The following is a 111,976-nucleotide window of genomic DNA, read 5'->3' as shown; positions in this document are numbered from 1 at the left end:
CTCCCCTCCTTCAGCCCCTGAGCCCAGGCCCCAGCTCCAGGGCCATCCTGAATCCCCTCCCTCAGCCCCTGAGCCCAGGCCCCCCTCCAGGGCCATCCTGAATCCCCTCCTTCAGCCCTGGAGCCCAGGCCCCCCTCCAGGGCCACCCTGAATCCCCTCCCTCAGCCCCTGTGCCCAGGCCTCAGCTCCAGGGTCATCTTCCTGCCCCCCTCCTAGGCCACCGGCACCTGCTACTGACCCTCAGTGCCCCAATACGAATTCTCCCACTGAACTTCCCCTTTTCTCTAAAACCTTTCCCACTCCCTTTTCCTTTGAACTTATCAGAACCTGTCCCTTTAAAATTAAGCCGCCTGAGGATCCAGAGGATAAACGCTCTATTTTATATATTGCCTGGACTAAAGCTGAACTGTGAGCCATAGTCAAAGATTTTTTTCTCAAATAACTGGAGAGCCTCACAGATTTGCTGAGGAATTTAATACAGTCATTCAAACTCAGCAACTTGTTTTCTTTGACTGAATCAGCTAGTTCATAGCTTGTAGGGAAGGCTAGGCCCAGCATTGGATGAAAATTGCTACTTGGGAATATCCTAAAAGGCCTTTAGAATTACAACTGGGAGCCTTCCTAACTTATATGACCAGGCTCAGGCAATCACTAAGTGGCTTCATGGGGCAATTCCTACAGCTTTTCCAAAGACTGCTGATTGGAATAAAATGCAAGCTTATACACAATAACCTAATGAATCTGTTCATGACTATTCCAATTGACTTCAGATTGTTTTTAAAGAAAATTCTGGTCTTCTTTCAGATGTTAATCCTACACAAACAGCTTTTAACTCCATGGTTATTAGTGGGCTGAAGCAGGACCATTCCCTTTTAGCAAAAAGGACCAAGATGGAAGGGGAAATGTTCATTCCAGATTTAATTAAGCTGGCAAACCAGCTCTCTCATACTCTAGAGCAGTCACCTATAATGGAAACAGCTAAAATCCTTTATCTTCAACTGGAGCAAATGAAGCCTCCTAAATGAAACAAAAACCCTCCTAGTTTCTGCTATTATTGCAAAGATCCAGGACTCTGGGAAAGAGATTGTTACAAATTTAAGTGCTTCAGGCACCTTCAGTCTTTTAACCAGCCTTTTCAACATCCTCCCAATTCTCAATGATTGGACTCCAAAGAACTCCAGAGGCTCTTCCCAATCCTTCCTCTTAACTGGCTTAGAGAAACATTTCTCCAGATTGGGGTCAATCTCTTCCAGTCCTGACACTGGAGCCACCCTCTCATTGATCAGCCCCACTACTATAAAGGAGCCCCTGCCTTAGAGTAAACAGTTTAAATAGCAGGGATCTCGAAGGAATCTATCCATGTTGTTTTAGGCCCTTTGAGAGATATACTCTTTTCTCCTTAGTTCTTCCCCCTCTATCCATTTATTAGGGCAAGACTTTTTAGAGAAGTATCATGCCAGAATTTCTTTCTCCCTAAAAGGGGAAATGATTCCAGAATTTGGCAGTACTCATCAAAGTAATCAACAAGGTGAATTAAATGACTCTTCAATATCTCTGCTCCATCTCTGATGATACTAGAGCTGATTCTAGAAGCACAGATTATCTGTCCCTATTGAATCAGCTACCATCCTCCTTATGGGCAAAATCTCCAGCTGATATTGGCAAAATTCACAGATGTCCCCCACCAAGATTCAAACAAATCTCTCAAAACCTCTTCCCAGAATCGACACCATATACGTAAAGACGCCATTCTAGGCATAAAGGCCATAACAGAAGATCAAAGCTCAAGGCCTCATTATCCCTTGTATTAGCTCCGATAACACTCCCATTTTACAGGTGAGGAAACCTAAAAGCCAAGGGTATAGGTTTGTCCAGACATCAAAGTATTAAGCAACAGTGTTAGTCCTTAACACCCTGTTGCTTTTCTCATGAGTTAGTAACAGCCATTCCTACAGAAGGTAAACGCTTTACTGTAATTGATTTATGCAGTACATTTCTGTAACATTCCAATTGAAGCAACTAAATATCTTTCTGCCTTCACTGAAGGAGAAAAACTATCCACCTGGACAGTAATACCTCAGGGTTTTACTGAGTCTCCTTATTTCTCAAAAATCGTGATGGCTGATCTGATGATACAAAGTTTCCAAGAGGTTAAACTTTGATACAATATGTAAATGATTTTCTTCTCTCCTCTCTTTCTCAAACCTCCTGGCAGAAGTCATCATCCACCTAGAGTGTTTAGCCTTAAAGGGACATAAGGTGGTGAAGATAACAGCAATCTGCCCCAAACCCAGGGTCATTATTTAGGGCATCTGATAGCGGAACAAGGACTACATTTAGACCCAGATAAGCCTTCCTGGTGGAGAAGGCGATGGCACCCCACTCCAGGACTCTAAACCCAAAACGAAGCACCAACCGTGAGGTTTTCTTGGGTTAGTTGATTATAGACAAAATTGAGTTTCAAATTTCTCTTATGGCCAGACCTCTGTGTGTTTTACCAAAGCAAAACCACAACCCAAATTTTAAGCTAAGAACCAAATGACATAGCTTTTAAGGACTTAAAGGAGGGTTTGATGAACCCACCTGCCTGTGGGCATCCCAATAATCAGATTCCATTTCTGTATATGAAAAGGAAGGGACTGGCCATGAGATACTCTCCCCAAAACATGGGGACCACCATCAACTCATAGGCCACTATGGCCAGCAACTGGACCCTGTCACACAGAAATACCCCTCTCCCCTAAAGCCATCACGGCCACTGTCGTTATTGTTAAGGCTGCTGAGAAAATCACTGTGGGACCTCCTTTCCATACCTCATGCAATAGCCCTCATGAATTCGCATCACACTCATTTCTCAGCCAGTCAGATCACCTCCGTGGAGTGCTTTGGTTAGCTGCTCTTCACATAACTCTTTTACATGGTAATAATATGAACCCCACTACTCTTCTGTCACCAGTGAAGTACCTCACAACGGCTTAACCTTGACGGACCACCTCTTGACTCCTCAGAATGATCTGTAGGAAATTTCATTGGGAAACACTGACTTTTCATGTTTACTGATGGTTCTTATTTAAAAGGAGACACTGGCAAAGACTGTGCTGGGTATGTTATCTCAGCTTCTTTTGATGTTGTTGAGGCAGCACCTTTACATATGGCTACGGACAGAGGAGAGTGGTAAGCTACAGTGCATGGGGTCACAAACAGTCGCACACAACTGAGCGACTTCACTTTCACTTTGGCCCAACAGCCTGAACGATGTGCTCTTACACAGGCTCGTACTTCAGCCAAGGGCAAAACCGCCAATATTTATATTGATAATAGATACGTTTTTGGAGGAGCTTATGATTTTGGAATGTTGTGGAAGCAATGTGGTTTCCCATATTCCAGCAGAAATAAAATTTAAAATGGCCCCAATGTTCAGGAATTATTGGATGCAACACTTTTATTCGTCCTTGAATTATTAGTAAGATCCAGGCTATTCTAAACTTGACTCTCTGGAAGCTAAGGTAAATCACCTTGCTAAAATTTCTGCAAGGAATTCTGTCTTTAAAGGAACAGCAGCTAAACTTCTGTCTTGGCCCAAAGGGATATTCCCCTGAATGAGAACTTTAAAGCTCAAGAAGCCCCAAAATTGGCCTCAAGAAAAGAGAAACAAGATTGGAAATTCAATGACAGTTGGTTTGATAAAAAGAGAAAGCTCTGGTTCAGACCAAATAATTACCCAGTCCTAAGAGAGACTGAAAATTCCCACTCCTCACCACTGTCCATGCATTAAACCACTGGTAAAGAATCCGCCTGCAATGCAGGAGACCTAGGTTCAATCCCTGGGTTGGGAAGATTCCATGAAGAAGGGAAAGGCTACCCACTCCAGTATTCTGGCCTGGAGAATTCCATGGACTGTATAGTCCATGGGGTTGCAAAGAGTCGGACACAACTGAGTGACGTTCACTTTCTTTCACACTGACAAAACGATAGGCTTCATGAGTCAGTATTCTTGGGGAAACATTAACAAAGCCCCAGAAAGTACCTACCTCACTGCCCACTTTGTCTAAAGTACATCCAGGGAAGCCTGTTGGTACTGCTCCTGGAAATTTTAGATTGCTGATGGATCATTTGAGCATTCTTTGGCATTGCCTTTCTTTGGGATTGGAATGAAAACTGACCTTTTCCAGTCCTGTGGCCACTGCTGAGTTTTCCAAATTTGCTGGCATATTGAGTGCAGCACTTTCAAAGCATCATCTTTCAGGATTTAAAACAGCTCAACTGGAATTCCATCACCTCCACTAGCTTTGTTCATAGTGATGCTTTCTAAGGCCCACTTGACTTCACTTTCTAAGATGTCTGGTTCTAGATTAGTGATCACATCATCATGATTATCTGGGTCGCGAAGATCTTTTTTGTACAGTTCTTCCATGTATTCTTGCCACCTCTTCTTAATATCTTCTGCTTCTGTTAGGTCCATACCATTTCTGTCCTTTATCAAGCCCATCTTTGCATGAAATGTTCCCTTGGTATCTCTAATTTTCTTGAAGAGATCTCTAGTCTTTCCCATTCTGTTGTTTTCCTCTATTTCTTTGCATTGATCACTGAAGAAATCTTTCTTATCTCTTCTTACTATTCTTTGGAACTCTGCATTCAGATGCTTATATCTTTCCTTTTCTCCTTTGCTTTTCGTCTCTCTTCTTTTCACAGCTATTTGTAAAGACTCCCCAGACAGCCATTTTGCTTTTTTGCATTTCTTTTCCATGGGGATGGTCTTGATCCCTGTCTCCTGTACAATGTCACAAACTTCATTTCATAGTTCATCAGGCACTCTATCTATCAGATCTAGGCCCTTAAATCTATTTCTCACTTCCACTGTATAATCATAAGGGATTTGATTTAGGTCATACCTGAATGGTCTAGCGGTTTTCCCTACTTTCTTCAATTTAAGTCTGAATTTGGCAATAAGGAGTTCATGATCTGAGCCACAGTCAGCTCCTGGTCTTGTTTTTGTTGACTGTATAGAGCTTCTCCATCTTTGGCTGCATAGAATATAATCAATCAAGCTTCAGCAATACATGAACTGTGAACTCCCTGATGTTCAAGCTGGTTTTAGAAAAGGCAGAGGAACCAGAGATCAAATTGCCAACATCCACTGGATCATGGAAAAAGCAAGAGAGTTCCAGAAAAACATCTATTTCTGCTTTATTGACTATGCCAAAGCTCTTGACTGTGTGGATCACAATAAACTGTGGAAAATTCTGAAAGAGATGGGAATACCAGACCACCGAACCTGCCTCTTGAGAAATCTGTATGCAGGCCAGGAAGCAACAGTTAGAACTGGACACGGAACAACAGACTGGTTCCAAATAGGAAAAGGAGTACGTCAAGGCTGTATATTGTCACCCTGCTTATTTAACTTATATGCAGAGTACATCATGAGAAACGCTGGACTGGAAGAAACACAAGCTGGAATCAAGATTGCCAGGAGAAATGTCAATAACCTCAGATATGCAGATGACACCACCCTTATGGCAGAAAGTGAAGAGGAGCTAAAAAGCCTCTTGATGAAAGTGAAAGAGGAAAACGAAAAAGTTGGCTTAAAGCTCAACATTCAGAAAACGAAGATCATGGCATCTGGTCCCATCACTTCATGGGAAATAGATGGGGAAACAGTGGAAACAGTGTCAGACTTTATTTTTGGGGCTCCAAAATCACTGCAGATGGTGACTGCAGCCATGAAATTAAAAGACGCTTACTCCTTGGAAGAAAAGTTATGACCAACCTAGACAGCATATTCAAAAGCAGAGACATTACTTTGCCGACTAAGGTCCATCTAGTCAAGGCTATGGTTTTTCCTGTGGTCATGTATGGATGTGAGAGTTGGACTGTGAAGAAGGCTGAGCGCTGAAGAATTGATGCTTTTGAACTGTGGTGTTGGAGAAGACTCTTGAGAGTCCCTTGGACTGCAAGGAGATCCAACCAGGCCATTCTGAAGGAGATCAACCCTGGGATTTCTTTGGAAGGAATAATGCTGAAGCTGAAACTCCAGTACTTTGGCCACCTCATGCGAAGAGTTGACTCATTAGAAAAGACTCTGATGCTGGGAGGGATTGGGGGCAGGAGGAGAAGAGGACAACCGAGGATGAGATGGCTGGATGGCATCACGGACTCGATGGACGTGAGTCTGAATGAACTCCAGGAGATGGTGATGAACAGGGAGGCCTGGCGTGCTGCAGTTCATGGGGTCGCAGAGTCAGACACGACTGAGCAACTGAACTGAACTGATGGATCATTTTAGTTCTGGCAGATGCATTTCATGCAACTCCCTTTAGATCATGGATCTAGATATGTGTTAGTCATGGTCTGTATGTTGGCACACTGGGCTGAAGCTTCCCTTATAGATAGGTTACTACCCGCTTCTATGACTAAAGTACATTTGGAAAAGATTTATCCCTACCTGGGGAACTTCTCATAAATTTCATAATGACCGAGGAACCCATTTTACTGTCCAGGTGCTTCAACAAGTCTGTATGGTTTGGCTAGTTTTACAACACTTTTATTGCACTTACCACCATCAATTCTCTGTTTTGGTCAAACACACTAACAGCATTCAGTTCAGTTGCTCAGTAGTGTCCAACTCTTTGCGACCCCATGAACTGCAGCACGCCAGGCCTCTCTGTCCATCACCAACTCCTGGAGTTTACCCAAACTCATGTCCATCAAGTTGGTGATGCCATCCAAACATCTCATCCTCTGTTGTCCCCTTCTCCTCCTGCCCTCAATCTTTCCTACCATCAGGGTCTTTTCCAATGAGTCAGCTCTTTGCATCAGGTGGCCAAAGTATTGGAGTTTCAGCTTCAACATCAGTCCTTCCAATGAACACCCAGGACTGATCTCCTTTAGGATGGACTGGTTGGATCTCCTTGCAGTTCAAGGGAGTCTCAAGAGTCTTCTCCAACACCACAGTTCAAAAGCATCAATTCTTTGGCACTCAGCTTTCTTTATAGTCCAATTCTCACATCCATACATGACTAATGGAAAGACCATAGCCTTGACTAGACAGATCTTTGCTGACAAAGTAATGTCTCTGCTTTTTAATATGCTGTCTAGGTTGGCCATAACTTTCCTTCCAAGGAGTAAGCATCTTTTAATTTAATGGCTACAGTCACCATCTGCAGTGATTTTGGAGCCCCCAAAAATAAAGTCTGACACTGTTTCCCCTGTTTCCCCATCTATTTGCCATGAAGTGATAGGACCGGATGCCATGATCTTCGTTTTCTGAATGTTGAGCTTTAAGCCAACTTTTCACTGTCCTCTTTCACTTTCATCAAGAGGCTCTTTAGTTCTTCTTCACTTTCTGCCATAAGGGTGGTGTCATCTGCATATCTGAGGTTATTGATATTTCTCCTGGCAATCTTGATTCCAGCTTGTGCTTCATCCAGCCCAGCGTTTCTCATGATGTACTCTGTATATAAGTTAAATAAGCAGGGTGACAATATACAGCCTTGACGTACTCCTTTTCCTATTTGGAACCAGTCTGTTGTTCCGTATCCAGTTCTAACTGTTGCTTCCTGACTTGCATATAGTTTTCTCAAGAGGCAGGTCAGGTGGTCTGGTATTCACATCTCTTTCAGAATTTACCACAGTTTGTGATGATCCACACAGTCAAAGGCTTTGGCATAGTCAATAAAGCAGAAGTAGGTGTTTTTCTGGAACTTTCTCACTTTTTCGATGATCCAACGGATGTTGGCAATTTGATCTCTGGTTCCTCTGCCTTTTCTGAGTCCAGCTTGAACATCTGCAAGTTCATGGTTCACGTATTGTTGAAGCCTGGCTTGAAGAATTTTGAGCACTAGTTTGCTAGTGTGTGAGATGAGTGCAATTGTGTTGTAGTTCGAGCATTTTTTGGCATTGCTTCTCTTTGAGGTTGGAATGAAAACTGACCTTTTCCAGTCCTGTGGCCACTGCTGTGTTTTCCAAATTTGCTGGCATATTGAACGCAGCACTTTCACAGCATCATCTTTTTTTTTTTTTTTCACAGCATCATCTTTTAGGATGTGAAATAGGTCAACTGGAATTCCATCACCTCTACTAGCTTTGTTCATAGTGATGCTTCCTAAGGCCCACTTGACCTCACATTCCAGGATGTCTGGCTCTAGGTGAGTGATCACACCATTGTGATTATCTGGGTCGTGAAGATCTTTTTTGTACAGTTCTTCTGTGTATTCTTGCCACCTCTTCTTAAAATCTTCTGCTTCTGTTAGGTCCATACCATTTCTGTCCTTTATTGTGCCCCGTTCCTTGAAGAGATCTGTGGTCTTTCCCATTCTGTTGTTTTCCTCTATTTCTTTGCATTGATCACAGAGGAAGGTTTTCTTATCTCTCCTTGCTATTCTTTGGAACTCTGCATTCAAATGGTATAGCTTTCCTTTTCTCCTTTGCCATTCTCTTCTTTTCTTTTCACAGATATTTGTAAGATCTCCTCAGACAACCATTTAGCATTTTTGCATTTCTTTTTTGGGGGGATGGAGCCAGAGCAACTGTGAGGAGACACCCCACGTCCAAGAGCAGAGAAGCCCCAGCAAGACGGTAGGCACTGGAGCAGCGGCTGCATGGTGCTGGAACGAAGGAGAAGGGAAAAGGAGAAGCCCCGACAAGATGGCACGAGGGGCAAAATCACGTTTAGAATCAAACCCCATACCTGCCAGAGATGCTCCAAGGGCTCAAACATACCTTGTGCACACCAGGACCCAGAGACCCCACAGAAACTGAGACAGAACTGTGTTTGAGAGTCTCCTGAGGAGGTATGGGTCAGCAGTGGCCTGCCACGGGGGCAGGGGCTCTGGGTGCAGCAGACTTGGGTATGGTATAAGCCCGCCTAGAGGAGGTCGCCATTAACCCCACCATAGAGACGCCAGAACTTACACAGGACTGGGGAGACAGACTCTTGGAGGGCACAAACAGAACTTTGTACGCATCAGGATCCAGGAGAAAGGAGCAGTGGCCCCACAAAAGACTGACCCAGCTTTGCCTGTGAGTGTCCAGGAGTCTGTGGCAGAGGTATGGGTCGGCAGTGGCCTGTTCAGGGTTGGGGGCACTGAGTATAGCAGTGTGTGCATGGGACCTTTTGAAGAAGGTTGCCATTATCTTCATTACCTCCAGCATATTTTGGCCTCAGGTCAAACAACAGGGAGGGAACACAGCCCCGCCCATCAACAGAAAACTGGATTAAAGATTTCCTGAGCATGGCCCCGCCCATCAGAAACAAGACCCAATTTCCCCCTCAGTCAGTCTCTCCCATCAGGAAGCTTCCATAAGCCTTTTATCTTTCTCCATCAGAGAACAGACAGACTGAAAACTACAATCACAGAAAACTAACCAATCTAAGCACACGCACCACAGCCTTGTTTAACTCAATGAAACTATGAGTCATGCCGTGTAGGGCCACCCAAGACAGACAGGTCATGGTGGAGAGTTCTGACAAAATGTGGTCCACTGGAGAAGGGAATGGCAAACCACTTCAGTATTCTTGCCTTGAGAACCCCATGAACAGTATGAAAAGGCAAAAAGATAGGACACTGAAAGATGAACTCTCCAGGTCGGTAGGTGACCAATATGCTACTGGAGATCAGTGGAGAAATAACTCCAGAAAGAATGAAGAGACGGAGCCAAAGCAAAAACAACACCCAGTTGTGGATGTGACTGGTGATGGAAGTAAAGTCTGATGCAGTAAAGAGCAACATTGCATAGGAACCTGGAATGTTAGGTCCATGAATCAAGGCAAATTAGAAGTGGTCAAAAAGAAGATGGCAAGAGTGAACATTGACATTTTAGAAATCAGCAAACTAAAATGGACTGGAATGGGTGAATTTAACTCAGATGACCATTATATCTACTACTGTGGGCAAGAATCCCTTAGAAGAAATGGTAGCCACCATAGTCAACAACAGAGTCCAAAATGCAGTACTTAGATGCAATCTCAAAAGCAACAGAATGATCTCTGTTCATTTCCAAGGCAAACCTTCAATATCACAGTAATCCAAGTCTATGCCCCAACCAGTAATGCTTAAGAAGCTGAAGTTAAATGGTTCTATGAAGACCTACAAGAACTTTAGAACTAACATCCAAAAAAAGACATCCTTTCCATTATAGGGGACTGGAATGCAAAAGCAGGAAGAGATACCTGGAGTAACAGGCAAATTTGGCTTTGGAGTACAGAATGAAGCAGGGCAAAGGCTAATAGAGAGAAGAGACTGCATTGGTCATAGCAAACATTCTCTTCCGACAACACAAGAATAGACTCTACACATGGACGTCACCAGATGGTCAATACCAAAATCAGACTGATTATATTATTTGCAGCCAAAGATGGAGAAGCTCTATACAGTCAGCAAAAACAAGACTGGGAGCTGACTGTGGCTCAGATTATGAACTCCTTATTCCCAAATTCAGACTTAAATTGAAGAAAGTAGGGAAAACCACTATACCATTCAGGTATAACCTAACAGCATTATTAAGATTCAACTGGCAAAACTTTTAGAGACCCTCCAAATACCTTTTTCAAAATCATTGCTGTTGGTCTTTCTAAATCATAGACCCACCTCATTTTGAGCTCTCATACCCTTTGAGGTAATCACAGGATGTGCTGTACACTGGACTCTTGCCTCTTCTGACCCCCAACTAAAAACAGGATGGGTACTCCAATACTACAAAGGCCTAATTGTTTCTTTTAAAAATAACCATGTTTTAGGACTTCCCTGGTCATCCAGTAGTTAAGAATCCGCTTTCCAATGCAGGGGACACAGTCCCCTAGTCGGGGAACTAAGATCCCACATATCATGGGTCAACTAAGCCTGTGCACTGCAACTACTAAGCCTGTGCATTCTATAGCCTGAGTGCCACGACTGGAGAGAAGCCCGCATGCCCCAACAAAAGATCCTGCATGCCACAACTAAGACCTGAAGCAACCAAATAAATAAGTATTTTAAGGAAAAAAAAACAAAACAAGATCACATTTTGGTAAAACAATCTTTTTCACAGTGCACTCTTGGGAGGGAAAAACCTTGATCATCATATCTTGCAACCTGGAAATTTCATCTGTTGGAAAAGACACCAAGAGAAGGAGGCTGCTATCAGTACTGCTAACCCCCCTGTGCTGCAATACTCCAAGGAATACAACTCTTATTCTCATATGATACACCTAAGGAAAGCACCAAACCCTGTCTGGATCTTCAAATCATCTGGTGACCTGAAAGTAGATTTCCCTGAATTGAAGCAGATGACATCTGCTGAGACAGCTTTCCAAAGATATTTAGACCAGGGCTGTTGGCAATTTGTCACCAAACCTTTGATGACATAATGCTACACATGCTCTTTAACATCTAGGATCTTGGTAACATATGGACTTTTGATAAAAAGTGCCTAAGAGTTCTCCCTCCTACCCCTCGTTTCTTAAATATGACCTCAACAGATCTCCAATCTGTGCATTTTCTCCCTGATGTGGGACATTACACCCAGGAAAAGCCCTTCCTTGTACAGACGGTCAATAAGACCCTGAAACTACAAAACCTGACTCAGATTAGTGATGCTTTCAGAAAAAAATCTTGATTGAAAGGGGGAAATGTTAAAAAAAATAAACAGAAACCTCAAGAGTTGGGAGACCAGAAGGGCAAGCATTCATGCCCTATAATGATAGCAAGAGCCCAGCAGAAAGAAAGACCTCCACTTCTTTCCTGACAAGGACTCAGCCAATGAAAAGCCATGCACTCATGTTTACTATAGGCCTCCCAAATTCCTTTTTCCCCTCTATAAAAGTTTTCCTCTCCATTTTTGCTGGGGACTTGCACATGGCTTGCCATGGTTACAGACTGATTCTCTGCTGATCGGGAATAAACCCATTTTTGCTGGAGAAATAACTGGAAGTCTATTTGCTAGGTGAACATCGCCCACCCTCAGTGACACCCTAAAGCTGACCTCTGGGCAGAACCAGGCCCTGTGCTCCTCAGTCACCCACACCAGCAGCACATTCAGAAAATATAGCTTTGTTTATTCCACATGCTAATTTCATTACATCTTGAACTGGGTATAGGTGGGGGAGTGGTGGTTCACAGATAGGGCTCTCACATGGAAGGGGTAAGGACTTGGGGCAGCAGCACATCTTCTGCCTGGAAATAGTCAGGGGCCAAAAACACCAATAGAATCTCGCTCAGATGACCCCTTCCATTTCCAGAGTAGAGGTGGGGTTGATAGGATCAGGCATTTCTCTGCTCTGGGGGAAGGTATTCAAGGTCCAGGAGTCTGAAGATGTCTTCCTCTGAGGCTACATGGAAAACCGTCTTCTGCAACAGAATGCAGGCATTAGGGCCTGGGGGCCGTTCCCTCCACTGCAGCAGATTCCCCGAGAAAGGTATGGGAAGGAGGCTAGAAATGCTGGCAGAGCCCAGCCCTATGGTAGATGCGCCTTGAGGGCCCTGTGGGTTCCAGGCTTGAGGGACCTGAGGCTGATTCAGACTGTGGGCCAAAGAGAAAGCCGTTTCCTACCCCTCAGGCCTCCCATCATGGGAACACACCTGCTCCGGATCAAACAGACCATGGCTGTTCAGACAGAGGCCCCTCTCTTTCCTGCTGAAGCGGCGTAGCTCCCGCTCAAAATGCTGGGGAAAAAGTGACCACGTCTCAGCAGGGCCACCAGCCCCAGATCCCAGGGCCAGCCCCAGCAGCACACTCCCTACCTTGGAGCCAGTCCAGCCAAGCAGGGCAAAGGGGAACTGGCTGACAGGGGCAACCACCAGGTCCACCCGCACAGCCTTCCAGGCGAAGCAGGGCTTCTGGGAGCCACCTACAGCAGCCCCTGGGGGTTGCGGCAAGCGGAAAATGCAGAAACTCCTCTCAAAGGCATCCATGGTGTGGCTCTGCTGGGTCAGGTCTCCCTGCTGGCTGTGCTGGTGCTGGTGGTACAGGACAAGGCCCTGGAGGAGAACGGACGTGGCCGGGCACTGCCATGTGGGACTGAGAAACCAGGAGCTGGAACCCCAGCAGGACTCTCAGCAGGGGAAGTAGGAAGCCCCTCACCTGCTCCTTCAGGTAGCACATCACTCTGGGCAGCAGCCCTGCCTCCTGGCCCTCCTGGGGGTGGGTGATGAGGAAGTCCACGTCGTGGCCCTGCAACTTCCCCCTGAGGGGGCCAGTCTGACTCACAGCCTCCATGTTCTCCCAAAACCCCTCAGTGAGGGATGGCCCACCTCAGTGGTCCCACCTCAGACGCCTTCCCGGAGGAGGGCCTGGAGCTGAGCCGGACAGCGTGTTGAGTCCCCTTACCTCCGGAAGCCTCCGGCCAGCGTAACAGTGGCCCCAGGAAGGGTCTGCGTCACAGCTGCCTCCACCACTTGCTGCAGGGCCTCAACATCTGACCGCAGGATCAGGGCACTCAGGTCCTGGTGGTGCTGGAGTCCTGTGGACAGTACAGCGCTCCTCACTGGCCCAACCCAGCTCTCTCTAGCTATCTACCACCACCCCTCCTCTCTCTTAAATATTAAACTTTTATTTTGAAATAATTGTAGATCCACATATAGTTGAAGCAAATAACAGGTCCTCTGCGCCCTCAGTAACATCTTGCAGAACTATTGTACATCACACCAGAATTCCGACATTGACACAATCAAGATACAGACTATCCTTTTCAATATCTGTTTTCCTATCCATAAAATGGGACTAGGAAGTAGTAGATATGAAGAGGATGACTCTGCCACTTAAGAACACCTCACTTGAACCCAAATCCATCTCCTCACCCGTCAGAGAAATCACTGTACCTTCCACACACTGTTAGGAGGGGACTAAGTGTGGGAGTTAGGGCCGTTGGCACAGTGCAAGCTCGGTAAGCACTGCTGGCCATTCCTTGGGGAGAGGTGAACAGGTGGAACCAACAGATGTCACCACAGAAGTCACTGCATAACGCTCCACTGGACACACGGCTCTCTGGTCTCACTTCCTGCTCACCAACCAGACAGCTCCCCCAGGACCCCCAGGTGGCCTCCCCTCCCCCAGCCCCTGGGAAGATGTTCAAAGAGGCAACGAGTGCTGGGCTGTGGGGCTCCTTCAGAAGGGGCCCCAACCCAGGCCATGTGGAGAGATGGAGAATCCATTCAATACCTGCCACATGCTGGTCCCACGCCAAAGAGCTCACAGAATCCCATGCTTTAGAGAGAACGTAACTGAGGCTCAGAGAAGTCAAAACTCAGGGCCACGGTCTCCTACCTAGTAAGTGGCAGAGATGGAACTCAAATCCAGACCTAGTCAGCTCTCAAGTTCACATTCTTTCCATTGCACAGTGCCACCTCCCACAAGCAGGCTCCTCGGAACCTCTCCCCACTGAGCATCAGCCAGCAGGCCAGGGCACTAAGCACCACACTTTAAATTAGTCCAGGGCCTGGGCTTCTCTGACCTGCTCGCCCTTCGATGAAATCAGGAGTAAAGGGTCCATACCTGGTTCAGGTCCAAGTCTAACCAGGAGGCAGCTACTGTGACCATTATCATTCACTGAAAATGGCTTGCAGTGGGTCCTGACTCCACTGATTCAGGAAGCCACCAAATACAGATGCCTGTTTTCACACTCACCTTGCTCCCTGCCACACAGGCAGCCATGAGCACACGCCAAGCATCAGAAGTAAGGGTTCTGTGGTGTGGGAGGCTTTCAGGCCCTGGTGCTTTGGGGAAGCCCAGAGCTCTGCCCTCTCTCAGAAAGCTCACCTGCTTTCTGCTGCTGGGTTAGTCTGTGGGACTCCTCTCGGAGGTCATCCAGCGTCCGGAGCCCTTTTCGGTACCACTGGTCAGCAGTCCTTACCCCGACCCCAAAGATCTGAGTGAAGAGCTGTTTAAAGGATGAGTACAGTGTGGTCAGGAGCAAAGCTCTTACAGTAAGATGATGGTGACACTGATGTATGCCAGGCATGTCCTAGGACAGCACCCCTTGGCACTGCACAAATGACCTCATTAAGTCATCATGTGGTCTGGCAGGCGGCATCCCTACTCACATTTTTCATGTTTAAATAATCTGCTCAGGCCACACAGTGGGTGCACAGGCAGGACTCAAACCCCGAGCCTGGCCCTGACACAAACATCATGGGGGATGGCAGGGAAGGATCAGGCCCTTCCTTGAAAAGGATCTCTCCTCAGAACTTGTACAGTTCTAGCCCATGATTCCAACATCACCAAAGGAGTCATCCTAACAGTCTGTCCACTCACTGGGAAAACCATACTGCTCCCACCCAACAGTAGCTGGGATTTATTACTGTGGCTCTGCCTCTTAAAAACAGCAAAAACGGGCAGTTAACAGCTAAGGGGTTGTTTTAGCAGGATCTGGAAGGAATAGCTGGGGGCTGGCTATGGCTCTGTTCCAGGAACAAACACAGCAAGTACCACTGCCTGGCCATGGGTCAGCAGAGGTGTCCAGGCGAGTGGAAACTATGTGGCTGGAGCCGACCTCTCATAGGGCGGCTGCCTGCCCTTGCACGGGTCTTCCACACACAGGGTGGGCCCTAGAAACTCACTGTTTCTTCCTTGACAAAAGCTCGTTCGTCAGGGGTGGGCACCTGCCCTCGGCCAGCCACTTAAGAGTCCCTCCTCAGGAACTTTTGGAGCTGAAACAAAAGGGCCACCTTGCAGTGGTACAGGCTGCAGTACACACCAGGGGCACCTTCATGGGGAGGCCACTGGCGTGCACAGGAGGAAGAACAGTAGGGTGGCGCTCATGTCCCTGAGTCCTACTTCCTGCAGACCGGGCTGTGTTGATCCCCTGAACCAACAGCATGAACTGGATCACTTTCACCAACAGACTCCTGAGAGTAAAGATGCTGAGAATAACCTAATCATGTTTGTAACAATAAACCTCTCATTGTTCATGTACTTCTCTCCTGGCCTGGATGCCTTCTGGGACTCAGGGGCACTCAGGAAGAGACAGATGGCTCTGCCCCCTCTCAGCACCTCTCTACCCATCAACTCCTGTGTTGCCCTCACACCCCTGAGCCCCTCCGTGCTTCATCCATGGCTCCTCTACCTCTCTGAAGCTCCCCACCTCATTGATGCTCACATCCTGGGTGACCTTCCATGGCACCTGACACACCCTGCCAGGGAAGCCCCAATTCCATGACCAGTCGCTGGTCTGACAACCTCCAGTCACAAAACTGGGGTGTCTGAGAAGCATGAGTGAGCATCCACAAGACCAGAAGTGGGTGGGAGCAGCGAGGAGGTGCGCCGTGGACACAGGCAGGATGACACCAACAAATGAGCATGTGAGATCACAAGAGAGAGAGAGACAGTACAAGGATGAGCAGCCCCTCAGACATAATCGTCCCTGTGGTCCCCAGAGAAAGGATCTGTTTTGTTCAGGGTGCTGTTTATGATGCCGGGCCATGTAATACCCTGGAGAATATGCCATCAATAGTCAAATAAGAACAGATGCTGCTGAGTGATCTAGAAAATTCCCTGTGCTCAAAACAACTTTCTTGCCCATCTGTTTGGCTGCCTCATGCATATCAGGTGTCCTCAGTAAGACCCTCTCTGAGCCCAGGGTGGGCCCTGCCACCCCCTCTTGCTGCCTGACATGATGGTAACCTTGCTATGGCTCTGGGGGAACACCGTGGAGCTGTGGGCCCCTGCTCAGGGCTGTCCTGCATACCTTCATGGTCTGGTACCTCTCCGAGAGCCGGACTCTCTCCACCTCATCACACACTCCGTGTTCTAGCAGCTCCTGTGGGAGGAGACATAGCCTCACTGGAAAGAAGAGGGCTGGGGGGCCCAAGGCCTCGACAGAACCCCCAACACCCAGAATTGGGGTCTTTGTGGGGCCAGGATCCCAGGGAACTTGTAATGAAAAATGTACCCAGGGATCCTCCAGGCCCCTTGGGCGAGGAACAGGGGCCACCTCTCAGATAAACAAGCCTCGGGGTATGTCAACTGCTTTTTTAAAACACAGATGGAATTCAGTAAGACTTCTTTTAAAAGCAGGGGATGCAGGTTCAGTCAGGGAACTAAGATCTCACATGCCATGCAGCCAAAAAATAAAATAAATTTTCTTAAAAAAACACGCGTAAGTGAATTCAAAAGTATTTCTTCTGTCATGATAAATTTGCTCAGTGGTAACGTACAAAAGGACAACTTCACATTTTAAAAAGAAGTGCTCATGCTGAGGGATCCTTTCCCACCATCCCTCACAGTCTGGGCCAATGCCCACGATGCCAGCTACCAGCCTGCCAGACTCCTGGCAGCTCTCTTGGCTGAGACCTTTCAGTCAGCCTCAGGCAGGTGGTGCAGACCAAATTTACACATGAGGAATGTGGGTGAATAGGGTGGTTTGCTGCTGCCTGGGCACCATCAGTGGCCACAGCTGGGCTCTGAGCCACCCAGTCACCTGCCCTCACCAGGCTCCCAGGCCTCCTCGCCACCCCCCATTCACAGTCACAGCTCTGCCCTTCTACATGCAGTGAGCACAAACCTGGACAACCCTGCAGGAGTGTTCTCCGAAGTGGGGCAGGCCCTGCAGCTGGCTCAGGGCTGTGACCGGGCTGGGGAGAGCCTTGAGCACCGAGGACGCTCTGTAGAAGGAGATCTGGCGGCCTTCACTGCCATCGAAGCCAGCGGCCTCTGCCAGCGTCTCCAGAGCCTCCTGCAGGAAAGGGTCCTTGGTGAGAGGCAGGGATGGTGGAATGCCTTACCCTAACCCTCCCTCCAAGGCTGGGACACGGGAGGGCCTGGCTCCAACCCAGGGAAACAGGGGAGCCACAGCTCACCGAGAGGCTGGCATTATGGTGCACGAGGGGTGTGGGACGCTGGCAGGCATAGGGCAGCATCCATGCTGGGCTTGGCATCTTCTTTTTGGGCACAGCCACCTAGGGATGGGCAATGCACAGGCTGCTTTGAGGCTGCAGGGTTGGCAGAGGACCAGGAAGCCCTCCAGAGCCCCACCTCTCCTGGTAGGGGGGTCACCTAGGGCTCTCAGGACAGGAGCCGACTTAGAGAGGGCAGAACTGCTCGAGGCACAGGGCAGAGGCCAGAGCAGCAGTAGCAGTACAATGCTACCTCTCACAGGGCACGTGTTCTGTCACTTCCTCTCAATCAAGTGGGTCTGACGTGCCTATCACGTCACAGATGGGGACTCTGAGACCTTTGTGGCTCATGGGCAGAGCCAGGATTTGAATGCAGGCAGCCCTATTCTGAGCCCACACCTGAAACCCTCCACTGTGCTCACCCAGGAAGCACTGGGACCTTCCCCATGGTGGTCTGGATGGGGCCCTCACTGCCCAACTCACGGGAAGGACACTGAGCCACTGCTGCCATGTCACCTGTCCCAGCTGAGGTCTGGCCAGCACTGGGGGTTCCTCAGTGGCTCTACCCTAAGCCTCCACCCGGCTCACCTCCAGGCGGTGCCGGCACTCCACAGGGACAGGCTGCCCAGCTGCCATGCTCTCTGTGAACCAACTTATGTCTAAAAGCACTGGGCGGGTACAACCTGGAGGAAGACCCGATGTCTTGCGCTCCTGCCAGCAGACAGCCTCCTCTGCTGAGGTCCCCTCCATCACCACGTGTGTCACCTCTGGGCTGGGTGGAGGGAAGAGATTATGAGGTCTGGAGCCCTGTCCCAGGCCTGCCATTCTTCCTGCTCCATTCTACATCTCCAAGCCTTTGCCAATACTATCCCCTCTGCCTGGTGAGCATCTGTTCACTCCAGATTTTCAGCCCCTCCTCCTGGCAGCCAAACATCTCCATCACTCCAGCATCTGCTGAGCTGTGATTCTCTGCTCTAGCTAGGATCACAAGCCCAACCCTTTTTTGGTGTTAATTTGTCTGTCTTCTTCTCCCTGAAACCCAGAGAAAGGAGAGGCCAGGGGCCTGGGGTCCAGGAAGCAGGGTGGGTGGGGGTGGGTGGGTCCTACTTCCAAGTGCTAGAGACAGACTACTTGGCTTTGAACTTCAGCTCTGCCCCACACTTGCTCTGTGCCCTTGGGCACATCATTTATCTCTGTACTTTTGACTTTCAACTCTGCAAAGCAGAGATATTAATATATCTACTCTGTAGGCTTGCTGTAAAGATTAAACAAGCTAATAATAAGCAAAAGGGCTTAGTGCCCAGCACACTCTAGGCTGCTGTCATCATCCTGAGTGGGTCTGCAACAACCCTTGGTATGGTTAACCAAGCTTCAGGGGGACTGGCCCCTAGGTTCACTTTGCTCTCTCAACTTCAAAAACGATGGAAACCCTCCTCTCTTACTCTTGGCATTGCTTCTGTGACCGTTTTGTTTGGTTTAATTCTACTCTTGGAAGTCTCACTTAAATCACTTTCTCAGCTCTGAGGAAAGAGATCTGGTTAGCTAACAGGGCAAGATGAATTCACCTAACGAAACATTACTAACCCAACATACACCCGCATGACTTTTACAAAGCCTCCGGCATGTTCTCTCCTTGTCCTACAGAAACACTCCTGGCCATAACTGCTAACACCCTTTTACAAAAAAGGAAATTAACAAAAGCCATATGACTGACCACGAAGTGTCAGGGTTAACTTGGAATACAAAAACCTCAGGTGCCCCTCCGCCCCAGGGTCAGCTGCGTGGGAGTTTTTTCAGATCTCAATATCCTCAGCTGTAAGGTTACACCGTATATACAAGTGGCTGGTCAGCTGCAGAATTCCTAGCTGGGTCATTTTGTGCTCAGGCCCTCACGCCACGCAGCAGCGCCCCCCGGCCGGCAGGCGCGACGGCGCGGTGATACAGATATGGGCGTGCCACATTCCTAGGTGAGGCGAGGCCTTTGGCCAGCACCCGCCCCGCACCCCTCGGAAAGAAAGCCCTGGAAAGGCGGCCCCGGGCAGGTGACCCCGCCTAGCGGCAGCTTCGCCACGACCGCGCACCTGTAAGCATTCAGGACGCGGAAACCCTTGGAGAGAGCCAGGCGTGTGAGAAAAGCCCGGCGACTGCGGCCCATGTGTGGCTCGGCCAGGTAGATAGTGACCCCCGGGAAGCGCGCCGCGGAAGAGGGGGCGGCGCTGGGGGACGCGACCTGAGCTCGCCGTCGTTTCGGTAGCATTAGGGCCCCGGCCACCCGCGGCGCCCAGAGAAAGCAGCGGAAGCCTGGACAGAAGCCAGAAAAAAGCGGGCGGAAGGCTGACAGAAGCCGGAAGCGACCGCGGGCGGAAGCCGACTAGAAGGGGAAGTGGCTCCCGGCTCTACTTAAAGGGACAGGCCCCGCCCCCTGCAAATTAAGTCTCCGGGTGGTTCGCTCCCTCTGGGTCGTTCGGAGCGAGGTGGAGGTCGGCTTTGGAGGCCCCGCCTCTATGCAAATAGAACCGGAGCGCACACCTTTTATTTAAATTACCCTCGTAGAAAGTCCCCTCCCCTTCGTGGGACCACCGGGGAGGAGAGACTAGGGTTAGGGGTGGGAGCTGAGAGGGAGGAGGTGGGAGGTAAGAGAGACTTCCTCGACGCGGGTCAGGGGCTTTGCCCTCGGACGGTGGAGGTGAAGTCGCGGTAGTGGTGTCTGGGGTTGTCCTGACCGCAAGGGGGTGGGGAAAGGGGGTTAGTGGTCGGTTGGTGGCTGGTGGGAGTGGAATAGTTCTCAGGAGCGGAATATCCACTCCACCCCTTTCCCTTCGCCTCCTCCGACTGGATCTTGGCGGGACAGATGGGCCGCGGAAACCTGGCGACGAGGGGTCCTTGGGCCGCGGGCCCCGGCAGACGCGCTAGATTCAAGCGTGCTGGTGGAGTGGTCTCTTCAAACCCCGGGAAAGGCTTTTCAGTCTTTTTCAACTGAACGGTGTTAGGACGACTGGCCGGCCATTTGGAAAAATAAAAGTTGGCTCCCTCCCTCACGCTTAACACCAAAATAAAATCCAGATGGATCAAACATTCAAATCTAAGAAAGAAACAACACAAAAAATGTGCTGGGAAGTCGATGAATGTTTTTTCAGCCCTAAGTATCACAATAAACCTGGAGACACTAAAGGGAAAAAATGATAAGCTTGACATACATATTTTAAATTATTTAAAAATTAAAAGGCAAACGGGGGGAATACTGTGACACATTTTGAATTTAATTCCTGTAGTTAAGAAATTGTTCACAGATAAATACGGAAAATACAATGAGCAAGAACACCAGTAGGCAATTTACAGAAGAAAGACTTCTCAAAAACATACCAGGGACTTCCCTGGTGGTCCAGTGGTTAAAATTCCGCCTTTCCACTGCAGGGGGTGTGGGTTACATCCTTGGTGGGAGAACTAAGATTCCCCTATGTCCCATAGCCAAACAATTTTTTTTTTTTTCCCTTTTAAAAACACATACCAGATTGCCTGACGGGTCCAATCACCACACAAGGGCAAATTTAAATGAATATTTTTACCTGTGACATTAACCAATGTTTACAAATTGATCACACATGAGGGAATTGGCAATTTGTAGGAGGGACTTTTTGGAAGCCAATTTAGCAACCATACCCAACAAAATGAAAACAGAAATCTCACCCCACAATTCCTTTTCCAAGACTGGTATTGCATTGAATCGCTAGATCAGGTTGAGAAAGCAGACATCTTAACAACATTGAGTGTTCTTTGTGTCTCTCCTATTTTCAGGCACTATATTTTGGAATCTCTTTGTTATACCATGTGATGTCGTTCATCTCCCTCCCCCACTCCCCACACCCCACAACCCTTCACTAGTCAGTGGGCACAGGGCTGAGGGAGGCAGGTGCCTGAGACCAGGTCCCCTCTGGGCCTCCCCACCAGCTCCCAGTCTGCCCTCCTGGGCCCAGCACACACACTGTGAAGCTGGGAGGCCTGGGATGCAGACCCTCTCTCATTTCCCATCCTCATTTCTCCTCCTGCCATGTGGGAAGGGGGAGCTCCCAGCTTCTTTGTAAGGGGTTACTTCCCCATCTGCGGGTGCTGCCTTTCCTCAGGGAGCAGTATCCTATCCCCTGAAACCACTCCTGTTCCTTTTAATGGCCTCTGGCTCCATTTTGGGTACCTGAGTTCTCTCCTGGGGAGGCAGAGGCAACTTTTAATGACCCATCATACCTGAATACTTAAAACACTAGGCGGCTTGCAAAAATGAGGAACACGGGGCTTTCCGTGGGCCCAGGGAGGCTTTGTGAGGGGTGATCCTTGGTAACCACCCAGTGGAGGCCTGGGTACCAATGCACAAGGCCATGGCCTTGATGGCTGCCCTATTCCTCTTCTCCCCTTCCTGGACCACTAGGTCACTGTCCAACCAGCTGAGAAGTGGAGACCTCAGCCCTCTCTTTCCAGTAAACCTGGCTTGGAGTTCCCAGATGTCTAAGTCCTCAGCCTCCTGCTGCCCACACTGAGACTAGCCCCCAGAAAAGTCAGAGGCTGCACAGGCCCTCTAAGCTGCCCTGAGGGTTGCAGTCCGCCCCCTGATTTGCGCTGTGGTATCTCATGCTGTGTTTTGGATTAGTTTTACCCAGATGTATGAGCTTGCATTTTTCCAAGATGAATCTCATTTAGCTATTTCCTGTTCCCACTTCCAGTTCAGAAAAGGCCCCTGGGGGTGATTTTTTAGGCCTCGTGACCTTCGCAAAACCTCCCCACGGAGCACCTTCTTTGATGTTCACTTTAGTGCTGTTGGCGCCTATCCTTGGCCTGTTGGGGCCAGGACTCTGCCCTGACTCTGAGGCCCAACCCGCCCCCTGCCGGTTCCCGTCCCCTGCCGGCTACTTGCCAGCAGCATTCCAGAGGGCGTGCGGTCAGACTGCTGATGCTGCTGCTGGACCGGAGCTCCTGCGGGCCACTGGCCCAAAGCTCTGGCCTCAAGTGCTGGCCCTGTACTTTCCTGAGCTACTCACCGCATCTCTGTGGGTTTGGGCTACCTGGGCCACTCAGGCTGACAGAACAAAATACCACCGACAGGGCAGCTTAAATGAAAAAAACATTTCTCATTGTTCTAGAGGCCAGCAATCTAGGATCAAGGTGTGGCAAGGCAGGTTTCATTCTGAGGGCTTCCCTCCTGGTTTGTAGGCAGCCACCATCTCTCTGTGTGCCCATGCAATCTCTTTGTGTGCTCGTGGAGAGAGAGATCTCTTCCTCTCTCTTAAGGTCACCAGTCATATCAAATTAGGACCGCACCCCATGACCTCATTTAACTTTATTACTCTTAAAAGCCCTTTCTCCAAATGCAGTCACTTTGAGGGTTAGGGCTTCAATAGACGAATTGGAGGGAACACAATTCAGCCCACAGCTCCTGGTGTATTTGGTCCTATGGCTGCTATAACAAATAAGCACAAACTGGGTAGCTTATGACAACAGAAATGCATTCTCTAGCAGTTCTGAAGACCAGAATTCTAAGCTGTATTCCCTCTGAAAGCTCTAGGGCAGCGGTCCCCAACCTTTTGGCACCAGGAACCAGTTTCGTGGAAGACAGTGTTTCCACAGACCAGCCTGAGGTGGCGGGGGCGGGGGAATGGTTTCTGGATGATTCAAGCATATTACATTTATTGTGCACTTTGTTTCTATTATTATTATTATTACATCAGCTCCACTTCAGATCATCAGGCATTAGGTTCTGGAAATTGGGGACCCCTGCTCTAGATGACCATCCTTCCCACCTCTTGTATCTTCTTGTGGCTCCCAGTATTCCTTGGCTTGGGGCTGCATCCCTCCAACCTCTGGCCCATCTCCAGTGGTTGTCTTCCCTCTGTCCCTTCCCCTTTGCTTACATTTTTTAAGGTTTTTAAATTTTTTATATTTAAAAAAATTTTTGGCTGTGGGCAGGATCTGGAGTTGGAAGACCAGACTAAGGGGTGGAAAAGAATCCCTGACTCCCTCCCCACATGGGGAACTGGCCTGAGAATGATGGAGAAGAGACGTCCTTAAAATGAAGGCTCTTCGAGTTCATTAGGGGCTTTCCAGATGGTGCTAGTAGTAAAGAACCCACCTGCCAATCCGGGAGAAGTAAGAGATGCAGGTTCGATCCCTGGATCGGGAAGATCTTCTGGAGGAGGGCATGGCAACCCACTCCAGTATTCTTGCCTGGAGAATCCCATGGACTGGGGAGCCTGGCGGGCTATGGTCCATAGGGTCGCAGAGTTGGATCCAACTGAAGAAACTTAGCACACGTGCACTTTGAGTTCATTGGTCCAACCAACTCTGACTCAACATGACTAGCCGTGGGAGGGGAAAGATTAAGGGGTCTGGAAGAATTACAAGAAGAGGGATGTTTGCTGGGCACTTAGGAATAAGAGCAAAGAGCTGAGTGGCCAGGCAGAGTGAGCAGGGGTGGGACAGGAAGGGAGGCCCATCAGCAACTGACAGGACTGACTTCTACGTAGCACTTGGAGCATAGGGGAATGTGATCCCACTCAGCTTTCACAAGACCACCCTGCCCCCACTGCTGTCTGGAGAGCAAACTGAGGGGCAAGGCAGGAAGCCAGGAGACCCCTCTGATCCAGGTGGGGTGGAGGTGGGGTGACTGGACCAGGCTGAAGTGTGTGAGTAGAACAGACCAACCTGGTCAGCGGGTCAGATCTAACAGTCAGAGACAAAGAGGAGAGACTTGCTGCATGTCCTGAGATGGGACAGCCTGTGGGGAGCTCTGGAGTGGGGCTGCAGATCAGGTCCTCTAAAATTCAGTAGAAACAGAGGCGAGGATTCCAGTCTGACAGCTGTGGCCAGTACCCCAGGAGGGGCGAGGTCTATAGCTACAAATTAGGGATTGCTGGGGGCCAGGAGGTCACCAGATATAGAAGACGTGCAAGCACTGAACCCCAGATTCCCCCAAATTAGAGATTAGAGACCGTCCCCCAGAGCAGGGGGTGGGGCAGGGGGAACTCGGTAAGGTGGTATCCAAATGGAAAGGCTTTCACAGCAGAAGGTATGAGCGAGTCTGTCAGATGCCTGAAGGGTCACCTGAGATGAGGACCAAGGAGTGACTGGGTGCCTGGGGTTGGCCCAGTTCTGGTGGTGATGGCAGGTTGGTCCTGCCCTCATCTCCTCCAGATGCCCTTCATCATCCATCCTCTTCAGGGTGGTTCGTGGCTTCCGTCACCAGTTAATTAAGTCACTTTATCAACCTAAGCCCCAGTCTGCTCATCTATAAGCAGGAGTAATAAGGTGCCCTTCTTCCCAGGGCTGATGTTCAGACTGAATGCAAACTGATAGATTTAAGAAACATTAGTCAATCACAGCACATGGGCCTCATTTGGATCCCAATTCTAAGTAAAGTGTGAAAACTGAGACATAGGGGACTTCCCTGGAGGTCTAGTTATTAAGACTTCCCCTTTCAGTGCAGGGGGTGCGGGTTTGATTCCTCATTGGGGAGCTAAGATTTCATGTGCCTCGCAGCCAGAACAAAAAAAACAAAACATAAAACAAGCAATATTGTAACAAATTCAATCCAGACTTTATAAATGATCCATATAAAAAAAAAAAACTTTAAAAAAGTATGCTGCAATCAGAAAATATATACCTTGCTTGATATTAACATTGTATACTAAAAGAAATGTGGTTGAGAGTAATCATGTGTAGCATCGGTTATGTTAGAGCAGGAGAGAGAGAGAGAACAAGAGGCAGGCAGAAAGAGTTCTTTTTTTCATAAGTACACAGTAAAATATTTCCTGGTGAAATCACATGATGTCTGGGATATGCTTCAAAATTAAGGTGGGGGAGAGAGGAGGACTCAGATGAAACAAGATGGGCCTGGAGTTGAGAATTTTGATGCTGGAGGTAGGCGGGAAGTTCAGCACATCATCTCTCCATTTCTGCATGTGTTTGAAATTTCAATAATAAAGTGTTTTTTAAGCACATGCGCTTATACAGGATGAGATCAGTGCTCTGCCAGGAGCAGTTCTAAGCCCTTTACACGTGTCAGCTCATTCAGGCCCAGGACATTCTTGTCCGCAGACGACATCCATGTCCCCATCTTGCTGGGGAGAAGAGAGAGACACAGAGAGGTCAAGTGACTTGCCAGAGTTTGCAGAGCTAGTGAAAAATAGCATTGGGATGCTGTCTTGGAAAAACATTCCTGTGTTCTCCTTTACTCTCACATGACACTTCTGACGCTTGCCGTGGATTTTCTACACCCAGCAATTCTCCAGCACCAGTTGGGTGTCCTAAGTTTAACTCAGTTCTGACACTGACCAAGGTTTGTGCAGAGCCCCTTCCCCCCCCACACACAATTCAGATGCCAATCTTAGATCCAGGTTGTCACTTTGATCTTGAGTGGCCTGGCCTGCAGTGACTTGAAGTGGGGATTTTGGTTCCCAGCCAGAGATTGAGGTCAAGTCATGGTGGAGAGGGCACCGAATCCCAGCCACTAGACCTAGCGACAAGGCTCTGGCTCTTCAGCTTTGCAGAAAAGAACTGCCACAAAGACGGAAAGTAGTGAAACAAGTAAAGTGTTTATTAGGAGGGAAAAGAGGACAGCACGTGTGCATAGACACACGTGCGCGCTGAGACATTCGCACCCTCGTGGCGGTTTGAATCACTGTTGGGGGCATTTCTTCCAGGTTTCTTTTGCCTGGTTCTGTGGCCATATTTGGTATATCTCAGGGTCTGCTCATGTGTGCAGGCTCATCCCTTAGCCAAGATGGAGTCTAGTGAAGAGGCTCATGGGTGGTTGACATCACTTACTATGAGGTGTCATGCCCTCCCTTTTTGACCTCCAAGAAGTCTTTCTGCACATGTGTGTTCAGGGAGGTCTCCTTAACTTTGAGAAGGAGGAATATGTGGTCTTCTATCTCTTATCTGGGCAGAGCTCAGGCTTCTCCATCATCCTGCTTTTATGCAGTTTCTGCTATTATGAAGCTTCTGTCCATGGGAGAATCTTTCCAGCCTGAGGCCCATCTATCTCCTCCCTTAACCTGTGCTTCTGACTGATCCGCTATTAGTTGGAGTTCCCACCATCCCCTCCTCCAGTATGGTAATTTGTTACAACAGCTCACAGGACTTGAGACTACTAAATTACCAGTTTATCACAAAGGATATTGAAGTTTATGAACAAACAGCCAGATGAAGAAATAGATATGCTGGGGTCCAGAAGTGTCCTGAACACAGGAGATTCTGTCTCCATGGAGCTGGGGTGAGCCCCCCTCATATGAATGTGTTCACCAACCAGAAGCTCTCTGAACCCCATCTAGGGATTTTTATATAGGGGCCTTCATCACATGAGCATGATCAATCAATAAGTCAATCTTCAGCCCACTCCTCTACCCAGATGATAGGGGGCAGGGCCAAAAATGCCAAGCTCCTAATCATGGCTTGGTCTCTCTGGTGACCAGCCCTGATCCTGAAGCCATCCAGTAAGCCACTCAGTCACTGAATTAGAACAAAAAGATCCTTCTTTCTGCCAGTAAATTCCAAGGGATTATGAGCTCTATGTCATGAACTGGGTTCAAAGATGAAATGTTTGAACAAGAAACGCTCCTAGTGTTCTTATCACTCAGGAAATTCCAAGGGATTTAGGAACTCTGCACCAGGAACCCAGGGCAGATACCAATACATATTTTTTTCTATCATTTCACAGATGTGACCCGGGGAGCCTTAGCTCCATCACAGAACTCCTGGTCTTTGTGCTTCCAAAACTCCCAGATGAATCTATGTCACAAACTTACTTGTTCTCTCTGGAGGATCAGATGGTTCGAAATTCAATAAAACATATCATAGTCAGTTTGTTATTTTGCCTACTTGTGTTTTCTAGTTTTTCTACAATGAGCACACACCACTTGCATGATAAAGAGATTTGTAATAAGAAGAGTTTTTGATAGACACAAAGCCAGCAGCAGTGAGGCCAGGTGCTCTGGGTGGGAGCACTAGGGTGCAAGGGTTGCAGGGGAGTTACCCTGAGACTTCCCCAGCCTCACCCCTGTTGCCACGAGGTCAGCAGGACTATTGGGTGTCCAGCCCAGCACACGCACTTGGGGCCCATTGCAGCCCTGCCCTGTGAGGGGCACAGACTAATTTTGGGGTGTGGCATCTTGAGGGGCAGGGGTAGGGTGATCCCTGAGGCTTTGTGAGAGTGCCAGGTGCAGGAACAGCCACCTGGAAGTGAGGAAGTAGAACAATGAGTGTGAACAACTTCTTCAAGGAGCTTGGTTATTAAGAGGAAGGCCAGGGTAGAGAGGGCAGCTATGAGTTCCAGCACTAAGAACTCTGGGCATGATAGGGGCTTTGGGGACATTCTGTCTCTTCATGCTAATGGCAGGAGCTGTGGAGCTGGGGACATGGCTGCTGAGGGTCCTCTTCCTCCTACAGAGCTTGTCACTACTTCTTGTTTTTGTTGGCTGGGCTTCTGGCTCAGGTCTGCAGACAAACATGCAAGAATGTGACTACCTTACACACAAAAAGATTATAAAATGGCTAATATTATGATGTGTTTCTTAGTCTTATACTTTCTTGGGATTTCAGCTTCTACACCTTCTACCAGATACTACTTTAAAAAAAAAAAAAAACACCTTTCTAAGATCTTGATAACCTTATCAGACACAAAAGTGAAAATAATATCATCTGTAGCAAAGACTGTTCATTATTCCTCAGTGTCTATTGTCTCATTCTTATTTAGTAACAGAACTCCTGACATTTAGCTAGCACATGGTCATCAGAAAAAGACTAAACTTCTTGGCTTTCCTTGCAGCTGGGTGTGGCCCATAACTGAGATCTGGCCAAGGCCAATGGAATGAACTTGGAGCTTTGTGTGAGCTTCTAGAAAAAGTTCTTAAAGGAAGAAACTGTGCTCTACTATTCCTTTCTACTGGCTGGGATGATGCAATGATGGCTGGATCTCCAGCAGCTGCTTTGTACCGTGACATGGAAGCCAGATGCAGAAAATTGAGGCACAACAAAATGAAAAGAAAGGGGCTCTGGACTGGTCTTCAGCTTGAAGACAGGATCACATCAGTTACCAAAGCCTATTTGGTTCTCACCCACTGTCATGCTCCTCACCAGTGCCAGTACTACCCTCTTTCCCTAGTCAGTTCTGACTAGTTCCAGGACTGTTGTCTGTCTCACAAGATCCTGTTAAGGTATTCATCCTACATTTAGCCATTTAACAGATGTTTACTCAGGGCCTCTGCATGCCAGAGAGCTGTCGTAGTAAATGTCACAGCCCCCGGTCCCCCAGTCCTGTAACACTGGCAGTGCTGGTAGGGAGAACGATGATAAACGTCTGAGACAAGTGTTAGCTGGTGCTGAGTCCCCAACCACCCAACTCAGCAGACTAAAACAATCACAGTTATTAGCTCGCTGCCTGCCAGCGGTCTGGGCATCTCCTCCCATCTGAGCCCAGCTTGGCTGCTCTTGCTGGCCTCCCTCTTGTGTCCAGCCTGTGGCAGTCTGTCTTGCACGGTCACAGCCTGGCCCCCTGTGGTCTTGTCCTTCAGCAGGACAGCCCAGGTGTACTCACACAGTTCTGGAAGTTTGGAGGAGAGGAGAGGGGATGCCACAAGCATTTTTTTCAAGCTTCTCATTGGACTGAGTTTGTCCCTGCCTGACTGACCAAAGTCATCACAGGGCCATGCCTATAGTCAGAGTGGGAGGGTCCTACAAAGTTACAGGGCACAGGGCAAAGGAAGGCTGCTTAGCTGGAGCCGTTAGCACCATCTGTATAGCCTAATGGGTCAATGTGTCAGAAATAAAGTAGCCATGTGGGAAGCTGGATAAAGGCTCAAAGGTATGATGTCTGAGGAAAGGGCACCGCATGCAGAAAGACAGCAATACATCCGCTATGGCAGGACGTGCTCATGGGGTGGGATTTCCTCCCACTAAATCAGAAAGGTGTTTGCTTGGTCTGGGGAGGAGGGCAGGGGAAGCTTTCTCAGGGGCTAAAGCAGCACCTCATTTTTGGGAGTCCCCGTGGACAGGTTGGATATCCCAGGCTCCTCACTTCCAGAGCCACAGGCTCCTTGCTCCTTGAGGCCACAGTGTACCTCAGGGCAGGAGAGTCCATCCCCGAAGTGGGGGAAGGTTGCAGATGTTGGGTCACATGCTTGTTTATAAGGCTGGTATCCAGCTTCCCAAGAAGATGAGCCCAGGGCCTACCCAGCCCTGGGGTCCTCTCACGGCTCCTTGGGATGTGCCTGGCACACGGCCAATCCCTCCAGCAGCTGATTGGAATAAGGCACAGGGTAGAGTCCCATTGCCTGGTCCAAGACCCCTCTGGCAAATGCATCAAGCTGAAGTCCAGACTGAAGTTCTGGGGTGTGGAGGGGCGCTGGGCTGCAGAGGGACTCTGAGGCCCTCCATCCTACCAGGCACCTGTGAGATGATGGCCTGTCGAGGCTCAGCTGTTTTAGGGGGTGTATTGGTCAGGGATCCCCCTAGAAACGGAACCCACAGGATACATGCACAGAGCGTGTGTGCTAAGTTGCTTCACTCTTGATCGATTCTACAACATTATGGACGGTAGCACACCAGGCTCCACTGTCCATGCGGATTCTCCAGGCAAGAATACTGGAGTGGGTTGCCGTGCCCTCCTCCAAGGACATATACAGAGAGAGACTTACAATGAAAGATTGGGTCACATGATTAGGGAGGCTTTAGTCTGCTATCTGTGAGCTGTAAGCCCAGGAGAGCCAGTGGTGCAGTTCAGTGCAAACCCAAAGGCCCAAGAACCAGGAGAGCCGATGTCCAAGGGCAGGAGATGGATGTCACAGTTCAAGCAGAGACTGGGGCCACCCACCCTGAGGGGGCCATCTGCTATTCTCAGTGACTGATTTAGTTCAGTGACTCTCTTTCAGAAGTAGCCTCACAGACACATCCAGAAATAAAAACTCAACCAGTGATCTGGACATGTCTTCCCTGATAGCTCAGTTGGTAAAGAAGCCACCTGCAATGCAGGAGACCCTGATTCAATTCCTGGGTCGGGAACATCCCCTGGAGAAAGGAGAGGCTACCCACTCCAGTATTCTGGCCTAAAGGAGTCCATGAGTGCACGGACTCGCAAAAAGTCAGACACGACTGAGCGACTTTCACTTTCAGTAGCCCAATCAGGGGACACACAAAGTTAGCCATCATAGCGAGTTTCTGTTCTTTGTAACAGATGATCCTGAATGACAGCGTCTGATTTCCCGGTACTGCCTCCACCAGGAGGGTTTTAATCTTTGGGAATTTGATATTGGAAAAGTAGTCCTCAGTGTATTTTAATTTGCATTTGCATATTTTTGTGTGTGAGGTCAACATGTTTGCATATGATTACTGGCCACTTATGTTTCTTCTTTTGTGAACTGCCTATGTCTCGGGGCTCACTCGTGAAAATGGTAGCAAGGTTGGACTTTCCTCGCAGTCCAGTGGTTAAGACTCTACACGTCCACTCCAGAGGGTGCAAGTTTGATCCCTTGTTGAGGAACTAAGATCCTAAATGCAGCTCAGCCAAAATAATAATAATAAAGGAAACAAGGTCAAATTAGCTTTAAAAATGTAAAAAAAAAAATATATATATATATATGATGGGGCTTCCCCAGTGGCTCCGTGGTAAAGAATCCACCTGCCAGTGCAGGAGACACGAATTAGATCCCTGATCCAGGAAGATACCGCATGCCGCACAACAACTAAGCCCTTGCACCACAGCTGTTGAGCCGGTAGCTCTAGGGCCCGAAAGCTGTAACTGCTGGGCCCCTGTGCTGCAATTACTGAAGCCCACGCACCCTAGAGCCTGTGCTCCACGACAGGAGAAACCACCACAATGAGAAGCTCGAGAGTCACAAGTGGGCGCTAGAGAGTAACCCCCACTCGCCACAACTAGAAAAAAGTCCACATGGCAACGAAGACCCAGCACAGCCAGAAATATAAAAAATACATAAGAATGGCTTCCCTGTATTGAAGAATTAGTACTTTTCAGTCACAGCTTTCTAGATTTATTTCAATGGATCCTTGTGCCCTTTTCACAAGGGAGTGATAGAATTAATATTATCCCATTGTACAGAGGAGAGAAACTGAGGCTTGGAGAGAAACTCTGAGGCCACGGACAGTTCTTAAAATGTTTTTCTTTCTGATCTCGGGGTTGCAGGTATATTTCCAGTGTTTTGTTTGCCTTTTAAGTTCACTTTCAGGATATTTTGAACAGAAATCTAGAGCTTTTATGCAACCAAAATTCTCCATCCTCCTACAGTTTCTACTTGGAAAGACTTCCCCCACGAAAATATAAGCACAAATTCCTATGTTTTCTTTTGCTACTTTGATGGTGTCTTTGTCAACATCTACATCTTTAATCCACTGGGAGTCAATTTAGATGAAGGTGGGAGGAATGATCCACATAGCTTTTTCCACTAGAGCCCATTTGGAACCAAACAGGCCTGGCTGATGGTCACATGACATCCTCACCCTCATCCCAGTCTGAGGGCTGCAGAATTACTCAGGCACTGGCGGCCCCCCACCTCCCACCCCCTCAGCTCCTCAGCCCCCCTGCGGCTGTGGTGACCCCCCAGTCTCCCGGAGGCTGGGTCCTGTGGTGAGTGGAAGGAATTCTGGTGAACCCTGCTCACTCAGCAGTCCAGGCCTGGGGAGCTGGGCGGGGGCACAGGACTGTGGAAAATCACATGTGGTTTTCAAGTTGTCGGAAACCAAGAAAATCATTCGGCCAGTTGTGCGGACGACTAGACACTGTCTGGGAGACCCCGGGTCCCCTGGCTCTGGGAACCACCCTCCTGGTGAGCCTGAGCAGATTTATCCCCTGGTAATATCCAGACTGCAGACAGAGGGCGTTTCCAGGGCCCCCCCGAGAGGGAAGAGCAGAGAGACCGGGTAGGCCTGGGTCCTTCTTCCTTGGTCCCTGGAGGCAGACTCAGGACTCCAGGAGACTGGGAGGGCCTGGTACCTGATCCCAGTGCCTAAGGTCCAGAGATTCGGCTTCCTGAGCCATCCAGTTTCACCCCTCCCTGGCCCCCGTCATTCTGGCCAGCTGGCCTGTGTCTGAGCCGCTGCCTCGGGGACCCAAACCTCCTGGTGCTCTGAGGCTGCCCCAGTTAGAACTGGGACACACTGGTCCTTTTGGCAGGTGAGTTTCTCAACTCTGCCCAGGCTGAGGCACTAGGGTGGTTCCTGGTGATGCTCGGGTCTCAGCAGAATGGGCTGGTGGCCCCGTGGCCCTGTGGCCTGGTGCCAGAGACTATGTAAACCGAAGGGAAAGAGCATTCGGTCTGACCTCACAGACATACCATCACTGACGAGGACACGTCTCTTCTCCCTGAGCCCAGGTTTCCTCACATGAATATGGGGAAAGCTGCTGCATGTGTGCCACAAGAATTGAAATCCAGTCCACTGCCCATGTGCTGGGGCCCAAGACGTGGGTGACCGATGTGAGGAGCCTGGAGAAGCAGAAACTCTCCCATGAGGACTTCCCTTCCCTTTCACTCACCAGGCAGAGCTCCACATCCCTGGGGGTCAATGTCCGCCCCTGTGCCCTCTGTTCCCGGGAGTCTAGTCACTCACATCCTGATCCCTCTGACCTGAATGTCTTCAGAGGAAGGGTACCTCCACAATTGTTGGGTTTCCGGGCCACACTCAGGCCTGGACCTTGTTGAAAGCTCTGTGGAGACCTGCCCAGTGAACACATGAGCTGCAGTCAGGGACACATACCCACAGTCAAGTGCTCAGATTGCTGGGGACCCAGAGTGGAGGGGCTGTTGCTGTGGTGGAGTGGGGACTGGGAGGTGGAAGGTGATGAGATCACAGACCTTCTGGCCACAGTGACTTGGGGTGAGGTAGTTGTCCTGCTGACATGGCTAGCAGTCCTGGCAGGATGGCCTGGGGACATCTTTTCAGGCACTCAGGAAGCTGAGACATGGTGCCCCTCGGTGCAGAGACTCTGCTGAGACTATTAGAATGGATGAGTTCCCTGAGAGGCCCGTTAGAGGATCTATTCAGGGAAAGGCACCCAGGGCTTGGGGCATCCTCCTCTAGGGACTCTTAACTTCTCTGGATGTGGAGAGTGGCTTGGATGGAGCCACTCCATCGTCTCCTCATCTCATGGGGAGGGTGTGATCACCAGGTTCATAGGACAGGAACTCTGAGGTCTTGTGGTGGGGGGAATGGGGTCAAGGTCACCTGGGATCCACCCCAGGAAGGAACTGACCCTCATGCTTCCCGAAGCTCCGGCCAGACTTGCCTTGAGGTCCTAATTGTCTGATGTGCAAAGACAGATGCTAATCTTGCTAGACATGGACTGTCTGAATGGGAGACCCTTCCAATCAGGGGTGAGGAGCTGCTAGTGGTCATGGAGTCACCCCTCAACTTACAGCCTGAGAAAATCAAGTTATTCAAGGTCATAGTTTTAATAGTGGCTTCTGAGATGAGCTGCAGGAAGCAGGAAAGCCCTCTCCCCCTGCCCCAGGTCCATCCTGGGTCCCTCTTCTCACCCAGGAAGCTGTCACATCTGAAAGATTAACAAGGCAAGCCTGCCCCACACTGATTTCTCTACCCCTGTAAGAGTGACCCTACATATAGTGGGAAGAGGGTGGGCTCCATTCCTTCCCGCCTCTGCTCCGCCTCCTCACCCCTCCCAATGTGGGAGCTGCTGGCTTCCCACCCCGCTGGGGGCATTACTGAAAGGGGCAAAATGGCCCTGGTGCCCCAACATGACAGTTTTGCCTACATGCCTACCCACCTCCTGCCCTTCACTGCAGCCCACAGGGCCTCCTCATTGCACCATTCCTCCCAGATGGACCTTGCTACACACCTCTGCAGTGTGTGCTACACACCTCTGCTCCTGACCCAAGGTGGGAGCACCCTGCACTCCTATCCCAGTCTCTCTTCTGGGGCCCTCCCACCCTGGCAGGCAGGCTTCCTGGCATGGCCTTTCTCAATGGCTCTCAGAGGTGAGCTCTTGGCCCATGAGCTAAACAGGACCCACCCTAGTCTGGTCAGAGCTTGAGAACACAGGCCATGCCCCTTCCTCTCCCCACCGTGGCATCTGTGGGCATCTGTGGGCTCCACCAGCCTGACCTTCACAAGGCTGCAGGAAAAATCCACACACGCCATCTCCCTCCCTCCCCAGCCCATGCCAGCTGCCCCCAGCATGCCCCTTCCCCACTCTGGAAGCAGCAAGGATAGGTCCACCAGGGTGAGACGTCACCTTGCCTCTGCCTGTCAAGGCCAGTCCTGTTGTGGCCCCCAGGGCAGGCCTCACTGTGCCCAAGGAAAAGGCCCAGGCTTCTCCATAGGAAGCTGGAGGTGGGGGGCGGAAGGGGGCCCAAGATGTCCGGCAGACTCCCAGACGAGCTCAGGAGAATCCTTGGGCCTGGATACAGATGCCCCACCCACTGGCAAAGGGCGCTGGACCCCAGGAGGGTGAGTGGCAGCCACAGGAGGCATCAAGCCTCCCACCTCTTGGCCTGCCTCGTCCTGGCCTGGGCTGCTGCCCTTGGGGAGTTTGGTTTAGATGACAGGGCTCCTCGGCAGACAGGCGTCTCCTGACAGGCCCAGGTCTGCGCGACTTCCTGAGTGCAGGTCTGAAAACTGAGTGGAGTCCCAGCCCTTCTCCCTGAAGGGAGATATGGGCCTGAGCCTGGCACGGACAGCAGTCACCACCCTCCTCACCTGCCCAGACCCTCGAGGGAGGCGGGGAGGGCCCCCAGCCACTGCCCACCCCACTCCAGGGCCCAGCTTCCCACAAGCCCTTGCTCATGTTCCTGTTGGTGACTCACTGTGGCTGAGGAAAAGTTTCTTTCTATTTCTTTTAAATTTTCTTATGGCTTCTATTTTCCCTGGCAGAGGATGTGGAGCTCAAATCTGATCCATGTGTGAGCCAGCTGAACTTGGGAGCTGTTCCCAGGGAAGTGACGTTCTAGAGCTGCCCCCTCCCCCGAGCCTCGGGCCTCCCTACTGGACACACTCAACTGGGGGCCACAGAACAAATTCCAAGACAGAAGTTTCGAGAACGATGATTCAGAGGCTCGCAGAGGACATTTATGGGTAAGAGCTTGCTTCATCCTACTCTGCCAGGACAGCAGGGCAGGGTCAGCACAGGAACAAGGAGGCCTGACTCGGGGTGGGGGTGCGGTGTGCTCTGAGAGCCCAGGTGGGTGGCCTTGGTCTCCTCAGGGAGGTGACAGGAGCTGGGAGTGAAGGAAGGGCCTTTAAAGAAAGAGGTGAGAGAAGGCAGAGCCCCCTGGGTCCTGCCCCTGCCCCCAGTTCGGGGCTGAGCCAGCAGCCGCCCCCAGCGCTCCTTGGCTGCCTCCTGTTCATCATCTCAGGGTCTCCTGAGACAGACAACGTTGGTTCAGGGCTGAGTGCTGCTAAACTTGGCCCATAGGCTCCAGGTGTACTTTTCTTGCTTCCTCATCCCATCAAGGAGGAATGTTCTGGGAGCTCCGGCCTTGGATGTCATACCCATCTGAGGCCAGCCAACATTTGCCCTTTGAGAAGCCATATGGAAATACCAGGCCCGCATGGCAGCACATGGCACCCATGGCAGACATTACTAATCGATCTGGGATTCTCTGACTACCAGATCTATGTACCACAACCCCACACACCCCGCCAGTCAATGTGATAAGATGGAGGCAGAGTAAACACAGTTTGAAAAAACTGGGATCTGATAAGAGGAAGGAGAGGAATGCCTGTTTGTCCTCGTTGGGATGTCAGCTTTTGGGAAAACAGTGTATCCCTAGAGGTGGAGCAATGTTCACTAAGGAAACAGTAAAAGAAACGATAGGGGAAGGGGTCTGCCCCAAAACATCTATGGCTCCTGTTCAGGTGGTGAGTGACCTGTTCCCATGGCAGGTTCCAGCACACAGCTTTGCTGTGTTACACCCACCAACTCTCTCAGCTGGTGCATGTCCTCGGGGGTAGTGTCTTATCTGCTGCCTCCTGCCTCCTTTCTGGGGTTCTTAATCTGGGATCCCTCCTTCTGCTGCTGGGAGTGCAGGAGAGGGCAAGAACGCCCTGAACTTGTATAGAAATTGCTGTGTCAAGGCTGAGTCCCTCCATGCCCCTGACAGCCCATTCCTATGAATGACGCATACAGTTTAATAAAATGAGAAAGGCATCTCCTCCCTCCTTGCTCCATCTCTGACCCCCTCCAAACTTGTCCTGGTATGTCAGGATCTTCGGAAGGGAGAGGCAATCTTAAATGGGGGATCCTACTGCCAACAGAGCAGTTAGCCAGTCCTCAGGGCAGTTTTGCACCTGTGCCTGGCTACAGTGAACTCCCAAAGCGTGGTGTCTCCCTGAGGGCCAGCATAGGAACGGGCTCTCATGGACCCAGGGGGTTAGCTGAATGTCTGATTGAAGACTCCAGAGAGAGGAAAGGATGGGTTGGGACTCTCCTGCGGGTCTGTAGAGGGGGTAAGGTCCCCGAGGCCAGAGTCCATGGCTTAGCTCTGCTCTCAGGGTTCCCGCTCACCTCCAGCAGGCTCTGGGGCATCCCTGGGGCACCGCCTCCAGTTCCCATCTGGCTTGGAGGTGGTATTGCAGACAGAGCGGGGCAGGGACGTCGGAGCCCTCCCACCAGCACCCTCAGGACCTCACAATCCCTCCAGCCCTCCTTCCCCTGGGCCTTCCTTCCTAGGCGCTGGGCCCAGGTCCGGGACACCGCCCGCAGTTCCCACTTCGGAAAGTGCCAAGCGCGCGCGGCGCCTGGACTGCTCAGCCCCCCCGCAGCCCCTCCGTCCACGCCCGGCTCCTCCTCCTCCTCCCTCCTTCCCCCCGGGTGGGGGGAGCCGGCTCCGGAAGCCCCGGCGCCCCCGCCCCGGCGGCCACTGGCGCTTTGGAGAAGGCGGTCCGCGCGGGAGCGCGCCACGCGGGACCTGAGCTCCCAGCTGCCGCCAGCGCCTTGGAACCCCCTGACCATCCCTGAGCCCCCACCGACCCCTGAGTCACTCCCTGGCCCGGAGCACCCCCGCGCCGCAAGCCGGAGTCCCCCACCCCCCCCCGCGGCGGCCCCCCCCCCCCCCCCCCGCCGCTCCGGACTCCCCCGCCCGCCCCTCCCGGGACCCCCCTCCCCGCACCTCTCCCCCGCAGCCCTCTCCCCCGGAGCCCCCTCCCCAGCGCCCCTGCCTCCCACTGTGTGCTGTGACCATGGCGGCCCTGCTCGGGGCGCCCCTGCTCGGCTGCCTCCTGGTGCTGCTGGCGCTGTGCCCCGGGGGGCGCCCGCAGACGGTGCTGACCGACGACGAGATCGAGGAGTTCCTCGAGGGCTTCCTGTCCGAGCTGGAGTCCGAGCCCCGGGAGGACGACGTGGAGGCCCCACCGCCCCCTGAACCCACCCTTCCCGCCCGCAAAGCCCAGACAGGGGGCAAGCCGGGGGCGCGTCCGGGGGTGGCCGAAGAGGGTAAGAGCTTTGGGTAGGGGTGGCCCTTGGTGTGATGGGGGGCCGCCCGGACAGCCCTGCACCACAGGTGAGAATGGCGGGCCTCGGTAGGGTTTGGCCGATGTCCAGTCTGCCCAGCGTGAGGAAGGCACAAGAGAGGCCAGATGTCTGGCGGGACAGTGTGCCAGGCAGGGGTCAGCACTGGCTGGTAGCCCTCTGAGGTTGGGGACGCATCCAGCAGGTCCGCTGCCCAGTGGATTGGGCCCTCCCAGCCCCGAAACCCCTGGAGGGACTGGACTCGAGCTGACAGGGGACTTGGCGGCCCCCTCCCCAGGGCAGTGGGAAGGTGAAGGGCCCTGCTGTTTCAGTGGGGCCCCTCAGCCTGATTGTGGCACACACTGTGCCCCACCACTGCCAGAGACCCAGCCTCCAGCCTTCCCTGGGAAGGATCCCCAGCACTCTGCTGCCTGGCCTCCTGCTCCAGGAGTACAGAGGCAGGGGAGGGGGTGCAGAAGACCTCCTGTCTCCTCAAGGCTTCCAGGAGGAGCGGGCAGTGATCCAGGGTTAGTGTGAGGATTAAATGAGATGATACATCACCAAAGCATTTAGCCCAGTGCCTCTTATATAATCAGTTGTCAATAAATCTTAGCTGTTTATCATGACCTTCTGGAAGGTGGGCAAGGGTCTTGCTGATCTTTCTCCAGGAGACTTCCAAGGCACCATCCATCATTCCTGAGGTCAGCAGCCCCTCCCCTTTGTCCTGCTCTAGATCTTTCCTGGCTCCTCCCCCACCCCTGGGGGATGGGTTCTGGGACCCATCTCAGCACCCCTCTCCATTCCAGGATTGCTGCCCCAGCCTCTTGCTTGCTGCTGGGACAGCTCTATTTCTCCTGGCTGTCTGCATTTTGTAGATTTTCCTGTATTTCAGTCACGTGGCCCCCACAACCCCATTACATTTTCAGCGGCATTTGCTCAGGGTCCTGGAAGATTCCTACAGGCAACCCCAGGCCCTGCCTTTGCTCCCTCCCTCCCCCAGACTCTGAGATGGGCAGGCAGCTGCAGTACTTGCCTGTCCCTCTGTCCTCTGCATGGCCCTAGGATACCCTGTGGTTATGGCTTCCAACCCACCCCAGACTCCTTAGTCCTGGACAGGGGATCGTGCCTGCGTCTCCCTTTTCTGTGAAGCCTTTCAAGCTCCAGGGAGGCCCCAGGCCCATGCCCTTTACTTTGTGTGAGAGGAATGAGACTGCTTCCCCCTTCAGACTGGGTGCTCCTTCAGTCCCAGATGGCTTACGTCACCTCTGCTCTTTCCATGACCAGCACAGAATAGTGGGCCCTGACTGGCCAAGGGGCCATGTGGAGAAAGAGTGGATTGTGAGGTGCTCCTTGGGCAGATGGGAGGGTGAGGGCCTGCTCCTGAGAAGCTGAGCCACCCAGGCCAAGGTGTGGTGGTGATAGCATGCCTCTCAGACAGAAAGCCTGGGTTCCAGCCCCAGCTCTTCCATGACCACAAGTGGCTTAACCTCTCAGTTTCCTTGATTTGGGAAACACAGAACTACCAACAGCCCCTTTGCCCACCTTGTGTGGGATACCTGGGCATAGAGGGGGCTCTTCATTGATTTGACCTGAACCTGCATCTTGAACAGTGCCTCCGGGAAAAGCCAAAGACAAAGGGAAGAAAGGGAAGAAGGACAAAGGCCCCAAGGCGACCAAGCAGCCCCCAGAAGGGTCCTCTAGGCCTCCCAAGAAACCCAAGGAGAAGCCACCCAAGGAGAAACCCCCCAAGGCCACCAAGAAGCCCAAGGAAAAGCCACCCAAAGCCACCAAGAAGCCCAAGGAGAAGCAGCCCAAGGAGAAGCCCCCCAAGGAGAAGCCCCCCAAGGCCACCAAGAAGCCCAAGGAGAAGCCCCCCAAGGCCACCAAGAGGCCTCTAGCTGGGAAGAAGCTCTCCATCCCAACCCCCTCTGAAAGCCCGCAGTGGCCACTGCCCCCACTCCTCAGCCCCGACCACGAGGAACTACCCCAGGAGGGAGGTGTGTAGTGGGCTCGTCTGGAGTTCGGGGGCTCTGACCTGCTGGGCTGCAGAGGGGTGATGGTGAGGGTGGGTCCCTGAGTCCCTGCCTCTTGCTGACCCTCAGACCAGATGGGCGCTGGGGCCTCATTGTTGTCATGAACACAGCAATTCAGCTGAGGCTCCCACAGTACCACTCCTTCCCTGGGGAGGGAGTGTTTGGCAGCCTTGTGGGTGGGGCTAGCTCTCCACCGTCCTGGGTTCTGACCCTTGAGCCCCTTAAGAGCCACCTGCCTGTGTGTCACTGGACTGTGAGCCTGCAGGGTACCCCCCTGCTGGGGCAGCAGGTCCAGACAGCGGTGCCTGGATTCCCCAGAAAACCATCCAGCTCTCTGTCCCTCCAGAAGTGCCAGCAGGGTGCTAAGGGCCCGAGCAGCCCAGGCCTCCCTGGGAGTGAGCTGTTAAGAGGGTGTCAGTAGGGCCCAGGTCTTGTGGAGCCTCGCTGTGGAGCCAGTAGTCAGGGTAGGTCTCCCATCCACATGCCCCTGGGGTCTGTGTTGCAGGTGGACCCCTCCCAGATCCCTGGGGGGGTCCAGGAGAAGAGACCGACGTGGAGCACCAGCCTGGTAAGCGGGCACCAGCCACCTGGCCTCAAGGGACCAATCACCCTGGCCTGCTGGGTTTCCAGGGTGGGGCTGGGTGGGGGCATCGGGGAGTATCTTCTACGAGGTGGCCACAAGCACTTTCCCCCAGAGCCCGAGGAGGAGACGGAGCAGCCCACGCTGGACTATAACGACCAGATAGAGCGGGAAGACTACGAGGACTGTGAGTAGGAGCCACTGTCGGGGAGGCCCGCCTGCCTCGCCTCTCCGGCTAGATCCCGACCCCTGGCCCTGGTTTACGATAGTCCACTCGGAGGCCCCACTTTCCCTGACCTTGGCCCGGCTCAGAGCCCACCCTCTGCCCTAGTTGAATACATCCGCCGCCAGAAGCAGCCCAGGCCTCCCCCCAGCAGGAGAAGGCCAGAGAGGCCCTGGCCTGAGCGCCCTGAGGAGAAGGCTGAGCCGCCTGGGCGGGGCTTTCAGGCCCCAGAGGAGAAGATCGGTAGGATGTGGGCAGACTTGGGGTGGGGGTGTCAGGAGAGGGGGCTCTGGCCCACCCCTGCCTCCCACCTCCACAGAGCCGCCACCTCTGAAGCCCCTGCCACCCCCGCTGCTCCCCAACTATGAGGACGGCTACGTGATCCCCAACTACGATGACAGTGAGTGCCCAGGGCCCCCGCCCACCACAGCTGCATCCCAGGGCCAAGTCTCCTGTATCTCCAGCTTGGTGGCTGTGACCTCACCAATCCCACTGCCCCCGCCACCCCCGCCAACCTGCCTGCCCTCATCTGATATCCTCTGTCAGTCTGGGTCTTCCTGGCTCCTGAACTTAGCTCCTCCCCGTTGCCCTCGGTTCTGGCCTATTCTTCCTCAGCTCTGTGGGCGTCACTCTCTGACCCTCCTGAGCTCCAGTCCTAGCCACCCCTCACCCCTTGGGACTTCCTTCCCTTCAAAGCTGCCGCCTTCCTCTCCTTCCTGCACGATCCCTTTGGACTACATTCCCTTCCTCGTCTTGCCCACTGGGCTCCTGTGAACCTGGCTGGGAGCTCCTGGGGTGGGGTCCTGGGACCAGCCTCAGGCCCTCTCATCAGGACTCTCCCTCCCCACAGTGGACTATTACTTCCGGCCTCCCAGGCCCCAGAAGCCCGACACTGGCCTGGAAACAGACGAAGAGAAGGAAGAGCTGAGTGAGTGGACCCAGACTGTCCCCACCCCCGGGCCAGCCCCCAGTGCAGGCCTGACCCCCACAACACCTGCCTCCTGAACTCTGGGGCTAAGCCAACAGGACCCTCCCACCTTCCATCCTTCAGAGAAACCCAAAAAGGAGGGCAGCAGCCCCAAGGAGGAGGAGACGGATGACAAATGGACTGTGGAGAAGGGCAAGGACCCCAAAGGTGTGTCTCTGGGGGCTGGAGGCTGGGCCTACACAGCTTGGGTTCTTGTGAGAGGCCAGCCAGACTCCCAGATGCTCTGGGACCCTTATCACTGCCTCCTCCCTTTGTTGCCCCCCAGGGACCCGGAAGGGTGAGGAGTCGGAGGAGGAGTGGGCTCCAGCAGAGAAAATCAGTGAGTGAGGGGTGTAGAGGCTAGGGTGTATAAGGACAGGGGGGTTGGAGGGGTTGCAGGATGGATATGGGGACGGGAGGTGTGGTGGGCGGTGTGGGTATGTGTGAGGGCTATAGAGTGGGTATGAGGGCTGTGGGGTGGGGCAATAGCAGCTGGGTAAACATGATGGGAGAAGTGACCCATCCAAGGCCACATGCGAGTCCCAAACCCAGATTTCCTGATGGCACTCTAGGCCTCCAGAACTCTCTCCTGCTCTTAAAGTCCTGTGATGCAAAAGGGAGAGACCCTGGAGTGTCTGCCCTGGGCCTGACCCCAGGGACAGAGCTCGGGGCACAAGGCAGGTGTGCAGATGGCCCTGATACAGACAATGCCTGTGATGTGTCAGGCTCTGGGGTGGCCATCCCTGTGATTTCATGTAGGCCTCATGGCCCCTTGGCACCCGGCATCCTCAGCACATTCCCCGGAGGTGGAAGCTGAGGCCCAAGGGGGGAAGTATAGGCTGGGGTGGAGCTGCCCTAACTAGCACCCTGACGTGAGGGGAAGTGGGTACTGGGCTCCTGCATTCTGGGTTTGATGAAGGGAGGGACCGATGGAGGGATGGAGCCAATGGGCCACTAGCCTGGGGTGCCGTGTCTCCAGAGTGCCCCCCCATTGGGATGGAGTCGCACCGCATTGAGGACAACCAGATCCGGGCCTCCTCCATGCTGCGCCATGGCCTGGGTGCACAGCGAGGCCGGCTCAACATGCAGGTGGGTGTCAGGATGGGCCCGTTTCCCCGCTGCGTAGGGGACCCCTGCCCGCTCAGCCTCCCTGCTGTCCCTGACAGGCCGGCGACATTGAGGACGACTACTACGATGGGGCGTGGTGTGCTGAGGATGACTCCCAGACCCAGTGGATTGAGGTGGACACGAGAAGGACCACCAAGTTCACAGGCGTCATCACCCAGGGCCGCGACTCCAGCATCCAGTATGTCTGCCGGGCTCACAGGCACTCGGTAGGGATGGGTGGCTCCAGACGTGGCTCTGAGTCCCATTCAGAACCATCTGGTGGGTTCTCCAGGGCCCCCACCCCAACTCCTTGGTTGTGGCCTGTCAGCTCCCTGAGTCCAGATAAGCACAGCAACCACCCACAGCCATGCAGCAGGCATGGCAGCCTCTCCAGACCCCCAGCTAGCCCCACACGTGCTAGCTCTGGGTTCTTGGGCCCAGAAGAGAGGGCTCAGGCTGCCTGAAGGCCTGGGCCTTAGCCTGGGGTGGGGAGAGCAGCCTTTCCCTGACCACCATCTGCCCCCCAGTGACGACTTTGTGACCTCCTTCTTCGTGGGCTTCAGCAATGACAGCCAGACGTGGGTGATGTACACCAACGGCTACGAGGAAATGGTGGGCACCTGAGCTCTTGGCTCTACCCTCCTTGTTTGGGCCACAGGTGGGTCTCTGCCGGGGTTGGGGGCTGCTCTGAGGCCTGCCTCTTCCCAGACCTTCCACGGGAACGTGGACAAGGACACACCCGTGCTGAGCGAGCTCCCAGAGCCGGTAGTGGCCCGTTTCATCCGCATCTACCCACTCACTTGGAACGGCAGCCTGTGCATGCGCCTGGAGGTGCTGGGGTGCCCCGTGTCCTGTGAGTGCCTGGGGCTGGCAGGGGCATGGATGGGTGGCTGGGGCAACCTGGGGTGGGCTGGCAAGTGGACTGCTCAAGGTCCTGCCTGCCTGCCTTCTCTGCAGCTGTCCACAGCTACTATGCACAGAACGAGGTGGTGACCACCGATGACCTGGACTTCCGGCACCACAACTACAAGGACATGCGGCAGGTGGGGTGCTTGTCCTGAGGCTGGGGTCCTGTCCAGGCGCTGGGCTCAGGGCTAATGGGCGCTTCCCCACAGAACAGACAGGGCTGTGGGAAAGGCATGGTCACTGGGGGTGGGTTGGGGTCAGCGGGGTGGGCTGTGTAACTCCCTGTCTTTTCTGGCACCCAGCTGATGAAGGTGGTGAATGAACAATGCCCTACGATCACTCGCACATACAGCCTGGGGAAGAGCTCTCGAGGGCTCAAGATCTATGCCATGGAGATCTCAGACAATCCCGGGGATCATGAGCTGGGTGAGGGCCCCCACAGCCCCCTGGACCCCCTGGAAGCCTGGTCCTCCCCAAGCCCAACAGATAGAGGCGAGGCCCGGTACTGCAGCTGAGCCTGCACTGTTGATGTTGCCAGCTCACCACCTCCCACCTGTGTCTTTGGAGCCCCTCCTGGGCCCTGCAAGCCTCAGCCACTCCCAGTCTCCTGGGAGTGAGGCTGGTTTGGGTCCTTCCTCAGATCCCCTGGGCCTCAGGCCTCAGGAGGCTGGCTGGTTGCTGAGGTTCCTACCCTCACAGGGGAGCCCGAGTTCCGCTACACAGCTGGTATCCACGGCAATGAGGTGCTGGGCCGAGAGCTGCTGCTCCTACTCATGCAATACCTGTGCCGCGAATACCGCGACGGGAACCCACGCGTGCGCAGCCTGGTGCACGACACGCGCATCCACCTAGTGCCCTCGCTGAACCCTGACGGCTACGAGGTGGCAGCACAGATGGTGGGTGGAGGGAAAGGGGTCAGGGTGGAGCCTGGGTGGGGCAGGGCTGGGAGTGGGCTGCTGATGCTGACCCCCTCTCTCTCGGCTTCCCTAGGGCTCAGAGTTTGGGAACTGGGCACTGGGTTTGTGGACCGAGGAGGGCTTTGACATCTACGAGGACTTCCCAGATCTCAACTCTGTGCTCTGGGGAGCCGAGGAAAGGAAATGGGTCCCCTACCGGGTGCCCAACAATAACCTGCCCATCCCTGAACGCTACCTCTCTCCAGATGCCACGGTGAGGCCACAGCTTGGCCAACAGGGCCTGGGGGAGCAACCTAGACCCTGGGGTCTGGGTGGAGCTCCGGACTTGGGGGTGGCTTGAGGGAGACTGAGCCCTGGTGGTGAGACTGCAGGGGCTCCAAGGGACCAAGGGGATGTGAGTACTGCTGAGGGGTATGCACAGCAGATGATGGAGGCTGTGGACCAGACCTCTCCCCCGGCCACCCCCAGGTATCCACGGAGGTCCGGGCCATCATCGCCTGGATGGAGAAGAACCCCTTCGTGCTGGGGGCAAACCTGAACGGTGGCGAGCGGCTTGTATCCTACCCCTACGATATGGCCCGCACACCCAGCCAGGAGCAGCTTCTGGCTGCAGCCATGGCAGCCGCCCGGGGAGAGGATGAAGAAGAGGCATCTGAGGCCCAGGAGACCCCAGACCACGCCATCTTCCGCTGGCTGGCCATCTCCTTCGCCTCTACCCACCTCACCATGACTGAGCCCTACAGGGGAGGGTGCCAAGCACAGGACTACACTGGCGGCATGGGCATCGTCAATGGGGCCAAATGGAAACCCCGCTCTGGGAGTGAGTTGGCCTGGGAGGTCTGTGGTGGGGCCTTCGGCATGGGCAGGGGTGACCGCGGCTCTGTGTCTGCCCCACCCAGCTATCAACGACTTCAGCTACCTGCACACCAACTGCCTGGAGCTCTCCATCTACCTGGGCTGTGATAAGTTCCCTCATGAGAGCGAGCTGCCCCGAGAGTGGGAGAACAACAAAGAAGCTCTGCTCACCTTCATGGAGCAGGTGTGGGGGCCACCGCGCGGACTGGTGGAGGGGTGGGGCAGCATTTGGGGAGAGGCTGGTGAAGGGCTGGGGGACCTCCTGGACAGGACAGGGGAACAGCCTGTGGGGAGGCCATGTAGACACCACCTTGCCTCCTCCCTGCAGGTTCACCGTGGCATCAAGGGGGTTGTGACAGACGAGCAAGGCATCCCGATAGCCAATGCCACCATCTCCGTGAGTGGCATTAACCACGGAGTGAAGACAGGTACACATGTGTACAACTATACCCCACTTCCCAGGATGGGGGACCAAACCTGTGCATGCCCTTGGCAAAGCAAGCCAGGCCTGCCCTGCCCAGGAAGTCCCTGCTCCTCTGGATCCCGACCAGAGGGAGGGCTGGAGGGGCTGCAGATTTCTCAGACAGAGCTGGGGCCTGGGAGGGAGTGGGGACTCCTACCTAGCCTAACCCATCCTCCTCTCTGCAGCCAGTGGTGGCGATTACTGGCGCATCCTGAACCCTGGTGAGTACCGCGTGACAGCCCACGCGGAGGGCTACACCCCAAGCTCGAAGACCTGCAACGTGGACTATGACATCGGGGCCACTCAGTGCAATTTCATCTTGGCTCGCTCCAACTGGAAGCGCATCCGTGAGATCATGGCCATGAACGGCAACCGGCCCATCCCACACATCGACCCATCGCGCCCCATGACTCCCCAGCAGAGGCGCATGCAACGCCGCCGCCTGCAGTATCGGCTGCGCATGCGCGAACAGATGCGGCTTCGACGCCTCAACGCCACCACGAGCCCGGCCACCACCCCCACATCACCCCCTCCCACCCCAACACTGCTCCCCACTGCCGACCTTGCCCCCTCCCCAGCCCCAAGTTCTACACTGGGGCCCTGGCAGTTTCTACCAGAGACCACAGTCAATTGGGAGGAGTCGGAGACGGAGACGGAGACGGAGACGGAGACGGAGACGGAGACCTACACGGAGGTGGTGACGGAGTTTGGGACAGAGCTGGGGCCTGAGGAGGAGGAAGGGGAGGAGGAGGAAGGAGAGATGGTCACGGGCCCAGACTTCCCCTTCACCACAGTTGAGACCTACACAGTGAACTTTGGGGACTTCTGAGAACAGGTCTGCCAACATGCGAGCTTGCACCAGTAGTCACACTGCCTCGACCAGCTCCCCAGCCATCAGCACAGGAAAGGCCCCCCGGTGTGGGTTCTGCCAGGAGGGGGCATGAATGTGATGGAGACCTAAGAGCCAGGGTCACCTGCTGCTCCGCTGCAGGACTGGGATGGGGCTGGACGAGCAAGCCCCGGGGCAGACTTCTCAACCACTTGCCCAGGCCACACCAATAAACCAAGCTCACTGGCAGATGTATCACTGACCACTTGCCATCCTGACCAGCCGGAAGAGGGGAGGAGTAGGGAGGCTCCTTCCATAGTCCCACACAGGGAACTGCCCAGCTCAACAGCAGTAAATAGTTAGGCTTTATTTACAGAGCCAAAGCTGTCATGGTGCTGACGCCACAGGGAAAGAATGGCCAGGGCTGCTCTGGACAAGGCTGCCTTTGTGAGTCAGGGACCCAGACCCAGGCCTCCCAGGTCCTCGTCCTCTGCCCCAAACCCTGAGAAGCTGATGGGCTGGCAGGCCAGGCTGCGCAGGTTCACGAGACAGGCGGTCTGGGTGGTGCTGAAGTCTGGGACAGCCACCAACAACACTGTCTGGTCTTCAGGGCCTGCAAAGAAGCCAGGTGGGAGCCCATCTTAGGTTCTGGGTGAGCCCTGTCTCAAAGGGAAGTCACAAGAGGTAAACAGGAGCCCTCCCCCACCCCTTGCCATCAGCACCATGGAGCGCTGACCACAGAAGCTCCTTGAGACCAGAAATGAAAAGGGCCAAGAACACCATACAGGTCCAAAGCTAGAGCCACACTGAGCAGGATGAGCTCTGGGCAAGGACAGTTTCAGCCCTTGCAGAGCCTGGCCTGTCCACCCCACGGGGGCCTGGACATCCCAACACAGGCCTTCTCTGTGAGCCTTGGCCCCAGCTGAGAGCATGTCCCTCATGACAGCCCAGGCCCGAGGCCCCCAGAAGACAAAACTTACCTTGGATGATTTTGGAGCCAAAGCTGGGGGTGTTGCCACAAAAGTAGACGTGAGGGCACTCCGGAAAGATAAATGGGTCGTTTTTATAGAAAGGATAACAACCTGGAGGAGGACAAGGTACAGTTGAGAGTGAGACTTCTCAGCCTCACACAGGAGACATCTGCACCTTCGGGATAAGGCTGTCCCATGTAGGACGTGGGGCGCCATCACACACAAGACCCTGCAGCTGTCACAACAAAAATCCCTCCAGACTTGGCCACGTGACCCCAGGGGCAGGGCAGTGTGTTGTGCTGCTGCTGCCTCTGTCCTTCTTGGTGGGCAGGAGGCAGGGGGCAGGACTCTTGACTGGCTCAAGCTCCCAATATGCTCCCACAGCCTTCAGCCCTAAGCAGGGCCTTGGCCATAAACAGAGATAAAGACTCCAGAGTAGCTCCCCAAACAAAGGTCAGGCTTTGGGGCTTTTCCTCAGACAGGGCACAGCAAGGCTGGTGGGTGCAAATCCATGCTGGGAACCCTCTGAGCATCAGTGGAGCCCCTTTGGTCTTCCCCAACCCTTAGCTCCCACCTCACGTGTCTAAGTCCTGTTACCTAGGGTGTCAGGGGCTGTGGGGCTGATGTGCCGGACTTGCAGCGTCCACTCCAGGATCTCCAAGTGGTCCTCCATGCTGCTGTATCGGAAGATGTCACTCACGTTCTGTCCTGACGTCCCCAGGAATCTGCAAGTCAAGGCTCGGCTGACCCCACCCTGAGGGGGCCACTATCTGTGCTCCTCCCACAACTGCTGGCCCGGCACCCTCATAGCAGGTTCCCAAGCCCCCCTTGAAAAAGAGCCCCATCCCAGGTGGGCTTTCTTGCACCCCTGGGCCCCAACCTCCCCTCTTGGTGTCACCAAGGCAAAAGGCCAGGGATCAGGCTGGAGTGGGGCTACCTGACTCCATCGATGGTGGCCTGGTAGGGGTTGGTGACCAGCTGGAGCGTGGAGTAGGCAGTGGCCAGAGGGAACATGCAGGGGTGCAGGGGCTGCTGGGGGAGTGTGTAGTTTGTTGGGTCAAATTCGCCCGGCATCACATCCACGGGCACGGAGGCCTGGAGGGCACAGGGGCAGGGGAGCCTGTGAGGCCCAGTGCCCTCCACAGTCACCCTGCTGGAGTCCACTCCCGCTGCCTGCCTTTCAATGCCCAACTGCACCGCCAGAGACTCCTGGTCCCAGGCGCTGGCCTGGCCCAGCTCACTCACACTCAGCTGCAGGAGAATTTCGTCTAGCATCTTGACGGCCTCCACGCTGGCGGCCTGGGTTTTCTTGGTCAAGTACTTGGCCTGGGAGTAGAAGTCCATACGCAGGCTGTCAGGTCTCAAGGGAGACTTAGATCAAAGGGACACCCAGAGCCCCTGCCAGGAGGCTGAGAGCAAAGCCCGACTTATGGAGGTACAGTAAGAGTTCTGGGCCTGTGTCCCCACGCTGCCCTCAGGAGGGAGGTTTGAGAACGAGGCTGGATCCCCAAGCACCAGAGATTCCTGGGTTATAAGACCTGCAAGACCCCATTCCCAACCCTCCGTGGGGAAAGAGTGGCTTGAATGCAGGCAGGTAGGCGCCATACCTTGTTGATGGAGTCTCTGCTCTGTGTGTTGTGGCTGAGGAGGTTCCCGGCAAGGATGACCCGGGAGACGTGGGCGGCACTGCACTGCTCCCCTTCATCCCCAAGCTGCCCCGTCACCACGTCCACCAGCAGCTGGGTGCCCAGCAGACTCTCGCCCCCGCCTCCACCCAGGCCCAGACCAGACACCAGCAGCACAAACCTGCCAGAGAAGTCGGGGTCCTCTTGGATGCTGGGAAAGCAAGGGGGTCTCCCAAGAGGGCTGTTTGGAGCTACTGGTGGGGCTCCTCACCATCACAAGGAAGCAGGGGGGATAGAGGCAGTGACTATGACTCCCCTAGACCACTGCCCGGACCCTGGGCCCCTGCTCCTCACCTGTCCGTGTCGAGGGGGCGTGTAGGCTTCTGAGGAGCAAGCCCTGCAAAGCAGTGGTCCTCCACCAAGAACTTTCCATCATCTCCCGCAGAGCCCAGCACAGCCAGGACCGTTCCTGGGGAGGAGCAGGATCAGGTCTGTGAGGAGCCTCCGAGAGGCTACTACCCAACACACTACCATAGTCTAACCCTCTCCCTGAACCCAAACTCATTGCTCCGGGAATGCGAGTGTGAGCCAGCACCCAGATGCACAAGCCACCCCCTCCCTACTCCCCACCTGTGACCAGCTTTGACACGTCGATGGTGCCCTCCAGTTTGATACGCTGCAATTCATCTTCCAAGATCAGTTCATCATCTGGGTGGATATACTTGCTCCGAGGAGGCTGGGGGAGCAGGTTATGCTGGAATTCAAAGATGGCAGTGGTCATGAGGCCAGGGCTCAGCAAGGCTCTGGTGCTGGATCAGTGAGATGGCCCTGCAGCCAGCAACCCCATGGGCAGAGGCCCAGCCCTGATTCTCTGGATCCAAGGCAGGTAGCCCCATCGTGCCCTCTAGGATGGGAACACTGTTCTGGGGATGGCGTGTGTGAGCCAGCTGGCCTTACCTCTTCGCTGACCTCCCGTAGGATGGAAGGCTGGAGTGGCATGGCCTTGAAGAGGGTCCCCACCACACAGCACTTCTCCCCAGGCTGCAGTTCACACAGCTTCTTCACTAGGACTCCACTGCCTGGGACATGAAGAGAATGTGCTCAGAGACCAGGTGGCCCTCCCCTGTCCCATGAAGCACTAACCCAGTCCTCACTCAGCACTGTGGCCCTGGTCTCCACCAAGAGGGAGAGAACATCAAATGCAAGGACCACCTGGACCTAAAGGATCGGCCCCAGGAGGACAGAGGGACTCTGGATGCCAGGTGTCCTTGCAGGAGAGGCAGACATGCAGAGAAGGCAGCGTGAAGATGGTGCAGGGGCAAAGACCAGAGAGATGCAGCCACAGGCCAGCAGTGCGGCATCAGTCACCAGAGGCTAGAAGGGGCAAAGAAGGATCAGAGGGAGTGTGGTGCTGCCGACACCTGGATTTTGGACCTCTGGCCTGCAGAGCTGGAAGGGAGTACATTTCTGCTGTTTGAAGGCACACAGTTTTGGCCTTGTTGTTTATGACAGCAGCCATGGGATGCTAATGCAGAGTTCCCTCACTTATACCTAAAGTATGACACTGATTTTTAGAAAGAGGTATGCCAAGTCTCAACACAGCCCTGCCTGGACAACACTATAATTTCCTTTGCAAGTTTAGATTCTTTTGTCAACCCCACAAGTGCCTTGTCTTCTGAAGAGAGATACCCTAAATTCAAACTTCATATACCCATCCACCCCGTTCTGTTCTTTGTAAAGTCAGACAGCCCTGTTCACTCTGAGCTCCTGAGATCCCAGAGAGAACACACAGGAAGCGTCAGGGATGAGGAGCAAGACAGGCGTGGGAGAGCCATGGAATGCAGGGGTCACTTGAGTGGGCAAGAGGGAGGAGCCAGTCCCCAAAGGCCTGAGAGTTTGTTAGGACTTCGACCCTAAGCCTGGAGAAAACGCTAACAGGGTTATGGGATGACGTGGACTTGGGACCAGCCCTTTCTTTAGCTGAGTTCTCCAGCACAAGCCCTTCTTGCCCTGCTGCTGCTGCTAAGTCGCTTCAGTCGTGTCCGATTCTGTGCGACCCCAGAGATGGCAGCCCACCAGGCTCCCCCGTCCCTGGGATTGTCCAGGCAAGAACACTGGAGTGGGTTGCCATTTCCTTCTCCAATGCATGAAAGTGAAAAGTGAAAGTGAAATCGCTCAGTCGTGTCTGACTCTTCGCAACCCCATGGACTGCAACCTACCAGGCTCCTCCGTCCATGGGATTTTCCAGGCAAGAGTACTGGAGTGGGGTGCCATTGCCTTCTCCCTTCTTGCCCTAACCCTAACCAATAACATTCCACAGATCTACACCCTGGGGAGTAAAGGAGAGTAATTCAGAGTAAGATAGGGAGGGCGGCATAATGCCGCCATTCTAGATAGAATGCCAGACACCAATGGGAACAACAGATCTCAAAGCCGTGATGTCCACTGAGCCCCAGGGAGCTGTACCCAGCCCTGAGCCTGGAGCTCTTCTACCCCTGACAACACATCACTGGAGATATTATCACACACTACCTGGCTGAGGAAACTGAGGCACAGAGAGATTAAGTAACATGTCCAAGGCTATACAGGTGAGATCCAACATGTATGTCTGAGCACCAGGCAGAACTGTACACCCCTGTGCTGACGGGAGGACATCCATCCATTCCAGCCTGTGGGCACCAGGCCAGGCTCCAGCACCAAGAGTGAGCCCGAAGGCCCGTCCTTGCTCTCACTGAGCTTCCGGTGCAGAGGGAGAGGCAACAGCAGGAGATGAGGGATCCACTGCCTGGACAAGTGCCACGAACAGACAGGAGCGAAGGCAGTAGATGCCGAGAAGGCCCTGCTAGCCCAGGCAGCCTCTCAAGGCACAGGACATTTAAACTGAGGTCGTGAAGGAAGCCTGGGGATGGAGCATGCCAGACGCAGAGAGAGGTGATGGCAAGAAAGGGCTTGAGGTGTTCAAGAAACTTGTGAGTAGAGACAAACTCTGCCAGGGGCTGAGCTCTGGGGAGGAAGCCAGGCCACATGGAGAAGCCACGTGGTGAGAGATGCTGCCCCACTGTCCATCATCCAGTCAAGGCCCCACTTATCATGCGCCCCTGTCTGAATTTCTGGCCCTACTCTGTGAGCAGAATAAAACGGCTGTTTCCTGTTACTGGGCAGCTTTGTGAGAAGAAAGACCTGGTACCACAGCAGGTTACAAGGTGACATTGACCTTGGGCTCGAGGAGAATGTCTTTGAGGACATCAAGCAAAGCGAGAGAAAGGCCAAAGAAAGGAGACCCTTCTTATGTGGCAGAGAAAAGGTGAATGATACTTCTGCCTGAAGTAAAGAAGACGGAAAACATCGTTAATACGGTGATGTAGCTAGGAGACTGGGTCACATATTCTCCTGACTGCCTATAATATTAATAAAACCAGAGCTTCCCAGGTGGCGCAGTGATAAAGAATCTGCCTATCAATGCAGGAGATGTGGGTTCGATCCCTGGGTCAGGAAGATCCCCTGGAGTAGGAAATGGCAACCCACTCCAGTATTCTTGCCTGGAAAATCCCATGGACAGAGGAGCCTGGTGGGCTACAGTCCATAGGGTCACAAAGAGTCAGACACGACTAAAGTCACTTAGCACACACGCACACAACCCAGCTAACCTGATGGGATAGAATGGACCTGGGAGCCAGAGCTTTACAAAGCTTTTCAAGTGCTTCCAATGTGCAACCTGGCCTGAGACCACCTAGCATGCCTGGTGCCAGGTGGCAGTTGGGGGTGGGAGGAAGGCAATAAAAAAAAGACACAATGTCACCTACAAAGTTTCTGTTTAAAGGCATAACAGAGTAATTCAAAACTACATGGAAAGCCACTCTTTTTTTTTTTTTTTGCTCACCATGTGGCATGTGGGATTCCAGTTCCTCTACCAGGGATTGAACCCATGCCTCCTGCATTGGAAGCATGGAGTCTTAACCACTGGACCAGCAGGGAAGTCCCAGAAGGCACTCACAAATATTAAGAACGGGGTGATGCAGCATCGTTCGAAAGTTGAATGTGGGGTGGGGTGGGGAGGGTGGGAGTCCTGCTTCACCAGGAATAACTTAAAGCAGGAGAGATCACCAAGGAAGAACCGGGAAGAAAGAAAAAGGTCTGCACTGTCCATGATTAGGAAAGACAGACGACCCCAAGGGGCAGGAAATACACACCCAGCAAACCCGAAAGCATTTCCCCAACTTCATCACTTACCCCAGCACTGCTGTGCCCGGCTCACCAGGAAGGGCCTCATCTGGATGAGACGGGTGGCATAAATGTGGGCATACTGGCGACTAAAGCTGCGCTCTCCCAGCCGGAAGGGCTGCGAGGAGTTGGTGTAAGTCACCACAGGCACCCGGGCAAAAGTGGCATTGCTGGCTGATGGCGGGGACAGCAGAGTGTGGGCCCTCTGGGCAGCCTGCTCAGAAAACATGGCCCTGCTCGATGTGTCCAAGCCAAGGAGGAGGTGGTCCCTGTGAAAACACAAATGCAGTCCTGCAACCCCAGCCCACATGCACAGCAGACAGCCAGAACAGCACCTGGAACTTACTGTGTTGGCTACCAATGTCTCACCCAGGAACCTGCATCCAAAAAGGGAGATGGAGCAAGTAAGGGAATGCATCTCCTATCTAGAGCTCTCGAAACCCAGCTCAGATGTCCACTGCCTGCTCCACACATCTACCTGGATGACTATCAGGGCTTCAAACTCCACATGCCCCACATGAGGGGATTCCTCATCTGCCCCCATCCAGCTCCCTGGCACCTGCCCCATTTCAGGGCGTGAAGACAGCCTTATTATTTTACAAGCCTACCATAAAATAATTAGCTTATGATTAAATAACAAAACATACGTCAGTCACTCCTCTGCTCAAAACCCTCCAAACGTCCCCCATTTCATGGAATAAAACCCCAGGTTCCTACAGTGGCCTATGAGATCTGCCCCCCTGGTCCTGCCCTCCTGCCCCCTCTCCCCAGCCAGGAGAACTGCTCTCCTCCCTCCCATACAAGTACGGTCCACTGCCACCTCTGCCTCAGGTGTGCTCAAACCTTCTCCACCTGCATCCCTCCCCTGACATGTCTGCTCCTCCAGTGTTCACTGTTTTTCATAGCATTTACCTTTCAACAAACAATACCTTTTAAGCTTATTGTCTGCCTCCTCTGAGTAGAATAAGCGCTCTAGGAGACCAGAGGTAGCAGCATTTAAGCCCACTTTTCAAAGCAGCCCCGAGCCTGAGTGAGATGTGCCAAGAACGTCAAATCCACAGCAGGTCCCAAAATCAATACGTGGTGCAGCTCAGTCTATACAGACGTGAAGGGATGGTCAATAGTTCGCATGTAATGGGTTAAATAGTATGTGGTACTAAAAAACCGGTATCTACCCCCACCGCGTTCTTTTACAGCTGTAAGTGGCTTGAATTCTGTCCCTATCGAACAGATACTGGGCCGGGATTGTATCTGAATTAACTTTCTGCCCCAAAGTGCTGAGCAGTGGCAGCACTCCGGCCGCAATCTCAAAGGAGCCTCTCGGTCTGAAGCCCCAGACCACGGCCCTAGCCCGCACCCTGGGGCCGTCTTGGGGGATACAGCAAAGCCCCTGCTCAGACTTCCCTCGAGAGATGCCGCTTAACCCGCCGCCACGCGTGGACACCAAGAGAGCTGGCCCACCCCGTCTCCACGAGGTCCAGGGAAGCAAGACCCCACTCACCTCTCTGCACGCCACGGCCCCGCCCCCTGCCGCGCGCCGTCTCCCGCCAATCCGCTCCCCTTGCCCCGCCCACAGAGGCATCCCACCAATCACCGCGCGCTCCACCATACTTATCACCGCGGGACCCGCCCACCGCCGCGCACCGCCTCCCGCCACTCTGCGCACCTCGCCCCACCCTTGCTGTATCTCGCCAGTCACCGCGCGATTTATTATGCTAATCACTGCGGAGCCCGCCCACCGTCTCGCCCCGCCCCCCCGCCAATCCGCACTTGCACTGCGCGAGCTAAGACACTTACCCCGCCCCTTAGCCCTGCGCGTGCGCAGGGTTACGCCCCACAGGTTGCAGGGCAACGAGGGGCGGAGCCAGTGGCTGGTGACCCGTGGGCCCGGTCGTGCGCACTGTCGAACGGACCCCGGCCCTTCGTCAGGTTTGTCCTGAAGTCACCTCGCATTCTCGAGAACTGGCGCTCTTTGCGCCACCACAGGACCCCTCTGGGTGCCCGCCTCTGCAGTGGACACTGCTGACACAGGGTGGGCGGACTGAGGCCAATAGTTCCACCGCCCACGGGGAGCGATTACTCCGCCGCAGGCCCGAGGAGTAGGTGGGGCACTGGGATACTGGAAGTCAGGAGAGGGCTTAGAGTCAGGGTCAGCACTAGGGAAACTGGCTGTCTAAGGCCCTAGCACAGGGCCAACAGGCCCCAGCGTCCGCCCAGCGCTCCTCAGTCTCTGCTGTCCTCACTGCCCCTCATCTTTCTCACTCCTCCCTACCCACCAACACTTTCCCGTGTCATCCCCCACTTCATGGGGGCTCTATTTCCACATCTCCACCAATCCACAGAATTCCTAACCGAGCCCTAGTGGCCCTTCCGCATGAAGCTTCCTATTGGCTTCAACCAGAGCCGGGATTCAGTCTCAGGCCGTTCTGGTTCACTCTATCTGTTTCCCAAGTACCGGTCTTGTCTTTGGAACAAAGTAGGAAACACGACTGAAGCGACTTAGCAGCAGCAGCAGCAGCAGCTAATAGTTAAAGATAACACATAAAAGCCCTTTCTGTTGACCTGACACTGTTTTAAATACTTGACACACACTAATTCAACTAATCCTCAAATAACGCTTTGAAAATGCAGAAACTAAGGCACAGGTCACATGGCAGGATTCACCCCGGGGCAGCCTGACTCTTTGCCCTAAGGTGGTCAGTGTTCTGGCCCTCCTCTTGTGCAGGTCAACTGAACCTCCCATCTAATTACCCATTACTTCATTTTGCCCCTGCCATTTAATTAGGCATTTGTCAAACATCCAATTAGACTGAACTGGATAAGTTTGCCCTCAGAGGATGTGTGGAAACCTAGTCTCGTTTACTTACCTCAGTGCTTGGCACGTAGAGACTCCCAGATTTGCTTATATTTATAAGGTATAAATAAATATAAATAGATGAGCACTTTTGGGGTGCATATTATATACTAAGTGTCTTAAGAGTGAGACAGGTCCTAGGATTTCCATTTTACAGAAAGATTCACAGTTGCACAAGGTCACACAGCCAGGAAACTGGGACCAAAATTGGAACCAACCTGCCTGATTCTCTTGCTCAGACATGAAGCTGGGTAGAAGGCAATGGCACTCCACTCCAGTACTCTTGCCTGGCAAATCCCATGGACGGAGGAGCCTGGTGGGCTGCCATCCGTGGGGTCGTGAAGAGTCGGACACGACTGAGCAACTTCACTTTCACTTTTCACTTTCACGCATTGGAGAAGGAAATGGCAACCCACTCCAGTGTTCTTGCCTGGAGAATCCCAGGGACAGAGCCTGGTGGGCTGCCGTCTCTGGGGTCGCACAGAATCGGACACGACTGAGGCGACTTAGCAGCAGCAGCCTCTCCACTGAGCTCTGCTCCTGGCAGGCCTGTGTCAGGCACACAGTTGAGGCAGCTAAGGGGGTCTGGGAGAGACCCCAAGACAACAGCCACAGTAGGAATGATGGTGGCTGGGAAAGGGGGGATGGACAAGTGAGTATAGTTCCATGGGTGGCTTGCACTTCCCAACTGTCTTCCCCTGGCTGTCTGCAAGGATGGAAGGGCTAAAGTGTTGACTTTTTAGGCCTCCCTGGCAGTCATTGGTGATGGTGAGATCAGACCTGGCAGAGACATAGGGGAAGTCTGGCAGGGATGGTTGGGGGGGCGGAGGGCTGGTTGCTGCGCGTGGAGGCAGGTTGGGCTTCTGAGAAATCTGATTTTGTGATAAAAAGGAAAAGCACAGGCCTGGAGGGGAGGGGAGTTTTGGGGGAGACTGGGTATATGTATTTGTTTGGCTGAGTCCCTTTGCTGTTCATCTGAACCTATCACAACATTGTTAATCAGCTGTGCCCCAATACAAAATAAAAGTTTAAAAAAGAAGAGACATCAGGGAGCTTTCTCTCTCCTTACCACATGAACACCAAGAGGTCATCTGAGCACACAGTACTTTCTCTGCAAACCAGGAAGTCTTCATAGAACCCAAGTGTGCTGGCATCCTGATCTGACTTCTAGCTTCCAAAACTATGAGAAAATAAATTTCTCTTGGGTAAAAAAAAAAAAAAAAAAAAGGAGAACCACAGCCTACTCCCTTTCCTCCTTCTTTCTGTAATGAATAGAGTTCCTGGCAGTGTCCTGCCAAAGATGCCGACCCATATACCACTTAGCTACTGGATTAGGACCAGCAATTGCTAACTTATTTCACTTTAACAAAGGAACCCTTATTTGTTTTCTCCATTTTGAGTTTTCTGAACGTGAAACCAAGCATGTTCTTAAATGAATTATGTAAGGACTTCCCTGGTTGTCCAGTGGCTAAGACTCCGCACTCCAATGCAGGGGGCCCGGATTCCATTCCCTTGTCTGGTAACTAGAACCCACATGCCACAACTAAGAGTTTGCATACCATGACTAAAGATCCTGCATGCTACAACAAAAATCAAAGATCCATTGTGCCACAGCTAAGACCCAGTGTAATCAAATAAATGAAAAAAATTTTTAATGGAGTATGTAGGTACGTAAAAGAGCAGAGGTCTCCTTAAAGGCTTAACAGAAACAGTGTCTTTGGGATTGGGCCTCTCAAAGTAAGTCTCGTTTCCACTGAAAGCAAGGCCTGGGTGGAATGACATTATAGGGACAGGGCTTTCTGTGATACTCATTAATGTGTTTTTATTTTTAAAAATGTTTTTAATTGTGGTGAAACATAATATAAAACAGCATTTTAGCCATTATGAAGCATACAGTTTATTTGATGTTTTTGTTTTTCTGTCACTTAGTCATGTCCAACTCTGCAACCCCATAGACTGCAGCATGCCAGGCCTCCCTGTCCTTCACTGTCTCCTGGAGTTTGCTCAGACTATGTCCATTGAGTTGATAATGCCATCCAAGTTTATTGGCATAAGTATATGTCATTAAGTATATGCAACCATCACCACTGTCTATCTCCAGGTTTCTCTTGATCCCAAACTGAATCTCTGTATCCATTAAACAATAACTCTCCATTCCCTCAACCCCAGCCCATGTTAATCTCTAATCTACTTTCTGTCTTTGTGAATTTGCCTATTCCTCATATAAGTGGAAATTGTCCAATATTTGTCCTTTTTGTAGCTGGCTTATTTCAATTAAAATACCTTCAAGGTATATCATGTTGTAGAACATGTCAGAATTTCATCCCTTTTATGGACAAATAATACTTAGTTCTATGTGTACAACACATTTTGTTTATTTATCCATTGATGGACATTGATTTGGGTTGTTTTCATCTTTTGGCTATTGTGAGCAATGCTGCTAGGAACAGGGGCATACAAATATCTGTTTGAGGTCCTGCTTTCAATTCTTTTTGGTATATATACAGAAGTAGAATAACTGGATTAAATGGTAATTCTCTGTTTAGTTTTCTGAGGAGCCATCATACTATTTTCCACAGCAGCTCTACCACTTTGCATTCATGCTAAGAATACACAAGAGTTCCAATTTCTCCAGTTTTTCTACATCCTTACCAACACTTGTTTTCTGGATAGTAGACTTTTTCTCCTTGGAAGAAAAGCTGCGACCAACGTATACAGTGTATTAATAAGCAGAGACATTATTGCTGACAAAGGTCCATGTAGTCAAAGCTATGGTTTTTCCAGTAGTCATGTATGGTTATGAGAGTTGGATCAGAAGCTGAAGCTCCAATACTTTGGCCACCTGATGAAAAGAACTGACTCATCAGAAAAGACCGTGATGCTGGGAAAGATTGAAGGCATGGGGAGAGGACAAGATGGTTGGATGACATCACTGACTTGATGGACATGAGTTTGAGTAAGCTCCGGGAGATGGTAAAGGACAGGGAAGCCTGATGTGCTGCAGTCCATGGAGTCACAAAGAGTTGGACACTACTGAGCGACTGAACAACAACAACAAGCCATCCTAATGGATGTGACATGGTATCTCCTTGTGGTCTCGATCTGCATTTCCCTGTTGATTAGTGACATTGCACATTTTTTCATGTGCTTGTTGGCTGATTCATGTCGATGTATGGCAAAAAAAGTCACAATATTGTAAAGTAATTATTCTTCAATTAAAATAAATTTATTTTTAAAAAGAAATTTTCATTCCTGTATCTTCCGTTTTTTAAATTGGGTTGTGTTTTTGTTGAGTTTTAGGATTTCTTTTTATATTCCAGATGTGAATTCCTTATTAAATATGTGATTTGCAAATATTTTCTTCCATTCCATGGGTTGCCTTTTACTCTGTTGATGGTGTCCTTGGATGCACAAAAGGACTCGACAGTGTGAGTAGACACTGTAGAAATAAAGCAAGCAAAATCAGTAACTATTTGAACACTATATGAACATTCTTAGTTTCCTATTGGAGAAGGAAATGGCAACCCACTTCGGTACTCTTGCCTGGAAAATCCCCTGGATGGAGATGCCTGGTAGGCTACAGTCCATGCGGTTGCAAAGAGTCAGACACGACTGAGCGACTTCACTTTCACTTTCTTTCACTTTCCTATATGGCCTAAGACAAAGATTGAATTTCTTGACAGTGATTCTTGAGTTTCTAAAAGTTGTTTCTTCCATAGGCCCAATGATAAGTTTGTAAATTAGCATGAAATGAAGAAAAGTTATCACCATTGTTTGAAACATTTTTTGTATGTGATTAGTATGAGGTGGAAGCAGAACTGGATACACACCTGGCAGACTGGGTGGCCCTCGGCTTCCCCAGGGAGACAGGAATGTCACTTGGAGGCCACAGTAGGAGACAGGCTGGTTTGATGTCTCAGCCCTGTGGCAGGGTGTGTAGGCTGGAGCCACATCACTGGGCGGGGCAGCTTGGGAGCCACAGCGGAGCAGAATGAACAGGAGGAAGAGTCAAAGGTCAAGGTGCAGTGGACAAGGGCCAGTAAGCCTGGAGGTAGAGGACCCGGACAGGGAAATCTTGGAGATGAGGTAGGCAACTCTGAAAACCGGGATGCTTTCAGCCATTCTTTGGTCATGAGAAACCTGGCTCAAGACATTGTGGACATAAGACCAAGATGGTGGTCATCCTCATGCCTGTGGGATAATATACCCTGAAGGGGACTGAGGCTTGAAAGTGCTGAAGGCGGGCAGAGTCAGCTGCAGTTCAGTGTATCACGCAGTCATGGCCAACTTAAACCTAAGGTAGTTGATTAGCTGGATATCGGGGATACACAGCATTGGTGGGAGGTTGGAGGATGGGTTTGCAAGCAGATGGGGCCCACAGGAGAGCCATGGAGCTGGGAGCACAGCAACCATCTCCTATCTGGAACTCTCTGATCTGATGCCAGGCCTGGGATGGATAGCCTCCAGAGTTCCCTCTTCCCTTGGATTTACTCGCTCACGAAACAGTCTGGGAGAGGTGGTCTAGCTGGCTGGCAAGTGCCCGCTGCCTGCTGTGTAGAAGAGGTCTGAGCCCCTAAGTCTCTATAGGGTTGGTTACTAGGAACTACCAGCACCAGAGCCACACATAGTCTGAAAGAAGTTACTCCCCATGGGAAACAGTGCTTTGGGAACGAGGACAAGCACTGAGCTGGTAGATGACCCCTGTCCACTGCAGGGCACCTCCTTGCAGTATGGAAGCAGAAAGCTGTGGGCATCTGTGGGGAGGGTCCAGGGGTCATGTCAGGTCAGCAGCTGAAGTTGGAGCTGTGGAAGTCCCTGGAGGGGTGACATGGGTGAGAGCAAGATGAAGCTGGCTTGGAAGGAGGCATTCTGCCTAGGGGTGTGGGGGATGTGCAGGGGAGATTATAAGGCTGGTCTACTTTCCAGAATCAGGCCTGAAGTGGGGACCTGGGTCCTGATCGTAAGTCATGGAAACCAGCTGGAGGCAGATTAAGCACAAACTAGGTCTCATCACAGGGGAAAGCCCCACGGGACCATGGGCAGGATGGGCGGCCTCCCTCCTTCTATCACTTGGCCTCAGGGCTTGTGTCTCTGTCCCTGTCCGATCCCCTACCTCTCTCTCCCCCACAGACCTGCTGCCTCTGGTCTGTGTCCCTCTGGGAACACTGGCCACCCCAGTCCAATTGCCTGGGCGGAGGCAAGGTCCCCATCTCCTAAGGGGGCCACAGTAAGTAGAGGCTCTGGATATAACCCAGCGGGACCTCAGTGTGGCTCAGGCTAGGCAGTACCTGGAGGGGGCAAGAGAACCGACCGGGGCACTTCGCTGGGGCCTGGGGTGGCTCTGGGGAGAGCAGCCTGGTAGGGGAGAGTGGTGGGAGGGGGAGGAAATGGAGCATTAAGGAGGGGGTCCCAGGAGGAAGATGGAGGAAGTGTTGCTGACGGCAGAGCAGGGCAGGCAGGGGTGATAAGGTTCTATTTTGGACCTGGGTGTCTCAGCACGTCAGCAGAGCATCTTGTGAGGAGAGGCAGGGCCAAGGCAAATTGGCAGGTGGGAAGTCAGAGCCTGTTCCAGAGCTCTCGGGTGGGGCAGACAGGCACTGAAGGGCAGTAAGTGGCAGAGCTGGGGATGAGGGCCGCAGAAGAGCTTTCCCCTTTCCCTGAAGCCACAACGCCTGCCTCTTTCCTCTGTGCTCTTGCCTGCAGCCAAAGCCTTGCTGAAGAGAAACCAGAGACCCTGTCCCGCATGCACCCAGAGTCTACAGAGCCTCCTGGTCTCAGGCTCCAGAGTCTGGAGACTCATAGTATCGCCTAAACTATTCGTGAGACATTCCCTGAGCGCCCACTCCACGCGACACTTGGTGCTCCGGGTGGGATAACTCTCATCTGTCCTTGTGGTGCTGAAGTTGGGAAGCTGGGCCCATCTCAGGGTGGGCTGGATGAGCTCTTGGTGGCCCAGACCTGCATCGGGAGAGGGCTTTCTAGGGAGGTGACACCTGTGATGGGGCCTGAAGCCCAAAGAGGCCAGATGCGGGATCTGCGAGGGGCTGGGCACAGCCCGGATGACAGCCAGAGCTGTTCCAACACCTTCTGGTTCAGTTCCCTCCAGCCTGGACTCCGGACACCTCTGTGTCCTGCGTCCCCTATCAGAGGAGCCGATCAGAGTAAGTCTCCAAATCAAAACCATGGGCACCTGGGCTACCAGTGAGCCATGAGCCAGTTGGAGTGGGCCTCATTTCCAGTAACTGAGAGTCAAAATGAAGGAAAGAATCTCAATTTTCAGTTAATCTTTCTTAAAGTTTGGGGAATGCTACTTTGGGGCTCAGGGCAAACACCCCCAAAATTAGCCACAATGGCATATTGATTATTTTGAGTTGAAATCACTTAAGAAATGGCCAGTGCAGGAGGGACACCCCAAGCCTCCTGTCTCACTGAAAGCAGCAAGTCATCTCTCATGTGAAAGGTGTGCTCCCTCCATCTGGAGAGAGGACACCCTTACTGATAGAGATGGGGAATTCAGGCAAGAAGCCTGTATGAACACATCTTGTGACTTCTTAAATTTACTACCCTAAACCCAAACTCTGCTTAGATTCTTCACCAATTGAGCACTTAAAACCTCAGTTTCTTCTTGCTGTTAATGCCTCCCAAATTTGTTTCTTTGTTTAAAAAGTATAAAAACTACCTGCTTTGGCCACTTCTTAGGGCCCCTTCCCATGAAACCTCTATGCGCAGGAATTAAAATGTGTTTCTTTTTCTCCTGTTCATCGGTCTCGTGTCGATTTTATTATTGGTCCAAGAATTCGAGGGGGGGGAGTGAAAGTGTTAGTCACTGAGTTGTGTCCAACTCTGGACTATAGCCCTCCAGTCTCCTCTGTCCTTGGAATTCTCCAGGCAAGAATACTGGAGTGAGTTGCCATTTCCTACTCCAGGGAATCTTCCGAACAAGAACTCGAGATGGGGAGTGGTGGAAATTTCCTGCTCCCAGACATTACTTCAGTATATAGATAGGATGCTGGATGGCATCACCAATGCAATGGACATGAACTTGGGCAAACTTCAGGAGATGGTGAGGGAGAGTGAGACCTGGAAAGCTGCAGTCCATGGGGTCGCAAAGAGTCAGACACGACTGGGCAACTGAACAACAGCAGCATAGATAAGATGGACATGTGCTCAGTCGTGTCCCACTCTTTGTGACCCCATGGACTGTAGCCCACCAGGCTCCTCTGACCATGAGATTTTCCAGGCAAGAATACTGCAGAGGGTTGTCATTTCCTTCTCCAGGGGATCTTCCAGACCCAGGGCTTGAACCCGCATCTTCTGCACATTTCCTGCATTGCAGACAGATTCTTTACTGCCAAGCCACCACTAGGGAACCCCAATAGATAAGATGACGTACTCCTTATGTTTAACCGCAAAACAAACCATCCCACATCTTACTGGCTTAAAGCAACAACAGTGTCCTATTTCTCGTGGTACAGGGGTACCCCGGCAGCTCATCTTCTCTTCCTGCTTGAGCTTGGACCACACGTTTGACAGGAACTGGGGGGTCCAACCATCTCAGTTCAAAGTCCATCCTTGGGTGGGTTGGCCAAGGGCCAGATCTCCCTCTCAGGTGATCTTTATCCTGGGCTTTATCTCAACACAGTGACCTCTGGGTTCCAAGAAAGTGAGGACAGAACCACAGGCTGCTTGAGGCCAACAAACCATAAGCCAGCCCAGATTTCTGGTTGGAGAAAATAACTTGGTCTCCTGATAGGAGCAGTTCTGCCTGAACATGACATGCAGAAAGCCTTGACTGTGGTGTGATCGTTCCACTGTGGTGAGCGGATGAGCTACGAGGCTCCTAGGGGCTCTGTCATCTCAAGGCAGACAGCAACTCCTGCAACTTACCACCCTTTCAAGGCGCTCTCTGTCCCTCCTCTTGTTGCTGCTAGGAGATTGTCATCTGTGCAGACAGCACCTGTGGACTGTCTGGGGTACCAGTCTACCCCCAAGCCGTCTGCACGTTCCTCCAGCTGCACATTTAACCAGAAAAACAAAGTCAAGGGCTGTAGTGGCCCCTCATTTGCTGCTTACCAGCACGGCCTAGAAATACACATGTGGGGAGGTCAGTCACAGATAAATGTGACATCTTTGTTTGCTGATATGACAGGAGATATTCTATTTCACACCACCCTTGAAATGACTGTACAGAAGTGAAACAAACACATCCCCCTGCCTGAGGCTTGCCATTCTAGGGCACATTTGCAACGATTGAATAGTCTTTTTACTTTGTTTCCTCACCTCCCCCATCTCAGATCCATGAAAGAACCTGGCATCCTGGCCCCCCAAAAATGGCTATTTTGAGGCACTAGCCTGCCATATTCTCAGCCACCCAGCTCCCAACTAAAGTCTCCTCCTTGTCCCAAAACCTCATTTTAGATTTATTGGCCTACTGTGTGGCAAACAGAGAGAGCCTGGACTCTGTAACATATTTAGACCTATTATTGACTGGTCTCTCCAGGATCACTGTATTCTTGTCACAGTGAAATCAGAGCAAAGCGCCAACACCACCATCTCTCAGATCCTCTCTCTCAGCCTGCTGGGAGAGGCCTGGAGCAGAGGATAGGCAAGGTGGGCTGGGGACTGTGACAGCCATCAGACCCTGTCAGCTAATCCTCCGACAGGTCACATCTTCTGCAGAAGCAGACGGATCACAGATTTCTCATGCCAGAGCTGGTCTTTATCAGTGGTGTTAAAATAGCTAAAGAAAGAAAGAATGCGAACACTGCCTCCAAGATGGAGTGGGGGCAGGGCAGGGACCGAGGCCCGGACTGGGGGCTGAACAGCCTCAGGATAAATTTAGAAAATACAGTGAACAGAGGCCTGGATCCACACTGCCCACCCAGCCAGGCTAGTGAGGCCACTCTGTCCCCCACTCCCACCCCATCCACCTCCGCCCCTTCCATCCAGGCCGAGGCTCTGGTGGCATGGGACCAAGCTGAGGAGATAATTCAAACAAAACTCTTGCCAATCCAGAAAACCTCTCTACCAAAGTCACAAGAAAGAAGGCAGATGTGGTCCTGAACACCACTAGGCCCTGTGCTCATCACAGAGACACCAGAGCAGGAAGTAGTCCCTCACCTTTCAAGGCAGTTCAACCCATCCGTCCCCAAGAGAAACAGAAACCAGTCCTGTCACATAGCTCACCCCCCATCCACCCCCGGTCCCACTGGGACTGGGTGGGGGTGGGGGGCACCTTTGTTTGCTGACTGCCTTATCTGGAGGAAAAGCAAACTTCTCATCTCTTTACAACTGGAAGTACACTTACAAGCCCGGCCATGGTAGTCAGGCTCCTATGTCCCAGGCGAACTGGGCAAGGAGGGTGCTAGTCTCTTCAGAGAGATGTCCCCAGGTCCTTGGGAAACATTTCAGGGTTGTCAGACTGGCAAGAGGCTGATTTAGCTTTTAAACAGATTTACACACAAACACACACAAAAGGAAGGGAAAGAACTTACAGGTTTTCTAAAGGAAATGTTCTAAGAAGAGGGAGGAGAAAAGTGTTTATTTTCTTTGCATCAGGGAGTATTAATGTTTTCTCATTTTTAATTTGCATTTGCCTGTACAGCCATCTCTGCATGCACTCAAAACCCAAGGGACAGAGCAGCACAGTGGGCTGGCCTTGGCTCCAGGCCCTCCTGCGGGTCTCACAGAGGACTCTAGCCTGAGAGATAGCTGCTCAGTTAGCTCTGAGGAACTGCTCGGAAGAGGGAGGGGAGAGGCCAGTTTATATGTGATTTTTTTTTTTTTTTTTGCTAGAAAATACCTGCAGTTAAGCATACATCATGGTAAAAGAGTACTGCTAGTCACAAAGAACAGACATCTCATGGTAATGATTTTAGGGTTTTTCCATGTGTGGAAAGAGATAAGACTCTGGGGTCATTGGAATCCTTCCTGAGATATGCATCTAACTATCTAGGGGCCCGCTTATCCAAAGTACAGAGTGCTTCTTTCTGTTTCCATCCAGATGGTGGGTGACTGCTGTGGGTTGTGAGTTAACCCTTGTAGAACTGGGTGGTGAATGACACTTTTTTTCCTTTGTTCACACATCTATGATTTTTTTGGTCTGTTTCAGAGTCTTTCACAACTTTTCCTTGTAGAGGCTTGAATTATTAAATCATCCCTTACTTCTTTTTAAAATATATTTATTTGTATTTATTTGGTTGCACCAGATCTTACTTGCAGCATGCTGTATCTTTAGTTGGGGCATCTGGGCTCTAGTTCCCTGACAAGGGATCAAACCCAGGCCCCCTACATTGGGAGCACTGAGTCTTAGCCACTGGATTACCAGGGAATTCCCCATCCCCCACTTCTTGAAATCAGTTTGATGAAAAAGCAGAACTCATGAGCTAGAATCATAACACTTGCTTGATCTTATTCACCCATCTTCACAGCAAGCATGCTGGGAGGGACAGTTTGCTTGCTCCCTGATGAAGATTCAAGCAGTGCCACGACTTCTGTGATCACAAATAAGTAATAGAGAGCACCACTGATAACTTTATATCTGAAGTCTCAATGTAGGAATTAAACTTGACAAGACCCAGGTAAACATCAAAATTGAACACCTCTCGGGTGAGTTGCATTTCCTCTTGTTTGCCTTCTGGAGGGACTGTGGTCAGCTCTCCCTTCTCCCTCACCTCCTCCCACCTCCCCAGCCTGTAGTGAGGGCAGGGTACTGCATCGGGGCTTGGAGGTGAGAAGGAGTCAGGCAAAGAAGGATTTCCTGTGTTCTAGGTCTTGCCCTCCCCTCTGCACCCTCCTGCCCTCTCCTCTCCCCCTCTCTGCTGCTGACACTCTGGAGGTTGCCCTGCTGCCCCTCCTGTTCCCATGATGAGGCTGGGTGCCCCCAGCTCCTGGTTTATGCAGGTGAGGTGGGGGGCGAACACGCACAGTTCCCTCCAGAGAAACCCTCTCCTCTCTCCAGCAGCCTCATCTTTTCATCCGGAAGCATGAGGCCAGTTTCAGAGCACTTCCCTTAGCACCTGTGTGTGCTCCAGCCCCTCCGTTGGTGTCAGGGCGCCTCACTTGTGTTTTCACATGGGTCCCTCAGTGCCTTTCACACAGGGCCCAGCACACCACATGCGTGTGCAGAGAGGCCCACCTGAGCCTGGGTGCAAAGAGGGGGGCTGTGACGGGGAGGGGGTTGCCAGGAGGGCAGAGTCCCTGGGCCATTGGCAGATGTTTGCTGAGCAGAAAAATCTCATGTGGCTCATTCTGGGCCTAGTGGAGATGGGCATAAAGGCCCCTGTTTCCTCTCCTAGAGGAGTGGCCTTGGGTGCCATGCCCACCCTCGCAGGCCTCAGTGTCCTCATCTATAACCTGGGCACATCAGGGTTCATAGGTCACAGGGCAGTGTAGGGTGCATGCAGGGGGCTGGCAAGGGCCAGGCTGGTTGTCACAGCAGTCTCTGCATCGGCCCCTCCGCTCACCTCAGCGCCCCTACCCCATCTGCCGTAGACAGGCCACCGCCGAGATCTAATTTGGAAATAGCATTTATTGAGGTGCCCCCACAGGCCTGGCCCTAAGTCCCAGCCGCTGGCGCCTCGGGCTCACTCCTCCTTCTCGTCCCCGTGGGTGATGATGTAGCACAGGGACTTATAGTCGATGTTCCCTGCCAGGTCCATGGGCGTCAGGGCGAACATCTGCTCCACCTGCGGAGGCGCTGGTCAGAGTGATCTGACGGAGGCCTGTGACCTTCACCCTGTCCCTGGGGCCATGCACTGCCGCTCAGCTTTTCAGGCGGAGGTTGGGGCAGGAGTGAGGGGTGCGGTGGGTCACAGGGCCCACCCTGCCCACAGGGCCACCCTCCCTCCCGCGTGGCTAAGATGCTGTTGTTCAGATGCTAAGGTTCACTGCGCTCTCACCCCTGGACCCTTGCACACAGAGCTCACCCAGCCTGCACACCTCCTCTGACTCCACTTCCTTCACCCTCCAGATTCCAACAGAGGCAGCACCTCCTCCAGTAAGCTGCGCTCTAAGCCCACGAGGGCAGTGGGTCACTGAGGCCCCCACCGCCTGGACCCTGTGGGCTGGAGCCCTGTGAAGGGGTCCAGGAGGGATGATTGAAGGACCCCGGAATCCTCACCTCAACTGGAGAGAACTTGTCTGCCTGGGTCAGGAGAAGCTGCTTGAACCTGAGGGAGTAAGTGGGGAGCAGTGGGGAGAGCATGGTGCGGCTGGCTGCACAGGGAGGGGATGGAGGCTCTCACAGCCCAGATGGTCAGCTCCCCGCAAAAGCAGAGAGGACCCCAAAGGACAGGTGGCCACCCTCACAAGGGGACCCACCTCCCTTCCTGCTTCCAGCACAGTGCCCCCAGCCACTCACTCCATTGTCCCACTTACTCATCCTTGTTCACCACGCCTTTGCCACTGGGGTCAAAAAGGCGGAAGGCGCTCAGGATGGCTTCTTCGGGGTCTGTCCCTGGGAAGCCAAGGGAGCCAGGTGAGCACCCACACTGCCAGCTTCCCAGCCCCACCGAGGAGGAACCCAGGGTGGGGAGGGAACCTTCCAGATCGCAGAGAGGGGGGAGGGTGCCCGATACAAAGTGCTCCTTTGGGCTCAGAGATGCAGGGATCGGCTGTCTTTCTGAAATGCCAGCTGTCTTTCTGAAATGCCAGGCTTGGCCAGGAGGTTGGGATTGGGGATTTGGGAGTGAAAGCGAAGGCATATTTCCCATCCCTGAGGCTTGGGGTGATCAGTACTCATGGAATGCAGAGGTGGGCCCCACATCCTCTGGATGGGCAAGGGCCAGATGGGGTCTGGACAGGCTCTGGGTGGGACTCAGGCTGGGTCCAGGCAGGGTCCAGGTGGAGTGCACACTTGCTGCCCAGCCAGGGACTCCAGACCTGCCCCTGGCTCACCATTGAGCTTCTCCCCAAACAGTGTGAGGAAGACAGTGAAGTTGATGGGCCCCTTCCCTTCCTGCAGCATGGCATCCAGCTCCTCTTCTGGAACATTCACCTTCCCTGTGGGGGTGTTAGATGGACACAGGGCCCTTGAGTGTCCCTGAGTAGGGCTGGGTTGCCCCTCCCCTATCCTAGCCACCGAGGATAGAGAATGCTCACTGGGTGGGGGAAGTGGAGTGGAAGGAAGGTGGTCTGGGGGTGGGTGGGTGGTGTGAGCCAGGACAGGAGTACAGGCCAGGCCAGCCCGCAGCTCTGAGCCGGATCCCTGGTGTGAGAGGGGCTGGGCCAGGCAGGAGACGGGTGCCCTCACCGAGCTGGGAGTAGGTCTCTCTAAGGTCCGACTTGCAGATGATGCCGTCACGGTTCTGGTCGATGCAGCTGAAAGCCTGTGAGATGGAGGGGCCACAGTCTCCAGCGGGAGCAGCCCGCACCCCAGGCAAGGCAGGAGGTGAGGGGGTCCTGGGTGGTGGGAGAAGCAAGGACAGGGGCCAAGACCTCTGATCTACAGGGAAGAAGTACTGGGGGCACGGTCCCCAGATGGGGCCCAGGCTAGTGGGAGTGGGGCACTCACTTCCTTGAACTCCTGGATCTGGGCTTGTTCGAACATGGAAAAGACGTTGGAAGAGCCTCGCTGGGCCTGCTTGGTGGCCGCGGCCTTGCCCCGGGTCCCTGCCTTTCTGCTGGCCTGCAACACCACAGGTGGGAATGGGTCCTCCCCCAGCTCCCCAAAGACTCCCTGCCACGGACAACCCCAGAACATTCCTGGGAGAGCCGGGGCCCAGGGTCCTGCTTCTCTCCCTGGAGACCACCTCTCTGGGCCCAGTACAGGCACAGAAGTACCAGCTCCATGCCCCCAGCCCAGAGGACAGCACCTTGGAGGCTGCCAGCCTGGAGTCCCCCACCTGCCACTCACCATCCTCTCTCTCTGCAGCGGCCTGGCTGCTTCGAGGGGCCCACAGCCCCCTTTATGTCTCAGCCTTATCACCTGGAACGCCAAATAAGGACAGGAGGAGAGGATAGGCCCAAACTTGGCAGCCTCTGCTTGGGCTGGGGGAAGACAGGGCCCCTGAGCAGATTCCAGCCACGTTCCCAGCGACCTTCAGGCCCCCGACAGACGTGTGACATGCAGTGTCCGCCCGTCTTGGCACTGCAAAGTGCACTGCCTCCAAGAGCAGAGCAGGCTTGCAGCTCTCGCCACTCCAGGGCTAAATGAGGGGCCCCTGTTACCCTCACCAGACTGTCCTTCCTGCAGTTCCAGCCCAGGCCACAGGGACAGCTGGGGTGGGGCTGGCCTCAGGCCTCCATTGGGCTTGAGAAGGCAGTCAGAGGCTCTGAGGATGGTCTCTGGCCTGAGACAGGGGCGGGGAGGGGGGTGGTCTCAGGCATTCCCCGAGGTGAGGACATTTGGCCCTGGCCTCTCACCCCTCTGACCAAGGGGCAAAAGGCAGCCCTGAGCTGATGGCTACCCCAACCAGAACTTGCATGTGATGCTGTTGGAGCATGGAGCACTGCCTGGACCCCGAGCATCCCCTGGGACCCCCATGGAAGTGGGTCCCAAGCCCTTCTTGTGGAGCTCCTCTATAGAGAGAGGGGCCTGGGCTCCCTCCACCTGTGCCAGAGCAGCAGCCTCTCAGCTCCCTGTGGACCCAGGGCAGCGAGGGGCTGGCGGGCTGGAGACCTGCCAGAGCAGGAAGAGTGGGCAGTTGGCAGCTCCCCTGAAACCAGCACAGGAGAGCGCCCATGGCTGTCCCTCTGCCCACTGAGGCAAGGATGCAGGGAGGCCAGCTAGGAGAGCAGGCTTCTCGTCCATCAGACCCAAGGTCCCTTTTGTGTAACAAGTATCTTGTAACACGACTTTTACTCTCCTGAAACGAAATTCATAGGCTATACCTATAACCTACCTCCACTGAGAATTTTATACAATCAATACAGGGCCCTGAATCATAACATAAAGGACACCTAGAAAATAATTTATGGTAACATGAGATCCAATACTGCAGGTGAATGCTGGAACATGAGTACCTTAGTACTGATAATGACGTCATCAAAGGCTTGCACAGACTTCCAATGCATCATTTATACTTCAGAGAACGAAAAAGATCAGAAGTAATTCTACATGTGGCATACCATAAAATGGGACAGCATCTCAAGGAGGACATAAAAACTCAAAATCACAACTTTGGGTTAAGTACTGAATGAAATAATGTAGTCATTCCAGATTTGCTGGTTTCTCTCATTGAAAAGTGAGTGTAATACACACTACACATGCACGCTTAGTCACTTCAGTCATGTCAGATTGTGTGATGCCATGGACTGTAGCCCACCAGGCCCCTCTGTCCATGGGATTCTCCAGGCAAGAATACTGCAGTGGGCTGCCATGCCCTCCTCCAGCGGGTCTTCCTGACCCAGGGATTGAACCCACATCTCCTGCATTGCAGACGAATTTTTCTAACCACTGAGCCACAGGCGAAGCCCTACTATGTATAAGATAATCAACAAAGACCTACTGTATAGCAAAGGGAACTCTACTCAGGATTCTGTAATAACTGAGGGGAAAATAATCTGAAAAAGAATGCATATATGTATATGTATAACTGAACCACTTTGCTGAATACCTAAAACTAACAGAACATTGTAAATCAACGATGTGCTAAGTCTCTTTAGTCATGTCTGATGACTCCAACATAAAAATTAAATTAAAAAAGATAACAACACCCAAAAACCTGAAAAAAACAGTGAGTGTATGTTAAAATCTTACAAATACATGTTCATATGTAACTGGGTTTGTGTGTAAGAAGGTCTTAGCCCTGAGGCTTGGCTGATGTGAAATAGGCATTTCTTTCAGGAGCAAACTTGAAAGGATCACAGAAATCATGTGACTTCTTTTTTAAAAAAATATTTATTTGGCTGCACTGGGTCTTAACTGCAGCCCACAGGATCTTTAGTTGCAGCATGAAAACTCTTAGTTGTGGCATGTGGGATCTAGTTCCCAGACCAGGGATGGAACCCGGGCCCCCTTCATTGGAAGTGCAGAGTCTTAGCCACTGGACCACCAGGGAAGTCCCCATGTGACTTCTTATAATTCTGTCTCCGACACCTTTCATCACTGTCACAACAGGGACTCCCTGCTGAGACCAATCTGCTGCAGGACCAGTTCCCAGAGATCAGCCCTGTTCCCCTTCTTAGAGTAGCCCCACTCCCTCCAGGATAGTACCTGGAAGCTCTCAGAGACCTCAGAGCTGCTGAGTGATTACAAACAGGTGCAACCACACCCTGAATCCCACAGGCTGGTGGGCAGAGGCCTGGTCAAGTCCAGGACCCCTGACCACACCCCTGCACACCGCCCCATGCCATTCCTGTTCCTTCAGCCTTGTGTGTTACTCTCCATACTCCCTAGCACGGCTCACCAGAGAGGATGGCAAATTTCAAGATACACCTTGGCCTGCAGAGTGTCCGTGTGCACAGGATCACGTCTGTATGTGTGCTGTCCCACAGTCTCATACACAGAGGTCAAAGAACAGTGGACAAGGTCATGTTCTAAACTTTTAAAACTTTTAATTAAAAAAAAAAACACCCACACAGTTCCAGGTTGGGCATGGATATGCTTGTGTGGTACATGGAAGTCTGCTGAGAAGAAAGAGGCCTAGCTTGTCCCTTGGGGTGTATGCTGAGTACTGCTGGGCTTTCTGAGTGCCATGGGAGCTGGGGACTCGATCCCAGAGGTGCTCCCAGGCCTGTCTGTGGGTGGGGGGACTCCTCCTTTTCCTGGGCCCCTCTGCGCAGAGGCTTTGGAGACTCTGTCTCCTGCATCTCCTGTGAGCGTCCATCCCAGAACCACAGACCACTTAGGGATGGCAGGATGGGAGGGAAAAGGCTGCCATCTCCAGGCCTCGGGGTACACACAGCCTCTACCGTGGAGCTTGTCCCTTCCACTTCCCGGGCCTGAGTGATCAGCAGCTCCCTGGGGCCCCTGTGGAATCCAGGTCTAGGTCTGGCCAGGTGATGAGGGCTGCCTCCCCATGCAGGCTGAGCTCATGGGGAAGCCAGGCCAGTAGGGTCCAGAGGGCACCCCCTTCTCAGAGCCAGGGCTGAGCCAGGCTGAAAGCTCCAAGAGACAAGCAGTGCAGAAATGCAACAAAATCCTGAGTGAATAACTCCCTTCTGGGTCCTTGATTTCAGCAAGAAAGGCGAGGTACTTTGAGGGTTCTCCATTCCTGTTCATTTCTGCTCCCAACCCAGTCAGGGCCCTAGGGCTATCTCACCAACTGACCCTGAGAGAAGGGGCCTGCCTGGGCCCTCCACAACCACTCCAGAGGCTTTCCCCCCATCCTCTGGAGGTGACAGCTGGGATGGGAGGCATCCAAGGTCCTCACAGGGAGAAGCCTCTCTATTGGGCCAGGTTGGGGGGACTTCTAAGGAGAGTGTCCCCTGGAGCCCAGGTCCAGTAGCCGGCCACAGCTTCCTTCCTGCCTTGGCAGCCTTCTTCTTACTGGCTCAGCATGCAGGCCTTCTTACAGGCCACCGCGGAGATCAAGGCCGCGCCCCGGCCGCTGCCCTCCTCCGACTCAATGAAGGTGATTTCACAGCTGGGCGTCAGCCTGCGCACGATGGCGTGGAACCGCTCCTTGAAGCTGCGTAGAGGGGAAGCTTGGCTGCTGGTACCGCGCTGAATGCACCGCCAAGGGGTAAAACAAGGGAACCCTCCTCCTGCGTCTGGGGGCAAGGGACTACGGAGAGTTTAAGAATTCTCGGGACCTCGGAGAGCTTCCCTCTCAGCCTGAGTATCATAGATGGAGACCAACGCCCGGGTTCTGCCCTAAGGATGCAAACTCACAGAGGGCAGGCTGGAGCAGGGTTGGACCGGCAGAAGTCCGCGCGGGCTCACCTGGGGTGCAGCTTGTACACGGAGCCGTCCACGCCTACGGTGATGCGCATCACGTCCTCACTGCGGCTCTCGCGCATCCGGTTGATGACGCCCGCCAGTCCCGCGGCGCACATGTGCGCGGCGCGCGTGGACACGCTCTCGCAGGCTCGGCGCACGATGTCACAGTCAGTGGCCGAGGGTCGCAGCCCTAGCGTGCTCAGGATATTGTAGATCTGCTTGCGGTCACCGGAATCGCTGCGGGAAGGGGGTGAGAGGATATTGTGGGAGGGTCTCTTAGTCTGGGACCAGCCAGATCCCCACCGCGGCGGCCTCTGCCCCTTCCCCTGCCCACCTCTCCCAGGCAGAGAGCTTGGGTCTCTGAGTCCCGAGGGGAGCGGGTCTGACTCCGCCAGGGACCAGCAGTAATTTGGTCATTACTCGTTTCTCTAAGCTCAGGGTCTCCGCCCTAAAGTGGATAACTGCCGTGCCTCTGGACTGTTGTGTGGATAAAAGAGACTAGGTCCACGGCGGGTGGGGGAGCCGCAGAGGGGAGGTGTGGTCTCCGTCGACTGTCCTAAGGGGAGTTCCTCTGGGAGCCGGAAGCCACACCTGCCCCCGGTGCCCCATCCCTGGACTTAGCCGGTCCTGAGCCCCTACGCCCTGCGCCTTGCCCTCTGAGCCCGGCTCCCCGCACGCGTCCCAGGACCTCACCGCTACCCTGGGACCCAGATTCAGGTCCCTGCCCCGCCCTCTGCCCCCTGAGCTCCGCCCAGGCCCGGCCCACACTTGGAGCCCCGCCCCCCCCACTTCGCGTTATGAGTCCTGGAACCTCTGCGTGCACACCGCCGCCCGTACCCCACCCCTATCCCCTGAGCGCCCCGCGCACCTCTCCACCTGAGACACGAAGCGTGTCTCGAAGGCGCCGCGCGTGCGCAGCTGCTCCGAGGCCTCTCCGTGGAAGAGCAGATTCTCGTCCACAAGCTTCAGCAGCACAAGCCGCACCAGCTCGCCCATGTACTTGCCACCAATGAGCTTCTCGTACCTGGGCAGAGGAGGACAGCCGGGTCATTCCCCGCAGGGAGGTCCCCACGAGCAGATGGAGATCGGCCACCGCCCCATCACAGCCAAGAGGAGGCCAGGTGGGACGCTGTGACACTGGGTTCAAGGCCATTCCGGCATTAATCCACCTGGGCTTCGGGGGCCTTGGGAGAATGCTCCATGGTGGGCCCACAGTTCAGTCCCCCTAAGACCTTCCTCCTGAAGGCCCCTGGGCTGAGCCCACTTCGACCTCCCCGCATGTATGTGATAGGAGCTCTTCTCATCACCCAGAGACAGTTGGGGAAGCTCAGGCTCAGAGAGGCTAGTGGCCAGCCTGGAGCAGGCCTCTGCCCACTTGCTAGGGCGCCTAGGGTCCCTATGCTCCTAGAACCCACCGAGTTGGCACATCAGCCCTAGAGTCTGTAGGCCTCCAGTGTTTTCCTCTTCCACTGAATACTACCGACCTCCCTGAGGTTTAGGAGAGCCAGAGAGGAAGCTCAGGTGCCTGGTGCAGAGTAGGCAATTGATAAAGGAAAGCCCTGACAAGCTCTGTGAACCTGCAACATCCTCCAGATTACTCCGATTCATTCTGGTAACTTGTTCAGAGCTGTACTTTGGGGATCTCTTGATTAAGCCCAGTCAGCGTTGCTGGGGCTTCTCAGTCTTCCTATGCCAGTGGTCACCTGCTGGTACAAGGAAGGTCCCCGCTCATCTGTCCATAGGCCCTCTTTTTAAAGACTAATCTTGGCATCTCTCAGTATTTACCGTTCACAGAGGGGCACATGCGTCTGAGCTGAAGGAAGAGACAAGCCAGCTTACGAAGAGATTGTCAGTTTGCTTTTCCCCAGAACTGTTTAAAAACAAGCCCATTATCTGCAAGCTGGCCCCATCTGCCGCATGGTCGGGGGAGGGGCGGTCCTTACAGCTGCTGCCCCGGGTTCAGGGAGTTCTCGTCCACCACGCGGTCATACTCCAGCAGGAACTCGTCCAGCTCGCCTGAGTCCCCGAAGGCGCCCCACTCGGTGTTGACACACATGCGGCCCTCGTCCCCTTCCACCAGCTCCACGTTCTGCATCTCCTCCATGTAGCAGGCGTTGCAGCCCGTGCCTGTGGGACGTGGCATCGTTGGATCTTGCCTGGGATGCCAGCTGTCCTGGGTGCCTCGCCCCTGCAGGAAGCCCTGTGTGGCCCCATCTTCCCAGCTTCTTTGAGCCCTCCACCCTCTCACCACTCCCTCCATCCCCCTGCAGCAAAGGAAAACCAGCTCTCCCAGGAGCTGGAAGGTCTGGGTTTGCTGTGTGACCTCAGGTAGATAAGCCCACCCGCCTGGGTGGTTCTTCTTCCCCCAGAGGGGTTGGTAACACCTACTCCCCCTGTTTCCTGGAGTTGAGAGAAGTGAGGGAAAGAATATATGTTAAAGTTCTTTGCCTATTACAGTGGAATGTTATGATTTTGTCTTGTCTGTGCATCCCTCTTGTTTTCTGGCACTTTCTAAACATTTATTTGAACTTCTCTGTCTCAGCTTCTGTTCTTTTTTGAGGGGGGCCACCCAGAGGTCAGGCTTCCCAGGTGGCTCAGTGGTAAAGAATCCATCTGCCAGTGCAGGAGTGCAGGAAGTGTGGGTCCAGTTCCTGGGTTGGGAGGATCCCTTGGAAGAGGAAATGGCAACCCACTCCAGTATTTTTGCCTGGAGAATTCCATGGACAGAGGCGCCTGGCAGGCTATGGTCCATGGGGTCGCAGAGAGTTGGACACGACTAAGCGGATGAGCACCCACGCACACACCCAGTGGTGACTGAGGCAGCGTGTTGGCCCTTGGGAGCAGCACACAGGTCACTGCAGGTGGGCCTGGCCATGGAATTTATAATCTGCAGGGTCCCATGCAAAGTGAAAACATGGAGTCCTTTGTTCATAAATTGAGTTTCAAAATAGTGACGGCGGAGCATCAATCTGAACGTGACTGCACACCCCTCCAGCTGTGAGGGACAGCCACTCAGTCATGCCAACCTCTTACCAGCAGTGGAGCTGCCTGGGATCCAGGCCCAGTGATGCTGGGCCTTCCAAGATTTTGTGGGGAAAAAAATACAGAAGTCCAGACTTTGACGTGATTCCTCCCAATTTTTAGGTCTTGGTAATTATCATAAACATGTGTTTAACCGCAGAGCAGAGACACCAAGACTGTTGCAGGGCGAATGTGATCACTGTCCACTCTACCATCTCTGCTCCAGAGGCGAGCCTGAGGCCATCGGCCACAGAGCCCAGGTGGAGGTGTGCTGGGAAACTGACCCAGGCAGTTCTCTCTCCTCTCAGGGACCAGAGAGCCAGGGCCCCTGGGGCTTCTGTTTAGGGGTGGACTTAACTTTCAGCTGGAAGGTGAGGGTGGAAGGAAGAAAAGTGAGAAACTAGAGGAGAGGCAGAATCGACCAGGCTGCCCCTTAGGACATGTTCATACAGTTGCAGAGAGATGGTAAGAACATGAATACTGAACCGCTCAGGGCTGACTCTGAAGGGGACGTAGAAGCAAACAAACTTAACGCTGCCTTTCTGGGTAACCAGGGCCCAGAGAGTCCAGGGAAATACCCACACGCCTGTGTATTCAAGCATTACAGTAAACGTTGTAAAGGCCTCGGGAACTTCTGGGAAAGGCCCACAGCTGGTGGGAAGGGCCCACTGGGGCCCACATTGTCCCCTTTCCTGGTACCTGCCTTCATTTCTGGCAGAGCGGCTGGCTGCCCTGGGGTGCGGTAAGACTGTCCAGGAAGGGATGACGCCACTCAGGTTTATCCTCTTCCACTTGGACAAATCTGTCCAGGTTGGTCAATTTACCAGATGAGGTGATTTAATTAAATCCTGATGGGCCAGGTGGACATGCATGCAGCTGGTGTGCCATCCGAGGCAGTGACTTGCGAGTGTTGAAATGCTTGCTACCAATAAATAGCACGTGCATTCGGGACACCCATGCTGCTCACAAGACCACCCTGGGCTCCAGCACCTTGGGTGGCCGTGACTGGTGCAGAGGGCCCTGTGTAGCCTGCTGTAGATGAGAAGCCTCAGCTGTCTTTGGGTGGCTGGGGCCCCTGGGTCGGGCAGGGCATGCCTCCTTACCCACAATCATGCCAACCTCACACCGGCGGTCTTCATAGTAGCAGGAGATCATTGTGGCCACAGTGTCATTCACCATCGCCACCACGTCCATCTCAAAGTCCTGCCAAGAGGTGGAGAGACGGTGGTGACAGGGCTGGATGGGGGTGGGGGTCTCAGCTTAGCGGGCTCTGAGCCGTTCCAGCCAGGCACAGGAGGCAGAGACCCCTTCCTGAGGGGACACCCAGCAGGCCCTCACTAGCATCCTGGCCTAAGGTGGGGGGAGGAGGGTCCAGGGCAGTCACAGGGGCAGGTGCAGGTGCCACTTACACCTCTCCGTTTGATGGCATCTCGCAGGAGCCCCACAATGTTGTTGCCTTCTGCTCCCGAGGCCTTGAAGCCCTTGGTCCAGTTGAGAAGGATGCCCTGTGGGGAGACAAGGGTCTCAGTGACTGCTGGATGCTGGGGGTAGGTGTGAAGGTATGGGAGCTAACTCGGACCACAGGGATGTGCACCCGCTTTATTTATTTATTTTTAATTTTTGGCCACACAGCTCAGCATGTGAGTTCTTAGTTCCCCGACCAGGGATCAAACCTATGGCTCCTGCATTGGAAGCATGGGATCTTAGCCACTGGACTGCCAGGGAAGTACAATGTGCACCCACTTTAAAGCTGAGGAAACTGAGGCTCAAAGCAGCCATCTAACTTTGAGAAGTGTTGGAGACAATTCTCTATCTATATCTCAAATTTCTGCAGAGCTAGGTTCCAGCCAATTTAAGGATGCCTGTATAGTTAAGCCTAGAGTCATCATCTCTGAGTGAGGAGGAGGTCTGGAGCAGAGCAGCCAACGTAAGATCAGGGCTCCTCTCCTGTGTGCAGCTCCTGTGTGTGAAGGTCCCATCCGGCCCCCAATGTCCAGTGGGGACTGGGGATTGGAAAACCAACATAAGATGTTGCTCCCACAGCTGCTTCTGCCAGGAGTACTGACTTTGGCTTTCTCTCTAACCCAGAGGTCTCATGTGTTATGTATAATTGTGTATATGTATGTATGTATAATTCACACACACATATATTTGTATAATTAATGTGTGGAGATGAGTATGTATCATTTACCTGTGAATGTGTATAAATATATATGATCACATGCATATACGCATGTAGGTATGATTGACATGTGTAAATATGCAGGTGTAATTTACATGTGTATACCTATATATACTTGATGTGTATAATTTACATGTATATGTGAATGTATAATTGACATGTGTAGATATATACAAATATATAACTGACCTGTCGATGTCTTCATGCCTCACGGGAAAGGAGAAGGTGAAGTATGTATAATATATTTATGTATAAAAATATGCATGTATAACTTATGTGTTTATATACATATAATCAGCATGTGTGCACACATGTGTAATTTAACCACATGCAGTGCATGTGTGTATAATTTATGTGCACACATGTGATTCACATGCAGAACTTACGCACACATATACACATAATTTTGGGCTTCCCTGGTGGCTCAGTAGGTAAAGTGTCTGCCTCCAATGCGGGAGACCTGGGTTTGATCCCTGGGTTGGGAAGATCCTCTGGAGAAAGAAATGGCAACCCACTCCAGTACTCTTGCCTGGAAAATCCCATGGACTGAGAAGCCTGGTAGGCTACAGTCCGTGGGGTGGCAAAGAGTCGGGCACGACTAAGCGACTTCAATTCAATTCAAATTCACACATAATTTACATGTGTCTGTGAGTATAATTTATATATGTATGTGTATGTGTGGAGGCATGTATAACTGATAGGCTAACTTACCTGCCAGAAGTCAGGGTAAAGCTGCAGCCTTGGGACATTGCCACCTCCCCAACAGAAAGTACAGCGTAGTGATGACACGCTGGTGTGTTGGAGCCTGGCTGTCTGAGTTTGAACCCCAGTGCTGCCACTTCCCACTGTGGGCAAGTTGCTATGCCTCCGTTTCCTACTCTGTAATGGGGGTGTTATGCATACCTTATAGGGTTGCGAGGAGGCTTGAGGCAAATAGTAAGAATCAGCTAACATTATGATTCTTTCCCAGAATCTCATAGGAGGTGAGTGACGGAGCTTGTTTGAATCCAAGGCTCTTTCCCAATGTGGGGTGCTGCATTTGAAAGCAGCCCAGGGCAGAATTCATGGGCCCTTTTCTCTGGGGTGCCTGTCTACCCATCCATCCACCTCCACCCCTGCCCACCTCACACCTAGCCCCACCTTGTCGATGTCTTCATGCCTCACGGGAAAGGAGAAGGTGAAGCCCAAGGGCAGCTTCTTATGCTTCATCTGATGCTTATCCAGGAAGTCAGAGATGCACTCAGAGATGTAGTCAAAGAGCTGGAAGACAACACCAACGTGGCCATTGGCTGCAGAGGGTGAGCCTGGTGCCAGGATGCTTCTCAGCCCTTGCTGAACCATAGGCCCCTGGAAGGCATGGCCTCTGGACCTGCTTTCAGTTCCCTGTTTCTTATCACCACTGCTTGTCGGGACTCAAGCAAGCCCTGGGCACAACCCCCATGCCAGAGTCCCACTGACAGCAGTCCTCAGGACAGGCAATGCCAGGACGATAGGCCTGGTCCCCAGCCCAGCTGTGCTCTGCCAGTCTGGCCCTCCCAGCTGGACCCAGCAGCATCCAGCCTCAGACTTTGGACAGAGGTGTATCCCTGGCTATAACTATGGTTTCTAGCTTCAACACTCAAAGTGTTCTTTGCTGCCTCCAAGTGTCCTGGCCGCCCAACCCCTGGACCTGCGAGGACTGGCCACCACCCCACTCACATAGGCCTGTCCCCAGAGCTGGACATTACTGAGTGCCTGCTGATCGATTAAGCTCCCCAGTGGGTTCCAGGCCCAGGGAGGCAGCAACACTATCCTGCTTCCTTGATGCACACCCTGTCCTGCAGCATTCCAGGGTATGGCAAGGACCAGGCTGCCATGGCCTGTCCAAGGAAATTGGCTCTTAAAACCCTGTGCCTCAAGGAAATTGGCTCTGGCTCCAACCACCTCCCCTAGGGCTCATTCTACTTCTGTGGTCCTTCTGAGTCCTCCCCCTGAACAGATATTATCATTGCAGTCATGCCCCCTGGCATCTATGTTGGTGGAGGGTGAGGGAACGCCACTTGGGGAGGAAGTAGAATGTATCCATGGACTATGAGCCTGTTGGACCAGAGTGTTCTCTTGACTGCCCTACCGTGTTTCTGATCCTTCTGGGAAACTGGGCAGTGGTTCGACTTGCTGGGCCCATGCCCCATGGCCATCCACCTAGGACTCTCAGCTGCTTCCCTTTCCTGTAGCAGGGCCCCCTGAAGTTGGGCCCACAGCCACCTGCCCTTGATGAACAGGTAGGCCCTAACACCAAGACTAGCCAAGCTCCAAGATCCTGGATGGTCTTGACACTGGTCCCTGCACTACCCTCTGCCCCAGCCCCTTGTTCCCTAGCCCAGGGTGCTCACCATCTCAGCAGTACCCGTCATGGCATCCTCGGGGATGGAGTACATCTGGTGCTTGGTCTTCACACTCCACTGTCCTGCCTCACCTTCTCCCACCTTCACCAGCATCACCCGGAAGTTGGTGCCACCCAGGTCCAGGGAGAGGAAGTCCCCAACTTCTGCAGCCACAGACAGAAGTACATCTGTCTCATGGGCACTGCCTCGCAGGACCCCCGAGACTGGAGAAGAGGAGGTAAAGGCATGGTGGGGGCACCAGAGGGGCCCCTGGTACCAGACCCCAGAGTAAACTGTGCAAAGGGTCAAAGGTGAACTGGGTAAGTCAGCAGGAATTCCTTGCCTTGGACTGAAGTCCCCCCAAGCCCAGAGCCCACCCGAAGATCTAAGAAAATGGTCCAGACTCAGGATTGGGCTTAGAGTCCCCCAAATGACTATAGGAAACCATTTTTCTCCTTGTGAAATGAAAAAAGCCAGTTTCTCTGAGGTCAGAATGAGCCTGAAGGCCCCAGGGCTGGGCCAATGGAGCGGAGAGTAAGAACAGGCTAGTGTCTGGGGCCCAGCACGCTGGGGCTGCTAGGGACAATCAGGGCTGTTAAGAAGGGCCTAGGGCACTTCTCCCTGCTGGAGCCAGGGGACAGATGCCTCTGGTTGAGGACCCGCTGGCTCCCTGTCCTGCACCACGGTACCTGAGCCCTCTGGAGTGGAGCGCACGTAGGTGGGCAGCATCTTCACACTGGCCTCCTCGTGGGTCTCCAGCCTCAGGCCTCGGTCCATCTCCTTCTGCATCCGCCTCATCACCTTCTTCAAGTCCTCCTCCTGCAGCTGGAACTCTGCCAGGATCTGTTCTGCCTGCACAGGGAGGGGGATGGAAAGAAGTTGGGTGGGAGAGGAGCTGTGCAGAGTTGGGGAGGAGGGACCTGCAGAGTGGGTGTTTCTCACCTACACTGAGGGTCTCCTTTTGCCCCCTCACCCTGAGTCCAGAATGACTCATCATTTCAAACTACTGCAGTTAAAACCAGTTGGAAAATTAAGACAGTGGCGTTCCAACACCCCGTCTAAACAAATGCAGCCTGGGGGTGAGGGGCAGAGGGCAAATGAAGCACCCGCTTTGTACCCCTGATCCAGGTCAGGGAAAGAGGGAGGTGCTAACCAAGAGAGTGGGTGAGACACAGGCTGGAAGAGTCTGTCTGGAGGGCGATGGGCAGCTGGTATTATTGTCTAAAAGATCCAATCATTCTACCTCTACGAGTTTATGCTAAGGGAGTAAATGAGCCAGTGGTGCAAATTTTCATTAAGTGTTAGTCAAGGCACCAGTTAGAGGTGACACCAGTTAGTTAGAGGTGTCACCAGTTAGTTAGAGGTGTCTTTTGGACTAAAGCATGGTGTCCACAGCCTGGAAGTTGCTGAGGCCATTAGAGGGAGGAAAGGTCCCTATATATAAAAGATAGATTCAATGTCACCATTCCTGTGAGTATGGACAGCCTGGGCAAGGGTCTCCTCCCACACCCCTTCGTGGTGGCACGAGGTTGGGTGTAAACACAGTACCCATGCCCATGAATCCCCAGAAAGCAGAGACCCTGCTCTGACCTTGCATGTGGACAGTGATATGGCAGCCCTTCCTTCTTTGCACAATAGCATGTATTCATGCAGAAAAGGCCATTTTTATTCCCTGGATATTCGGACCAAAAAAGAAAGGGCAAATACTCAAATAAAAGCCATGGATCCACTCTTCAAAAATCTCAGCCTCTTTTGCTGGCAGTTTTCCTTGTGAGCTCGGGGGTGGAGATGCTCTGAATTCCAATAAGGAGATGACACAGCTATTTGCTCCTTCTTCCTCAGCTTTGATAGCCCACATTTTGTTGGGAGACTGGGAAGCTATCACCTTAAAGGAAGACAGCCCCTCACCAGGCTGAGGCGACATCCCATGACTGGGCTAAGCCAAGCCCAGTTACCCTGTCCTGTTTTAGCTGGTGATTTGGTTTATAGCTGGGCATGTGGTCCAGTTCTGGCCAATGACAGGTGAAGGGAAGCCTGTTTTTAGCAGGAGGAGGGCCCTCTGGGGAAGATCAGTACCCTGTCAGCTTTGTGTACACAACTATATAAGGGTGTGATAACTGGCACTGCAGCAGCTATGCTGAACCACGAGGAGACAAGGCGGAAGAGAAGAGGCTATTAGCATATTAGAGATGGCAGTGAAGAGAGGCTGAGTGAGCTGAGCCCTGATGACGTCACTGACCTGCTGAGTCAGCCCTGGACCCACACACCTCCCTGTGCCGGTTGTGGAAACAAGCACTCATCACTTAAGGCCATGGTTAGTCAGATGTTTCATTTCCTAAAGCCCAAAGCATTCTTAATAGATACAGAGCCTCACTTAGGAACCAGTTCTCTTACCAAGACCCCCTTGCTTAAAACTTAAACCCATGGAAGTTCACACAGGAATGGGGCTGACAAAGTCTACAACAAAGCACAGAGAATCAGACACCAGTGTTTGCTAAGCTATTCTGCAGCTCTGGGCATGGGGTGGGGTGCCCCTTGCCCCAAGGCTCTTCTCACAGGACACAGCTCTGGAGAAGGCCCCATGCTCTGTGAAACCATGCAGGCTGTCCTCAGAGGTCCACGCCTACAGTTTGGACCCCTCTCTCTCTCACACACACACTTCCAAACATAAAACATGCCAAGAAGGAATAGTAACATTAACATTCGCTAAATCCTTGCAGTATGCCCGGTGCTGAGCTGAATATACTACACAAGCTGCCTCACATCCCTGGCACAAGGGGAGGTGTTAGCATCTGCTCATCTTTTAGATGGTGGCCACAGGCAGCCAACACACAGCATGGATCCAGCACCTAAGGCCAGGGACACAAGGGCTGCCTGGCATCTTTCCCCAAACAGGACTGTGTGACATCACGGGCACTTATCAAAAGCAATGCTAATCTTGCAGAGGTCCAGCCCTCAGGCCCCGCTGGGTTTCATCCCCTCTCCTTCCATCATGGCAGCCTGTCCCATAGCTGTAAGCCTGGACCCATGAGGGGTTGTGACCCAATGGCTTCACTCTGTGTCCAGGCCCATGTGGGCACATGTTTGGAAAGGGGCTGGAAGGTTCCGTGGTTGCAGACCAACATTGCAGGCCGCAGACTGACATGGGCCTCCAGCTGACCTCCCCTCTGGCCGTGGGGAGCATCCTCCAAGATGGCTACAAAGCCCTTCCTTGAGTATCTGCAGGCACCACACTTAGTCAGCCTGCAACCCTGAGAGGAGGTGTTCCTAACTGCACAGTCACCTCAGCTCTCAAGGCTGTGTGTCCAGGGGGTATGGGTGGGGTTCAAGTCACAGGGAAGAGGTCTGCCCCACAGACTCCCCTGTGAACATCCCCAGACCCTGCCCAGGGTATCTCCTGCTTAATCCCCTGGGACTCAAGCATTTTATTACCCCTACTTCCTTTCCAAAGCCACAAATTTAGACAGCTCAGAGCTGGCATTGAACCCGGGTGCTGGCCTGGGTGGCGCTGAGCCCACCTCCCCTCCCTACCCCACTGGGCTGCCCAGCCCTTCCCAGAGCCCAGGCTGGGTGTCCATGCACTCTGGCTTAAAGGTCTTGTTGAGCAGCCTAGGGACTGTGGGGAGTTGCCTGAGGAACTCCAAGAAGCCACCTGTCCCCCAGGTCACAGACAGAGCCTGTCCCCCACTCTCACCCCACAGCTGCACCCCTGCTTGCTCACCAAGAGGTCACAGGACACAGCATCATGGCTCACAGCTACACCCGAATACAGTGTGTGTGGGGGGGTCTCCTGCCTGAGCAAATCTACTATGCTCCAGGCAGGGCCACCGCCGCCATCTGATAGTGCCATGGCCCCCAGGATCCCGGCTTCTGGTGTCCTGGCCCTCTGGCTCTCCTGGGTGCTCCCATCTTGGCTCTCCTGGGATTCTCAAGGCAGGTCTCAGGTTGACATGTTTGGAACTGCTTCCCCAGGAGTATGTGGCAACTGGCCCAGGATCACCCTCTGTGTGTACACAGCCATCCAGTGGCTGCAGCTGGACACACAGGGGGCTCACACTGCCCTCCAGGGCAATGGATGGGCTCTAAAGCTCACAGGGTGTTCAACATTTGCCCAGGGGCGCCATGCCCTGGCCCTCTGGGGCCCTCCCAGTGCTATGCTGGGATGGGAGGCACTCTCACACCTTCACCTGTCTCATCCGTCTAAAGGAAGCCCTGCAGCATGTCCTGCCTTCTTTCTTGAGCCAGGGAAGTGGGGTCCCAAAGTGCCGAGTATGGCATAAAGAGGGCAGTTGTCTCAACCAATTCCACAGACCCAGCCCCCATCATCTCTGCCCACCAACTTGGCCCCTCCCACTTTGCTTCCAACCTATACATCCAATGGATTCATCCAGACCTGTGGCTTTATGGACTATATGCATACTGATGGCTGTGCACTAGGAGGGGAGGTCCCACAGACCGAGAGGCGTGGGTAGGGCTGGGGGAATCCACTTGGTCTTGGCATGTCAGTGTGTCTGTTAGTCAAGGAGAGATTGATGCCAAGTAGCGGTTGGATTTGTGAGGCCAGTGCACAGCAGACAGTCTCGCACTGTCAGCCCAGGAGCAAGTCCCCAGGAAGACACTGTCCACGGAGACCCTTCCTAGAGAGGCTGGACAGCCGGCTGCCACCTAGCTTCCATGCCTCCTTCCAGGGGATCCAGCCCCTTCCTCACTTCTGCTGTCCCAGCCATGGCCCCAGGGATCACTCACCTGGTTTTGCGGTGACCCTTACCGGGTTCAAATCTGTCTGGGCCCGGTTCCTTGTGGCTTCCATCACCACTTCTCTGAGAGGCCAAGAGGTAGGTTTGGGGGGAGGTGGAGACTCCTTCCTGCTGCGGCACAGGGCTGGCCTCTAGCCTGGAAGTCAGGGGCCCACCTGTGCAGGTATGGGCCATGGAGCAGAGAGCTGCCCACTCAGGCTGCCCGGGGCTTCTGCAGAGAGCATTCAGCAGGCAGCTGCTAAAATACTCTGCCTACTGCCACAGGTCAAGCAAGGCCAAAAGGGCAAAGGAGGCCTGCGTGGGGTCAGGAGTGACAAGGGCTATGGAGTGGTGCCCCATGCCTTCAGCCCGGGGGTAGAGATTTGTTGTCCAGAGCTTCTGGAGAAGGAGCAGAACCAGTCTATGTCCCCTTCAGTCCTTGGACGTCCAGGGTGGACAGTCTTCACACTGCCCAGGTCAGGAAAGCACATCAAGGATCCAGCAGGCTGGGAGGGGCTGTTGGCCTGACCCTGTGCGGGATGAAGAATCTGAACCTGGTCTTGGTCTTGGACCATGGGGACCCCTGGCCAATTTTCCCCTGAGGTCTATACTGCACTTGGGAGGGGAGAGGCAGGCTGGTGGCAGGGAGGCCTGGCCTGAGGACCTGAGCAAGGAAGACTCCTTGTGAAACTGGGGTGCAGAGGATGAGAGACCTCCTGCGACTCTCAGCTCCTCTCCTGTGCCCTCAAAGCCCTGCCATTTTCCCAGTCAGGCTGGTGGGTTGAATGAGGGGTTGGGGGGTGTGCCTAAGACATCGTTTGGGTCATTGAGAGCCAGGCTCAGGCCTGGGCTGAGGCAGGGGTAGGGGCTGGGGGTGCGGGTTGATGGTAGTTGGGGGCTGGTAGGGGGGCCAGGAGGTGGGAAGGGGAGGGGTGAGGCAAGTGTCAGGGAGTAGATGGAGGCAGGGCACCACTCTGATGACTGGCACCACCTTTACCTCAGGGCCATGCCCCCTCCTCCCTGCCCAAGTAGAAAATGCTTGTTTTCATCAAAGGTCTTCAACTGTAAATCATCAAAACCTACCTCAAAAGGTGGGGAAGGTCATTCTTGCGTTTGGGGTCTGCAAAGTCCAGGCCAGTGCTCACTTTGAGAACCATCCCTCCTCCCCACTCCCAGCTCCCTGCCTGGGAGTGAACTTGTCTAGCAGGACCTGTCTGCAGCTGCCAAGCACTGCTAAAATTAGCAAGGGCTCACAAGTGGGCCGGGTGGCTGGATAGAATGCCAGTCTCTCCAGCCAATGGCCAGTGTGGTCATCCCCAAGGAAGCTCTTGACATGATTGATCTCTTTCCCAAAATAGAGCAAAAAGGGCTTCACCAGACCCACATGTGGCAGATTACTGTCCCACCAGACCCTGGCTCTGTGCCTCTGTCTTCACAGAGGGGGCAGGACTCATCCCTGGGTTTGGAGTCCCCACACTGGCCTTCTGGACTGGCCGGAACAAGGAGCAGCTGCCCTTCTATTGGTCCAGGTTCACAGCACCTGAGAGGTGGATCAGAATCCCCCAGCCCTGTCCTCTGGGAGGCTGGAGAGGACAGGGCTGGGCAGAGATCAGCAGGTCCCTTGCTGGTTTGCTGGACTTCCGGGGCCCTCTCTGGCTTTCACTTTGACCAGTGAGCATCCTTCCCCAGACCCCTTTCCTGGGCCTCCTCCTTGCACCTATGAGGGCAACACCCCCACTTGGCCACACTAGTTAATCCTCCAGAGCCAGACTGTCTTGCCTCAGTCGGCTCTCCTGTGCTCCCACCACAGGAGGTGTGCCCTGTCTCGTCTCCTCCCTCTCAGCTGAGGGAGTGACACCAGAGGGTCAGCAATGGGCTGGAGTCAAGAGTCACTGTAGCAAGTGACAGACCTGTCCAGGGAAGAGAGGCCAGGAGAGGAAGGACATCAAAGATAATGGCTCCGGAGCGATGCTCAGGACACAGAGTGGTCAGTATTGCAAGGGTTGTCCTGAGGATGTTGGATGAATGTGGTCTCTGCTTAGACTTTCTCAAAAATAAAAACAACAGAGCTGCCCAGCAATGGGCTAGGATGTCTCAGCAGATAGTGAGCTCCTGACTTAATCGGGGAGAGAGATGTGGGGTAGTAGAGAGAGTAGGAGCTGAAGGACTTCTATGTCCTAGTTAGTGTCCTCATCCTTTGGTTGCTCAAGGAGCTGATTGATAGGCATGATTTAATTTTCTTTTTAATTTATCTCTAGGAAATAATCTAGCAAATTCAGTGATGGATATTCCAGGTTACTCTTTATAGGATCAAAAAATGAGACATAATCCACACACCCAACTTTAAGAAATTGGTTAAATAAACTATGCTACATTTATATGCAAAATGATAAGATTGATCTGCCTCTGTTGGCATGGAATGATGTTAATGACATTTTGTTTAAAGAGAATGTGGGACTTCCCTGGTGGTCCAGTGGCTAAGACACCATGCTTCCAATGTGGGGGGCCTGGGTTTGATCCCTCGCCAGCAAACTAGATCCCATATGCCACAACTAAGAGTCCGAAGCCACAGTGAAGATCGAGGATCCTGTATGCCCCAACTGAGACCCAGCAAGCCCAAATAAAAAAATTTTTTTTGAGGAGAGAACATGAGGGCTACCTTCTGAAAGGTCCTCCAATAAGCCTCACATCTGGCATTCAAGCTGCTGTGTAGGCTCCACCACGCTCAATAGTCTAGCCTATGTAACTAATAAGCTGTTGCAGAAATGATGGACTGTGAAATGTGAGGCTAGGCCATCAAAGACAATGAAGCTTCCGCTTTTCTCTATTGGCTTTTTCACTCTATGGGAAGCCAGCACCAGGTCATGAGGACACTCAGGTTCTATCAGGAGGTAGATAGTTTTTCTACTAAGAAAAACTGAGGCCACCTGCTAATGGGCATCTCCGACTTGCCAGGCAGGTGAGTGAACCACCTTGGGAGCAGATCCAACAGCCCCAGTTGGGCCTTCAGAAGATGCAGGCCCAGGCAACATCCTGACTGCAACCTCAGGAGAGATGCTGAGCCAGAACCTCCCAGCTGAGCCACTCCTGGATTCCTGAGCGACAGAAATGGTGTGAGATACAGTTTTGTTGTTTCAAGCCACTAAGTGTTGAGGTAATTTTTTACATAGGAATAGATGACAAATACAGAGGAAAAACAGTTTAAAAATATAACACAATCCATTTTTCTCATATATATATATATATTTAAATCTCTCTCTTTTTTTTGGCCACACCACACAGCATGCAGATCTTAATTCCCCAACCAGGGATTGAATCTGTGCCTTCTGCAGTGGAGGCTTGGAGTCTTAACCACTGGATCATCAGGGAAGACCCTGTCATATATATGTATATGTGATATACACATGGGAGGAAATACAGAAAAATAGTAATAGTAGTTATCATGATCGTGGAAATATGAGTGACTTTATTTTCCTCTTTGCTTATCTATATGTCCTGCGTTTTCTGCAATGGATTTGTACTAATGAAGTAGTATTTAAAAATCAAGTTAAAAACAAAAAGGTTGGGCCTTATCTGCTTTCTTTGCACAGAGGCTCTGAGGCCCAGACTCTGAAGGATGGAGGCTCAAAGTTAAATGGGTCAAATCACCAGACTCCATATTCCGTGGGAAAGAAAGTGAGGCTGGAAGCTGGAGAATCCTGCCTGCAAGCCCCTTCCCCACTGGCCTGCCAGCCCTCCACACCAGCTGGGCAACAGTGTGGGTACTCCCTGACCTGGTACAACAGGGCCTGCAGGTCAGTATGGTGTTGCAAGTGTTCACTTACAGCAGGGTCGACTGGAGGCTGGCTGCGCCCTTGTGTAAGGGCAGAGCAGGGGCCTGGTGATGAGAGGGTATCAGGTAGTGTGGCCGTGTCAGGGACAGAGAAAGGGGGAGATGAGCCAAGAGATAGCAGAGTGGGCTGGGGCCCCGGTAACCACTGCTGGCAAGTACCCAGCGCCTTCCGCAGGCCGGCTGCTGTGCTAGATGCTTACATGGATCACAACTGGCCGGCAAGCTCAGGGCAGTCATTTTAAATGTGGGGACGCTGGGGCCCCTGGGAGTGAAGGGATTTCTGATACACAGCAGCCATCAGTGACTTAGCCAGGATTCACCCCCAGCTCAGCCTGACTCTGGGTGTGCTGGAAGATTAGTCTGACTAGATGGGGAGGGTCCCTCCAGGATCAAGCACATGCTGGGAGTCAGGAAGTAGCTCTGGAGCTGCTTCCATGATGGAGATGTTCAGAGACCTCAGCTTCAGCCAGGGGAGGTGGGGAGGAGAGAGGGGGTGGCGGGGGGCGGCCGCAGTGGCCACAGAGGTCTGTCCAGCACAGTGCTTGCCTCTGACAGCAGGTGGGCCTGAAGGCCTGGGGCCAGATGTTGGGGTGAAACCTAAAGGCTGGGAGGGATGGGAGCAGAGAGTGGGTGAGGAACAGGGTGTGTCCTGCACATCGGCCAGCTGCAGGATCATTCAGGACCCAAAGGAGGCAGGATAATGCTGGGCTAACATGGGAGCAAACACAATTCTGCTCTGTAGATCCATTTCCTGTTTGGTATTGGTTACAGCAATTAAACCTGCCCTAATTAGCACTCAGAATGAAAGCACCAATGACCCGAACAGAGCTTCGGAAGGGATTGAATCACACATTTATTTAAGACTTATTGAGCATCTAATTTGTGTTCAGTCTGAGGTTATGAAAATGACTAGTTTTTAGTTCTCAAGGACCTTACACTCTGGCAGAAGAGACAAGCAAATAGCAAATACTGATACCGGCAGAGCTGCAGAGTCTTGAGGGAACATGAGAGAGACTGGGAGGGTTCTCTGGAGAAAAGGGTTTCTCAGGACCTCTTCCTGCAGTCCTTGATGTACGAGCAGGAAATGGCCAGCAGAGAAGCACATTCTAGATTGAGGGGCCAGCAGAACAAAGTCAGAGGCGTTTGGAGAAATACATATATTTATAGTGATTTGAAATAATGCACTCAAAGAGTACACAAAGGAAATTAGGCTGATGTAAATGGTATTTGGGCTAAAGAGGAAATCTGAGTTGGGTTACACCCCCCTTTATAAATATATAACCATGAGTGTACCAAATATAAAAAGTACGGATAATAGCAAAAGCACCGTGGCGGATTCATGTTGATGTATGGCAAAACCAATACAATATTGTAAAGTAATTAGCCTCCAATTAAGCTAAAGCAAAACTCAAAGGAACCCTTAATTCACTTACAAAAAAAATAAATGAAAAATGAATGAGCAAAGCATTCCTCTAAAGGTATTAAAAAAAAAAACCCAACACACGGAATATAAAGTAAACCTAAGAATAAAGGAATCAATCATGATAAAAGTAGAAACAAATTGTACAGAAAATACATAAATATGGCTGCACCTATGGCTGATTCATGTTGATGTATGACAGAAAATCACAAAATTCTGTAAAGCAATTATCCTTCAATTAAACATTAAAAAAAAAAATAGCAAACTGGAGGGACTTCCCTGGTGGTCCAGTGGCTAAGACTCCATGCTGCCAATGCAGGGGGCCCAGGTCTGATCTCTGTTTAGGGAACTAGATCCCACACGCCACAGCTGAAGATTGAAAGTCCCACAACTGGGACTTCTCTGGTGGTCCAGTGGGTAAGACTTCTCTGGTGGTCCACCTGGCAATGCTGGAGACATGGGTTCAGTTCCTGGTCCGGGAGGACCCCTCATGTTGTGGGGCAGCTGAGCTTGTGAGCAGCATCTACTGAGCCTGCGCCCTAGAGTCCATGAGCAACAGCTCCTGAGCCCACGTGCTGCCACTGAAGCCTGAGCATTCTAGAGCCCGTGCTCTGCAACAAGAGAAGCCACTGCAATGAGAAGCCCATAGCACTGCAACTAGAGAGTGGCCCCTGCTTGCCACAGCTAGAGAAAACTCTCTCCCAGCAATGAAGACCCCATGGACTGTAGCCCACCAGGCTCCTCCATCCAGGGATTCTCCAGGCCAGAATACCGCAGTGGTTTGCCATTCCCTTCTCCAGGAGATCTTCTTGACCCAGGGATCGAATCCGGGTCTCCTGCTTTGCAGGAGGATTCTTTACCATCTGAGCCACCTGGGAAGCCCAATGAAGACCCAGCGCAGTCAAAAATAAACAAATAAAAAAAATTTTTTAAAGAAAATCCCACAACTAAGACCTGGTACAGCCAAATGAATAAATAAATATTTTAAAATTATATCTATAAAAACAAAACAAAAAAGTAAACTTGATTAAAAATATGAATTTCATTGCATGTATTTTATATCAACATTAAAAAAAGAAGAGTAACAGATGAAGTAGAAGAGTCAGGGGTCCCAATTACAGATGGAAAGAGACAGGGGCCCCTGGAGAGAGCTGCCTCACCCTCAAGCCTCCCTGGGCAGTGGCCTCTCCCTTGTAGGAACCGTGACCCTGGAAGTCCTTGTTCCAGCTCCCTTGTGGCACTTGGAACAGGAAGAGGGAGCTGGTGGATACTTGCTACCTACCTGATCTCAGATAAGTGATTCATTCACAATTTCAGTCTCTGAGCCTAGAAAAAGTCCTGAGCCTTGGCCCTGGTCAAGTGGGTGGCCTGCTCCTGGGCAGTGCCCTAGACACATGTGCTCTTAGGGGTGGGGGCAAACATGGTTTCTTGCCACCCACAGCCGGTTCCCCTTCATTCTTACTCAAAGAGCCTCCGTTTGTGGCAACACACCCAGTACTGGGGGTTGGACCTGCCTGGCCTCACCCCCATCCTCTTCTGGAGACAACAGGAGGGAGGCAGCTAGGGAACATGTGGCAGCGGAAGCCCAACTCCTCTTGCATTTGGAGCATCACTGGATCTGTTGGTACCCCAGACAGCCATGAACGGGAGGACAAGACAACCCACGGGGTTGACCCAGAGTCTGACATCAGGGTGTCATTGTATGGGGGTGGGAGCCACCTCTGGACTACTTTTTATGTGAGACTATGAGCCTATCAATGAATTCAGCATTAGTTGGGTGTCTGGTACAGCTCAATGGACCATAATTGCCTCATGAGGACTAACAAGTTATTCGGCTTTACTTCATGTGAGCAAGCCCGAAGAGAGGGAAGCAAGGGACATGGGGCACATGTTGGTAATCACCCTCAACAGAGTGGCTCAGGAAAGACCACAGGAGGTGAGGCAGGAACTGGACTTCACTCCTTTCAAGGTCATGGAAACCCAGCTGGAAAATGTTTAACAACTGGCTCTCCAAGGGGAAAGACCTGAGTGAAGGAAGTGAGCAGAGACAGGCTGCAGCCACCGCCCCCAGCCTCCCTAGGACCTGGTCCTCTGACATAGCTAGGCCACCTTGCAGAGGCGGTGGTTCTGGCAGGTCCTGTGTGGCCACAGCACGAGGGGCTCTGCCACACGTTCTCCTATCACTCTGGCCCTACCACCTGCAGATGGAGTCGGGCCTCTGTCCCACCCTCTGACTTTCGCCAGGTCTAACGATGCCACTGGTCAAGCTAGGTCTGCTGCTGCTTCCCACATGGATTCCCTGCGTGGCTGAACTATACTCATGAGCTTTACAGTCACTTTGAAAACATCATAGAGAACTAATTTACAACAGCAAGAGCCTACATTCCTTGCTTTAAATAAAAGGCAAATGATGCCCATTCAAAAACTCCATCCAATTATCCAGATATCACTAAAACTCTCTTCATATATAGCAACCCACCAGTGACTTTTGCATAATATGAAACATTCAAAACACCAATTACCTAATTATTTAACTCTTAAAGAGCTCAGTGGTGGCTGTAATTGTATAGAGTACACAGCAATCCTGTTCATGTCACAACCTATCACGTTGTAGATGTTGGAGGCTGCCATGATCCCCTTGTACAGCCACTGTACCTGCCTCCACCTGCTCCAGCTGGCTGCCAATAGCTCACAGCTGGGCCCTTCTCCTAAGACTCGCCTTCAATCTACTAAGTCATCCTGCCCAGAAACACCTGGGAGGTTACGTGCCTCCAGGTTTGGTGGAGAAAATACAGTATGTTGTGCAATATTTGGGACATATATTACAATTTTATTTGCTGTTTATCTGAAATTCAAATATAACTGGGCAATTTTTTTATTTGCTAAATTTTTATTTGCTGAATCTGGCAGCCCCCACCCTCCTACCAGGGCCTCCAACCAATGACTGCCCAGTATAGAAAGGCAAAGGCTACCTGGCCTCAGGAGAGATGATTCACACACAAGGCCATTCATGACCCAGAGCTCCCCATGGGATTAGACTGTGGCTTGACTTCTGCTAAATGTGAATCTGCCTCCATCCTTGTCTTACAACGTCTCTCATACACCCAGCCTCACCCTGTGAATTCTCCTGCTCTCCATCACAGTATGGTCCCAAGAGACCTAAACCATCTGGTCTACACAGACCAGAACATTATATCAGCCCACCATATTGATGACATCATCCTAGTTGGACATCATGCTAGTTGAACACAAGCGGCGAGTATCATGGATGCCTCGTGGTGAGACACATCTCAAAAAGTCTCAGGGGCTGCCACCTCCGTGAAATTTGCAGCGGCCCAGTGGTCTGGGACATGCCAGGGACAACTGCTTTAAAGTGAGTAACTAATGATCGTGCCTTGTTTCTCTTAAGAAAGGTGTGTAGTGCTTGATAAGCCTCTTCAGATTTTGGAAGCAGCATATTCTTGCACTTGGCGATACTGTTCCAACCTATTTATTGGATGAAACAGAAGGCTGATAAGTTAAGTGGAGCCAGAGAAAGAAAGCACTCTGCAGCCAGTCGGCCACAGTCAGCCCTGACTCTTAGGCCTTGTGACCTGGCAGCTGTGATACTTGAGGTGTTACACTGTGGGGAGTGTGATAAACCCCAAAAGGAGTGTCACTGACCGGGTCCCAGGCTCTGGACCAAGGGCCCACCACCTGCAGCAGAGAACCAAATACCACTTGAAAGGCAGCTCCTGATCTGTCACTGGGCCCCAGTAGAGACAGAACATCTAACCATGGGGCACTGAGTGACTGATCATGTGGCCAGAACTGCCCATCCTGAGCTCGGTGATGTCAGAGCTGCTAAGTCATCAGATCAGGCAGATGCCACAGCCATCCATCATAAGACGGAAGGAGGGCGTCTGCAATCAGGCTCAAGCAGAGGCAAGAGGCTCAGAACCACCTCCTGTCACTACCACTCCTGCACGAATGCCCCCATGGCCCCCTCAGCTCACACAGATGGCCTTCCCTCTGTCTGGCTGCTGGAGGGGTCAAAACCCACCCACTTGGTCCACAGACAGGTCAGCTTGGCCCGTTGGTGCAAGCTGGAGACGGGCATTTGCCAGGCAGCAGTCCCACTCAAGGGTGGCCTTGGAAGACAGAAATGGACAGAAAGGCTCTCAAGAGTCAGCCTTTGGGGCAGGCACCCAGTGACTCCCCTTGTGAAGAGAGAGAAATGGCCCACAGGTCAAGGCACCCATAGACCATGGACAGGAGGGAACAGCTTAGCTGGAAGGAGCGAGATTAGAGGACTGGGGACAGGAATGGGGCAGGGAGGAGGACTATAGGGAAATCCAGGTGCTCGAGAACAAGTCGGCGGAGTTCCAACCTAGGAGAAACCACCTGCTAGAGAAAAGGCACTGAACGAGCACGCAGAGGGCTGGCTAGTAGCTTCACGTTGGTAGCTTCTCGGCGTTAACACGATGCCCTCACAAACTATTAACCATGGCGGCGGATGTGGAAGCTGTGTCTACGTCCCAAAGCATAGGCTCCATCTTGCCAAGGCTAGCCTAGCTTTTGCTGTTGTCAAATGTATGACCTGCCAGTGTCAGAGACCAACCTTAAACCTCTGGGGTGATACTGTTCCTCCAGGGCACCAACCGGCCACAACCTGGTCCAAGTTGATCACACAGGACCGCTCCACTCTAGAAGGGGCAACCATCTGCTCTTCCAGGCACACGTCTGCCTTTCCTACTTTCAGTGTCTCAGCCAATACCACCAACCAAGGAACCTCGAATCTCCTGATCCGAGATCCCCCACAACACGACCGCAGAGGAAGGACCTGCTTCTTGGCAAAGAAGGCTTGGCAGTGAGTGCACAATCAGGACGCACTAGTCCTCCCACCTGCAGCTGCCCCATGCTAGAGCAGTCAAACAACCTCCGGAAGGCACAGCTGAGCTGTCAGCTTGAAGATGCTCACCCCCCAGTAGAAGGGACCTGTGTCCTCCAGGGTGCAGTGTCCACTCTAACAGCCACTGGGTGATGCTGTGTCCCTAAAAGGTAAAATACAGGTTATGGGAACCAAGGGCTCTTCATCATTCTTCACGACTGATGTGAGGGGATTCGTTCTTTCTGTACCTGCAGCCTTAGGTTTTGTGGGCCCAGGGGTCCTGGTTCTCAGAGGAGGGATGCTTCCACAAGAGATACAGGAAGAGCCCCACAGAATTTAAAGTTATGACTGCATCCTGGTCAGCCCTGCTCCTGGGGCCAGTAGCCAGGCAGGACACCTACAAGAGCCAAGTCCCAGGAGCTGGGCTGGGTACAGTGAATGCACTAGGTCTGGGGCAGCCAGAGTGTGGCTGCAGATTTCAGGCTGTGAGGCTACAATTTGGGATGTCTTCTGAGGGTCTGGCTCTGCGCCGATGTCATGGGAGGCTCTGTGCAGGGGAAGCCCACCTGGAGTTGCACTGATACGGCTCACTCTGGATGCAGTAGGGAAAGTGAACTGACTTGCAAGGTGAGGACCTGGAGTGGGACAGCCAGCAGAGGCAGGTGGAGAGGGGAGGACAGGAGAGCAGAAAGGCTGCTGGGGGCCGGCTGGCCACAGGAGAACACACACAACGATGTACTTTGCAAGACAGACAGGTGGCCTTGTGCCAAAGCCGAGAGAACGCCTGTGAGTGGCTTGATAAGGGGAGCTGAGCTGCCTGGAGGCCACACTGCAGTAAGGACAGGTATGAACGAGGGCCTGAGGGCATGCCCAGCACAGGACCCTTGTCCTGTGTGCCCACACCAGCTCTCTGACTCCAGAAGGCAGTTGATTCTAGTGCCTCAGGGAGCCAGCGCCTTGGGAAATCCAGTAGGTGCACTGCCCTAGCAGAGCCCCGAGTCCTTCCTGGGAATCGTGTGTAGCGGAGCTCACGAAGAGCTCTCCTTTCGCTCTGATTGCTACACTGTAAGGCTGGGAGCCTGGAGTTTCTATGGCCGCATCCCTGCCCAGTGGAGAACACACATGGTCCGGCGGGGAAAGCGACACCAGCCCCAGATAGAAGTGGACAGAGGACCCTCGGCCACCGTTGGACCTCAGATCCTGCTCCCCTCCCCTCCCCTCCCCTCAGCACAGGGAACTTGGTCCCATCAGCCAGTCCATCCCTTCTTTGCTTCCCCTGCTTCCATTGAATTTGCATTGCTTATGGCCAGAGAGCCTGACAAATCCCTGGACAATCATCTATCAGAGTAGCTGTGAACTGCACCATTCAGGGTGGTAGTCACTGACTACACGTGGCTTTTTGTCACTTGACACATGGCATGTCCAGATTGGGAGAAGCCGTACGTGGAAAATACACATGGCTTTGGAAGGCAATGTAAACCACAGTGTGTAAAATATTTCATTAACAATTTCTATGTGGCTTGCTTGTTTCACTGATAATATTCTGGGTTTTTGTTTTGTTCTATTTTGTGTGTGTTTTTTTTTTAATATTTTGACCATGCTGCAGAGCATGGATGCTGCATGACCTTAGTTCCCTGACTACGGATCAAACCTGAGCCCTCAATAGTGTAGTGGAGTCCAGTCCTAACCACTGGACCTCCAGGGAAGTCCCAATAATATTCTGGTTTTGTGTGTTAGTCTCTCAGTCATGTCTGATTCTTTGCAACCCCATGGACTGTAGTCCACCAAGCTCCTCTGTCCATGGAATTTTCCAGGCAAGAATACTGGGGTGGGTAGCCATTTCCTTCTCCTGGGGATCTTCCCAACCCAGGGATCAAACCCAGGTATCCTGCATTGCAGGCAGATTCTTTACCGTCTGAACCACCAGGGAAGCCCTTAATATTCTGTTTATAGTGGGTTAAATAAAGCTTTATGAAAATTAAGCTACCCATTTCTTTACTTTTGTAACACGGCTACTAGAAAACACTGCATTTCCCCTGGACAGTGATGTGTGGAGTTGTGCCTGCATTAGAGAGAAGGCTGACACCTTGAGAGTCACCTTCAGACACAAGCAGAACACACGGCTGTGCAGAAGGGAGAAAGCAGCCAGCTCTTGGCTCGCTGTCCCTTCCTCCTCACAGACAGGAAGTGTCAAGTCCAAGGACCCCTCCCCTAGGAAAGAGATTCTCTCCAGCACTAGGGGTTCTTTCCTGTCACCCAGCATGTCCCCTCCTGGATGTCCTTCCTGCCTCCAAGCCCTCACAGACACATCCTGTCAGGGATGGCTTCCTCCACAGGTCCCTATGCAGTATCCCTTCTTGCTGGCCTTCCTGGCCAACCCACCTGCAAAGGAATGGAAAGGAAGCCCAGGCCTTATACCTCATCCCAAACTCTCTAAGGTCCTCACAAGCCACCCTTCCTGGTCTTCAGTCCCTTCCTCCCACTGTTAGTAGACCCCTAGCCCTTCCCCTAGCCTGGCCCCTCCTGCCCCCCAGTGGGCCACGCAGGACACTGCTACCAATTCCCAAATGCAAGGAAAATACAGGCTGTGACCTTGCATGGGTATGGGTTTGGGAAGCCTCCTCCTTTGCCCTCCTCAGGGTTGCCAATGAGGGGAAATAGCTCTGTGTGGTCTATTATATTCTGACTAAAAGTGTCAGAATTTGATTAAATGTGTGTGTGTGTGTGTGTGTGTGTGTGTGTGTGTGTGTTGGGATAGGGGAGGTGATGTACAGCTGAAAAGAAAAATTCCTCGAAGCCAGTGAGCCGAAGTGTAAGGCAGGCAGGCAGGGCTGTGCTCATCACTGAGGTGGGGGTGGGGCAGCGTGGGAGGCAGAGCCACAGCCCCCAAGACATTCTAGTCCTTGGAATCTGTGAAATGTGACCTTACACGGCAAAAGGGAGGTGACAGGTGTTTAAGAACGCTGAGATGGGGAAATGGTCCTGGTTTGTCTCATGGGCCCAATAACATCATAAGCATCGTTATAAGTGGGAGGCAGGAATGTCAGAGAAGATGTAATGACAGACGCAGAGGCTGGAGGGAGCAGCTGTCAGCTTTGAAGATGGAAGAAGGGGCCATGAGCCAAGGAATGCACATGGACTCAGAAGCCAGAAAGGCCAAGAACATGGACTCTCCTCTAGAAACTGCAGAGGAACTGGCTCTGCTGACACATTGTTTTTAGTCCAGAAGACCCATTTCAGACTTCTGACCTCCAGAACTGTCAGTTGATAAATTTGCTTTGTTTTAAGCCACTATTTGTGATCATTTCTTACAGAAGCTATAAGAAACCCATGCAGAGAGGAACCAGCATTTATATTTTTATCTCAACTGTGTGAATATGTGCTCAGTCATGTATGACTTTTTGCAACCCCATGGACTGTAGCCTGTCAGGCTCCTCTGTCCATGGGATTCTCCAGGCAAGAATAGTAGAGTGGGTTGCCATTTTCCACCGCAGGGGTTCTTCCTGACCCAGTGACTGAAACCACATCTCTTACATCTCCTGCATTGGCAGGCAGATTCTTTACCACTGCGCCACCTGGGAATCCCTTTTAGCAACTACTAAATGCATAAAAGTGTCCACATTAATAAATATAAATCTGAGCAATTGTGCTTCCCAGACATACTATGAGGGATGGGCAGTGTTGTGGGGTGGGAAGGGATCACCCTACCACATGTGTCCCTGGCTGGTGCCCACCTTTATGAGGACTGCCAAGCCTCATAGTCCCCCTGGAGGAGAACTGTACACAGCAGCAGGCGGTCACTGGCCCAGAGCATGGCAGAGAACCTGTGAGGCCTGGCGTCCAGGCTGAACGGGTCCAGGCTTTCTTGGAAGTCCAGAGGTCTGGCTATATCTCGGCTCCGCAGGTGCCCACCTGTGTGACCTCGGGCACGACCTCTGATGGGTCCCGACTCATCACAAGCAAATACAGGCATAGAGGCGCACCCCATCCATGGAGCAGTTTGAGCATAAAGTGGCTGGACTACAAAGGAGCAGACATGGCCACCAGCACCTGCTGGACCAAGGCACCGCATGTGGGCATGTGGACCCCGCTGGACCCAGGGGCTCAGAGAGAGGGTGCCGGCCACTCTCTCGTGTCCCCCCCAATACATCCTTCCTTGCCTGCGGTCTCGTGGTGACTTACGAGCATTTGCTTGCACCATGGGATGAGAGGCGGGCCTGTGACAGACCTCGTCAAGTGAGTTCCAGGCAGGTGCCCTCTCCCAGGTGCAGAGGTAGTGAATGCATACCCACAGAGGGAGCTGGGCGACGCAGGAGGGGGGCTGGCACCCCGCTCTGCCATGCTGCTCCCGCTCCACAAGCTCCTCCTGGGCAGACTCAGGCTCAGCCATTGGAAACCCCGAGTCCTGCCTGATGATATTTTTTTCACACTACTATTTTAATTTCCAAGTGATTTGCTTATATCAATGATTATGTGATTGTATGTGTGTGTGAATAGGGAAACATCCACTATTTCTTTGTAATGGACTGAAATCACCACACAGTAGTGGACCCCTTGTGGGCTCTTTGAAAAGACATCTATCACCATTCTCATTGACTTTTGCTTTACAAATGTATGCATTGGCTTTCTTCATAGTATGTTCACGGGACATCCTGCCTGCAGGTGAGCCTGAGGGGGTTACACGGACCAGGGCCAGGGGAAGAAAGCAGGTGCTCTCCCCCAGCACACCAGCCTTGATGTTTCTCCCTGTGTGCATGGCCCACAGCCCCATCAGCTGAGACAATGCTGCCCTGGAACCTCTGGAAGAAGGGGCACCTTGGCCAGATCCAGGACCCATGTGGGTCATATACATATATATTTGATGTATATGACACAGGTTTCATGTGAGCCTGTGGATGGGAAAATGATGTCCCAGGACATAGAGTGAGGATACTGTATCTTCTGGAAGAGGGTGTGTCACGGTGTGGCATCAACTTCCTCCTGCCTGTCTACTTGTGGGACTTCTCTGCCTTCTACTCACAGTGGGAAGCTGTTCTGGAAAGGTCGGCGCTTGGTTACCTAGCATGAGGGGCTCCTCTACTCATCCCTTTGAGAGGAACACACTTAGGGGCTCAAACCCCCACAGCAGCCCTGGCAGGCCATAGTACCAGAGGGGAAATTGAGGTCTGGAGGGATTTCAAAGTCACCAAGTCCACCCTGTTAGGGAAGGGAAAAGCGGGTTTGAACCCACAGCCCTACCAGGCACAGGCTGGGAGCAGAGGGTGGTCCTTGGAGGTGGAGCCAGCCTCCTTCCCTGCTGGGTGCCCAGACTGGTTCTTCTCTTCTGGGAGTGCTAACCAAAGGAGTTCTTTATTTCCTCCCACCCCTCACCTCCCCTGGGGATGAAGGATGGATCTGCTGGGTCTTCATGGGCAGGAAGCACATTCACCCAGCCTGTCCCCATTCTCCTGTGGGGGGTCAGCAGAGCTTCCCCCTGGGCAGGATGGCCAGCAGAGTGGGCCTCCACGGGCCCTGCATGAAGGACCGGGGCCCGTGGGGAGCTAGCTCACCAATCCCCAGCATCTATGTGGTTTGCCCAGGGCTTAGAGGTCTGCCAAGCTGTGCTAGGCACAGTCAACTGGATGATCAGCAGGTGTCTACAGGCATTCATTGGACATAAGGCTGTGTTCCTGACTGCACATCCCCAGGCAGGCTCTGCTAGGCCCCTTGCAGGGGTGGGAGCCAAGGAGGCAATGTAGTCAGTGTCCACGCTGGAGCGGTGAACAGCACCTTCCTTCACAGAGTGGGGTGGGTGTGGGAATGCTTCCTCCACCCAGAGCCCTGGGGCTCTCAGACAGCATAACTTCAAAAGCTCCTGGTTCCCCCAGTCTCCATCAGATCACCCTCTGGCCAAACCTCACAGAAGTTTCCACACCCAGCCCATGCGGCACATGCTGCTATTAACCCATTTTACAGACCAGGCAGGTGAGGCCCAGAGCCGCCCAAATCTCACCAGGCCTCGAGGAAGCTAACTCCAGAGCCCGAACAGGCTCTGCCCTCACCAGCAGCCGCCTTTGGGCTCATGAAGTCACTGCCTAAGAACAAATGCGCTCGCTGAACCCAGGTCTCCATCACTCACCCCTGTGACTTCAGCAACTCACAGGGCTTCTCTGCCTGCAGAGCCTTCTTTCTGTGACATTAGGGGCAGGACAGCCTCTGAGCACCATCCCCCAGAACAGCCAGTGATTGAGCATCGGGCAGACCTGGCTGGTGGGGACCTGCTTGGGCCCAGCCCTGGGTGGTGGTGGTGGGGGGTGGTCCTTGGAGCACTCCTCCCCTGCCCCTGCCCCGGCCTGGGCAGGTGTTTGTTAGCCAAGGGAGCAGAGCAGAGGTGGACTAAGATGCATGAGGAGCATGGGAAGGGATTGGGGATCAAGAGTAAGGCAGGATGACTGCAGGGGGGCCTGAGGAATTGGGGTCCAGGGGGTGCTAGCTGGCCCCCACACCTGGCCCCTCGTCCCCCTTACCCCACAGGATCACTCTTGGTCCAGGAACACCCTCCAACCTTCGTGGCCTCTGGAGCCCCACTCCTTCCAATGCCCCTTCCCAGTTACCTCCCTGCAGCCTAGCTTATGGCTGGTGCAGTTCCTGCTGATTCCAGCTGCTGGTGGGACCCCCAGCATCCAGCTCAAGGAGCCTGTGGGAAGATTCAGAGCTGGAGCACCCTGGCCCACCCCAGCCCTCAGGAGGACAGCCAGGACCTCTGGCATCAATGGCTGGAGGAGAATGAGCCAGACTGGCCTTTTCAGGGGTCAGGGAGAGGCCTGGACCAGAAGCTCAACTCTCTTGGAAAGGAGAGTCCAAGACCAAAGAGAGGACACGTGAACACTTATCCAAAAAGCAAAAAAAGACATCCCCCCCCCCCCAAAAAAAAAGCCATCATCTGAGTCAGGGGGAAGTGGTCCATTTTCTGGGGTAGAAGGTACATCTCTTTCCAGATCAAAACCCCGCTTTTTATGAAACGTGCCAGATGGGTTTAAACCTCACTGAGAAAAGGGGAGGCTAGAGCTAGTGCTGTAGCTATATTTGAAACGTGAGTGGCTGCAGCGAGGGATTCCTTGAGCAGAAGTAAACAAACAGAAATGGATCCTCACCAGGCACGTGTACTTACTGCAACTTAGTCCCATAAAACAGGCTTTTCCAAATAGCTCGATGGCCTGTATACAGACTGGTCGCCAGGAAACGGCTGCTCTTTCAGAAATAAGGGGATAGAATACATGGCACAAGAGAAGTGGTGGCAGCGGTCAGAGCACCAGGGGTCTTGGCTGACGCCAAGCAGCTTCCCCAGAGGCCCTCAGAGGCTGAGGAGGGAAGGGGCCTGGGACAGGAGGGTGCGGCCCAGGGACACCCCAGGCCTGAGTACAGCAGGGGTGCAGAGGAGGGCTCAAGGGGATTCCAGTCTGGGAGGGACCTGGGCAGGGGCAGACCCAGACCTGAGGGGGTGATGTGGAAGGGAGGGGGTTTGGAGAGGAAAAGGGGACCTCTTTTCACTGTGTGTCCAGCCAGAAAGAGTGAGAGACAAAGAGACAAGAGAGACATAGAGACAGCAAGAGAATCACAGAGATGAAGAGATAGAGAGACAGGAGAAGGAGAGAAACAGAAAAAGAGAGAGAGAGACAAACAGAAACACACGCACACAGAACTGTATTGTCCTTAGGATCGGTATCTACCTGAGAAGGGAAGGGAGATGAAGGTGGAGGGGAGGAGCCGGGCCTGCCCCTCTGTCACAGGATTGGGGGTGCATTCCAGATCCTTCCCTGGAGGGCCTGCCTTCATCACAAGTCTCATCTCTCTTGCTGCAGGGTGGTTTCAGGGCAGCTCTGCAGAAACCGAGGGAGGAGGTCGAGAACACTCTGCACCTTTCCCTCTCTTCCTCTCTCTCTCTCAGCCTGTCTGCCCTCCTGCCCTGCTCTTGCCTCGCCGGGTCCATACTGCCTCTCACTGCTGGGTCCCCTTGGCCTGCTCCCAACCCCAGAAACCCCAGACGACAACGCCTCTCTGGAGCAGGGAGATGTTTGGAATTCTAATTCTGTTTCTGAGACTCCTGGACCCTGGGGCCTGGGATGCAGGCGGCTTGCTCAGCTCTCCTGGAGCAGTCTCTGCTTCATAGTCTACCAGCCCAGCTCCGCCGCGGGACCTCAGGGACAGCGTGTCACATGCTCAGAGCCAGCAGCTCCTGCTTGAGAGGGGCCCACGGCAGGCAGGCGTGGCCCCAGCCCCCACTGCTGAATCCACACCGTACTGGGTCACAAGAGCCCGGTCGCCCCATGCTCAGGGTCTTATCACCACTCTGTTCAGTGGAGCCATCTGCTCCTCCCCACTCTGGCCCCTCTGCCAACACATCTGCTTGGGGGCCACCTGGAGCTTTGTGTCCTCCTGAGCATCTGGCAGTAGTAGGGCCTCCAACCAGCTCAGGGGGCAGGGGCCCCACATAGGCTGGGACAGGTCCTGCGGGGAAACTGGGAGAGCGTGCCTGCCGAGTGACGCACCCTCACCCCATCTCCGAGCCTCTGCTTCAGCAGCAAAGTGCCCAGGGCAGCTGTGGAGGCTGAACGAAGAGGTCCGCCCCCTCCCCGGCTCTACCCCCATCCCCTGATTCAATGCTATAGACTGAATCGTGTTCCCCCAAACCCATATGCCAAAGCCCTAAACCCCAGTGTATAGTATCAGGGTGTGGGCCCTTTGGGAAATGATCAGAGTTAGGTGAGGTCATGAGTGGAGCCCCCGCAAGAGGAAGAAACCAGCATGCTCTCTCTTACCTCTGCATCCCCCGCCACTGTGTGAAGACCCAGCAATAAAAAAGCTGTCTGCAAGCCAAGAAGTGACCCCTCCCCAGAAGCTGACCATGATCTCAGACTTCCAGTCTTCAGAACTGTGAGGAAGCAATGTCTGTTGGTTAAGTCACCTGGTCCACGGTATTTTGTTTTGGCACCTGGACAGACTAAAACACCTGGAGGGTCACCTCCCCAGTTTTCCTCCTGAAAAGTGCTCCTTAAATCCACCACACACAGCTAACTATACGGGCTGTGGAGCCCCTATCCCTCCTACCCACTAGCAGAGGGGCATAGATGAGAGAGGGTAAAGAATAGACCAGAAACTTCCAAGTGGGCTCCAAGAACCCAATCTGAGGCCACTCAGAAGTGGTGGCCATCAAGAGATAGAACGCTATAGCAACCTAAATGTCCACTGACAGATGACCAGGTAAAGAAGATGTGGCACGTGTGTGCTCACTCACTCAGTCGTGTCCGACTCTTTGCAACCCCGTGGACTGTAGCCCGCCAGGCTCCTCTGTCCATGGGCTTATCCTGGCAAGAATACTGGAGTGGGGTGCCATTTCCTCCTCCAGGGGATCTTCCTGACCCAGGGATCAAATCGGAGTCTCTTGAGGCTTCTGCATTTGCAGGCAGATTCTTTATCACTGGGCCATCTGGGAAGCCCTAAAGATGTGGTACACATACACAATGGAATCCTGCTGCTGCTGCTAAGTCGCTTCAGTCGTGTCTGACTCTGTGCGACCCCATAGACGGCAGCCCACTACTCAGCCATAAAAAAGATGAAAAATAATGACACTTTGTAGCAACAAGGATAGACCTAGAGATTATCACACTAAGTGAAGTAAATCAAACAAAGACAAATATCATATATCACTTATATGTGGAATCTAAAAAAATAATACAAATGAACTAACTTACAAAACAAAAATAGACTCACTGGCATAGAAAACAAACATATGGTTACCAAAGAGGAAAAGAGAGGGAGGGAGGGAGGGGTAAATTAGGAATTGGGGATTAACAGATACACACTACTATATAAAAAATAAATAAAAACAAGGATCTACTGTATAGCACCAGAAACTATAATATCTTGTAATAGCCTATAATGGAAAAGAACATGAAAAAGTATATATATATATTCAGTCCAAGGAATTCTCCAGGCCAGAATACTGGACTGGGTAGCCTTTCCCTTCTCCAGGGGATCCTCCCAACCCAGGGATTGAACCCAGGTCTCCCACATCACAGGTGGATTCTGTACCAGCTGAGTCACAAGGGAAGCCCATATATATATCTGGATCACTTTGCTATATACCTGAACTAATACAAATCAAAAAATTCTTTAAAAAAAAAAGAAAGAAGATATTTTTAACCTATCTACAGATGATGAAACTATGGCGAAAAAGATAGAGCTCCATGCCAAGGGAATGACTCAGGATGTTGAGGTTCCACAGCCACAGGCTGGAGGTGAGGGGAAGTGGCCTCATAGGAGCAGGCCTGCTCCCAAGGAGCTCTTGAAGAACCATGTATGAAGCTGCTGAAAATGGTACTGAGGCCACACACTCCTGCAAATTATAGAGAAAGACCCCAGGTGATCTGAGATATCAGCATAGGTGAGAGGCACCAGGGAAACAGAAAGAGCAAAATCAGCCACATTTGAGGTCCCTCCAATGCAACCAGAATGCTCTCCTTCTGGGAGCCTGCAGTGGATACAGCCCCAGCCGACCTGCTGGGGACAATTTTGAAATTGTTTACTGCTCCAGGCTAAATGGCTTGTGGTGGGAATAGCATTTCCCAGGGGTGCAGGGCTGGACCTAGGCAGGCCTGGCAGCAAAACCTCAGACCCTTAGGATGGCCCTGAAACCAAGCTGAAGCTTCCCGGCTCCCAGACAAGAGGTGGGCCCTCTGGGCAGCCGGGACAGACAGGAGGGGTGTGCACATTGCCAACAGCCCCCGCCTCCCTCATCTGGCCCTGGCAGCCTGCTGACTGGCGCTGTAAGGGCAGCCAGCACAGGCCTGAGACAAGGGAACAAATCAGCAGTACTTGGACCCTCTTTCTTTGGAAATTCGGCATTTTGCTCGTCAGAATTTTTTGCATTGATTTTTGATTCTTTAGAATTTGCATTAAAATATTTATCTTGATGATTGATGTTTCTTGTCCCCCTTAAAGCATGGGCCAGAGGAGGGGCCTCCCTCTCCTCTTGGCCCTGACAAGGCTGTCAGTGACCCACATCCCCCCACCGCTCTGGAGCGAACCAGCACCCCAGTGCATGTGGGGTTTACCATGGGGAGCATTGTGTCCCCGAGACAAACAATAAAGGGGCATGGGCCTGCCCCTGTCTGATGTGGTGGACTCCCCAGAGCAGGCCACAGGCCCCACCTCTCACTGCCACCATGCCAACTCTCTGCTTGTGCTGAAGACCCTATCTCCCTTCTCTCCAGCTGGCCCCCTTGGCCCCTCCGCATAGGATTTCTCATCCAAACTCCCGCCAGAGCCCCGGTGACCAGCAGATGCGGGCTTCCTGTTGCCTGCAGCTTGTGGGCGCCCTGACCCGGGCTGGTTGTTTTTCTCCTAACATCATTAGCTCTGCCAGGAGCAGAACCAGTCCAGTGTTTATGCTGACCTCGTCATTTCACAGAAGAAGGAAAAGAAAAGACATGTGAGGGGGAAACCATGCCAAAGGCACTGGATCCGGGCCCTCTCCCCCACTTCCCCGCCCTGCCTGGCTGAGGGGAGCAGGCAGGCGCTGCCCTCCGCCCTGTCACCAGTTCTGGATCCTTTCCTCACTGCCTGGGCACAGAGCTGGCTCACAGGATGTCTGGATTTTTCTTTGTTTTGGAAAAAGTAACTGCTCTCCACTTCTTACCAGGAGCAACGGTTCTTAGGCTTAAGTGATTCTTGCGGGGAGGTGCGGACATCTGAGAGCTCTCACGATGTCTGTTGAGTCTTGCCTCATGGCTAGGTAGTTGGTTCTGCCACTAAGACCCCACATCCCCCCACCACCCCCCTCCCCAGCTGGGGCTTTAAATTCCCCAGGCCCTCTACCCAACAGGGTTCACTTCCAAGCCTCCTGGCAGCAGTGACTACCAGGTCACAGGGCTGGACTCTAGAGCAGCAGGGAGAGGACTCAGCGTGCCCAACCCAGTCAATGGCCCACAATTCACTCCCAGCAGACTGTCTGTCCCTAAAGCGCCTGCGCATACACTCAGCTACAGAGGCACAGACACTTGGTCAAGTTAAACAAACCACTGAATGCAAGAAGATGGAAGAAACTCTTCTAGAAAACTGAATGTGGCAGAGAGCTACCTTTTCCTTCTTGGCGATCTCCATCCTGGCTCTGTCATCCAGCATTTGTACCGCAGCCAGCCCAGGGGAGCTGGGACCCCTCAGCGTTCCTCGACAGGCTTCCAAGGCAGAAATATCCCCAGCCTTCTCCCAACCAAGGGTCACGGCTGGCCCAGGTATCTGGTTGAGTATGGTCCACCTTCTGGCTGGTTTCTGGCTTGATGTTCAATCACAGAGTTTCCTCCTTTTCATTGTTCTCCAGCTTTCTCTCCTGGGTCATAGTCGGGACCTTTCCCCACTGAGGCCTTGTCAGGCTAGGTATGGTCGGGGGAGGGCCATTGCTGGGCTCCCAGGGCTGGTCAGCTTTCTCTTCGGGCTGTGCTGAGCTGTGACGGCGTGGTGCTCTCTAAACAGACTCAGCAGAAAAGGTCCTCCTTCCTCCGGTGTCTGGGGGACAGCCTTTGAGTCATGAGGTTGCAGACGACTGTGCGTCTCTCACACACCAACCTGCTTCCCTGAGGCTCAGTCACCGCCCAACACTTCCTGCTCCGACCAGGTGTGGAGTGGGGAATTCTCCTGCCAGTGCTTTCTGCGCTCCTGCGAGGGCCCACGCTGCCATGGCAACCAGGAGCAGGCCTCTGTGCTCAGGCCCTCCGGCCTCTGCAGGGCTGACCATCCTGTCATTAGAGCTGCCATGCAGAAAACTGGGGCTGATGGCAAAAGGCCTCCATCTTGACATCACCATAGCGACAGCCCGATCGCCTTATCGCTGTAGACGTTGCCACCTGTCCAGTTCCCAGGGGAGACTCAGAGGGTCTTCCAAACTCATGTCCTAAGGGGGAGAGGCCCCCGGGGCCTGGGAACCAGAGGAGAGGGGATGAGTGGCTTAGCCACTGGCATGGCCACACGTGCTCAGACCACTCTCAAGCTTGGTCACTGCCTTCCCTGCCTACCATCTGGAAATCTGAGCTCCACTAGTATCCAGCAGAGGGAGCAAGGAGGAGTGGCCAGGGAGAACTCTCCAAATGGATCCACTGGAACATTTTTAAGCCACTTTTGTACTGATGGCCATCTGGGCAGTTTCAGTTTTTCTCCATTGCAAATCTTGGTCTTTTACCAGAGTCAACACATGCATGTGATTCTTCTGGATGGTTCCTAGAGGCTGAATTGCTAGGTCAGATGCTGGGCACATTTTAGGATTGCTCACAGAGGACTACATTACCCCCTCAAATGGCTTCACTAGTTAATCTTTCCAGTCATTGGGAGTTTGGTTCCATGCTGGCCAATCCATGAGTTGATGAATCTTTATAACTTTTACTTATCTGTTGTGTTTCATTATCATTTGAATTGCAAAGTGCTGGACACCTTTTCATATGTTTATAGTTATTTGTATTTCTTTTTCTAAGGATGATTTGTTTTTATTACTTAACTATTTTGTTATTAAATTTTCTTCTACTTTTCAGTTTGTATTAACTAGTTTTATATTCCATCCTTAGTTACTAATAATCCTTTGTTTGTTAAATATGCTATAATACCTATCCCCCATCTATTGCTAAGCATATGGCTTGATCACTGATATCTTTTATCACATAGTATTTATTTTTTATGAATTTTATTCTTTGCTTTCTTTTGTGAAGCTCTTGTCTTATTAAGAAAAGCATTTTCCACCCAAATTAGAAAAATGTTGTTCCACGTTTCCTTCTCATATTTTCCCAATTTGTTTATGTTCAGCATTTTTTGTCCCTTTAATTAGTGCATAATTTGAGGGTAGAAGTCTAATGAGTTTGAGCAGGCTCCAGGAGTTGGTGATGGACAGGGAAGCCTGGTGTGCTGCAGTCCGTGGGGTTGCAAAGAGTCAGACGTGACTGAGAGACTGAACTGAACTGAACTGAACTGAGGAGTCTAATACTCGTTGGCTATCCTTTTCCCACTGACTTGTGTTGTTGACTGCACCACAATTCTCACCACAGAGAACTGTATTTCTCTGTAGTGAGGGAACGGTTCAGCTCCGGTCACCCTGCAGGTGTAAACGTAGGCTAAGTGTGAAGCACAGCTAGCCTAAGCACTTTGTGGTGTTCCAGGAAGTGAAGCTAGACTTGGGAGGAGCTGTGCCGAGGCCACCTCACGAGGCTCTCCTCTCCATCTGCTCAGGAAGCATCCAGTAGGGTTTCCCCTCCTCTCTGATTCTGAGATGTGAGGCTTTCTGCCCCAGCCCCTCAGTATGTAGCTGCCATCTTGACTGGGCTCCCAGCCAGAGGTAATGCCTTGCGGTGACTTGAGGAGCAGGCATCCTGCCTCTTTGGTTGAGTATCATCCTTTCCAGTACTTGGGACAAGGATGGAAAGCAGCACCTTTGGGTGCTCTCCTTTTACTTTCTTTTTCTTTTTTAAGTTGCTGCTCATGTCAGTGACAAATTGTCTGAATGTAAAAATGACTCTTAGAACTCTGCCTGTCCTGTCTTAGCCCCAGAGTTGTCTATGAACTAGACATCTCTCTGTCCATTCCTGTGGATACCACACTCTTTCAGTCAGCATAACTTTTTAGCTTTTTTTTTTTATATCTGTTGGAACAAACATCTTTTTTTTGCCTACAAAATTTTTTTTACCATAAGCCTCTTATCTTTCATATAAACCTTAAAATTTACTCATCCCATTTCACTAAAATAATGCTGCTGACAATTGCACTGGAGAGGCACTGAATTTGTGGATTGGGAGATCCATTTTAGAGAACTGACATAACATCAAGTCTTCTCATTCAGAATTTGGTACATGCCACATTTGCTTAGGTCTTCTTTTATGCCCTTCAGCTTTATTATTTTTCTCTTA

At 52.6% G+C, this 111,976-nt stretch overlaps 6 protein-coding genes across 11 annotated transcripts; 2 read left to right on the top strand and 4 right to left on the bottom strand.

Annotated features, from left to right (window-relative positions):
- Window positions 1-12,010: 12,010 nt before the first annotated feature.
- Window positions 12,011-20,309, bottom strand: POLM (DNA polymerase mu). Of its 4 annotated transcripts, XM_040259863.1 has the most exons (11): window positions 19,886-20,307; window positions 18,393-18,576; window positions 17,769-17,867; window positions 17,474-17,644; window positions 16,658-16,729; window positions 14,731-14,851; window positions 13,303-13,435; window positions 13,057-13,159; window positions 12,717-12,953; window positions 12,555-12,638; window positions 12,011-12,323 (listed from the first exon to the last, which is right to left on the bottom strand). In XM_040259863.1, exons 1-11 carry the CDS (start codon window positions 20,059-20,061, stop codon window positions 12,237-12,239), a joined length of 1,467 nt encoding a protein of 488 aa, XP_040115797.1. In that variant the 5' UTR covers window positions 20,062-20,307; the 3' UTR covers window positions 12,011-12,236. The 4 variants fall into 4 exon arrangements, with proteins under 4 accessions (XP_040115797.1, XP_040115794.1, XP_040115793.1 ...); XM_040259860.1 differs by having other exon boundaries at window positions 12,526-12,953; window positions 19,886-20,309; XM_040259859.1 differs by having other exon boundaries at window positions 12,555-12,953; window positions 19,886-20,308.
- Window positions 20,310-35,697: 15,388 nt separating this feature from the next.
- On the top strand, window positions 35,698-37,986 carry LOC120877529 (vegetative cell wall protein gp1-like). The gene is made up of 3 exons (XM_040259881.1): window positions 35,698-35,882; window positions 37,480-37,890; window positions 37,932-37,986. Exons 1-3 carry the CDS (start codon window positions 35,707-35,709, stop codon window positions 37,984-37,986), a joined length of 642 nt encoding a protein of 213 aa, XP_040115815.1. The 5' UTR covers window positions 35,698-35,706.
- On the top strand, window positions 37,938-47,391 carry AEBP1 (AE binding protein 1). Its single transcript, XM_040259855.1, has 21 exons — window positions 37,938-38,241; window positions 39,867-40,253; window positions 40,795-40,857; window positions 40,985-41,056; window positions 41,201-41,335; window positions 41,412-41,492; window positions 41,943-42,020; window positions 42,144-42,227; window positions 42,346-42,399; window positions 43,039-43,148; window positions 43,226-43,365; window positions 43,694-43,778; window positions 43,875-44,019; window positions 44,124-44,209; window positions 44,375-44,498; window positions 44,772-44,968; window positions 45,063-45,242; window positions 45,458-45,809; window positions 45,889-46,028; window positions 46,173-46,272; window positions 46,493-47,391. Exons 1-21 carry the CDS (start codon window positions 37,989-37,991, stop codon window positions 47,134-47,136), a joined length of 3,510 nt encoding a protein of 1,169 aa, XP_040115789.1. The 5' UTR covers window positions 37,938-37,988; the 3' UTR covers window positions 47,137-47,391.
- Window positions 47,392-47,482: 91 nt separating this feature from the next.
- On the bottom strand, window positions 47,483-55,516 carry POLD2 (DNA polymerase delta 2, accessory subunit). Of its 2 annotated transcripts, XM_040259857.1 has the most exons (12): window positions 55,455-55,516; window positions 54,883-55,048; window positions 53,963-54,222; window positions 50,690-50,811; window positions 50,363-50,486; window positions 50,087-50,201; window positions 49,715-49,913; window positions 49,353-49,433; window positions 49,045-49,202; window positions 48,705-48,832; window positions 48,117-48,218; window positions 47,483-47,749 (listed from the first exon to the last, which is right to left on the bottom strand). In XM_040259857.1, exons 3-12 carry the CDS (start codon window positions 54,180-54,182, stop codon window positions 47,589-47,591), a joined length of 1,410 nt encoding a protein of 469 aa, XP_040115791.1. In that variant the 5' UTR covers window positions 54,183-54,222; window positions 54,883-55,048; window positions 55,455-55,516; the 3' UTR covers window positions 47,483-47,588. The 2 variants fall into 2 exon arrangements, with proteins under 2 accessions (XP_040115791.1, XP_040115792.1); XM_040259858.1 differs by lacking the exon at window positions 54,883-55,048 and having other exon boundaries at window positions 55,455-55,480.
- A 12,801-nt stretch (window positions 55,517-68,317) lies between these two features.
- MYL7 (myosin light chain 7) lies at window positions 68,318-70,829 on the bottom strand. 2 transcript variants are annotated; one of them, XM_040259854.1, is made up of 7 exons: window positions 70,663-70,829; window positions 70,321-70,434; window positions 70,060-70,135; window positions 69,705-69,809; window positions 69,186-69,264; window positions 68,929-68,977; window positions 68,318-68,494 (listed from the first exon to the last, which is right to left on the bottom strand). In XM_040259854.1, the coding sequence occupies exons 1-7, from the start codon at window positions 70,663-70,665 to the stop codon at window positions 68,393-68,395; spliced, it is 528 nt and encodes a 175-aa protein (XP_040115788.1). In that variant the 5' UTR covers window positions 70,666-70,829; the 3' UTR covers window positions 68,318-68,392. The 2 variants fall into 2 exon arrangements, with proteins under 2 accessions (XP_040115788.1, XP_040115787.1); XM_040259853.1 differs by having other exon boundaries at window positions 68,318-68,550; window positions 70,663-70,764.
- Window positions 70,830-73,288: 2,459 nt separating this feature from the next.
- On the bottom strand, window positions 73,289-109,677 carry GCK (glucokinase). Its single transcript, XM_040259852.1, has 10 exons — window positions 109,173-109,677; window positions 82,887-83,049; window positions 82,207-82,361; window positions 80,975-81,094; window positions 79,062-79,157; window positions 78,756-78,855; window positions 76,575-76,758; window positions 75,500-75,655; window positions 74,635-74,868; window positions 73,289-74,380 (listed from the first exon to the last, which is right to left on the bottom strand). The coding sequence occupies exons 1-10, from the start codon at window positions 109,215-109,217 to the stop codon at window positions 74,236-74,238; spliced, it is 1,398 nt and encodes a 465-aa protein (XP_040115786.1). The 5' UTR covers window positions 109,218-109,677; the 3' UTR covers window positions 73,289-74,235.
- Between the last annotated feature and the right edge of the window lie 2,299 nt (window positions 109,678-111,976).

Source organism: Oryx dammah, unplaced genomic scaffold, assembly GCF_014754425.2.
Source record: "Oryx dammah isolate SB20612 unplaced genomic scaffold, SCBI_Odam_1.1 HiC_scaffold_18, whole genome shotgun sequence".
Classification (NCBI taxonomy): domain Eukaryota; kingdom Metazoa; phylum Chordata; class Mammalia; order Artiodactyla; family Bovidae; genus Oryx; species Oryx dammah.
Note: the sequence above shows the minus strand (reverse complement) of the source record. Positions and strands in the feature narration are given on the sequence as shown.

What these genes read in the sequence shown, in the direction of transcription:
- POLM (XM_040259859.1), bottom strand. Translation starts at nt 20,061, where the DNA reads ATGCTACCGAAACGACGGCGAGCTCAGGTCGCGTCCCCCAGCGCCGCC. An exon ending in ACCATAATGCCAGCCTCTCG is followed by an intron (nt 17,645 to 17,768) that starts GTGAGCTGTGGC and finishes CCTTTCCTGCAG; the next exon opens with GAGGCTCTGGAGACGCTGGC. An exon ending in CTGGCCGGAGGCTTCCGGAG is followed by an intron (nt 13,160 to 13,302) that starts GTAAGGGGACTC and finishes TGGCCCCCTCAG; the next exon opens with GGGGAAGTTGCAGGGCCACG.
- LOC120877529 (XM_040259881.1), top strand. Translation starts at nt 35,707, where the DNA reads ATGTGTGAGCCAGCTGAACTTGGGAGCTGTTCCCAGGGAAGTGACGTT. An exon ending in CTCGCAGAGGACATTTATGG is followed by an intron (nt 35,883 to 37,479) that starts GTAAGAGCTTGC and finishes CTTCCTTCCTAG; the next exon opens with GCGCTGGGCCCAGGTCCGGG. An exon ending in CGCTCCGGACTCCCCCGCCC is followed by an intron (nt 37,891 to 37,931) that starts GCCCCTCCCGGG and finishes TCTCCCCCGCAG; the next exon opens with CCCTCTCCCCCGGAGCCCCC.
- AEBP1 (XM_040259855.1), top strand. Translation starts at nt 37,989, where the DNA reads ATGGCGGCCCTGCTCGGGGCGCCCCTGCTCGGCTGCCTCCTGGTGCTG. An exon ending in GGAACTACCCCAGGAGGGAG is followed by an intron (nt 40,254 to 40,794) that starts GTGTGTAGTGGG and finishes TCTGTGTTGCAG; the next exon opens with GTGGACCCCTCCCAGATCCC. An exon ending in GAGGCCGGCTCAACATGCAG is followed by an intron (nt 43,149 to 43,225) that starts GTGGGTGTCAGG and finishes TGTCCCTGACAG; the next exon opens with GCCGGCGACATTGAGGACGA.
- POLD2 (XM_040259857.1), bottom strand. Translation starts at nt 54,182, where the DNA reads ATGTTTTCTGAGCAGGCTGCCCAGAGGGCCCACACTCTGCTGTCCCCG. An exon ending in GCCACCATCGATGGAGTCAG is followed by an intron (nt 48,833 to 49,044) that starts GTAGCCCCACTC and finishes CTTGACTTGCAG; the next exon opens with ATTCCTGGGGACGTCAGGAC. An exon ending in CACAGCCCCTGACACCCTAG is followed by an intron (nt 48,219 to 48,704) that starts GTAACAGGACTT and finishes GTCCTCCTCCAG; the next exon opens with GTTGTTATCCTTTCTATAAA.
- MYL7 (XM_040259854.1), bottom strand. An exon ending in AGATCCAGGAGTTCAAGGAA is followed by an intron (nt 70,136 to 70,320) that starts GTGAGTGCCCCA and finishes TCCATCTCACAG; the next exon opens with GCTTTCAGCTGCATCGACCA. An exon ending in ACAAGTTCTCTCCAGTTGAG is followed by an intron (nt 68,495 to 68,928) that starts GTGAGGATTCCG and finishes GCGCCTCCGCAG; the next exon opens with GTGGAGCAGATGTTCGCCCT.
- GCK (XM_040259852.1), bottom strand. Translation starts at nt 109,217, where the DNA reads ATGCTGGATGACAGAGCCAGGATGGAGATCGCCAAGAAGGAAAAG. An exon ending in AGATCGCCAAGAAGGAAAAG is followed by an intron (nt 83,050 to 109,172) that starts GTAGCTCTCTGC and finishes CTCCCTGTGCAG; the next exon opens with GCAGAACAGATCCTGGCAGA. An exon ending in ATGCCATCAAACGGAGAGGT is followed by an intron (nt 78,856 to 79,061) that starts GTAAGTGGCACC and finishes ACCTCTTGGCAG; the next exon opens with GACTTTGAGATGGACGTGGT.